General features: G+C 43.3%; 3 protein-coding genes and 2 long non-coding RNA genes across 10 annotated transcripts; 2 read left to right on the forward strand and 3 right to left on the reverse strand.

Moving 5' to 3' along the window:
* Nucleotides 1-4,641: 4,641 nt before the first annotated feature.
* Nucleotides 4,642-10,177, reverse strand: LOC132221263 (uncharacterized). Its single transcript, XR_009449929.1, has 2 exons — nt 9,145-10,177; nt 4,642-8,622 (listed from the first exon to the last, which is right to left on the reverse strand). It is a non-coding gene; the product is annotated as an uncharacterized LOC132221263 (long non-coding RNA).
* A 104-nt stretch (nt 10,178-10,281) lies between these two features.
* PPP2R5A (protein phosphatase 2 regulatory subunit B'alpha) lies at nt 10,282-78,930 on the forward strand. 4 transcript variants are annotated; one of them, XM_059675426.1, is made up of 13 exons: nt 10,288-11,131; nt 48,103-48,299; nt 51,515-51,616; nt 54,129-54,221; nt 59,615-59,745; nt 61,029-61,088; nt 62,001-62,109; nt 62,712-62,765; nt 67,852-67,902; nt 68,127-68,246; nt 68,331-68,458; nt 69,291-69,392; nt 77,735-78,930. In XM_059675426.1, exons 1-13 carry the CDS (start codon nt 10,948-10,950, stop codon nt 77,865-77,867), a joined length of 1,464 nt encoding a protein of 487 aa, XP_059531409.1. In that variant the 5' UTR covers nt 10,288-10,947; the 3' UTR covers nt 77,868-78,930. The 4 variants fall into 4 exon arrangements, with proteins under 4 accessions (XP_059531412.1, XP_059531410.1, XP_059531411.1 ...); XM_059675429.1 differs by lacking the exon at nt 54,129-54,221 and having other exon boundaries at nt 10,282-11,131; nt 48,103-48,238; nt 59,602-59,745; XM_059675427.1 differs by lacking the exon at nt 62,712-62,765 and having other exon boundaries at nt 10,285-11,131.
* LOC132221264 (uncharacterized) lies at nt 66,041-66,505 on the reverse strand. Of its 2 annotated transcripts, none has more exons than XR_009449930.1 (2): nt 66,229-66,505; nt 66,041-66,138 (listed from the first exon to the last, which is right to left on the reverse strand). It is a non-coding gene; the product is annotated as an uncharacterized LOC132221264 (long non-coding RNA). The 2 variants fall into 2 exon arrangements; XR_009449931.1 differs by having other exon boundaries at nt 66,225-66,505.
* PACC1 (proton activated chloride channel 1) lies at nt 77,945-114,089 on the reverse strand. 2 transcript variants are annotated; one of them, XM_059675430.1, is made up of 8 exons: nt 113,937-114,089; nt 109,662-109,758; nt 90,987-91,196; nt 89,902-90,053; nt 86,392-86,534; nt 85,903-86,047; nt 83,028-83,135; nt 77,945-81,506 (listed from the first exon to the last, which is right to left on the reverse strand). In XM_059675430.1, the coding sequence occupies exons 1-8, from the start codon at nt 113,970-113,972 to the stop codon at nt 81,345-81,347; spliced, it is 1,053 nt and encodes a 350-aa protein (XP_059531413.1). In that variant the 5' UTR covers nt 113,973-114,089; the 3' UTR covers nt 77,945-81,344. The 2 variants fall into 2 exon arrangements, with proteins under 2 accessions (XP_059531413.1, XP_059531414.1); XM_059675431.1 differs by lacking the exons at nt 77,945-81,506; nt 85,903-86,047 and having other exon boundaries at nt 83,024-83,135.
* Nucleotides 114,090-123,468: 9,379 nt separating this feature from the next.
* Nucleotides 123,469-129,031, forward strand: NENF (neudesin neurotrophic factor). The gene is made up of 4 exons (XM_059675432.1): nt 123,469-123,693; nt 126,548-126,608; nt 127,494-127,597; nt 128,530-129,031. Exons 1-4 carry the CDS (start codon nt 123,532-123,534, stop codon nt 128,704-128,706), a joined length of 504 nt encoding a protein of 167 aa, XP_059531415.1. The 5' UTR covers nt 123,469-123,531; the 3' UTR covers nt 128,707-129,031.
* The last annotated feature ends 15,148 nt before the right edge of the window (nt 129,032-144,179 follow it).

Below are 144,179 nucleotides of genomic sequence, written 5' to 3' on the forward strand. Positions count from 1 at the left end.
TTCTGCAAAACTTTGACCTGAGTGTAGGAGACAAGGCAACACACCAGTGTTTGCAAAAATAGACACAGAAACATCCACCCAAAAATATAGCCCTCTTGATGAGGGGGGCAGAGACATGAACAGAAAAGAACCAAGTGGGTTTAAACAGGGAACAGATTTCCAAAAGAGGGAGAACATGGAGCTTGGAGTTGAAGAGTCCAAGTCTAGACAGAGAGAATAATGTGAGTGTGTGTGGACGAAGGGACCTAGTCAGAGAGTAACAGAGGAGCTTAAGGCGTGTGCTCAGGAGAGAACTGGAGACAAAGCCAGCTGTATTCTATCACAGCATGCCAATTACAGATGGTTGGATAGTTCTGCCCCAATCCATACCTAACTAATCAGCTCATCAACATTTATTGAGCTTCCATAAATGATTGGCTTGTGCAAGACACCAGAAATACAGCCTTACCTCTAAAGAGCTTATGGTTTAATCTAGTCAGAAAGACAGTAAAGCAAAGAAGCAATTACAATATCCTGTAATAAAGACTAAGGTAGGGCCCTGGTTGGGTAGCTCAGTTGGTTGGAGCACTGTCCCATCGCACCAAGGTTGCGAGTTCGATCCCTAGTTGGGGTGCACACAGGAGGCAACTAATGAGTGCATGAATGGGTGGAGTAATGGATTGATCTCTCTCTCTCTCACACACACACACTCTCTCCTCCCTCCTTCCCTAAAAATCAATAAATAAATAAAATTAAAAAAGAAAAGACAAAGGTAGGAATCTGCCTGGGTGCCCAGAGATAACAAAAGAGGGAGACCAAGCTCAAGTGGGTAACAAGAATGGGGCACCTGATTTGTCTTAGGGAACAAATAGAAATGGAAGGTGAAGAAGGTAGGAAAAGGTATCCTGATAGAATTCAGCATAGACAAAGACACTGAAAGGAAAGTGCACATGGGGAATTACAAATATTGAGGTGTTACAGGGAGTGTTGAGAAATGAATTTGAAGATACTGGGCAGGACCAAATTTGAATGTCAAACCAACGGTTCAATGGCAAGCATTCTTGGGATGAAAGATTTTAGGTAAGGAAATAATAGTGTGGTTAGTAGTCATGGGTCTAGGTGAGAAGATAGGATAGCTTTATGGAAAATAACTGCAACACCTCACCTGAATGCCCACCATTCCTCCCAACACCCTGACTTCCCCAACATTTCTTTTTCCCTTTTCTACTTGTATGATTCAGTGCACACAACAGAATATTGGGAAGAGCAGCCTGATTCTTCTTTCACTAAGGGACACGAGCAGGCCTAGTTCAGAGCCTAAAGGCCTCCACATGAATTTCTAGAACTCATTCCAAGGTGGCCTCCAAAAGTTTCCAGGAGACTGAGAAGTGATTTGCTAGGAAGATGCCTTCCAAAGTATTATAGATATCTCTTACCTGCCATCTCAGGAACAAAGAGTCAGCATATTTGTGACCTTTTTGATATTTGACCTTTTTGATAGGTAGGTAGGTAGATAGATAGATAGATAGATAGATAGATAGATAGATAGATAGATAGATAATAAGTACTAGTTTTGGTATTGCAGTCATATCCTACTACCAGTATTGCTCTTTGCAACACCTACCCTCTCCACTGTGAGAACTTTAAGCTTTTTACATCTGATTATTTTTCCTCTAAAATAATTTAAATGCCCATTTGATTTCTAAGATGCAGTGGGTATTGGGAACACAGACTAGCCTTTTAAATGGGGTTGTCTCTTTCAAAACAGGAAGCAGCATTGGCCAACTTCATTAAAAATCAGGATCAGAGAACACTTACTAACTTACTGAGTGCTTAATTATGTAATCAGATTTTGGGTTGGGGACTGGGATTAAAGTTGGAAAGAAAGAGAGACTGGTTGTACCTGGATGAATTAAAAGAGAGCATGAACAAGGAACCAAAATTGCTCTGTCCCTTTCCATGTATGCTGGCCTCTGTTAGTCCTATGTCCTTGAGTCTGGTGGCAAGGTAACCAGATTTGAGATGTCTTACTTCCCCAAGTCCAGTGATTAGTGACCCTATTCCCTGGGGAGGTAGGGTCAGTCCCCTTCCAGTCATGATTATCATTGGCGCATCATGCCTAATGACAACGGTTTAACTTTAGAATAAAAATTTGAGGCAGGAAGGCATCCTGTATTTTGCAAATCCAAATGGGTTAGTACCAAAACTCACACTGATGTTAGTTCTATGGCCTGAATCATGCCTCTTCTGATTCCCACCATGCTGGCTCCCCTTCTCCTTGCCAACTCACCATCACTTTGGAGGCACAAAAATGCAAAACAAACTTGAACCTTGTGTTGAGAGTTAAGCTCATGAGTCATGGTTGAACAACAGCTTCTTTCTCTCCACATTAGCTGTGTTTTTCCTCCACTGTGGCCCAAACAAAAATCAACCAAGTGACATTAAACCATTCAGTAGTTACGGAGTGCCTGTGATGGAGCAAGCACTGTGTTTAGACTCTATAATGGCCCAGGCAGTAAGGTGTCTTCTCCTGACAGGGAGATTTCTAAGTGCAGAAGGCAGGAGAGGAGGGCGCCTGTCCTCATTCACTTTCAGATGGTCAGCCAAGACTAATGCAGAAGGAAGGATTTCCAAACACCTTAAATACCTGGGTGTGGGGAAGGCTCTGAGGGCAAGAGGAAGGAAGCTCTGGGAATAAGCTGTCTGAGATTGGCAAGAGAACTGCTTGGGATAAAACCTTGGGTGGCTTTCTAAAATTGGATGAGGCTAGAACTAGCTCTTAAAAGGACTATGGGAGAAGGATCTTTGCCTTGAGTTCTAGGACTGCACTGCAGGAGGGGTATCCACTTTGCTTTCTCCCTGACCTTTGCCCTTCTTACTTCCCACATTAACTGTTTGACCCTTTCATACTTATCTCAAACTTTTGCTTAAAGCTTTATCCTTTCAGTGACACTCTTCATTCTTTGTAGAGGATACTTGGATATTTCAAATTAAAATTCTTTCCCCCCCCTAATTTTTCCAAATGTTCCCACTTTTTGACCAAACATTTTTTTTTTGAGCAATTATATGCTATGGGGAATTCACAAATTATGAAATATTCATCCTAACCTGACCAGGGATTCATACAATAAGCAATACAAGGTAGTATAGAATTAAATGCCAAATACACAAAAGATGCTCAGGAATTTACAGGAGAGAGAGAGAGACCATACTGGGACTGGAGTCCACATTGAGGGCCTCATGGGAAAGTGGGCCTTCAGTCTAGAGCAGCCGTGGGCAAACTACGGCCCGCGGGCCGGATCCGGCCCCTTTGAAATGAATAAAACTAAAAAAAAAAAAAGACCGTACCCTTTTATGTAATGATGTTTACTTTGAATTTATATTAGTTCACACAAACACTCCATCCATGCTTTTGTTCCGGCCCTCCGGTCCAGTTTAAGAACCCATTGTGGCCCTCGAGTCAAAAAGTTTGCCCACCCCTGGTCTAGAAGCCAAGTAGAACTAGGGAGACTCTAAGTAAGGTGGGTTTAGGGAACAAATACTCGCAGAGGAGTTTCTCAAAGGAGAAGAAGAAAAATTACATTTAACAACTAAAGAGCCCCTTGTGGCCCAGCCAGCACGGCTCAATAGTTGAACACCAACCTATGAACCAGGAAGTCAGGGTTTGATTACCAGTCAGGGCACATGCCTGGGTTGTGGAGTCAATCCCCAGTGTGGGGCCTGCAGGAGGCAGCCGATCAGTGATTCTCTCTTATCATTGATGTTTCTATCTCTCTCCCACTCCTTTCCTTTCTGAAAGAAAAATATTAAAATAAATAGCCCCTTGTTTTTTGTTTTTTTTTAAATATAATTTTATTGATTTTAGAGAAGAGAGAGATAGAAACATCAATGATATGAGGGAATCATTGATAGGCCCTTATGGTTTGCAAATGCTTTCACATACACTATTGAGTTTAAGAATGGTGAGCTGAGCCAGATAACAGAGACTTCTGAATACCAGCTAAGATCTAGGAAATACATCAAGCATGTGATGGGCAATTTTTTATATCCTATCTCATTTAATTAAAGAAGAAACCTTGTAAGGTGGATGCTGTTATCACAATTTTACAAATGAGTAAATAATGGTTAAGGAATTTCTCAAGGTTATTATTATTTATTTTTTTTTGCAGGGCCCACATTTCACATTTTATTGCACTTTTTCCACAATCACTGAGTCCTGCCGGGCTGTAACCAGGGCTCCATCTCAAGGTTATTAATAATAATACCACCAATAGCTAGCTATGCTATTACACATGGTGATTATATATGTGCTAGGCACTATATAAGTAGTCTCATCACAACTCTATAAAGTAAGACTATTGTTATCCCCACTTTTAGATGGGAAAAACTGAAGCATGGAGATGGTAAACAACTTGCCCAATATACACAACAATGAAGTGTCAGAGACTAGATCTGAATTCAGCCTAGCTGGTTTCAGAGGTGGAGCTCTGAAGCCTCTACCCTAGAGCAGAGCTGCTTATTAAAACATAATGGTACAGTGTTGTTTATCAATTATAGCTCAATAAAACTGAAAGAGATATAGTGCACACCACAAATGTGAGCCACATAAGTACGTTTAAATGTTTAATAGCCACATTAAAAAGAAAAAAGAAACAGGTAAAATTAATTTTAATAGATTTATTTAACCAAATATCTCCCAAATATTATCAATTCAACATGTAATCAATATAAAAATTATGTATTTCACATGCATATGTGAAATCTTCTAAATCTATGTGTATTTTCAAACTTAGAGTACTTTTTGATTCAAATGCTAAATTTGCACCAGAAATATTCAGTCTGTATTTATGTATTCTACAATTGGTAGTTGAAAGTATAGATTCACATGCCCAAGTTATTCCAAACATACTTAAAAGTTTTTCAGTAACTGAGTCAAGTTTCAAAAACCATTTTTTAAATATTTGCATCCATATTGTCAAACATGTTTCCTTAATTTTAGGAGAAATGATCTGACTTTGAAGCAAAGTCTACCAGTTTCAAAACTGTCTAAGTAATTCATTAACTCTTGTGTTAATCTCAGTATTATTGAATTCAAAGGAGTGTTACATAAATATAAAAGCAATTATAAATTCATCAATATTAATAGTTATTCATATATTTCCTTAAGTTTTTGCAACTAATTTACGTAATGCTCTGGCTTACAATGAAAATCATTGGCATATTAACTCATGTTTAAAATGTGTTAAATTGTCATTGCTGGTTATTATGAAGATTTCCAATTTTGACAGAAATTCTTAGACTTCCTAGCTAGATCACAAATATATTTTTTCTTTCTTAGAACTTCAGATTTAACTCATTACTATGCAGTATGATATCAGTGAGAAAACATAAATCACACTACTGTCTTTTTGTCTTTGATTGTTGAATATTTGGCAGGTATTCCCTTCATTTCAAAAAATCTTGAATTAGAGTTAACAGTACAAGAAATCTTTGTAAAGGTCCTCCATTACTCAACCAATGCGCATTGGAAAAGAACAAGATCATCACACTGATTTTCTTGTTATTTCTTTCTACACTGCAACAAGCTGATGATTCATAGCATTTGCACATATATGGAATAATTTTTAACAACTATATCCATAACACTTCAAAAACTGAACACAAATATTTCCAATATGTATCATATAAGAGGAATGAAACAATAGAAAAAAGATCTGTTTCTTGCTTTAAAATCTCGATAAATTCAGACTTTCAACAACATAGTTGGAGAACCCTTCATTGGGATCAAAACGACGTTTTCATATCTAGCTGAATTTTTTCTTTGACAGATGTAAAATCTCTACAGTGTCTATACCAGTGATGGTGAACCTATGACACACGTGTCAGAGGTGACACACGAACTCATTTTTTTGGTTGATTTTTCTTTGTTAAATGGCATTTAAATATATAAAATAAATATCAAAAATATAAGTCTTTGTTTTACTATGGTTGCAAATATCAAAAAAATTCTATATGTGACACGGCACCAGAGTTAAGTTAGGGTTTTTCAAAATGCTGACACGCTGAGCTCAAAAGGTTCACCATCACTGGTCTATACCAATGACTTTTTCCATAAATTTGAAAGTATCTTGAGACAAACACATCCAAAGTGTTGATTGGGCATGACTTCTTCTAAAGCTGAAGGAAAGCCCTTGCAATTTTTCAAAAGTTAAATCCATTGAACTTTGATATAGTTAGAAAGATTTTGTATTCAATGGGCAATTATTTAGTGGCTTAATTGAAGAGCTTTTATTATTTGTAAAATATCCTTTTTCATTTTTTTCTTATACTTTTCAAACAAAAATTTTATAATGGAAATTATCATTTATTTTATTATCTCTCCAACTTAAGATGGTTTTCTTCTTTGCCCAAGAATCCAAGTCATCTTATAAATACCAAAGTTATAAGCTCAGATCCGGCTAAAAATTGTTCTAAAAATGTTTGTTGGTCATTTAATTCTAATTTCAGGACAAGCTTAGACCTACTGCTTAGCCACAATAACTCTGAATGCCACACCGGTTCACCAAGATCTCTCCATCCTACCTGGTGGAACTTGAATGTTTCTCAACCCAGCTCAGGAACCTATATAATTTATAGAAACCTAAGGAATTCTCTTTGCTGAGTCTCATGCAGCTGCATCCTGTGCAGCTTAATATTCAAAGAACTCAAGATTTCTGGGGCTTTGTCTATGTGTATGTACCTCTTCTTTGATACTCTGTCTCAAAAATTCCAGCCATCTCAGCCTCCCCAAACTCTGATTTTTTGGTCTTCATTTCAGCTAGATTGTCGCATCTACTTGGATCCACCTTCCTTGTGGTCTGAAAAGTGCCTCCAGGCAGAAAGCCAGGAATATTGGAGGGATCACTGCATTCTGCACTGTGTTGTACAATGAAAACAAATAGTTCATACATTTTACCCAATTTCTTGTTTACCGGTAAGAGGGCAAGTCCAGTTCCAGTTAATTTTCATATCTTGAAGTGGAATTTTCTTCATTGCAATTGCCTCTGGCACTGCTAAATTTTTTCTTGGTAAAGCCCATAAATATATTTTTCTGGACAAGTCAAATTGTCTTATCTTTCTAACTTTCTTCCCTGCTGTGACTGACAGGCTATTACTTCCTTCTCCCCAGGAATCTAAAGGATTGCATTTCTCTCATTTTTGTTTTAGCAACCCATCTGTTGTTCTAGCTTTTTCTCTGCTGGTGTTACTTCAGTGTCACTTTTCTTGTGCGTGGGCATCCTCGAGGGTGGTCCTTAAGGCTCTTTCTCTTCCATTATCCAGCTCCTTTTTGGGGATCCCTACTGTAATGCATGAGGGTTGGCAGTGTGTCTGCTGGCTGGATCAAATGCAAGTTGAGAAGGATTCTCTCCATATCTGGGTTTCCCCTTTTATAAGTGCCCAAGTATCAGCTCAGTCTCATCATTTATAAAATACAGAGATCCTACGTTCTCCACTCCAAAATTTAAAAATACATGTAGTATATACAAACTGTGTAGAAAATGGTATAATAAACACCCACCAATAAAATATCCAACTAAATTATACATACATAAAGCATTACAGATATAGTTAGAGCCCTCAGTGTATCCCTCTCAATTCTTCTCTCAACATTCCCCTTCTACCTTCCTTCTAGGAAGTAGTAAGACCACTGAATTTGATGTTTTTAATTTCCATGAAACACACACACACATACATAGCATTATACATATACATATACATATACATATACATATACATATACATATACATTTATGCCCAATCCTGCAACTCAAGCGTAAATCTCATCTCCTCCACCTTGGCACAAACACCACCTGTGGGCTCCTTGGAATTTATTGTCTTGGCACTCATCAAATATTGTCCTGAATGAGAAGTTATCTTTCCCTGAACATGCACCTCATCTTTCCCCTAGAGCTCATGCTCCCTTAAGGTTGACACCATAACATTTAGCCATCGGCTTTGCTCATAATAGACCAGCGGTTCTCAACCTGTAGGTCGCGACCCCTTTGGGGGTCGAACGACCCTTTCACAGGGGTCACCTAAAACCATTGGAAAACACATATATAATTACATATTGTTTTTGTGCTAAATCACTATGCTTTAATTATGTTCAATCTGTAACAATGAAAATACATCCTGCCTATCAGATATTTACATTACGATTCATAACAGTAGCAAAATTACAGTTATGAAGTAGCAACAGAAATAATTTTATGGTTGGGGGTCACCACAACATGAGGAGCTGTATTAAAGGGTCGTGGCATTAAGAAGGTTGAGAACCACTGTAATAGACCAAATAAACAGGTGTCGTTGCTTGTTTGGTTCATAGGGTGTCCAACTGTCCAGGTTTGCCCAGGATGTAGGGAGGTCCTGGGACAGGAGACTTTCGGTGTTAGAACTGGGAAAGTCCCTAGCAAACTAGGATAAGTTGGTCACCCTATGGTTACCTAAACCTCTGTGGACATCTGTGTGCACATCAGTGTTTTCCCTGGTATATATTCCCTGCTTTGTTTCCATAGTCAAATTTTACTTGTTGTGAGCTTTCTCCACTGATGGTGAGCTCCATGCAGGCAGACTTTGTCTCATTCATGGCTGTTTTCCAAGCACCTGGAATGGACAAATGAATATTTTTTGAATGAATGAATAAGCAGCATCATTATATCTTGTGAAAATCACATTTTCCTTCTGGGTAACAGGACTTCATAGTTCCACATATACAAAATTTGTTAAGTGCTAGGCAGGCTTATGGTAGTGGCAAGTCTGAGCCATTCAATTTCATATGGTAGTTTTATTCTTAATTTTTTGAGGAATTCCCATGTTCTTTTCCACAGTGGCTGTACTAATTCACATTCCTACCAATAATGAAGATATGGGTCCATCAGTGCAAAACTGCCAAGTAAAGGGAGGCAGACTATTCAGCTCACTTATTTATTTTCTAGGCTTAAATTTAGGCCTAATAATTTTTATATTCCTTCTACACCGCAAGTGTTTAACCATCTTTATGTAAGTGACAAATCAATTTCTGAATTTTGTTTAGTACTTCCTGTATTTTGGATAGGGAGGGTCTTATAATAGGGTAGAGAGAGAACAAGTTGGTTCTCTTTGTGTTACTTCTTATACAATACTCACTTTTATCAAGCATCATTATATGGAAAACACTGCTCTAAAAACGTCCTTGTCCTTTAGAAGTTTAAAATTCAGACGGAATTTCCAAGGAAGCGATCCCAGTAAAAGTTAAGTGGCAAGCCCCAAATCTACAAACCACGGATGAGCAAATTTGTACCGGTCCTGTTGTAGTAGTTGAAGGCCTTTGGCTGAAGAAGGCGTGAGGATTAGTGGGAGACTAAGTTGATATGAGAAACCTCCTCTTGGAGGGTGCAGATTTGTAGAAATCTTTGAAGTAGTAGATGCTAGATTGCCCAAGCCTGGCGCGAAAATAATTCTCCAGAACTGCGGTGCCAAAGCCACTCCACAGCTACACATTTCTGCTGCAACTACCAACTCTGCGGCTAAGGGCGAGAGAGGCTCCAAGGCCCGCCCAGGAGTCCAGTACCTCGCTCCGATTGGACGAGATTACTCCCTCGCCTTTCCCGGGATCCTTCGCCCGTCAATTACCCTACCCTCCCTTTGCCCCGCCCTCTTTTGGTGATTTAACACCGTACGCCGTTTCCCGCCCCAGCCCTCAAACTCCTCCCTAGTCGCTTCAGTTCCTCATTGGCCAGCAGAGAGGAGGGGGAAGGGAAGGGGCATTCTATTTTACTCTCTAAACTACCCTCCTGTAGTTTCCTGGTCTTCTCTTAAGCTGTCAGGAGAGCAACGATCGCCCGCAGCTGTCACGCAAGCGCGCAAAGGTGCTCACTGGTGGAGGGGCACTTCCCCACCCAAGGAAATTTATTGCTCCGTTGTGACGCAGGCGGCGTTCCGCTCGCCGTCTTCACTTACGATTGGCTGTGAGCAAAGTCCGTCACACAACCACGCCCCATTCCACTGCCTCTGCTTGAGACACCTTCCAGGACGCCACGCCTCACCGCGTTACTGCCGCTGAGCCCTGCAATTGGCTGAGGGAGCTGGCATGCTTTCCCACCCACAACTCCCTCCCAAGTATTTCAGGGCCGGCGGGACCCCGCGGAAGTTGTCAATCTCCGCTCTTCCCCACCCCTCGCGAGGCCCCTCCCCCGGGCCTCACGCCCCGGCGCGCGCACACGCACACACACTCCCCCCCACTTGCGCGTCCCCACCGCCTTCTCAAGTTGTAGCGGACGCTCGCTGGGGGTTCTGCGTGGGCGGCGGAAGGGCGCGTGGGGGAGGGAGCGCAGACTGCTCCGCACCCTGAGGAGCGCTCGTGTGCTCGCCCAGAGCCCGGGCGGCGGGTTACCGCCACGGGAGATGAGGGGACCGCGCTGACAGGGAAGAGCGGGCACCGCGGCAGAGGCTCGGAAGGGACCCGCGATGGCAGCGCCTCGGGAGGAGACTCCAAGGAAGGCGGGTTGCTCTGGCAGCAGCCGCTGAAGGGCTGGCCGGCTGGCCGGCGACCTGGACGAAGGGACGAGAGGCGCGCTCCGCGTCCGCGCCCCTGCTCCGTCGCCTCAGTTGTCTAAACTTCAGGCTCCCTTCCACCCGCCCTCCGCGCCCGGAGTCAACAACTTCTCGGCCCCCCTGCGCCCCCGCCCTTGCCTCCGTCGGCCCCGGGAGCCCGCCGCGCGGCGGGGACCAGGAACCTCCGGCCCCGAGATGCGCTCGTGAGGCGTTGGCGGGCGGCGAGGAGAAGCTCGGCGGCGCCCGGGAGCGGGAAGACGGTGTGGCTGGGGGCACGGGGCGGAGGGGCGCGACCGCTCCGCGCCTCACCCCCGCCTCCTCCTCCTCCTCCTACTCCTGCCGCTGTCCGTGCCGTGCAAGCAGCCGCCGGAGCTGGCAAGCGCCTGGGCCGCGGAGATGTCGGCGTCGTCGCCGCCGCCGGCGGGGGCTGCCAGTGCCGCCATCTCGGCCTCGGAGAAAGTGGACGGCTTCACCCGGAAATCGGTGCGCAAGGCGCTGAGGCAGAAGCGCTCCCAAGGCTCGTCGCAGTTCCGCAGCCAGGGCTGCCCCGTGGAGCTGCAGCCCCTGCCCCAACTCAAAGGTAAGTTTGCCGGCGGCGCCCGCAGAGCCATTTCCTTCTGGGGCGCTCGCTGCCCAGCTGGGGCGGGCAGTGCCAGGCGCGTTCCCCGCGGTGCCTCGGCGCCCCCTCCCCCTCCGGTTCCAACAGGTTTGCTGTGCGGAGTTGCTTGTTTTTCCGCCCCGATTCCCCTTCACTCTTCCCACCTGAGAGGAGCGGGCTGACCCCCACCTGCGCGCTTGCTCACCTGCCCTCGCTATGGGAGCTCGCCCAGTGCGTCCGGCGAGGGGCTCTTCCCTCTCCCCCAGGCTGGCCTTTCCCCGCCTGGCTTTAGACAACCTGTCTGTCCTCCCGACCTTCACTCTCCCGACACCCACCTCCTCTTTTCGGACACGAGCTCGTCCTTTACTTCTCCATTTATAAGCGTCTCTATGTACCCACCCTCGCCTAATTCCCTCCCATTGATTGTTCCGAAGAGTCTTACGGACCCGGAATCCTAAATGGAAACAAAAGTTACCTGGCCTTTAGATACATTGAGAACGAAAAAGCCTAAACTATCTGAGCGGTACAGTGTATTATTAACGGGGTCGCTAGGTTCCGGTGTTATCTTTTGGCCCCAAAACGGGAAAGACAACATAGTTGGAGACGTTGGCCGCGGTAAATGTGGAGACGGATAAAGGAGTGAGTTGAGTGTTGCTTTGCAAGGGAATGGGAACTTAGTTCGCTGAGCAACTACTGGGACGTGGTCGGTTTGCACAGTAACTCAAATTGGTGTCCGCGCCTGATGCCTTGCAGGAGAACTTGGCTCACTTTTTCCACTTAAGTTTAGAGGATTTTTAATAAATTGTTTCCCGGTGTTCTCGTTTAATCTGTGTGAATTCATGTCTTCGTTTTTAAGAGATCGCAATCATCAATAGAACAAGATGATAATGCTCCTAGTTAAAACAATTTTTCGACGACAGAAACCTGATAGAAATCTAGATCATCTGGTTTGCAAGGCCAGGAAATTAAAGGCTTATACCAAAATAGATAAATGTTCAGCAGATTTTTCAATCCGTTTATCCTCTTCAAGGCCATTCTGGTTCTGATTTTTCTTTGGGCCTATGAATCCAGCCTTCGTTTGGCGAGGAGTCTAAAGAAAACCCCAGATCAAATCACAGTTGACCTACATACAATAGCTCTGGAACCCCATTCAGACCGTACATGGCCTTGCTTCTAAGTCAAGAGCATCCCACAGCCAGAATCAAACTGGCTTTTAAAAGAAGGTTTTATTTAAGATATATGTAGCCTGTGCTGCTGCATTTATAACTTGCTTTTTAGCATACAAAATTTAAAATTTATATATTGTAGTCAATTGATAAGCCGCAAGGTAGGCATTACTAAGACCTCAATTCTTGAGTGATGTCATAGCTATAAAAGAATGTCATCTTACCTATTATGGATTGCTATTCATGGATTTTAAATCTTAAACTTAATTACAAAATCATAGTTTTATATTACTGATTTCTTCATTAAATTGTTGAATTGTTTTTACAGTTTGAAGGTTTAGTGCTAGTGTTTTCCTTTCATATATACTTAATTTGCTTTTTAGTAAGGTATTGCAGTTCTTTAGTATTCTTACTGGTATAATATTTACTTTTACTTAATACAAATAATTGAATATTAAACATGGTTCAAGCCATGAGATGCACCTTTAATACATTTTGTTTTTTAAGTGGCAAAAATATGCAGTCAGTCATCTAAGTTATATGGTATGTAGTTCAAGAAGTTGAAGGTGCCGTTGAATGTTTTATTTATAGTATTTTGGTCACAGCTAGAGGAAAAAAAGAGGAGTGGAACTTTAGATTATTTCTGTATATTTTGCAAGAAAATGTAATTTATGCAAATTTGATTGAGGGAAATTAAGATCCTTACTTGGATTACCTCTAATAGGAAAAACTACTTTTACTCCAGATGCCAAAATGCTTGAAAAGTGATTTAAAAAAAAATTCAGTTGCTTCACTTGGTACTTTGGCAGTGTACTTGATACCACAGCGTTCTGTGCTTTTTCTGTCAGTAGTTTCTCCATTTGTGGCCTTAACAAAAATCAGTGGAAAGCCCTTCAGTATGTGTATGAAAGAGAATTTTTCTTCAGCTCTGAAATATTAGCTTAGTGTGGAGTGATTCAGATATCTCTAGGCATCCACGATTTTTTTAGTGCTTTTACCTGCTTGTGTTAACACTTTGTCCACATGGATCTAAACTGGAAAAGTGCCTGCTATTTTCCTCAAAGTATACTAAGGGTAAGAATTAACAAAATAAGACAGCTTTTTCATCTTTAAGAAGTTTATTTTTGCAAAATCATTTAGTAAGTGGGTTGCAAGATTTTAATGTTGAAAATGTTCAGAGTAAATTTTCTGTTTTGCTATAGAAAGTATTTAATAGCCCAACTGGCATGGCTCAGTGGTTGAGCATCGACCTATGAAACAGGAGGTCATGGTTCGATTCCCTGTCAGGGCACGTGCCCAGGTAGCAGGCTTGATCCCCAGGTGGTTGCGAGCAGGAGACTGCCAATCAATGTTTCTTTCTCTCATTGATGTCTGTCTGTCTGTCTCTCTCTCTCTCTCTCTCCTTCCCTTCCTCCCTCTCACTTCCTCTCTGAAATCAATAAAATTTTTTTAAAAATATTTAATAAGCTTTGTTAAAATAATTTTTTAAAAATGAGAAACTGTTATTATGAGGGTCCTGAAAATTAAACGGTCTCAAATTGTATAACAAAAATTTTTTTCCAAAACACTTTTTAAGTTTCTTGTTATGTTAATTTTATAAGCAGCTCAGAACAAGGTACTAGAAAACAAAAGTAGGAGCATCTTATCAATTTTTTCTGTATTTAAATTTATGGTAGTATAGGACTTTTTTTCTACCTTAAACTTCTGGTAACCAACAGTTAGGAAACTTTTTAACTTCAAAAATATGTTATTCACAATGGGAAGTTTTTCAGTCTGTTTAACTTTATTATTTTTTTTTTTTAGAGAAAATGGCTTGTTTATTTTTTAATTTTTAATTTATTTCTTGTTAATCCTCACCTGAGGATATTTTCCCATTGATTTTTAGAGTGGAAGGCAGGGGAAGAGACTGAAACATCAATGTGAGAGACACACATCGATTGGTTGCCTCCTGCATGCACCCCCTAACCAGGGCCAGGGATCAAGCCTGCAACTTTGGTACATGCCCTTGATCAGAATTGAACCCAGGACCCTTTAGTCCACAGTCCAATGCTCTATCCACTGAGCCAAACTGGCTAGAGCTGTTTAACTATTTTTAAGTCTGAAGGTTTGGTTTGATAAAATAGTAGATGTCTTACATTTATAAAATATGTAGCACTTACAAATTATTTTACACTTTCTAAAAAATTATAATTCATAACAAGTGAAACAGTCCAAAAGTGTGTAACTCCTTCATATCTGTTATGCCTTGCTTTTTCACACCTACTGTTGTATGACAAGGCACAAGCTCAATGTCTTTTTATAAACATTATATTTCATTGGGTCATCTCAGTAACTCTGTGTAAGACCAATGTCATTCCCATTTTACCCATGAGAAAATTGAGTTTTAAATAGCTTAGTTTCAGGCCTGTGATTATTTGGATGGTGTCGCAACTAACACTGGTACCCAGGTCAAATGATTTCAATATTTTTGCTGTTAATCTATTTTGCTGTTAATCTATATGAAAATTTGAAGCTGTATGATAGAACGAGTTGGGTCAATGGGGTCAGTTCTCAGTCACAGGCAGATTTTTAATCTGAGTTGTTTTCCTTATCCGTAAAATGGGGATAATACCTTCAGTCTCTCCAGGATTATGGGGATTAACTGAAATAATGTAATTAAAGTGCCTAAAAATAGGCAGTCAAAGAATGTTAGCTTCCATTTGCTTTAATATTTGAAAATCCAGATTAAAAATATTTTTAAAAATGAAGGGTTCACATAAATTGTAAACTTTCCTAGTGTACTTAAAGTATGCTTTCATTTATAATCAGTTTTAGATATGATTTATGCAAAGTTGTAACATTTTCCAACATAAGTGTGGGAGTGGACGTAGGGTAGAGTTAGACTCTTTAAAATATTGAATGCTGTAGTTAGAAGTTTTTACCAAGCAAAGAAATTGAGTTAACCAGTAGAAGTATATAGATGTGCATTTCTCATAGGAGACAGTCAGTAAATAAAGAACTGAAATGAAGCTGGTTTTGAGATTGCAGTCTCCTTCAGATGAGGTGAAGAACTTCCAAATCACTCAGATTATTGTTGGTATATTCTTAGAAACTGGTCCCACTGGAATTATGGAGGCCAGTAACAGTGGTGTTGATTTGAAGCACCTTGCTTATCTTTACGGGAAAAACATTTTTTTCCCTTGAGTTATGTGATCTTTTAGGGTAACAGGAACAAGAACACTGACATGATCTGAAGTTTCGTAACTAAACTTTTTTGTCAGGAGAAAACAGTTACTAACTCAACATTTAAGGTTTGTAGATCTTCTCAAAGTTAATAATCATTTCATCAAAGCTCCAAATCCCTTTTTGTAATCAAATGGCACTAAACATGAGTTGAAATTCATCAGAATATGTTAAAAAGGTTTGTTTACAAAGGGATATACCATTTTAGAACTATTTCCTGGAAGTAATGGCATATTTCTTCTGGAAGATTTATTTTGTAATTTTTAAAAACTTTTTCGGGATATATAGCACTTCTTAGAGAAATTGATATAGGGTCAATTGCTGGTTTTCACATGAAGACTTTTTTATTTGTCTAATTTAGTGTTTTAAGAATTGCTATTTAGGGTCAAATTTCTTTTCTCCCAATTTTATTACATCCTCTTATTCTTAATTGAATTTTGGATTATTTTCAAAAATGTCAAATTTAATAAAGTGATAATCCACTAAAATGTATTTATTATAATAGTGTGATCATTAAGATAGAGCACCACCTGTCAATAAATAGTGGACTTGAGTTGTCTTCCTGCATCATTGATGACTCACAGTTGCTTTGTGATAGTTGTTTAACACCTTTGAACTTCAGTTTAATCGTTTTCCCTTGATAATACTTTCCCTTGATAAAATTACAAAGATGAATTAGTCCTTAATGAGTTATTGTCCCTCTTTGGATTACAGAGCTTTATCAACAAAAATAACACATTTGGGAAATAGATTTTTGTGATTTATATTTTAAATATAAATTTTTAAAATTTGTAAAAAGCTGGGGATAGAGACCAGCTTACTTTTACTTTTATATGTTTAGCTCTCTGGTTCTCAACCCTGGCTCTGCACTTGGAGAGCTTTAAAAAAATAGTTCTCTACCCTAGAGAGATTCTAAATTAATTGGTCTAAGGTAGGATTCAGACATTTGTATTTTTAAAAGCTCCTGGGGTGATTCTAATGTGCAGCCAGGATTGAGAATCACTGGTTTAACATTATCTGCCTATTGATTTAATTCATTAATTAAGGCATTGTCCTTTTCTCTCCGATATTCATGGCTCATTACCACCTTATTAACATTTCCTGCCCTCACTTCACCTCCTGCTATTTACTTTTCACTCTCTTAACTTTGCTGCCCCCTGTGGCTAATCAGCTGCTCTCCTGAAGGGGATAGTGCTGTCCAAGATTCTGGAGTTTTAGGTATGATGAAATGATTCTATTGGATTTTTCTTTATATATATATATATGTTTATAATGGTCTTTATTATCCATGAATGAGTGAGATCATGCGGTATTTGGATTTTTCTATAGTTATCATAAAACTGGACTATTATAATTTGATACTAAGTGGTCAGTTTTTCTTTACTTTGTGATTTTTGGAGCTGTGGCTGAGCTGTCAAGTAAAAGTGATAGAGATTTGTCTCATTTTAATCCCATCATTCAGGGTAATATTCCAATGACTTAGGAGTGTAAAAATATTTGCTGTATGCTCAAAGCATTGTTTTGCTTCTTGAAGATTTAGAATTAATATTACTACAACTGTATGTGTTGAATATCAGGTATTAAATGAACTATTCTTGAATTTAACTATTTTGGGCATGCTTTGTATTTATTTAGCATTAAGAAACATTTTTCTCACCCTGGCCACTGTGGCTCAGTTGGTTGGGCATTGTCCTCTGCACTGAGGCTGGTTTGATTCCCTGTCAGGGCACATGCCTGGGTTTCGGACTCATTGGGCTCCATCCCATCAGGGGCGTGCAGGAGGCAGCCAATCAATATTGCTCTCTAAAATAAATTAAAATGTATTTTTTTTAAAAAGAAATGTTTTCCTTCAGAGTGTTTTCACTATCTTAATCTTGACCACAGCTTTTTTATTGAAGGTAGGACAGCAAAAACCTGGAGCTGCTTATATTCCATCCATATTCCTGATCTTTCTGCTAACCAGTTTGAATAATGCCTGTATTTGTTGATTTGCTGTTTTGAGTCAGTATTCCATTGTTAATGTAGCGATATGTTCTCTCTTCAGAATAAGATGGTAAAATTTATGTGAAAGAAGTCACCTGTGTTTTCACAACCCATGTGTTACAAAGCACTGTGTTCTGTGCATAATAAATTGGTTTTCTAGACAGAATCATTGTTTTGATGAAGGAATTGCCTGTTGGTTGTCTTCTGGCCCTCCTCCTTTTACTACCTCCACCTTCCTTTCACCCCCACCCCATTATTGATTGTGCTTCTTTCAATGATGTTTGATGCTATCTTCCAGCAGATTGGTTCTCTTGTCTTTTGTTTGTTTAAATATATTTTGCCTAAATCTGGTTTAAGATGTTAAAGTAAATAAATTCTAGGTTTTTAATACTATGATAGAAAATAGTAAATGTAGGTTTAAAACAAAGAATTGTTTGCTCTTAATATTTTGTGCTTTGAAAATGACTGATGTAAGTGACAGGTAATATTATTGATAGGTTTCTTGCTAGGAAAGGTATTGTGTCAGGTTTATGTGGAAAAGTAATAGCTGGGTTGACTCCCAAATGTGGACATGTGTATATAAACATTGAATAAACTTACATAATTAGTTTGCAGTAATTTCTAAATTTGAGGTTCAATCTTTATTTGTAAGGATGTCCTTGAAGGAGATAGGAGATTTGAAATATATCATTTTAGTGTATTATTATGTAACAAGGAATCTAAATGCTTTGCTGAAAGAATTTTACATGACAGGCTAGGTTTATGCAAAATAAACTTTACTTGTCTGAGCAGGATATTGACTAATAAGCAGCTTCAAACCTACTTTGTATGCATATCTTTTTGAACTCTTCCTTACAGGAACTTGTTTATATAGGCTTTTAGAGTGAGTAATAATGAATTTTCTAAATCCTGCAGTTTGAATCACACTTCCAAAAGAAACCTAGTATGATTTTGGGGGGCCAGGGGTAGTTTGCTGAATATGATGGTCTCACATGATAAAATTCAAAGAACATATCTCTAACTCCAGTCCTAAAGGCAAGGGATTTATTGGGAACACACTCCTCCTACCGGAGTGGTGACACTAATTGCACCTCTATAACCTTACTGTGATGTTATATCTAGTTGAGTCTTGGAATCACAGAAGTTATTCTAGTTTAACCTGTATTGGGAATTAATTTCACTCTTGTTCTAAATTAATAGCTATGTTGTCATTTCATCAGTGAAGCTTTCTTTAAGGTAGGGTGGAAAGTATAGAGCTTTCTTTAGCTTAGATACTCTCAGATTTTGTTTAATGAACAAACTGTATAGACAACAGCTAAAAAGATGTTAAATGTCTGAAACAACGATTTCTTAATGACTGCGCTTAGAACTTGTCGCTCAAGAATACCAAATCTTAAATATAGGTTCGAAGTTAATACATTTTCTCTGTTTAATTGGTTCTGGCTTTGTTTCACACTCATTGGTAAAGGTTATTCTAGAATTACTGTTATCATCAGAAGTTGGTTATTTGAACTCATTGTTAATCGCATGTCTCTAAATTGATAAAGTGAAAAAGATGAGACAGTTTGTGTTGTAAACTCTGAATTTTGATTTAGCAAAACTGGGTGTGTTTTTTTAAACATAATTTTTCAAACAGACCTTTCTAGAGATAAACATTTGTTGAAGTCATAAGTAAAATATGATATAACTTCTGTAAGATTATGTATCTGCTTTTTAAGAAAACATGCACTGCCATTTTTTTTTTAATTGGCCACAGGAAAAAGATTTTGCTTGCTTGCTGAGAAACTAAATACATATTTATTTTGCTTTCAAAATCTAGTACAGAAATATTTTCTTCTCTTTGGTGTCCATAGTGCATAAAATTTAGGTGAACCATTGAAGAGATTAAAATTTAGTAAAGGGAGTAAAATAATGAATATATTTTCTTTTGGAGTTGTCTTTAGGAGATTCCAGTTGGGTAATATAGACATGCAAGCAGGCAGTTGAAATTAGTGTGATCAGTGTTGTGATACGAGTAAGCAATAAGAGGCCAGGGGAGCATGTGTGGGGCCCGGCCCAGTTTTGATACATGAGGAGCGAGATCAGGGAAAGCTTCCTGGAGAAAGTGAAAGGTAAACTAAAACCTAAAAGACTGATTTGTTTAACAGGTCCACCTAAATGACAGTATGTGCAGCCCCACAGGTAAGTGAGCATAGCATATTTGGGGAACTGCTAACAGTCTCTGTGGCTGTGATAGAGGCTATTGTAATAGGAAACTGGCTAGAGAAGAGATTGGAGCATCAATTAGGAGCTAGGTCATAGTCTGATGCCACATATTATATTTATTCCTGACAGTAGTATGAAGAGTGTACTGAGAAATGGGATTATGGAACACTAGAGAGGATGCTGGCACAGTAATTCAGACAAGAGATGAAGGTGGCCTTGCTTAAGTGGAGATGGAGTGGTATTATAGACAGGCCTTGGTGAGAGGGAAGAATCAATGATGACACATTTCCAGCTTGGACAGCTAGAGATAATGATAGCAGGTTTTTTGGAGGAAAGAATGGTTCCTGTTGGAAAGATCCAAATGCTTGTGGGAAACTGAAGTGAAGCTGTCTAATAGGAAGTTCGATATTTGGGTCTGGAGCTTAAGTAGAAAGACCTGTGCTCGAGATACTTTGGGAGTCTTTAGTCAGTGGTTCTCAACCTGTGGGTCGCGAACAATGAAAATACATCCTGCATATCAGATATTTATATTACGATTCATAACAGTAGCAAAATTACAGTTATGAAGTAGCAACGAAAATAATTTTATGGTTGGGGGTCACCACAACATGAACTGTATTAAAGGGTCGAGGCATTAGGAAGGTTGAGAACCACTGCTTTAGATTAAAGATGGCATTTGAAGCAATGTAAGTAGAAGCAACTGCCCACTGAAAATGTATAGGATGAGAAGAGGTCAAGGAATACCGTCATTTAGGTGGACAATCAAAGAAAAAGGCAAGAGAGACAGCTTGAGGTGGAGGCAAAGAAGGACAGGAGAGAGTAGAGACAAAGCAGTCCAGGAAAGAATCTTTTAAAAAATGGGGGCCTAGCCCTAACCGTTTTGGCTCAGTGGATAGAGCGTCAGCCTGTGGACTCAAGGGTCCCAGGTTCAATTCCGGTCAAGGGCATGTACCTTGGTTGCGGGCACATCCCCAGTAGAGAGTGTGCAGGAGGCAGCTGATCGATGTTTCTCTCTCATCGATGTTTCTCTCTCATCGATGTTTCTAACTATCCCTCTCCCTTCCTCTCTGTAAAGAATCAACAAAATATATTAAAAAATAAAAATAAAATAAAAAATGGGGGCCCAGGTTAGTAACAGTGAAAAAAGCTGTTGACAAGTCAGATAAATAACTGAAAAGTTTCCATGGGTTTGGTAATCTTTAGGCAACATTGGTGACTTGAGAGGCATTTTAGAGAATTGATAGACTTGAAATTCCCATAAGGTGAACAGTGAATGAAAATTGTGAAAGCCAAGTCAGTAAGTTTGGACATCTTTTTCAGGAAACTTGACAGTTTAAAACACATATATCACTCTAGCTGCCACATGGAGAATGGATTGTAACAAGATTTTTAGGAGGAGAATCCGTTAGTATCCTATCTAATAAAAGAGAAACATGGTAATTGGCGTACAACCGCTACCCTTCCCATTGGCTAATCAGCGAGATATGCAAATTAACTGCCAGCCAAGATGGCGGCTGGCAGCCAGGCAGCTTGAAACTAACATGAGGCTTGCTTGCTTCAGTGATGGAGGAAACCAGCGTTCCCCGCCTGCTTTGCGGGCCTCTGAGCCTGCAGTTTAAGAAACATTGTAACAAATTTAGAAGCTAAACAAAACCCCAGAAACCTGCTTTCAGCGAGGCCCGGATCTCAGAGCTGGATTTATACAATGTTTCGATTATAGAACCGAAACAAACCAGATGCCTTCTTTCAGCAGCAGAAGCCTCAGAGCTGGAGCCAGAGCTAAAGCTGGCCTGCTCTGTGCATGACAGGGAGCGGCGCTCCAACTCCCCAATCAGCCCTGCTCTGAGCCCGACCAGAGGCTGCACCTAGGGATTGGGCCTGCCCTCTGCCTAAGCCAGCAGGTAACTATCTCCCGAGCGGTTCCAGACTGCGAGAGGGCACAGGCCGGGTTGAGAGACCCCCCTCCCCCCCGAGTGCACAAATTTTTGTGCACCGGGCCTCTAGTGTTATTATAATAGGCTAGATGAGACACAATAGGCTTGGGCTAGGTAGGGTAGTAGCAGTAGAGATGGGGAAAATATGTATTTGAGGTACATCTTGGATAGGACTTGTTAATGAATTTTATTTTTGAGTTTGGGGAAGGAGACAGAGAAGGAAAGGTATGAATCAAGGATGATTCCCAGATGTTTTAGTTTAGATCACTGGGTAGATAAAGGGTGTCCCAAAATTCACGCAAGAAGTAATTTTGATAGAAAACACAGGTTTATAATTAAAAATTGTAAATTTTTTATTGATTCATAAAGTATACAGTATAGGGTTGTGAATGGAATAGAAAACTGGATTATCATGTCATGATAGTGAGCACCATTAACTGTTATTGCCTGAGCAGCCGCATCGAAGCAGTTCGTGAGAGTGTTGCTGAGTGTCCAGGGACATCAATTCGGCACCGTGGTCAAGAATTGGACATTTTGAGAAGCTCTCTACAGCGTATTCTCACTAAAGATTTGCATCTTCATGCTTATAAAGTTCAGTTGACTCAAGAACTGAAGTCTACTGACCACGCACAGCGAATAGAGTTCGTTGAATGGATTATGGAACAACAACAAGTGGATGCTGATTTTTCGAACAAAATCATCTTCAGCTATGAGGCTCATTTTCATTTTCATCTTGATGGCTTGGTTAATCGACAAAATTGTCGCATTTGGGGTTCAGAAAATCCACGAGTGATTGTTGAGAAACAAATGCATCCACAATGTGTCACTGTTTGGTGCGGATTTGTGCTGGAGGCATAATCGGACCATTCTTCTTCGAAAATGCGGCTGCTCAGGCAATAACAGTTAATGATGCTCGCTATCACGACATGATAATCCAGTTTGCTATTCCATACATAACCTTATACTGTATACTTTATTAATCAATAAAAAATTTACAATTTTTAATTATAAACCTGTGTTTTCTGTCAAAATTACTTCTTGCGTGAATTTTGGGACACCCTTTAGGTCGGGGGTCCTCAAAACTTTTTAAACGGGGCCAGTTCACTGTCCCTCAGACCGTTGGAGGGCCGGACTATAGTTTAAAAAAAAAACTATGAACAAATTCCTATGCACACTGCACATACCTTATTTCAAAGTAAAAAAAACAAAACGGGAACAAATACAATATTTGTATTTGCATGTGGCCCGCGGGCCGTAGTTTGAGGACCCCTGCTTTAGGTCTACCACCAGTTTAAAGAAAAACACCATGCAATAAATCACAGTTTTATAATGATTTATAACTAAGTAAGTTTACATAAAGACCCAAACTTCGAATTTTGTTGATGAAGAAACTAAAACAGGTTATATTTTTGTGCAAGTCATTTATAGCTCAATATCTTCTCAACGGGTTATTGATTCTTAACTATAATATGAAATTGCAGATGTGTATTTCCTGCACTAAAGCAAAATTAGCACCTGTCTTGTAACAATGCAAAGGATAAATATTTGTAATTGAATACCTTACCAACATACTGATTTCTTTTAGGTCCTGGGCAAGTAGGCCAGTATTGAACGTAGGTATTTTAAGAATCTTTAAAGCAGGAGTTGAGCACCTTTTTTCTGCCAACAACCATTTGGATATTTATAACATCATTTGAGGGTTATACAAAATTACCAACTTAAAAAGTAGCCTGCTATATTTGGTCAAACATTTAATTAATTCACCCTAATGCCTTGGTAGGGCCAGACCAAAAGATTTTGTGGGCCTTATATGGCCTGAGTGCTGGATGTTCCCCACCCCTGCTTTAAAGCATGGGATCTTTATTTTTTAAATTCTTTTGATATAAAAATGTTTTATTGATCTTCTTTGGGGTCTCTTAGCACTGTTCCTCTCTTTTTAAGTAAAGTAAAAATTTTATTGGTTAACATTTGTTTTATGAATGAGTACTAAGAAACAAGAAGTGAACTTTTAATCACTCAGAACATTTTTGTCAGAGCTAGATTTGTGATTTGGAGATGCTACTCAGTCTGAATTATAATCTGTTGTTAGTGGTTTTGAGGAATTATGAAATATGAAGAATTGATTAGACTAACTTATTTTTGTTTCTCTGTTGGAAATGATAGGTATATATATATATATTTTTAAAAACCAAATTTTTTGTTGTTTTTAAAAATATATATTTTATTAATTTTTTACAGAGAGGAAGGGAGAGGGACAGAGAGCCAGAAACATGGATGAGAGAGAAACATCGATCAGCTGCCTCCTGCACATTCCCTAGTGGGGATGTGCCTGCAACCAAGGCACATGCCCTTGACTGGAATCGAACCTGGGACCCCTGAGTCCGCAGGCCGACGCTCTATCCACCGAGCCAAACTGGTCAGGGCGATAGGTATATTTTAATCCCATTTTCACAAGCTATGTATACAGTTTTTGAAACTTTGTTTTTTTGTTTTTGTTTTTTAACTGTGGGCATGTTAACATAGCAATGTCTTTCTGATCATTATTTCCCAGTTTGAGGGAGGAAAATAAATGGGGGCAAGATGACTGAGACTTGGCTATAAAAGTCAATTGGGCTAATTTATCTATGACTATATTGTTGTCTCCTGCTAAAACCTCTAGAAAAACTGAAATTAGACAACATGTTATCTTCTTAAGTTATTTTTAGTTTTCTACATACATTTGTGTTTCCAGTGAATGAACCAACTTAAATTTGAATACAAAGTGGAAATAAAGTAGCAAATGTAACAATGAAGTGCTTTTAAGCTAAGGTGCATTGTATTTTCAGTCATTATCTTCATAGGAAAGTTCAGTCATTCATGTAGGAAAGGTAAAAATAACTCAACTTGCCCTAGGTGGTTTGGCTCAGTGGATAGAGCGTCAGCTTGCAGACTGAGGGGTCCTGGGTTCGATTCCAGTCGGGTACATGCCCGGGTTGCGGGCTTGATCGCCAGTGGAGGACGTGCAGGAGGCAGCCAATCGATTCACGTCATTGATATTTCTGTCTTTTCCTTTCCTTTCCTCTCTAAAATCAATAAAAATAAAAAACTCAACTTTTACCTAGCTACTAAATAGGCACTGGTTTTGATATTTCATATATTTTAATATTCTGTTTTTAATTTGGGACACCTGGGTTACACATAACATATTTTGCGAACTCTTTTTTTTTTTTTAAGATCTAGTAAAGTAACTTCTGTGGAATAGGGATTACTATTTTAGGATACAATACTTGCTCTGAGTCATGAGTGAGTCTCAGTTTTCATGGTTTTCTAAAATAAACTCATTTAAAGACTATGCATTGAGAAATGTCATATTCTTAACTATCTTACTTCCTTTATAATGACTTTATTATTCTTGTAAAAGTGTAAAGATTCACTGTTAAAAACAAGTCAAAAAAGAATCTTACAAAGATAGAAAATCAAAATCCCCAGTCAGAGGAAATTTCTCTTAAATTTTGAGCATCTTCCTGTATTTTTCCATCAGTGGAGTCATATATATACTGTTTTGTAAACTTATTGTTTTTACTTTAATAGAATATTATAAATAGCAAAATTCTGAAAGAAAAAATTAAAATCAGTTTAAAATTACTTCTGATTAAATTTTTTTATTTCTGGAAATGAATCAAATAATTTTAAACCTTGGTTATAAATATTCCTTATATTAAAAGGAAAGGAAACAATTTCTAGGAGTACTGGTATTTTATTTTGGGGAGGTTACACATGGTCTCTTTAAGAAGCCATTTAAAGGAATGCATCATCTCAGAAAATATCATATACATTATTTTGTATATAATTTCAGGGTTCTTGGATTCCCCACCACTACCACCACCACCTTGAATCCTATCTATGGTCTATTGCTAGAGGGAAATGGGGTGTTTATAGACCTCTGGCCCTGCTTTAGAGACTTGAAAAATCTTGTTAAAGTACGTACTCTTTTCTCTTAACATGGTAGCAGGTGTTTCTTAGGAGCTACAGGTGGGAGTAGCTGTAAGATGGAACCTTACCACAGTCATCAAAACTGAAAACAGCTTTAGCCCTTCATTCTGTCTATAAAGACCTCTCTAATACTTCTTGTTCACCAAAGTCCCAAATGAGAAACAAAGATGGTTCTAAAAACCTGTTTTATTTGATGAATAGCAGGTTTTATATTCAAATTGAATTAAGCAGATGACACAAATGTTCCATTTATTTTACCAGAAGACTTTGTTTTTCAGTATTGTGCTTTCTAATATAACATGTCCCATTTAACTAATCTTCATTTTTTGTTATACTTTTTTCTCTTATCAGAAGTGGTTTTTAAATACAAAAGATACCACAGTTAATTCTTTTGAAATAAAACTTGAACAATATGTTTTAATGCTATGATGCAATAGTTGTGGATATATTTACATGTGAATAGTAAAGTGTGGCAGTATTTATGCTCTTCTGAGTTTTAGATAGTATTCTGGGAGTTTTCTTAAAACAATATACATTCATATATTAGACATGTAGGGTGTATGTATTTGAATTTCCTAAAATTTTCAATTGTAATGAAATCATAGATCCTTAACTAAGTCATATTTAGTTACAATGCTGTGAATCATTTGTTAATAAATGTTTCCATTGTTACTTTATAATAGCTTGATCCTTTAAAGTTTCAAATAAAAACTGATTTTAGACTTAGTTATTAATGTTCTAGGGATATTGCCAGAAAAAGCTACATGTCCTATATTCTGTGCCAGTTTCTTAAATTAGAATCTTGGATTGCATCCTCAGCGTGTCACTGTAGTGGTATTGCTGGGTTGCTATGATACGGTGCTTGTTCTGTAATTTGTAGCATGAATCCTATATGAGATCTTCAGATTTCAAATATGTGAGCAGCAGTAGTTGGGAATATTGTATCTTTTTCCTTTAAGCAAAATTATACCTATAAAACTTATTTCTGATTAAGTTTTAATATTAGGATATCTGGTACTTGGTACTTCAAACTATTTTAGATGTAAAAAAGGATATTAACAATGGACAAATTGAAATAATTTGGTTATTCCTAAGTTTAGTTTATTACATTTTTTATGAAAATGGGCACGAAGAGAAAGGCTTTATGATAATGACTATATTAAAATTTCAGTGTTCTTTCTGTTTCGTATTTGAAGTCTTGAGATAAATGAATATAGACTAGATATTCTGGTAAGATGCATTTGAGACAGTACCAGCAAAACTACATTACAAGGTGAAAATTCCAAATTATCTTTACTGAATTTTTTAAAACCAGTGACCTCTTAAAACTAATCCTACATAGCAGTATTAATAGAATATTATTACCACTTTCTCATTTTATGTGGTGGTTTGGGGATTTTCATTTACATGTTCTATGAAAATTTCTATCAAATTTAGTATTATAAATTAGTATATTGCCTAGCCCATGTGGCTCAGAGGTTGAGCGTCTGTCTACCTATGAACCAGGAGGTCATAGTTCGATTCCCAGTCAGGGCACATGCCTGGGTTGTGGGCTTGATCCCCAGTAGGGGGGTTATAGGAGGCTGCCAATCAATGATTATTCTCTCATCATTGATGCTTTCCTCCCTCCCTCCCCTCCCTCCCTCCCTCTCTCTCTCTCTCTCTCCCTCTTTCTCCCTCTCCTTCTCTCTCTCTCTCTCTCTCTCTCTCTCTCTCTCTCTCTGAAATCAATTAAAACATTAAAAAAAATTAGTATAGGTAGCATAAAGACCAAATGAGGGTATTCTAGGCATGTGTTGTGTACACATTTTTGGTGGAATGAAGTTTATGTTATTATTGGTTAGTGGCATTTTATCTTTAAACTTCAATTGCTCTTTAAATGTTTACTGTCTTTCAGTAATGTCTTGGGTATTTGATAGGAAATTATTTTAGAGACCAGGACAGAAGTTTTTTTTAACAGCTTTATTGAGATAGACATACAATTCACCCATTTGAAGTATACAATTCAGTGACTTTTAATATATTCACAGGTAATGTGAAGCCATCACTACGTCCATTTTTAAAAAACTTCTAACCTGAGGATGTTTCATTGATTTTTAGAGAGAGAGTGTGTGTAACATCGATTGGTTGGTTTTCACAGGCGCCCTGACCAAAACCTACAACTATTTTTGGTGTTCGGGAGGATGCTTCAACCAACCAAGTCACCCGGCCTAAGCTCTCACTGTAGTCAGTTTTAGAGCATTTTCATCATCTTAAAAAGAAACCCCATACCCGTTAACTGTTAACTGTCTATGCTCTCATCCTAGCCATTGACTGCCATAAGCAATCACTAATATACTTTTTGTCTCCAAAAATTACCCTGTTCTGGACATTTTATATGGTCTTTGTAACTGGCTTCTTTTTATTTAGCATAATGTTTTCAAGGTTCATCCATGTTGTAGTATGTGTCAGTAACTTCTTTCCTTTTATGGCTGCATAATATTCCATTGTATGGCTTTAGGACCATATCAGTTGTGATAGACATTTTGGTTTCTACTTTTTGATTATTATAAACTAGGGGCCCAGTGCACGAAATTCGTGCACTGTGTGTGTGTGGGGGGGGGGGGGTGTCCCTCAGCCCAGCCTGCCCCCTCTCACATACTGGGAACCCTCAGGCGTTGACCCCCATCACCCTCCAATCGCAGGATCGGCCCCTTGCCCAGGCCTGACGCCTCTGGCTGAGGCGTCCGGCCCGGGCAGCGGGGACCCGCAGCTGCAGCAGCCCCACGATCGTGGGCTTCGCTTTAGGCCCAGGCAAGGGACCCCTAGCTCCTGGGACTGCCAGCTTCGACCGTGCCCAGCTCCCATCGCTGGCTCCACCCCTACTTCCTGCTATCACTGGCCAGGGCGGAAAAGGCGCCTGATTCTCCGATCATGGCTGGGGGGCAGGGCAAAGGCGGCCCCAGGGCCGCCTTTGCCCTGCCCCCCAGCTCTTAGCTCCCCCCTGGGTTTCCGATCACTGTCAGTGGCAGGGGGCTTCTTCCTGCCTTCCCTTTCGCCTCCCTGCATTGTGCCTACATATGCAAATTAACTGCCATCTTGTTGGCCGTTAACTGCCAATCTTAGTTGGCAGTTAATTTGCATATAGCCCTGATTAGCCAATGAAAAGGGTAGCTCGTACGCCAATTACCATTTTTCTCTTTTATTAGTGTTGATACTGTTGCTATAAACATTTGTGTACAAGTTTTTGTGTGCTGTATGTTTTCATTTCTCTTGAGTATATACCTAAGAGTGGAATTACTAGGTCATATGATAATTCTGTTTAATCGCTTGAGGAACTGCCATACTTCTCCACTGTGGCCACATCATTTTACTGTCCCACCACCAGTTTATGAGGGTATTGAACTCTTCATATGCTCACCAATACTTGTTATTACAACTTTATTATAGCCATAGTAATGGATATGAATGGTATCTTTCTGTGGTTATGATTTGCATTTTTCTAATAAATAGTGATGTCAAGCATCTTTTAATGTGCTTATTGGCCTTTTGATATATCTTCATTGAGAAATGGATCTTTAGAGAGAAACATACATACGAGAGAGAAACATTTATCAATTGGCTCTCATATGAAACCTGACCAGGAACTGAACCTGTAACTATAACTATTTGGTCTATAACAAGCATGTCAAACTCAAAGACTAACATGGGCCAAATAAACAAGGTTCAAGTTTATGTGGGCCGCTAAAAAAACCCCAAAGCTTCAATTTTCATAGAAACATAGGTTTATTTCAATAGAATACTGAATACAAAGGGCTGAAATAAATGAGTAATTGTTAACATAAAATAATAGAACATTTGAAGAAAAATTAATATTTTTTCTTGAACATTAACTTACCAGACACTGAATAACTATACAAATTAATAAGCGTACCACAAATAAACCTATTTTTCTTGTTCTCCAAAAGTGAAATATTTCCTGTTGCGCACACCAAACAAGTCAGTCCAAGACTAATTACGTGGCAATTGGCTGCTAAAACAGTCGTTGCTAGTATTAGTGGAGAGAAATGGTGTGCCTGCGCCTAAGGAGTGTAAGGGAAATGAATGCAAAACGATTATAGTAATCAGTCATTAGCTAACGTTGTAGTTCGTTATTAATAACTAGAGGCTCGTTGCACAAAAATCCGTGTACTTGGGGTCCCTCAGCCCAGCACGCACCTTCTTGCAGTCCGGGAGCCCTCGGGATATCCGACTGATGGCTGAGATCGGGGCTAAGCTGCAGTCTGGCCTCCCTCTACAGGAGGTGAACAGGCAGGCCAATCAGGGGATGGCCCCGGCTGCCTCCGCCCCATTGCCCCTCTGCTGCTGCTGGTCGCTCCCCACCCCCCAATCGCCATCCTCTCCCTCTGCCCGCTAGCGCACACCTTGGCTGGCCTGGCACTGCCTGCTTGCCAGCCCCACCCCCCACCTACCGGTTATTCCACCATTCAGTCGATTTTGCATATTATGCTTTTATTATATAGGATTATTTATAACAGGATATTGTAAAAATTAAAGTTACAAAATTTTTATTAAAACGTTTCTTACATACCATTCTATTGGCTGGGCCGCAAAAATATTCGTTTTGGGCCACGAGTTTGACATGCTTGGTGTATGGGATATGCTCCAACCGAGTTACCTGGCCTTGGCAGTAACCTGAGATCTTTTTGGCTTGCCTTTTGCAGCGTGGAATTCTACTCCTTACAGGCCAAGACTAAGGTAATCATGCCTCACTATTCTCATTGGTGCTGCACCAAAGGTAGAGCCTCTGTCCCACCAGTAGAGTGTAGGCAGAAAGAAGAAGGGACCCCTCTTCTTGACTGAACTTGCCTGGAACTTAGCCTTAGCAACAGGTAGCTGTGGCAGAATGAGAAATGACAGCATCTTCCTCCTCACCTGAAGAAATCTATCTGACTGGGAGCTGGAGGTAGAGGGGTCCTGTGTTCCTAGAAGCACCTCTCCTGAGTGGAGGTTCTGCCTAACTGAGCTGGAAGGAGGAAGGGAAGTAGTTATCTATTTTAAATACCATAGACTCTTGCTTTTCTTTCCAAATTTTCATAGATATTCTTAGATAGATGTTTTCCTCATTTGTTTGCCTTAGAACCATGTCCAAAGGCTTTTAAAAGGTTGTTTCAAAAATAAAATTGTATTCATTAGTTTTGTTGGAAAAGCAGGTCTGCGGGGCTCCTTACCTTGTCTTGCTAGAAGCCAATCTCCCCATGGATTAAAATTTTAGCTTGTTTTGTAGTAATAATTAGTACTTTAATCTTATCTAGGTATTCATAACTTTTAAGCATAAAATCATGCCAATAAATTTGAAAACTTACAGGAATTGAGAAAATCCTTGAAATAGCTTCTGAAATTAATACAAGAAGAAACAAAAATCTGAATAAATCTTACATCTATATAATTGAGTCCTAATTAAAACCCTGGCAAGGACATTACAAGAAAATTGGATACCAGTATTCCTTATGAACATAGATGCAAAAATCTTTTACAAAATATTAAATTGAATTTAGAAACTTAAAAATAAGATTATATATCCTGATCATGTGGGATTTATGCCAGGAATCTCGGCTGGTTTTACGTTAAATGATTTGCCACGTAAATAGAATAAAAAAGTCAAATCATCACTTCATTATGAATAGGAAAATAGAAAATTTCTTCTGTATGCAGTTCCCTTCTTTCTACTACTTTTCCATGCAAATTTCAGCCACCTCAGTAGTCCTGATCTCGTTTTTAGTAGTTTACATTGGGAGGGCTAGTTTGATAGAAACAGAGGTCTTATGCACACGTTTTGTCATCCTTATCCAGTTGGTATGAAATGATGTATGGCATTTCATACCTAAGTTCATATATATAGTTGTAGATACTTAGATTTTCTGCCTTTTTTTCATATGCTTATCGGTCATTTATGTTTTATGTATTCTTTTTTTCTATAGCTTTTTTTTTTTTACCTTTTTATTGATTTGTAATGTTCCTTTGTGTAGATGTTCTAGCTAACAATTCAGAATTGGTTATAAAACTCTAAATGTCTTACAGTTTTCCTATTCACATTTAGTTTTTTAGTAATTAGCTTTTGTAAATAGTGTGAAGGAGGGATCTAATTTTTTTATGTAAATAGCCAGTGGTCCTAACATCACTTATCAAATTTTTAAAGTTCCCTACTGACATTAAAAACAACACACTAACTCTATTATATATTAATCTTCTATATATGTACACTGGCATGTTTCTAGGGGCCTTATTATTTCTTCTAGTGGTCTTTTTGTCTGTGCCTGCGCAGTGTCATGTAGTTTTAATTACTCTGTGATAAGGTGACTCTTCCCTTCTTTATCTTCTTAAAAATCATCTTGACTATTCTTGACACTTTATTTTTCCAAGTACATTTTAAGAGCAACTCTTTAATTTCCAATAAAACACCCTGTTGATTGATTGAAACACCATGTTGCAATACAAGTTGCATTCACTATAGATTAATTGGGGAAGACATTGAGTATTCTCATCCATAAATATGGTATATCTGTTATTTATATCTTCCGTATACTTCATAAAAGTCATGCTTATCTTTTGTTAGACCTCTTAAACTACTTGTTACTAGAACGCAGACATCCATATCATAAGGAAGCTCAGGCCTGGGGAGATTATTTGTAGCTGTTCTGGTACGCCCAGCTAGTCCAGAAGCCAGAATCAACTGGCTGACATGAGTGACTTAGCCTTCACAGGATTCCAGCCCCTAGGGTTCTAGTTTTCTAGCTGAGGCCTTAGACATTATGGAGCAGAGATAGGTTGTCCCTGCTGTGTCCTATCTGAATCGCTGACCAAAGAATTGATGGGGTAATAATTATTATTGTTTTAAGCCACTAAATTTGGGATAATTTGTTACTAAGCAACAGAAAATTAATATATCAAATATTGTGATTATGATTTGGCTTTTCCTGTAGGTCTGCTTTCAGAACACATAATTAGAATATTCTAATATACATGGGAATAATTTCTCATCCTAAATTAATAAATTGGCATTTATAACTGTTATGAGCTTGGCTAATTTGTATTTGTATTGTGTATGATAAAAAGAAACCTTGTGTCTGAGTGTATAAGTCAGAGGAATAGATGCAGACTTTAGAAATTTATCATGAATGTCATACTTGTTGGCAAACTTAAAGATTTCTTGATTTAATGGTACAGTCTTCCTTAATAGGTTTCATAAACTAACACCAAAGAGCACAATGTTAAACATCCTTACAGTGTTTTCCTAAAGATTTTAATTTACTTCAGAAATTTCTTACAAAGTTTGCTAATATCAAATGAATCAGTGTAGTCATCCAGGCTGTACACTCAACTACATAGGTATGATGTTCCTCAAATAGTTTATTCTGTGTACCTGGAGAACTTTTGTGACTCTGGATCTTTTAAGGAGGAATCAGCCTTGTAAGTCATGTAGCCTCACTTTTATGACCAAGACCTGAAACTCATGTAGCATCACTTTTGAAATACTGACTTTTCTCTAGAAGCAAGTCACTATGTCCAGCTCACATGCACATAAATAGAAATAAACTTCACCTTTTGAAGAGAGGGGTATCAAATAATTTGTGGACACTTAAGCATGGATTGAGAACAAGGGAAATCTTATGAATATTTAATAGTATTAGGCTAAAATATCCTGCCTGACTCTCTGTCTTATAATAAGGCATAGAGTTGTGTTTAATGGTTCTGATAGACTTCAGTTCCATTAAGTTTTTCTTACTGGTTAGTGTTTGATGGGCGTAGCATTTATTTACTTCTGAAGAGAATGAAGAATAATGATGGGAGAGTACATTCCAACCAGTGCATGTGCGAACAGACCATTCAGGGGACTTTTAAGTATCAGCTGTTACAGTATATGAAAGGGGGGATTACTTAGAAGTGAATTGGAAAGTGCCACTCAATTTCACCTCCTCTCCTTTCACCCTTAACTTTAGTCATGTTTATGTTACATTTTTAAGTTTTGTAACGTTTTCTATAGCTGTAAAGTTTTCTGTGAATTACAAGTTAATTCTAAAAGTTGAAAGTCAGTTAACAAGATTTATGTTGTGTGACTGTATAGACTTCAGAGCCATGTATTGTTACATCTCCTTACATAGATTTTTAAGGATTTCCTAGAGTTTCTGATTGGGTCTCTTTCTTTTATTGTACCTTTAACATACTCTCAATATCCTCCAGATCTCCATATATGAGATATGCTGTTCATCTTCGTGTAGAGACCACTTTAATGTGGTCTTTTTCCTCCTGCTCTAAATGGCCCAGGTGCTCTCTAGGTCTTCATTGCTTTCCTGGGTGGCTTCCCTTATTCCAGTGGTTCTCAACCTTCTGGCCCTTTAAATGCAGTTCCTCATGTTGTGACCCAACCATAAAATTATTTTCGTTGCTACTTCATAACTGTAATGTTGCTACTGTTATGCATCATAATGTAAATATTTGATATGCAGGATGGTCTTAGGCGACCCCTGTGAAAGGTTCGTTCGTCGCGACCCACAGGTTGAGAACCGCTGCCTTATTCCTTTCTCTTTTCCCCTTATTGCTGCATCATATCCTCAGATAAATTCCTAAGCAAGGTTGTGAGGTTGCTAAATTTTCCAAGTACTGTTTTTGCAGGTCTGAAAATGCCCTTATTGAACACTTAGTGCTTTACTGATAGTTATTGGCTAGTTACAGAGTTCTCTATTGACATTAGAAATTTTTTTTTATTGATTAAGGTATTACATATGTGTCCTTATCCCCTCATTACTCCCCACACCCCTCCCCCCCCCCCCCCCCCGGTGTCTGTGTCCATTGGTTAGGCTTATATGCATGCATACAAGTCCTTTGGTTGATCTCTCCCCCTTACCTTCACCTTTCCCTACCTTCCCTCTGAGGTTTGACAGTCTGGTCGATGCTTCTCTGTCTCTGGATCTGTTTTTGTTCATCAGTTTATGTTATTCATTATATTCCACAAATGAATGAGATCATGTGATATTTATCTTTCTCTGACTGGCTTATTTTGCTTAGCATAATACTCTCCAGTTCCATCCATGCTGTTGCAAATGGTAAGAATTCCTTCTTTTTATAGCAGTGTAGTATTCCATTATGTAGATGTACCACAGTTTTTTAATCCACTCATCTGCTGATGGGCACTTAGGCTGTTCCCAAATCTTAGCTATGGTAAATTGTGCTGCTATGAACATAGGGGTGCATATATCCTTTCTGATAGGTGTTTCTAGTTTCTTGGGATATATTCCTAGAAGTGGGATCACTGGGTCAAATGGGAGTTCCATTTTTAGTTTTTTGAGGAAACTCCATACTACTCTCCACAGTGGCTGCACCAGTCTGCATTCCCACCAGCAGTGCACAAGGGTTCCTTTTTCTCCACATCTTCGCCAGCACTTGTCATTTGTTGATTTGTTGACAGCCATTCTGACAGGTGTAAGATGGAACCTCATTGTCGTTTTGATTTGCATCTCTCAGATGATTAGTGACTTTGAGCATGTTTTCATATCTCTTGGCCTTCCTTATGTCCTCTTACCAAAAGTAATCTATTTAGGTCTGTTACCCATTTTTGATTGGGTTATCTTCTTTTTGTTAATTTGTATGAGTTCCCTGTAAATGTTGGAGATGGCATTAGAATTTTAATGGCATAGCCACGTTGTCTTCTGGCGTCACTCTTGCTGATGTATCTGATGGATAATCTGTCTCTGGTTCTTTTGTGAGTAATTCTTTTAAATCTTAAATTTCACAGTGATATGCTAAATTATCCCTTCAATTTGGGTCTTTCCCCCCCCGTTTATATAGTTTTCTTTCTTATATAGGCTTTCTTTGAGTGTCTGGCAATCTTTATTTTCTATTAATATGTATTAGTGAACAAAAAGTTACTTTAGAAGTTGGATGGGGTATATTATCTGCTTTTCTTAGAATAATTGGGCAGCGAATTAGGTAAAAGCTAGAATGTATTTACTCTCTGGAACTACACATTTTCTTCAAAAACCTTCCTTTTTATTTTTCTTTTACTAGTATTTGCCTGGAGTATGAGTGCTTGACTGTCTTTTGGAGTGGGGTAGCAGAGTGTTTAGCTTATAGATTTATATAATTCCCCTATTTTCAGTTTATATTTTAATCCCAAACTCTATTTCATCAGGCTTTTCTAATCTGGACTTCTATAGGAACCTTGTCTTCAATTCCCTGTTTATTCTAAGATGTGACTTTCCCTGTTTTGGTTTTGTCACTTACCACTTCTTCATGTATTTTGAATTTTCCAGGAATTTGTTGAAGTCTGTTGCCTAGGGGCCTATTCTTCTATTCTCATGGTTATTGTGGGTTTATATATTTTTGTTTGTTTACTTTTATTTTGAATGAAGGAGGAGATAAATTTGACATTTTAAAGTAATACGCATTGTGAATTTCTAAGTGGGTAAAAATTTAGAGTATAGCTATTAAAGAAACAATTGGTATTTCAAAGACAGTAAGTATAGTCATACTTTTGCATTCTAGGTGATTTGAATCTCCGGTGCATTGCAGATTTGGTTTGTGATTTGGGGCATGCTATGTAGTGTGGTATCTTACTGGTATAGTACTTTACATATTGTACAGCACTTTCAAACATTTTTTACTACAAACTATAGTAAGAAACATTTAATTTTACAACTCAGTACTCATATACAGTTTGATGAAATAATACTCTTACATGCAACATGCTGATATTTTATATATTTTTTAAATTTCTGCTTGTGACCCAGTAAAACAATCTTACTACCAACCAATGGGCTGCAACTCGCACTTTGTAAAAACAGTTCTTTAGAGCAACATTTTTGAAGTGTAAGCAGATACATCTTCAAGTTTGGTATTGAAAAAAAAACAAACAACACAATAATTTAGAGATTAGGGATGACCTAGCAGGGTTTTTGTTAGTTTCAAAAGTTGTGTTAATAATTCTCCAAAGATGAAATCCCTTACTTCCATAGAGTTGTCTTGGTTCGCCCTCTGCCTAAGACGACCCAGGGATTTCTACAGTGGTAAGAATTTTTTAGTGGCATCAAATTTCAGTCATAGTAAAGTGGAAGACAATTAAGATGCATGTAAAAAACTCATCTTTTAGTCAGATTTAAACTAACTAGTGGCCTGGTGCACAAAATTCGTGCACGGGTGAAGGGGTGTTCCTCAGCCCGGCCTGCACCCTCTCCAATCTGAGACCCCTCGAAGGATGTCCTACTGCCGGTTTACAGGGATTGGGCCTAAACTGGCAGTCGGACATCCCTCTTGCAATCCGGGACTGCTGGCTCCTAACCGCTCATCTGCCTGCCTGATTGCCCCTAACCACTCTGCCTGCCGGCCTGCTCACCCCCAACTGCCCCCTGCCGCCAGCCTGCTTGCCCCCAAATGCCCCCCCAACTGCCCTCCTGCTGGCCTGCTCACTCCAAACTGCCCCCCTGCTGTCCTGATCACCTCCAACTGACCCCCACTGATGGCCTGCTTGCCCCCAGATGGCCCCCCAGCTGGTCTGCTTACCTCCAACAACCCTGCCCCTCACCAGCCTGATCACCCACAACTGCCTTCCCCACTTGGCCTCTAACCACCTCTACCTCAGCCCCGCCACCATGGCTTTGCCCAGAAGAACATCCAGAAGGTCTCCAGGAAGGTCTCCCAGTCTAATTAGCATATTACCCTTTCATTAGTATAGCTAGAGGCCTGGTGCACGGGTGGGGGCCAGCTGGTTTGCCCTGAAGGGTGTCGTGGATCAGGGTGGGGGTTCCCTTGGGGCGTGGGGCGGCCTGGGCGAGGGGCCTGTGGTGGTTTGCAGGCCAGCCATGCCCCATGGGGTGAGGGTCCCACTGAGGGGGCGTGGCCAGCCTGGGTGTGGGGCTGAGGGCTGTTTTCAAGCTGGCCACACCCCCTTCAGGGTGGGGTTCCCCACTGGGGTGCCTGGCCATCCTGGATGAAGGGATGATGGCTGTTTGCAGCTGGGCACACCCCCTTCAGGGTGGGGGACCCCCACTGGGGTGCCTGGCCAGTCTGGGTGAGGGGCTGAGGGCCGTTTTCAGGCTGGCAGGTGACTGAAGCGCCCAACCTCTCCTTTTTTTCTTTTTTTTTTTTATTCTGGGATTTATTTGCCTTCTATGGCTGTCACTGGAGCTGAGAGCTGGCTTTAGCTCTGAGGCTCGGCTCCAGCTCTGAGACCTTGGCTGCTGAAAGCAGGTATCTGGGTTTGTTTGGGTTCTATAATTGTAACACTGTTGCGGTCCTGCCTGCTCCAGCTCTGACGGCTGAAAGCAGGTTTCTGGGGATTGTTTAACTTCTATAATTGCAACATAGTTGCTTAGAGTGCAAGCTCAGAGCCCAGCAGCGGCAGGTGGGGAACCTTGGCTTCCTCCTTCACTGGAGCAAGCAAGCCTCCTGTTTGCTTCAGCTGCCTGGCTGCCGGCCGCCATATTGGTTGGCAGTTAATTTGCATATCTCGCTGATTAGTCAATGGGAAGGGTAGCGAAGTTACGGTTAATTACCATGTTTCTCTATTATTAGATAGGATTATGTATTTTGCAAAGCAAGGCACATTTTGTTTTTTAGATCATTCTTTGATTTTGCACTTTTCTTGTATCTTTCATAATTTTTATGCCGAGAATTTTATATTGGAGATTTGGTTATCTATAATAATAAAAGGGTAATATGCTAATTAGACCGAATGTCCTTCCAGGCATCATTCTAGATGTCCTTCTGAATGAAGCCAGGGCCAGAGTGAAGCCTGGGTCCTAGGTGCCTGGCGGCGGTGGCTGGAGGGAAGCAGCCCAGGTGCCTAGCAGCAGTGACCAGAGGGTAGGAGCCGGGTCCCGGGTGTCTGGTGGCTGCAGCTGGAGCGAAGCCCAGGTCCTGGGTGCTGGAGTGAAGCTGGTGCCAGCAGCTGGGTGAAGGAAGGCCTACTCTTGAATGAATTTTCATACATCAAGCCTCTAGTATTTTTATAATAGCACTTTTACTAAATCTTTAGCTGTGATGTTATTAAAAAATTAATGTAAATTGGTATTTCAGGTCATTATATAACACTAGAGGCCCAGTGCACAAATTCATGTACCAGTGGAGTCCCTCAGCCTGGCCTGCGGGATCGGGCCGAAACCGGCTCTCCGACATCCCCCGAGGAGTCTCAGATTGCAAGTGGGCACAGGCCAGGCCGAGGGACCCCACTGGTGCACAATTGGGGCCAGGGAGGAACATGGGAAGTTGGCCAGCCGGGGAGGGACTGCAGGAGGGTTCCAGGGCGTGTCCGGCCCATCTCGCTCAGTCCCGATTGGCTGGACCCCAGCAGCAAGCTCACCTACCGGTTGGAGCATCTTCCCCCTGGTGGTCAGTACATGTCATAGCAACTGGTCAACCAGTTCACTATCTGAACCCTGGTGGTCAGTGCACGTCATGACAACTGGTCAACCAGTCAACTGTCTGCCCCCTGGTGGTCAGTGTGTGTCATAGTGAGCGGTTGAGCAGCGGTAGCATATCATTAGCATATTATGCTTTGATTGGTTGAATGGACAACCGGACACATAGCATATTAGGCTTTTATTATCCTACTAGGGGCCTGGTGCACGAAATTCGTGCACTGGGTGTGTGTGGGGGAGTGTCCCTCAGCCCAGCCTGCCCCCTCTCACATACTGGGAGCCCTCAGGCGTTGACCCCCATCACCCTCCAATCGCAGGATTGGCCCCTTGCCCAGGCCTGACGCCTCTGGCCTAGGCGTCCGGCCCGGGCAGCGGGGACCTGCAGTGGCAGCGGCCCCGCGATCATGGGCTTCGCTTTAGGCCCAGGCAAGGGACCCCTAGCTCCTGGGACTGCCAGCTTCGACCGTGTCCAGCTCCCATCGCTGGCTCCACCCCTACTTCCTGCTATCACTGGCCAGGGCGGCAAAGGCGCCTGATTCTCCAATCATGGCTGGGGGGCAAGGCAAAGGCAGCCCCAGGGCCGCCTTTGCCCTGCCCCCCAGCTCTTAGCTCCCCCCTGGGTTTCTGATCACTGTCAGTGGCAGGGGGCTTCTTCCTGCTTTCCCTTTTGCCTCCCTGCATTGTGCCTACATATGCAAATTAACCGCCATCTTGTTGGCAGTTAACTGCCAATCTTAGTTGGCAGTTAATTTGCATATAGCCCTGATTAGCCAATGAAAAGGGTATCGTCGTACGCCAATTACCATTTTTCTCTTTTATTAGTGTAGATATGTTTGCTATGATGTGCACTGACCACCAGGGGGCAGACACTGTGACCGGTAGGTTAGCTTGCTGTTGGGGTCCAGCTGATCGGGACTGAGTGAGACGGACTGGACACACCGTGGAGCCCTCCCACGGTACCTCCTTGGCTGGCCAACCTCCCATAACCCTCCCTGGCCCTGATCGTGCACTGGTGGGGTTCTTTGGCCTGGCCTTTGCCCTCTTGCTATCCGGGACCCCTCGGGGGATGTCGGAGAGCCGGTTTTGGCCCTATCCCACTCAACACAGGAGCTTCCCCCTGGTGGTCAGTGCGCTCCCACAGGGGGAGTGCCGCTCAGCCAGAAGCCGGGCTCACAGCTGGCAAAAGCAGTGGAGGTGGCGGGCACTAAGGATGTCTAACTGCCTGAGCGGGCCTAAGCTGTCAGTTGGACATCCCCTGAGAGCTCCCAGACTGCAAGAGGGTGCAGGCTGGGCTAAGGGACCCTCCCCACCCCCACCCCCCGTGCATGAATTTCATGTACTGGGCCTCTAGTATAGAATAGGATTCTTAAGTTGTAATCAAGTTTCCTTTAAGCAACATACAGACTTAAGGTACTTAACACATTTCGTACCCCTCAGGAGTTTTCTCGTGTTGCGCGCGCCATCTATTAAGGACTGCTCACGAGTGTTCTCGTTTTTCACGCCCATGGAAAAAGGAGTGAATCTAGATACTTATGTAAATTTTGTTTGGTCCCTCTTCATAGAGGAAAATGTTTTACGCAGTACCATACGTTAAAAAAGTACTAGGAACTTTAATTGTTGAATTGTTTGTTTTTGTAAATAAAAATGTTATAATTATTGAAAAACAACACCTAAAGTGCATTATGATGATTTAAATAATGTGCAGTTTGCCCAAAAACGTGCGGTCCCTCGCGTATGTCTTAGAGATTTCTATGCGGTACGCAATGTGTTAAAATTGTTGAATATACCCACACCGCTGGTGTAGCTCAGTGTGGTTGAGCATTGACCTTTGGTTTGATTCCTGGTCAGGGCACATGCCCAGGTTGCAGGCTCAGTAATCAATAGAGGGAATGGAATGCAGGAGGCAGCCAATCAATGATTCCCTCTCATCATTGATGTTTTCATCTCTCCCTCTCCCTTCCTCTCTGAAATCAATAAAAATATATTTTAAAAAATACATAAAATTGTTGAATATGATACACTATGATAATAATCAGTGGTCTGAATTGTTCCCAGGTAAATACTTAGGCAGGTCAAAATATCCTAATAGGTTTATGTGCTTTTTTCTTCATTTAAATGGCAATCACTAAGATTTTAAATATGTCTTATTTATTTATATATTTTGGAAGAAATTAATATTTACTTGAAATAGATACATGTCATCCTCAGGAAGACCTGGTTTAAACTGCCCCAACAAAAATTTTGGGTATTTCGGTAATTAATTTCTAGGTGACTGAACAAGTACTGTGTTGTACTTGGGGCATGATGCAAAACAATTATTGTCAGCATCCATAGTTGCTATGTGATGTAACACTGTAAGTAAGGTGTTCTGAATTTTTCCTTTGAACTTGTGTTTCCAGAGGTGTTTTTATTTTGAAACCTGTAAGCGAAGTTCCTACCATAAGAATTTGAATGGACATTATCCACAGTGAAAATGGCAAATGGATAATCAGCATTAGCTCAGTAAAAATTTATCAAGTAAAAACAATATGTGGCATTACTCCCTAAATGTAAGCTATTGTCAGATTGAATCATCATGGAGTATGACAGACTATTTGCAAGCATTCTTGTAATGGTGAAGCTGAACTATAAAGTGGCCAGTGCTTATTACATTTAACAAACAGAATTATTCATTCTTTTTCTCAGATTGTTACTCATATTTATGAAAGATAGCCAGAACATAGTCTGATCTTTTTTCAGCCTATTGAAATAAATGTTTTCCTTTTCTTTTTGTCTAATGAGAAAATTCAGTGTAACTGATGTTTCAGAAAGGTGCCTAAGAGTTGGGACATAATAAACATTTACAACTGCAAAATATCTCATAATTTTTTTTAATGATGAAAACCATCATCACCACGTTTTCTTATTAGGATAACCATCATAAAAATCTTTATGACCTGTATAAAAATATTTCATGTCTTGAAGTAAACCATCCATTGGTAGATAACAGTAACCTTCCTCTCTTCTCTCATTTAACTTACCTTTTACAATCAGGTCTACTCTTCCACATCTGGTTCACCTTTGCTGCCAATAAACTCAGCAAAAAGTATTAAAGTATAACAGTGAAATACCTTGTAATACCTATAATTGTCCTACTTTTAATTAATTATGGTTGATTGGTTAATTTATTTGTTTGTATACATTTAATCTTGTAAGCACTCTGAAATTCTTTTTAATTCCAGACTATGTAGAGAATTGATTGTATCTATCTGGTAAATGGCAATATCTTTTACACTTGTTTATTGCCTGATAGCATTATCTATATATATATAAAAGCCTAATATGCAAATTGTCCCCTCGGGAGTTCAACTGGGAGTTTGATTGCTCGATATGACATGCGCTAACCACCAGGGGTGGCGTGGAACGAAGGAAGGCCCTGGCTGGCAGCCAAAGTGACCTCACCCGTACATGAATTCTATGCACCAGGCCTCTAGTTATTTTATGTTTTGTATTTCTTTCCCAACTTGCTTCTAAATCACCTGAGGGTGGGAATTCATCACTTTTAGAACCAATCTCAAAGATTGTTTTGAAAGTTAAATAAATTAACACATATGAAACATCTATGTTTGGCATGAAGGAAGCACTAATGTTAACAGTAGTATAACTTACTATGTAGCACAGTGGACTGCTCAATAGAAAATATTCATATAGGAAAGGTTAGGTAAAAAGATTATTTTATAATATCTAAAAATTAATTGAGGATTGGAAATTTCTATTTTAACTCAGTGCCAAAGGAGTTGAAATGGTAACTGCTTTCTAAATATTTCTAATGTTTGGGAAGATCCAGATCTGACCTGTCCCACCCAAGCATTAGGTAATGCTGGCAGATAGTTCTAGAAGAGAATAAACACATTCAAATAAATCTTTAGACTAAGAAATTGATTACTGAATAGAGAAGCTGTGCAAAACATTAATTTCATTCTAGAAAGATTCAAGAATTAGGTGCCCAGAAAAAGAAACCAACATTTTTATATGTAACATGTTCTTTTTTAAAAATATATTTTTATTGATTTTAGAGAAGAGGAGAGAGGGAGAGAGAAACATCAATGATGAGAGAGAATTATTGATCAGCTTCCCCCTGCATGTCTCCCACTGGGGATCAAGCCCACAATCCGGGCATGTGCCCTGACCAGAACTCGAACTAGCAACCTTTTAGTGCATGGAACATGCTCAGCCAACTGAGCCTCACCAGCCAGGGCATTATAAATTCTTAAGCATAAACATGATCCACTATTTCTGCCATTTTGATATCTAGCACCAATTTTGAACTTTTCATTGTTCTGTGGACTGTTTTTCAGTGCATAATTTTTATTCTTCATATCTAGAGTTTAAGCATCAAATGTGTTTTTTTCCAACTCCTTATACTAGGTGTACCAGTTAATAATGGCGGATTTTGTAATCAAAGAAAAGATAATTTCAAGAGAAACATCAAAAGTGCTTTATTCAAAGTAATGTCCATTGCTAGCTACACATTTCCCCCATCTTTCAGGTAATTTGTGGATACCATCCCAATAGAACTTTTCTTGTTTTGAGGCAACCCATTCAGAGACCCCATTTTCCACTTCTTCGTATGTTTTGAAGTGCTGCTCAGAAAGTGCATGTGCCATCGATCAGAACAAGTGGTAATCTGAAGGAGCAAGGTCTGGTGAATATAGCGGGTGGGTTAATACTTCCTAGGCAAGGTCTTTTAACGTGTCTCTAACTGGTTTTGAAGTGTGTGATGGTACGTTATCATGAAGCAAAATTACTTTGCTGTGTCTTCTGGCACATTCTGGTTGTTTCACGATCAATGCGTGGTTCAAATTGATTATTTGTTGTCAATAGCGAATCAGTATTAACAGTTTCACCTGGTTTTAGAAGCTCATAATACACCACACCTTCCTGATTCCACCAAATGCAGAGCATTGTCTTCTTTCCAAAGAGATTTGGCCTTGCAGTTGATGTTGATGGTGTATCTAGATTAAACCATGATTTTGTGCATTTGGGATTTCTCAAAATAAATCCGTTTTTCATCACCAGTCACAATTCGATGCAAAAAAGACTTTTTCGTGTCGTTGAAGCAATGTTTTACTGATGGCTTTTCGGTTTTCCATTTGTCTTTCATTCAGTTGATGTGGCACCCATTTTCCTTCCTTTAAAATCTTTCCCATTGCTTATAAATGGGAAATTGTTTGCTGAGCAACGTTTAATCTTTCTGCAAGTTGTTTTGCGTTTGACACACATCTTCATCCAACAATGCTTGTAATTGTTGGTCTTCAAACTTTTTCAGTTGACCTGGATGTTCTTTGTCTTTCACATAGAAATCGTCACTTTTAAAGCGTTTAAGCCAGCGTTCACAAATATCTTGAGATAGAGTATGTTCACCATAAGCTTCCTGAAATATACGATAACTTTTTCTTCAAAATAAAGTAGTGAATTAAAACTTCCTGCAAATGCTCTTTTTTTGGCATGAAATTCGACATTTTTAAGCGTAAAAATATCTATAATGTTAACACCATCAGCAAATTTGACATATGAAGTTTTGAAGCTTACTGTCAATACAACAAAATATCATACATATCAAATCGCGTATATATCAACATATGTGTAACTCCATCTATTGAAAAAAATCCGTATTAACCTGTACACCTAGTATATCCTGTAATGAAAAGGAAATCCTGCTTAGTGAATGATCCTTGTCTTTGAGGAACCTGCAATCTTTTGGGAGGGGGATGATAAAAGAAGTATTTGTCAAATACAAGTCTAAAGATACTAATCTGTACTCAACTGTATGATTGAGAATGTGAATGCTATAGAGAAGAGAAGAGAGGAGGGATCGCTGTACCCTTATCTAGCTAAGGGAAGTTTTATGGAGAATATGAGATTAAAGTTTATTATTAAAGGGTGAGTAGGAGTTGGAAACATAGCAGAGGATAGTTATTTCAGGTAGAGAAAAGAGTTTGAATAAAGGAGTATTGGCCTTTGGAGAACAGGAAGAGGAATGATTTTACATTGAGGAGGTGGTAGGGGGATGAAGGAGAATAGGACTGGCTATGTCAGGTGACCTCATTAAGGTGATCCTAAATAAAAAACTTTATTGAAATGATCATCAAGAAATGTACTCTGTTAATATTATGTGGATTCTGATGCCAGTCTGAGGATTGTAGACCTCAACCTTCATGTAGCAAAGGGCCATTATTGAATTTGGAACAGAGAGTGTTATACAAGTCCTTTGTAAGTGTGGAACTACCACAGGGACATTTCTGGCATAGCCACAAATGGACTGTAGCAAATTTAAAAAATTTTAAGAATCTTTATGTCTTCACTTCAGAAGTCATGTGCATTTTGCCATTCTTTATAATATTCACATCTGTTTTATTGTAAAAATTGTTTTAAGTTATTATTGAGTAAATTGACCAATCAAGATGGGTTTAGGATATCTAACCTGCTACATTTTAGCAGTACCTTATCTAAATCAGCTTTTAAAAAAATTCTCACCCAATGACAGGTACACTGATTTTTAGAGAGAGGAGAAGAGAGAGAGGGGAGGAGGGAGGAAAAGAAGGAGGAGAGAGAGAGAAACATTGATATGAGAAATAAACATTGATCAGTTGCCTCCCTTACACACCCACAACCCAGGTGTGTGCCCTGACTGGAATCAAACCCTTGACCTTTCGGTGTACAGGGCAGCACTCCAACCAACTGAGCTATACCAGCCAGGGTTTTAAGTCAACTTTTTAAGAACAGCAAATTGAATATAGTTGCACAGTAATTTCACTAGCTTTCTATCCCCCAAGAATTTAAAAAGCATAGTCACATGCCCTGGCCAGTGTGCCTCAGTTGGGTGGTTGGGTGTCCTCCCCTGCATCGAGAAGTCACCGGTTCCACTCCTGGTCAGGACACATGCTTGGGTTGCAGACTTGATCCCCAGGAGGCAGCCAATCAATATTTCTCCCTCTCCCTTCCTCTTTCTCCAAAATCAATAGAAACATAAAAAGCATAGGCACCCTTGGTTACATTATCATTGAGTCCTACCAGTATCTTATATAAAGTAGGTACTGGTCTTGAATGGAGGAATAGTTTTTTATATCATGAGCTAAATATTAGTATTGAAATATATGATTTTTAAAAATGTAATATCAGTTCAACAAATTTAAATTAATTGGAAGTCCTTGTTTACAGACTTAAAAGTTTGGAATTAAATTTTTATTATTATTTTTGAATGTTGGAAACAAAAGGATTTAATAGGTTACAATCAAATCAACATAATGTGCCCATAATTTTGTAATAAGTTGAAGATAAAACAATCAACATTTATTGAATGCCTATTTAGTGCCAGATAACTGTGGTAGATGCAAGATAGAGGGAGGTTGGGGAGGGAGAGTTAAAGATAACACTTGTTTCCTGTCTTTAAGGGCCTCATATTTTCTAGGAGTGTTTCACATGTAAACTATAATTGCCACAAAAAAAACTATCTATATATATAAAAAGCCAGTGACCAGAACATTGGAACGACTGGTCGCTATGTCGCCTCCCGTGGCCAGAGAACCAGCCGATTGGGGGTGGGGCTGGCCGTCCAACCTCCCGTGGCCCCTCTCCCCAGCTGGCCCTGGCCCTGATTGGCCGCTCCCACCCTGATCAAGGGCAGGGTGGCCAGCCTCCCCCTGCAGCCCTTCTCCTCCCTGACAGCCCTGCTCCCTATGGGCCCCCACCACCCTGATTGGCCCGCAGCCGCTCCCCCCTGCTGGCCCCGCCCCCAAACACCCCCCCCCATAGGAGGCAGGGCCAGCCAGCCAACCTCCTGCAGCCCCTCCCACCAGCCAGCTCCACCCCTGATCACCACCACCCCCAATCGGGCGGGCCCGCCAGCCATTTGCCCGTGGCTCCTCCCCCGAGGCGACCTGGCCCTGATTTGGGCCATGATTGGGACGAGCCTGCCGGCCAACTTCTTCCCGTCTTCTCCTCCTGACAGGCTAGGCCTCACTCGGCCGATTGGGGCTGGGCCAGCCAGACCCCACCCATGCATGAATTTATGCACTGGGCCTCTAGTAAATACTAAAATAGAGAGATGCACCTATGATACATTTGGGTAAAAGTGGAGTAAACAACCAATTTAGCTTTAGTGCCATAGAGAAAACTTTTGAGAGGGGAATATGCATATGAGGAAACTTAATAAATGGAAAGAGTTCCTATAGTGGGAATGTGGGAAAAGGTCATTCAAGATAGAGGAAAAAGTAAAATTGTCAGGAAATTTCCAGGAGTATGGTTTACCCAAAGTGAAGTTGCATGCTACAAAGTGTCAAGAGATGACTTGATAGTAGACAGCTGCATTTTGTATATGATCTTCAGAAGTTTGAGCTTCATTCTGTAATTTGTGGAAGATACTTGAAAAATACTGAGTATGATCAGATTGGTTCTTATTTTAGCAAGCTTTCAGCTTTTGAGGTAGTTGAGCAAATAAATCAGGAGTTGTCGTGGTTATGGCACCAGGCAAGAGGAGCAGTTAGGATATCATTCCTGTAATCTAGATGAGAGATGATGACAATCATTAAAATGGCAGTGCAAATGACAAGAAAAGGATAGATTCCAGATATATAATAGATACAGAATCAATAGCATTTAATGCTTGATTGTGGGTAGTGAGCATGAAGGAAGAGTCCAATATAAATCCCATTTTCTGGAATGAATGTTGGGATTAAATGGGAAAATTTCTCACTAGATTTTTGGAAAAAGTTTTATGTATGTGAATAGTTCCTACAAAATGAATAAGCATATAAAGGTAACTTCTGAATAGGTTATTTCTTTTTTTTTTCTTCTTTTATTGCCTAAAGTTTTACATATGTCTCCTTTTTCCCCAATTGACACCCCCCCCCCCCCAGCCATTCCCACCCCAGGCAAGCCCCCAGTGTCTGTGTCCATTGGTTATGTGACTATGCATGCATACAAGTCCTTTGGTTGCTCCCTAACCCCCTCCCTCCCCTACCATTTGTCTCTAGATCGATCTATTCTTGTTCATCAACTGAGTAGGTTATTTCTAAGTTTTTCTTTATTTTTGTTTATAGATGCCACTTCAAATGAACAACAAGAACTCTTCTGTCAGAAGTTGCAACAGTGTTGTGTACTGTTTGATTTCATGGACTCTGTTTCAGACTTGAAGAGCAAAGAAATTAAGAGAGCAACACTGAATGAACTGGTTGAGTATGTTTCAACTAATCGTGGTGTAATTGTTGAATCAGCGTATTCTGATATAGTAAAAATGGTAAGCCTCTAGACTTATGTTCCTCAGATTTATATAAATTCAAGTAAGATCTGAGGTATAAATGTGAATAAGTCTTATTTGAGTGTACAATAATTGCTTTGCTCAATAGATAGTCCATTTGAAAGATTATTCATTCATTCCAATAATGCTGACATTGCTTCTAGTAGTTGGGGAATTCAATAGCCACAATGGCTGGTGGCTACCATACTGGGTAATGTAGATGTAGAGGTTAGGAGAAAGATATAGGCTCAAGATTATACAGATAGTTAGATAATTAATTTTATGGGGCTTAATAGTCACTGAGAGAGAAAGTCTAAAGCAGCGGTTCTCAACCTGTGGGTCGCGACCATCAGAAAACACATATAGCATATCAGATATTTACATTACGATTCATAACAGTAGCAAAATTACAGTTATGAAGTAGCAACGAAAATAATTTTATGGTTGGGGGTCACCACAACAGGAGGAACTAACTGTATTAAAGGGTCGCGGCATTAGGAAGGTTGAGAACCACTGGAAGGGAGACGAGAAGCCCAATGGAAAACTATGGGGCTCTCCACATTTCAGTGGTGGATAAAGGAGTCAGGCCTAAAAATAATTCTTTATATATTTTTTTAATACATTAGGACATTTTTCAATACAATATTTTTAGTTTCTATAACACTTGAATTTTAATCAAAACTCAGGATAAGAAGTTAAATAATATAAATGTTTAAAATATCTGATGTGAAAAGTACTGCCAACTTTGGTAAAGCAAGATTGCTTAGGATACTATTTATTGATAATTCAACCTTATTCTCCATCAGACAATAGACATTTGTTTAGAATTTGTGATTTTTGTATGCATACTAACAAAATACAGAAAAATCAGTTAAAATAATTAGAGAGTCATTGAGTACATAATTTAAGCTTAAATGTCTCCAGTGTATAGAATTTTTTGTATAGCAAGTATAACTTATAGTTGCCTTCATTTCCTTCCCCTTTCCTACTATATGTTCTGGGGGAAGAGCAAAATGTGTAGGAAAGTTAAATCTCACCCTGATATACTAATTGGTTTTCTTTGTCAAATTGTACTAAGACCAGTTAAAAGGACTTAGGACATTTTGGTGGATTTGTGTGTGTTTTTTAAATGAATAAAAGCCTTACATTTCTTTTTAAAAATATATATTTTGTTGATTTTTTTACAGAGAGGAAGGGAGAGGGATAGAGAGTTAGAAACATCGATGAGAGAGAAACATTGAGGAGAGCTGCCTCCTGCACAACCTCTACTGGGGATGTGCCCGCAACCAAGGTACATGCCCTTGACCCGGATCGAACCTGGGACCCCAGTCCACAGGCCGACGCTCTATCCACTGAGCCAAACCGGTTAGGGCCCTTACATTTTTCTTTTAAAGATTAGCTATAGAGCCCTGGCCGGTTTGGCTTAGTGGATAGAGCATTGGCCTGGGGACTGAAAGGTCAAGGGCATGTACCTTGGTTGCGGGCACATCCCCCGGAGGAGGTGTGCAGAAGGCAGCTGATCGATGTTTCTCATTGATGTTTCTAACTCTCTATCCCTCTCCCTTCCTCTCTGTAAAAAATCAATAAAATGTTGTTTTTTTAAAAAGCTAAAAAAAAAAAAAAAAAAAAAAGATTAACTATGGAGAGAACATTAATTAAAATGAAGTTGGCTTTCTAAACTCCCAGAGACAGTAAAAGGTGATAGTTTGGGAATATAAATAGTAAATATTGATAGGCCTCTTACTTTGTCTTGTTTTTTATTTTGTGTTTATTGCTTAAAAACATTTTCAGGGAGAAAAGCAATATTCCCACCAATATTTCCTCTGATTTCAAATGGTTTGTATTCAGGAATTTTGAAAGTCCTGGTAAAGATACTTTTTTTTATCTATATGAAGTTGTTGACTTAGATATTATTGAAAGTACTCAAATATTTGAGTCAAATGATTCTGGAATTGTTATAGACTAATAAATTTTGAGATTTAATTTTTCTTGCCCATGTAAAAAAGTGTGTGTGAGGAGGGGGTGTGTGTATGTCTTTTTCTAAGTCTATGATTATAGTAATTGACTGTTAAGCAGTTTTTTTGGCTTACCATAGATCAGGGGTGGGCAAACTTTTTGACTCGAGGGCCACAATGGGTTCTTAAAATGGACCGGAGGGCCGGGACAAAAGCATGGATGGAGTGTTTGTGTGAACTAATATAAATTCAAAGTAAACATCATTACATAAAAGGGTACGGTCTTTTTTTTTTTTTTTAGTTTTATTCATTTCAAACGGGCCATAGTTTGCCCACGGCTGCCATAGATGCCAATTCATAAGATGGTTGGAAACTTGCTTGTACCACCAAATACTCCTTGTTTCATCCTCTATTCCCCAAATAGTTTAATCTCAAATGACCAACCCCTCAATACTATGGTCTTAAATGTTGACTAACCATTTGGTCTATTAGTTTGTTCATTCTTTAAATAATTGTGAGTTGGAACCACAATCTACCCTTTGCTAGAGAAAAAGGATATATAGTTTACCTTGGTACTGAGACAGACAATGTGAAAGATGAAATTATAAATACTATATTTCATTGATGTGAAATGAAAACTCTCAAATCACATTCTGATTTCAGAGATTAATTTTTTAAAAGGTCAGAGTAGATGAAATACAGTAAATTAAATCATGAGGTATTATAAACTATGTCTATAATAGTAGTGAAGACATTCTACCTCCTCCTTTCTCTTTTTTAGTGTGTGTGGTATATATATATATGAATGGAAATATTTTACCAAACTCTTTGGGTTATAGGATAAGTAAATGGCTGGGTTAGAATATGGGGGGAGTTGTGGAAAGGTGAAGAGGATCAAGTTAAGGATAGGTCGAGTTAAGAACTCTATGCATTCCCCTCAAACTTCCTTCTCCTGACCAACTTTTTTAAAAGCAAAACTTGGAAAGAACAATTTGTAATTTAAGGAAGAGGAATCCAGAGGTAATCTGTAATCTTCAATAGTTTGGCATCTGAAGAAGAATAGTTTGCATAGAGAAAAGAGAAAAACAAATACAGTACCTGACTTCATATTTTGAAGCGGTTTCTAGGTTTTTGAACTAAGCTTATAGCCACAACTTAACTTTTTTCTTAAATAAAGTTATCTTAAGAATATTTAATTTTGCATTGTTGAGTTCAATTACACAACAAAGAACATAAATCTAAATTTATTTTTCTTTACAGATCAGTGCAAATATCTTCCGTACTCTTCCTCCAAGTGATAATCCAGATTTTGATCCAGAGGAGGATGAACCCACACTTGAGGCTTCTTGGCCTCACATACAAGTATGGAACATAATTATGCATTGACAGTTTTTATATTTATTATATTCTGCTGAAATCATGGCGCGTGTGCCCGCCCGCCCTTCCCCCCCCCCCCCTCTCATTTGAGTGTCTAAGTTTTTTAACCTTATTTTCTTTTCCCAAAATACTGCTTTTCACTTTTTAAAATTGTGATAAGATCTAAAATTTGGTATACAGTTCTAAAATTTGGCCATTAGATGGTTAGGAACTCAGAAACTACTGAATAAGCTGATTTATAGATTTGTCAGTATATTGTTGCTACGTCATTACTTGTCTTTTTTTAGAATGGAATATTAAAACTGCTCTGATAAATGGGAATATGGAGAGTTGCAGCACTGAAGAAATTTGTTCAAGGAAAGTTTCTTTCCTTGTTGTTGTTAATGTACTTCGAATCAATTCACCAAAATTTTTTGTTTTATACTAAAAGTTTACATTTTACATTTAACTTATTAAATCCTTGATGCTAGAAATTAATTTGACAGGATGAAAAACAAACATTAAAGTATGAAAGAACAAGCACATGTAATTTCAAAACCTTTCAAATTTCTGTTCCTCTCGTCCTTTTCATGAATTTCCTAAAAATGTACTAATTTTCAGTATCTCTAGTATCTCAGTATCTAGTATTTCAATATCTCTAGTATTTCAGTATCTCTACTAGTATCTCTCTACTTTTTCACACTGTAATGGAAATGGTAATGAGCAATGGAAGAATGGAATAAATAAAAGAAGGGACAAAAGAAATGTCATTTTAGTAGTTGGAGATTAGTCATATCTTATAGTATTTCATGATTATTAATGAGCAACAGTTTTTCCCCCTAAGTATTATTGCTTTATATTTATTGAGGACCAACAAGAATAATTTTCAGCCCCGGCCTGTGTGGTTCAGTTGGTTGAGCATAGTCCCATGCACCAAGAGGTTGCTGCTTGGATTCCCAGTCATGGCACATGCCAGGCTGTGGGCTCAATCTCCAGTAGGTGGCATGCAGGAGGCAGCTTATCAATTGATGATTCTCTCTCAAATGAATAAAACACGTACTCTTTTAAAAAAAAAAAAAAAGTAATTTTCTATATACCTTTTAGATCAGGGGTGAACCTTTTCTCTGCCAAAGGCCATTTGGATCATTCGAGGGTTATACAAAATTATCAATTTAAAAATTAGCCTGCTATATTTGGCCAGACATTTAATTACGTCACCCCTAATGCCTCAGCAGGGCCATGATTCTGTGGGCCGGATGTTCCCCACTCCTGTTTTAGATAATTAGGGAGGCTTACCTGCTGTATTGGCCTGGAATACAGGCAGATTGTGCATTATTTTTCATTTTTTATCACTACTTTAGTGGCACAGATATGTGGCCTAAATGTTTATTGAATGACTATTTTTACTTTGGGATCGAATCCTTTTTTTTATTTTTAGGGTGCCAGATTGATACATAGTTTAATAGCTAATAAGTTGAGGTACATTTTGGGCTATACTTCTGCCTTTCATAGCTGTTAGATTACAACAACAAAAAACTTTAGTGTATTTGCCTTTCTCCTTGATAGAGTAGGTGTAATGGAGGCAAGTTGACTGGATAGTATTTTTCTGATTTGTGGCAGTAAGTAAACATTTGCTATTACTTTTTAAAATATATATATTTTTATTGATTTCAGAGAGGAAGAGAAGGGAGAGAGAGAGGTAGAAACATCAGTGATGAGAGAGAATCATTAATCGGCTGCCTCCTGCACACCCCCCCACTAGGGATCAAGCCTGCAACCCAGGCATGTGCCCTGACCGGGAATCGAACTGTGACCTCCTATGAAAATAGGTTAGTGCTCAACCTCTGAGCCACACTGGTCGGGCTTGCTGTTACTTTTAAGATCCTGGCACTTTTTAAGTAGAAGGCCTAATGTAACTTCTTGTTTACTCACTGTGGTGAACAGACATTCCTTCCTGAGCTCTGTATTTCTATAATTTGGTTCATTATTTCCCAAGTATGGATAAGGTATGCTGGTTTCAATTTAATTCTTTCCCCCCTACAATAGTTTTAAATAAAGACCTGAAAATTTTTTATTTTACTTTATTGTTATTCATACATTGCTCCTTATAATCCTGTTTATTCTTATCTGGATGGAGTTTTTTATTCTGTATTTAACAAACTCTGGAGATTAAATTGAGGTAGTTTAGTGGTCCACTGGAGAAAGAATATTTTCCCAGTGAATATGGGCTGCAAAGTAGTCTTCTTAATTAAATATTTAATAGGCACCATGTTTATTTTCTAGCTCCTGTAATTTAACATTTCAATGAGTGATGTAAAGCAATAAACAATTCTCAAAATTTACAGCTTATGAGACCAAATTCTGTATATTTAGTTTTAAAAAACTGTTACAACTTGTTTCTTTTCTAATGAGATCTGAAATTTCCCTACATGTTGGTAAGGGAAGTGTGTTTTTGGTATGACATTAACTTAGGGTAATATTTTTTGGCATCATCTTAACTTTTGATTTTCTCTCATAGTTGGTATATGAATTCTTCTTAAGATTTTTGGAAAGCCCTGATTTCCAGCCTAGCATTGCAAAGCGATACATTGATCAGAAATTTGTACAACAGGTAAGGCATTCTTATGTCTTAATGATTTATTAAGTTGTGATTAAAATAAAATAGTCTTTCAAAACTTTAATAGTTCATTTCAATTTTAACAGCACTTACTATTCTTGTCAATTCGGATAAAAATTAAGTAGCTTTGAGAATGCAAGAGTATTTTAAAGAGAAAGGATTAACTTCAAACGAAGTCAATCAAATTAACCTATCCAATCCTAGATTCCCAGTTATTTTGTAAAGATCAGAAAAGCAAGCCTTTCTGTGACACCTAACTGAGAAAATTTGGTATGACAATTATACACCTTTTAATTTTAAGCCTTTGAACTTGAACTTGACATGTTTTAAGCATTGTGATGTTGAAATGACAGGGGAAAATGGAAATGGGATCATTTATAGCAGTTGGACCGTTAGACTACTTTCCCGTCATAAAAGCATCAATTACCTTTCCCTGTTCCTTTCCCCTTCCCTCCTTGGGCATTCTCGTCATCCAATTCCTAAACCACAGATAAAATAGGGCCTTTAAGAAGAAAAGGAATAAAGTTAAACATATGTGATACCTTCTTTCTTTATATAAATTGGTTATTAGTTGTTCTTTTTGGAACCTACATCCTCAAAATTAATTTCTCAAAATGTGATCATTTTTATTTTCAAAATCTTTTTTAACAATATAAAGGCCTCTTTTTAACTATGTAGAATTGGCTGGCCCTAAACAAAATTGTGAGGTAGACCAAATTTTTCTCTCTTTTTTTTTTTTTTTAAATATATTTTATTGATTTTTTACAGAGAGGAAGGGAGAGAGATAGAGTTAGAAACATCGATGAGAGAGAAACATCGATCAGCTGCCTCTTGCACATCCCCCACCGGGGATGTGCCCGCAACCCGGGTACATGCCCTTGACCGGAATCGAACCCGGGACCTCTCAGTCCGCAGGCTGACGCTCTATCCACTGAGCCAAACCGGTTTCGGCGAAATTTTTCTCTTTTGAAATACTTGTAGGTATGTAAGTATCAGGAATTTGAGTTATTTGCATTTTAAAGAAAGATAAGATGGATAAAAGGGAATCAGTGAACTCACTGCTGAGGCTAGGATTAAAATTATTACAAGAACCCTTCCTACCCTCTCCCACCATGTGTATTCCCTATGATAAAGATACTATAAACAAGAGTTACACATATTTGGAGTTCATTTTTGGTTATTTATAACTATCCCTGACCCTCACATAAAGTATTCTAACTAACTGCTGTGAATATATTGATAAACAAAGAACTTTGTCAAGAATATGTCCTTCAGCCATTTAAGTAGCTCTTCATGAATAGTGAAGAAATATTAGGTGTGTGTTAACAAGTAAAATGTCTCTTTCATTCACAAGTAAAAATCAGATTAAATGAAACTGTTATTTTGGTGATTGCAATTGAATGCATATTTATCTTCTTTTGTAGCTCTTTTGTGCTACAGAAAGAATCTATCTAATCTAATAATAGATAACCACGGTAATTGACCATACCTTCGCTACACCTCCCATGGACTAATCGGCACGATATGCAAATTAACTGCCAACAGAGATGGCGGCTACTTTGCACACTGCAGGCAGATCCCACTGCACTGCCCCAGTGCGAGATCCTGGCCTGCCGTGTGCGGGCAGGGCGGGCGGCAGCATGATCCGAGCTGCTGCCCATCCCAGCGTGGGATCTGGGCCTGCCATCTGCAACCGGGGGAGATGGGGCAGACACTGTGGGATTGGATGTGCCATCTGCTACCAGGGGAGTGGGCCTAAGCCAGCAGGTGGTTATCTCCCAAGGGGTCCCAGACTGTGAGAGAGCACAGGTTGGGCTGAGGGACCCCCTCCCCTGCCAGTGCACAGATTTTGTGCACGGGGCTTCTAGTATGTATATAAAAGCCTAAGCGACCGAACCACCGGTCGCTGTGACGCACACTGACCACCAGGGGGCAGACTCTCGCCGCAGGAGCTGCCCCCTGGTGGTCAGTACACTCCCACAGCAGGAGTGCCGCTCAGCTGACCAACGAGCGCCAGATGCCAGGCTCATGGCTGGCAAGCATAGCTGCGGCAGTACGAACCTCTTCTGCCTCCGTGGCAGGTCTACCAAGCAGTGGCGGTGGCAGGCACAGTGGGGATGGGATGAGTGGGAGCGGTGCAGCACCCGGCCCGGGCTCAGACTCCTCCCTGGCTCGGCTGGCCTGCGAGGATCAGGCCAAAACTGGCAGTCCAACACCCCCCAAAGGGTCCTGGATTGCGAGAGGGTGTAGGCCAGGCTGAGGGACCCCACAGGTGCACAAATGCATGCACTGGGCCTCTAGCATCTGTCTATATAAGAGGAATATGCAAATTATCCAGGACACCATAATGTCACAACTGAACAGCAGAAGGGACCTGAGGCTGCATGATGCCTGGCTGGGGCGAGGGACCTCAGGCCACACCCCCTGCCCCTGCGCCAGGCCGGGAGACCTCAAGCTGTGCTTGACAGGGGCCCTCAGGCCATGCCCCCCACCCCAGCACTGGGGGACCTGAGGCTGTGCCCCCTGCCTGGAGGGGCTTGACAGGGGTGGGGCAGGCTGGGTCTGGGTCTCCTGCGTTTTTGAAGTGTGTGCCGGTGGTGGGCGGGGACTTGACTCTAGGGCCCATAGCTCTGACAGGCAGGAGATTTTCATATACATTTTACTAATTTTCTTTTATCTCTGACACTTCTATTATAGAGAAAGGGTAAATAGCAGTATTAAAATATTTCCTCTAATTAATTCCCCTTTAATGTGCACAAATTTCATACACTGGGCCACTAGTAGTATAATAAGGAACTCTATTAATGCCGTATTAAATTGTATTTAAAATAATAGCAGGTTGAGAGGAACAAATGCCTTAGTGTTTCCTCAGTCTGGAGCTTGAGGCATTTTAGTTGCTGAATTATTCAGTAGATTTTAAGGGGAACAAGAATAAAAACTAGTATAGTGGGACCCATTTTCCACCTTAACTCTAAATGCCTGAATTAGCTGAGAAGCCAAGGCCCAGTCATTTGTTTTCTAGCAGTTTGTATGACTGCTTTCACAGATCACTTCACTGAGGTATTCTTAGTGTGTTGTTTTATTACATAGTATGTGTGGGGATTCTCTGCTTTTGCATTTTGAAATTATTTGATTAGGTGATAAATATTAAGTCTTAGAGTCTAAGGTATAAATTTGGACAATTCATTTTTTTAAGAGAAGAAAATAATTGTGTAGTTTCAGGTTATGTTCAAATCATAGAGTTTCAGAAGAAAGAAGGAAGGTAAGAATTATTGAGTACATTTTATGTGCCAAGCACTGTCTATATATATAAAGAGCTTGACTATGTCCAGTTTCAGTCAGTAGATGGCACAATCAGGATTTGAAGTACACTCTCTGACCTTTTCTTAAAAAAACAACAAAAAAAATTGGTTTCAATCTTTCTCATTTTATCAATGAAGAAATAGGCTCATGGGTTATAAATTACTCTTATAAGCACAGTTAAATAAAAGTATCAAAAAGAAAAAAAAAAAAGTTATCAGTGCCAGAATAAGAAAGTTTCCTGAGTACTAGTTTTGTGTGTGTTTCATCGTGTTAATATTATCTCAATAAATTTATTTAGATTATAATATTTCAAAATAGGTTTCTTTAAATAGATTTGACACTTAGCTAACAACTGTTCTCTAGTTAAATATTTTCCCCAAGGATCAACTTGAATTAGGCATGACCTCCTTAATTAAGGGCCACTTTTATTAATTTGAAAGCATATTTTCCAAGTAACCCATCATCAAAAACTTGCATATAAGTGTGTTAAGTGAGCAGTTTAGTCATTTTTAAAAAAATACATATTTTATTGATTTTTACAGAGAGGAAGGGAGAGGAATAGGGAGTTAGAAACATCGATGAGAGAGAAACATCGATCAGCTGCCTCCTGCACACCCCCTACTGGGGATGTGCCCGCAACCAAGGTACATGCCCTTGACCGGAATCCAACCTGGGACCCTTCAGTCCGCAGGCCGATGACGCTCTATCCACTGAGCCAAACTGGTTAGGGCAGTTTAGTCATTTTTAATTAGAATAATTTGAGCTGAATTTATTAGGTATATTAACACAAATTCTCATGTTCCAAAGATGGTTTTACTGGAGCCTCATACAGTACTTCCATAAGCTCGTGAACAAAGAGTGCAAATTAAGTAGACATTTGTTTAGGGGAATATAAACACGACAAAAGGCATCACTATCCACAAAAAAATACTCTGTAGAAGAGTTACATATGTACACAATTACATGTAATTCAGGACAGAATGGAAAAAGAACTTCCAATGAGGTTCAGAGCTTGCTATCTTAAGTGCAGAACGTAAAATTCCTTGACAACTTCATTCTTCAAGAGAGATTATAGTTTTTCCTAAGAAACTCCAGCTACATTTAAAATACAGTAATATGTTTTTTGGCAGAAGAAATTCAGTTTACCACTTTAAAAATGTGAGCTTTTGACTTTTTTTTTGAAGATCTCCTTTATTCTACCTTTGCTAAAGAGTTGTGTAAAGGTATAGGAAAATGATGATTTAGCCCATTTGAACTGGCTTAAAACTTTTCCAGCCATTTTAGAGAGAAAGGGAGAGAGTGAAACATCGATGTAAGAAAGAAACATCAATTGGTTGCCTCCCGTATACACTCTGGGTATGTACCCTGACCCAGAATCAAACCATAACCTTTTTTGGTGTATGGGATGATGCTCCAACCAACTGAACCACCTGGCCAGGGTTGCTTAGCTGACTTTAAATCAAAATCTGTGGTCTTATCTTTACAGTGTTATTTCATGAATGATTTCCACACTGTTAGCATATATCTACAATAATCCTATTAACTAAATACAAATTTTTGAGCTGTTGGCATGGTGACTCTTAAAATTTTTTTGTGTCAAATCACACACAAGAAAAGCCTTGGTTTGTGTGAATCTTTTTAGTAAATTGAAAATACACATGTGCACATGTATTTTAACTTCATTTATTTAATGACTTGCAATCTACAAGCTTTAACATTTTTGTATGTAATTTTGACTATCAAAAAGCATTTAAAAACTCTTAAATTTCAACACTATAAAGTTATGGGCCATGTTTAGTAGTCAAGAGTGGGATAGAATTTTAAAATGAGTGGCAGGCCAAAAAAAGTGTACTTTTTGAAGTGTTTATATTAATTATTGTGTCATTTTTTGAAATGAGTGAAGAGAAATTCTCCCTAAGCTTTTCTTTAGCTTCTCTAGTTAGCAAGACTAAAACCAATATGATAAGGCAGAATCTTTAAATTTAAAAAAAAGGTTCCATGGGTTATCTAAAATCAGTATTAGAATAAAGTGAAGTTTTAGCTTGATTATTTTTAAAAAGTAATTTCTCAGCTTTTTTTTAAAGCTCCTGGAACTTTTTGATAGTGAAGATCCCAGAGAACGTGACTTCCTGAAGACTGTTCTGCATCGAATTTATGGGAAATTTCTTGGACTAAGAGCATTCATCAGAAAACAAATTAACAACATTTTCCTCAGGTAAATTGGTCATATATTCATATATAGTACTTTTTATCCCCTTTCATATTTTCTTTTTATTCCAGTTGCTTTAGGTTAACTTTTAACATCTGAATTGGAAATGTAACTGCTAGTATTTGAGTCATGTTTAGCCCATTTTGTGGACATCATTTGATTGCCTCTAACTTTGTAGAAATTTATAACCTACTTTTCATCTATGTGGATAATAGTAATGAAGTTTTTAATAGGTAATACTAATGTTATTTACATGTAAGATTTATTGAGAGGAGAATTTGTCTAATTATTTCCTTGAGTTTTTTTGTTTGAAAAATTTTTAAGAACTATTTAAATCAATAGCTCTTGGAAGTACTTTCATTTGATTTTCTGATAAAGGTAATTAAATTTATATGGGATCTATTTTTTGGCTACTTTATAAGTGATAGTCTATTTTAGTTGTTTCAAAGTAGGAGATTTCACTTTAATACCCACACTTCAGGTTTGGTATGTTCGGTTTTTTTTAAAATTGAAGATCTGGCAAAATTAGGCTAGCATTTCCACATGGTAACAACTACAGAAAGAGCATCTCTCTCCAGTTCTGTGCCATCTTCCCCCTGTCCTGTGTTTCTTTGAATTTGCCTCCCTGCTTTAAGGGTGATCTTAATCTTGGAAAGCTATGCAGCCTGTGTAGTTTAGGTTTAGAGAATTCTGAATAATGGTGGCTTTATATGTGGGTTCTTTTCTCTTGGATTTTCCTGTTTTAAAAAGTATTTCCTCGAGGAAACACATCTTTCTCAAAAAATTTTTAAGTAAAATAAAATATTCCAGGTGAAAGAATAATATCTTAACATATAGCAAGTTTTAACAAAAGTATATGCTTAAATATGAAATATTTAAAAGTATCTGGTTTAGCTCTGGCCAGGTGGCTCAGGGGTTGGAGTGTCATTCCACATACTAAAAGGTTGTGGGTTTCATTCCCTGTCAGGCACGTGAGGGAGGCGACCAATCAATGTTTCTCGCCCCCCCCCCCCCCCAAAATCTCCTCCCTTCTTCCTCTTTCTAAAATCAATAAACATATCCTTGGGTGAGGGGGGTTTTTTTGTTTGCTTTTTTTAAGCATCTAGTTTAGTAGGAAATAGACTTAAAAGATTGCTGAGAAGTAACTGATTGGGGCAAAAACGCTTACAAGGAATTCTTACAACAGTCTTGTACAGTTCTTACAGTTACCCTTGAGGCTTTATTTCTGCCTTTCTCTTAGTTTTCTGATATTTTGTTTTTCATTACATCTATCTTTATTTTAAATTCAGGTTTATATATGAAACAGAACATTTCAATGGTGTTGCTGAACTCCTGGAAATATTAGGAAGGTAGGTCAGTTTTGTGTTTTGTTTTTTCCTTGTTCTTTTTAAAAATTAAGTAACTTTGAATGTTTTATGTGTTAAAATCTTAGCTGGGGGTAGAGAAATTATCATATTTAAATAGACTGCAAGACATCGTTTCTCAACTGAATTCTTATTATAGTTTTTTTTGGAGGGTCAGCATTTTTAAAGTACTGCCATGCAAGACATCTGTTTCAGAATAGGCTTCTTGCATTTGAAGCTGTGGCATGTTTTATGCCTTGTCTTGCCAGACTGCCTCAGAAATTTATAGGTTCTGATTGGGAAGAGATGAAATAAGCTACAGTGAATCTTTTGATGAAGTTATAAGAATTCTTGTTCATATGTTGATAGACCATTCCTCATCCATCTGTTCTTTTTAGAAGAATCTACAGCCTTTTAGTTTACATGAACATTTTGCCTTCCTTATTAACTTGAGAAATGTTTAGACCCCTGTATTTGTACTAGAGGAAGCTAAAATCTTTAGTAGTTAACAGAATGACTATGAAGAGAATTACTTCTTAGTTTAAGATCCTTCAATAAAGTAAGAGAAACAACCCATTTACTTCAGAAATATTAAAAATTCTTATTATTGTGATAATGATTCTGGCTTTAGGGAGGGGAAAAAAAGGCAACAGTGCATAAAGTGCTGAGCTTATGTAGGACATGCAGATAGAAATTACTCACTGGAGCATTAATTGGTAGTCCTAGTTGACTTTTGGATCATTGAATGACTTAAAAACTTAATAGTAATAGTCTGCCTAGAGTAGTTTGAAGATGAGCAAGTAATTCAACACCAGGATTGAAGCAGAGCACAGTTCCTTATGTACGCATGGATATAATAACTTTTAGAAATAAAGTAGTAACTACTTAACCCTTCCCCCTGCCTTTTTTTCCCTCCAGTATTATCAATGGCTTTGCATTGCCACTGAAAGCAGAACATAAACAATTTCTAATGAAGGTTCTTATTCCTATGCATACTGCAAAAGGATTAGCTTTGTTTCATGCTCAGGTAAGCTTCAGAAAACTTTAAAGTGAAATGAATTATTGTTTCAGAGACTGATATAAAGGCAGAGAAATTGAGAAGTACTGAGATGGCAATTTTAAGTGTATTTAAGCAATTTGCTTTTTAAGTTGCCCAAAATAAAATTTTATAATTTAAAATATTATTTTTAGTGTTATTAAATAAGGTCAGTGCATATTGAGTATAGACATAGGAAAGAAAATGTCAAGCTCTTTTCTAGTCTAGGCCCTGACCTAATTAACTAAATGGCATTGAATAAATCCCACATAACTGCAGTGTTCTGTTTAGCTGCAATAACCTAGTCTCCTCGATTACTACTTAGAGAATAATATATCAGGCATGGCATACATGCTGAAAAAGTAAAATGTTAAGCTCTAGTCTTATTTCAATTAACTTCATATTCAGAAGTTCCTTTCAAGGTGAAACAGTTACACAATTGTGAGTATACTAATTTTTATATAGTATTGTGATTAAGCTAGAGTAAAATTCATCAAAATAAGGTAATCGTTTTTGTTAGTTAAATATAAAACCCTGCATCACTAAATGTTACTTCACTCAGTAATATTTATAAACTGTCCCTTCCATTTTAGTTAGCCTACTGTGTTGTACAGTTCCTGGAGAAAGATACAACACTAACAGAACCAGTAAGTGGTCTATTTATTTTTATGTTTTGGGTCTACATTGGAGCATTTCATTGTACCTTTCTTTATACTGTTATATACCTTTACAGAGTTATCAACAGTAGTAATAATGTACTTTAAACTAAAATCATTGACAAGGAATGAGAGGTTAATATACATTCAAAGAATAGGATTAGAAACAGGAGTTCTCATGAGTTATGTGTCTTGAATAACTTAAATATAAATTAATATTAACATAGTAGTTGAGATGACTACACTAAAATTTTATATAGATAATTATCTTCACTGATAATCTTTTTAATCTTCATTTACCTTTTAAAATTAAAACATACTGAGGAAGCCCCAAAATTATTCCCTTGAGTTTTGTTTTGTCTTTACAAATAGGGTTTTCCCTCTTATTAATAACAAACCACGTGATTGGGATTGTAAACATATCCTTGCCTTTGGAGCTTAAGATATAATCTTGGAATAAAGGTTGTTTACTTTATGAATCAGCATAATCACTATTTGAATTCTGCTTACTATTTGACTATCATATGAAGATTCAGGAGAAAATAAAAATGTTATGAATATTAACTGAAGATTCAAGAAAAACAAAAGATGGTAGGGAGAAATAGGCAAGTATAAAAGAATAAAAAACCTTGGTGAATTAAATTTTGATAGTACTTTCTAGGTATCCTAAATCTGAATATTTAAGAGTTTTTGAAGTACTGCAGAAGGTTTCAAGGATTTAAACTGCTATCCCTAGGTGTGGGTTGGAAAACTTATGTATTTAGTATTCTCCCTTTGATTTGACCTTTGCATGTGTAAAGGAACAAAACATGCTTTTCCCACTCCCTTATATTTTGAGTTTTTAGACTTGCAGTTATTTCTGAAAACAGCTAAAAATACTTTTTAAAGACAAATCAGAAGAATTAGAAAGCCCAGTCTGTACATGAAGCCACATAAGTTTGTAAAGTGGATTAAAACTTAATACAAATCCATAACTCTCATTAAAATTGAGACAAAGAAAGCCTGTAACATAACTGATGGTTTATGTTGGTGAATAAGTAAACAGATATAATTTAAATATATTAAATTATCGTGGGTGGCTAGGGGAGATGATTTCTTTTTAAAGATGGATGATGGCCAGAAATCTCGCTTAGATGAGTTGGGTTAATGGAAATAGAAGCAGGATGAGGAGATAGTAATGTAAATGTCCAAGTTGACAAAGAAAAATATGTTTCAAGTCATAAAGATCTGTAGATATGAGAGATCTTACAGTTTCTATCATAGGCTATTCCAGCACCAAAATTATGACCATGTTACTTGGATCTCAGCCTTAATATTCATTTCCTAGAAATCTGGCATTCATATCAAAGCTTCCTAAAAATTATAAATAAGCTGTGGCTAGTCTTTTTATATTTTATTTCTGTTTATGAAAGTAATGTGTGTTAATTTGGTTCACATAATACAAAATCAGAAAGCACAATGTGAGGGTAAACACAAGTGAATATATTTCTACAAAATTTTTGTACATTTATGTGTAGGTTAAATAAATGGTGGGACAGTGTTGTTTTTTTCATCTCAATATAATGTGAAGTGTAATATCTTTCTATATGAACCTGATTGTTTTGTTCACTGGTAGCGTCAGATTCCGTTATGGATTACCCTAACATATTTAATCTTCTATTAATGGGCACTTGAATTATGGCAGTTTTCATTGCTACAGTCGTGTTGTTGGGTGAAGGGGTACTTTAGGGGGTTGGATTTGTGCTGTGTCTTGTCTGTGGTTTTGGTTACAAAAAAAAAATCTGTGTGTGTCTAAAACCCTCAGAACTGTATACCAAAATAAGAAAAATTTTACTGCAAGTAAATTTGTTAAACCAGTTAGCCAAAGAATACATGAAAATTTAACATGTTCTAAGTTGCCTTCCACAGAGTTTGAACAATTTAGATACCTGTTTTCCCTCACCCTAGCAGGATATTGTTTTAAAATTTTTGCTGATATTAAAATTTGTTAGTTTAATAGATATGAAATATTTTCATTCGCTTCATTATTACAGGGATTGGGCCATCCTTTTATATGATTATTGGTCATTTGTATTTGTGTCCTTTTTATCCTTTTCCTATATTTTGCAAATATCTGTTGTCCATTTGAAGTGTTTCTTTAATTTTGAATATAGTTTTTAACTAACTTTGCCTTAAAGAACTAAAAAAAATTTTATGTAATGGAATGTATTCATCATTATGGATTCTGGTCTTACTGACATGCTAAGAAAAACCCTTATTATACCCTTTGAGATGATCAAAATATTCTGTAGTATTACATTCTGATTATTTTATGGATTTAGTTTTTATCTATAAAAACTTTATCCCATCTATAATTGTTTTCTAGCGCTGCCATGACGAATTACCACAAACCTGGTGCTTTAAAATAACAAATTACTCTCTCACAGTTCTGAAGGCCAGAAGTCCAAAATCAAGGAGTCAGCAGGGGCTTCATTCCCTCCAGATGCTCTAGGGGGAGAGTCCGTTCCTTGCCTCTTCCAGTTTCTGGTGTCTCCAGGTTTTCCATGGCTTATGGCTGCATAGCTCCAATCTCCCATTGCTGCCTCTTCTGTCACTGTGTCTCTTAAAATGACACTTGTTGTTGGATTTAGGGCCCACCCAAATAACCCAGGGAGACTTTAACTCTTAATTATATCTATAAAGATCCAATGTCCAAATAAATCACATTCGTAGATTCTAGAGGTTAGGGTACACATACACACACCATCTGATATCGAAATTTGTGTGACAAGGGTAAGGAACTGTATTAGTTTTCTATTGCTGAATAACATTTAAAAATTTAGTGGCTTAGAACATCTCATAGTTTCTATGAATCACGATTCAGGCATGACTTAGCTGGGTCCCGTGCTGTAGAGTTTCTTACAAGAAAGGCTGCAATTGAGGTGTCCAGCCTCATATATAAAGGCTCAAATGAGGATCTGCTTCCGAGTTCACGTGTTGGTCGAAAATTCAGTTCCTCAAGTGCTGTTGGACTGAGTGAGGGCCTCAGTTTCTACCTGGCTGTTGGCCACAAGCCACCCTCAAATCCTTGTCAACGTGGACATTTCCAAATATAGCAGCTTGCTTTACCAAAGTTGCGAGAAGGCTTTAGAATCTGCTAGTGGAATGGAAGTCACTAGGGCAGCCCACACAAAAGGATTACAGAAGACTGTGAATTCAAGAAGTAAAGATCTTGGGAGATTATTTTAAGAGTCAGCCTACCGAAGGAGCTACTTTTTTTTTCCCCCCCTAAATGGTGAGCCACCAGTCTTAGGTACTACCACTTAATTGACTAATTCATCTGTTTCCCATGGAACTGAAATGCCACCTTTGTCATATATTTAAACTATATATATATATATATATATATATATATATATATATATATATATATATATATATATATACACATACACACACATACATACACACATACACACACACACACACGAGTCTACCTAGTTATAACTATATTTTATGTTTCTTCTGTCAGTTTCGATGCTAATACCATCTTGTTTCAGTTGCTGGTATCAGTAGTTCAGGTTCCATTCCATTAATTGTCCCTCTTCTCCCTCCAACCCATTCATGGTTATTTGCTTACATTTATAGCTTTCAGACTAGATTAAGTGTTTCTAGTTTCGGAAAATAATCCATTTGGTGTTTGAAATTAAATTTATAGATTAAGTATAGAAGAAATATTTGTACAATCTTGAATCATCTTATCTACTTAGTCTTTCATGATATTCAGTGATGTTTATAGTTTTCATTGTATAAATCTTTTTTTAAATATATTTTATTGGTTTTTTACAGAGAGGAAGGGAGAGAGATAGTTAGAAACATCAATGGGAGAGAAACATCGATCAGCTGCCTCCTGCACATCCCCCACTGGGGATGTGCCTGCAACCCAGGTACATGCCCCTGACTGGAATCGAACCTGGGACCCTTCAGTCCGCAGGCCGACACTCTATCCACTGAGCCAAATCGGTTTCGGCCATTGTATAAATCTTAAACATTTCTTACCAATTTGTACATTAGTTTTTGTTATGAAAGGCATTTTCATTTGATTATCATTGATACTATTTTATAAAGGTATATTGATTTTTATCTGACCATATATTGAATTTTTCTACTCATTTTAGTAATTTTTTTCTAACCATTTAGGAATAGTTATTTTAAAATTATAAAAATGTATAATTAATATATACTTAGACAAATATAATTCTGATATTCTTTTCCAAAGTTATTCATCAAAACCTTTTCGTCTTACTGGATTAGCTCCAGCACAATGTTCTCTCCAATTTTAATTTGAATGAGTGTTCTTCATTACTGGACAAGATCAGTAACTATAACAAATCCTAAAAGGCCGTCAAAGATCTATATCCACAAAAGCACCAGGCCCAGATAGTTTCACAGCCCGGTTTCTAGGAAAGCATTGTATAATGCTTTCTGATAATGATGACTGATGGTTTCTGATAAATTCTTAGTTCTGTCTTACTAAAATTTTATCAGAATATTATTAAATAACTTCAATTTTTTTTTGAGATATAATCTACAACTATGAGTTGAATCATCCTGGAATAAATTATAATTGGCCAGATAGTATTCTGTTAATATGCTGTTGGATTCACTTAGTTGCAAAAATTTGTATTATAGTTTGGTTATCAAGATTATGCTATGAAATAAATTGGGGAGTTTTCTGGCTTTTTGGTGCTTCATAATAGTTTTAAATAAGAATTATTTGTCCCTTAGTTTCTCCCTAAAATAACCTATGCTCCTTAGCCCAGCAGTTATATTTTCCTTTATTGTCTTAGTAGTTAGTAGCACTTACTGCTATTGAAATTATTTTATTTATGTCTGATAACTTACGTTGGTCTCCCTGCTTCATGAAAATCATGAACAGTATCTGGTACAGAGGCATTCAGTAAACAAAATTAATAAAATCTGGAGATACACTTAGATAATACTTCAGAATGAATATTGGTATAATCACAATTACTTAAAATTTCCTGGAATTAACTAACTTCATTGCTTAATTCATGCTAAACTTTTCCTTTTGCAGGTGATCAGAGGATTGCTGAAATTTTGGCCAAAAACATGCAGCCAGAAAGAGGTAGGTTTGATTCAATAAAAACAACACATTAAAACACTGGCTCTCAGGGCTATAAACCATGTTTCTTTTGTCCCTGCTACTGAGCAGGTGTTCTAGGGGATTAGAGAGACTTGGTAGAATAACCTTCAAGTCCTTTTTTGTCCAGAGATTAATCTCCTTTTAATGTTTTCTATATTAACATCATATAATTTGTCATGTTTCTTAAAGTAATTTTTTTAACCTAGGTGATGTTTTTAGGAGAAATTGAAGAAATCTTAGATGTCATTGAACCAACACAGTTCAAAAAAATTGAAGAGCCCCTTTTTAAGCAAATATCTAAGTGTGTATCCAGTTCTCATTTTCAGGTATGATGTACTCAGCAAAGCCATTTTTATTTTATACTATTTCTTTTCTCTTTTGTTCTTGACATTGATAAATATTTCTTTCAGGTTGCAGAAAGGGCGTTGTACTTCTGGAATAATGAATATATTCTCAGTTTGATTGAGGAGAATATTGATAAAATTCTGCCAATTATGTTTGGTAGTTTGTACAAAATCTCCAAGGAACACTGGAATCCGTAAGTGTCTGGCTTTTTAACCTTTTTATCATTTGCTCTCCTAACTCATACATAAAGCTTATCCAGATTTGGAACTTATTCCAAGGTTAACATCACATAGTATATACCTTTATAAGGTGTAAATATGTTTGTATGTTCTTAATTTCAATTTAAAATTACAAATCTCCCTGAAGGTAGGACTTTCTAGTGTGACATTCTGCACCAAACCAGTATGTGGTCAGGCCCAGCTAATATTTGTGGAGATGCACAAATGACTGCAAATGCCAAGTTGGGTTGACCTGCTGCTAATAACACTCTCATCTCTGCAGGTAGCACTATGGCAAGGAGAAGCTGAAGTGCTTAAGGTCATATAAGTGATGCTTACATGGCATATATTCTAACTTCTATGACATCATGTTCATTTTGTTTTTATTGATTTTTAGAAGGGAGAGGGATAGAGAGAAACATCATTGACTGGCTGCCTCCTGCACACCCCCTCTGGCGACCTATTGTTTCCTGGGTCAGCACTCAACCGCTGAGCCACAGCAGCTGGGTTCATGTCCTTTTAAAGCTGCTGTTACTCGGGGTTTGAGACTCTAGAGCTGATATGAAGCTAATCACAGCATTTTTAGTGAGAGTTTAATCTGAGCATGATACATTGGTGAGGATAGGGTTTGGAATCAGACAGACCATCTCTACCACCACTGGCTATGTGACGTTGTAGCATTTCCTCTTTTCAACTCTAAAATGGATTGAGTGAACCAGCCAACATTTAACTCCTTTCACAGATGATAGTGTTCCATTTCCTGTTAGAGGCATCAATAACCCAGCACTGGCTTATTTTTTGTTTTAGGACCATCGTAGCACTGGTCTACAATGTGCTGAAAACCCTAATGGAAATGAATGGCAAGCTTTTCGATGATCTTACTAGTTCATACAAAGCTGAAAGACAAAGGTATTTGACATTTTAAATTACATTTTAGGTTAGCTGAATGTAATTCAGTATAATAAGGTATTTTCTCCAAGTTAGAATTATCATGTTTAAAAAATCAATTACATTAAGCATTATAATTTGAAAGTCTCAACACTTTTAAGTTATTTCCAGGTGTAAACTTCTCCTAATGGTTAGATTATGATTTTAATGTGAATCAGAAATCTTCTGTTGGTTTCTTTCTGAGCCTTAGACTTCATCAGTCTCATAGCACTTGTCTGCAATGTGCTGAAACCCTAATGAAAATGAACGGCAAGCCTTTTGTACTATTTTATACAATTTGATTTTTTTTAATATATTTTATTGATTTTTTACAGAGAGGAAGGGAGTGAGATAGAGAGTTAGAAACATCGATCAGCTGCCTCCTGCACATCTCCCACTGGGGATATGCCCGCAACCCAGGTACATGCCCTTGACCGGAATCGAACCTGGGACCCTTCAGTCCGCAGGCCGACGCTCCATCCACTGAGCCAAACCGGTCTCGGCAATTTGATTTTTTATATATTTATGAAAATCGTCCCCATGGGCTTCCATAGTGAGCTTTACTCCTCATCTACTCCTTGCACAATAGGGTTTTTCTTAAGCTCCCCATTTAAACAGGTGGTATTTTAAAAGTCAGCATAGTTCACTTATGGAAAGAGAGAACTCACATAATGATAGAACACAGCATTTAGGAACTTGGCTTAGTGATTACCTTTTTTTGAGAATTTCATAGATTAATCTAAAAATCACTTCCTTCTCACTCATATTATTTCAGGTGGGATTAACCACTGTACCTGAGCCCACCTGTCATTTGAGGATAATAGCTACCACTTACTTCTAATGAGTATAGAGTGGGGCCTTGACTTACGAGTTTAATTCATTCCGTAACTCAAATCAAGAAGTGAATGAGTGAGACACGTGATGCTGGGCTGATGTTGTGGCGTTCACTGTGGCGTTCGCTGCACCAACTAGCAGTGGGGTATTTGAAGCTGGCTCATAACCTGAATTTTAGCTCACAACTCAAAGCAAAAAATCGGCCAAGAGACGGCTGGTCTCCCGAAAAACTCGTTAGTCAGGACACTCGTAAGTCAAGGCCCCACTGTGTTACCTACTGTTTGGAAAAGCCCATCTATTTCAATTAGTCATGGTTTTCTTGTGCCAAGTAGAAAAAGCAGTTTTATTCAAGGCCATCCTACTCTACCAATAACTAAGTCAATGCATTATTTCTTCTAAATAGCCCTCTTTTAGACAGGGATATATATTAGGTATATAGTTTGAGCCCCAGGAACAGATGGAAAGAAAACATGACTAAGAATAATCATTATATCTTAATCTGCATAGGTCAGCACCTCTGTCCCCTTAAATCATATATAACTTAAGAACTATAAGCCCACATTCTTGGAAGCTAAGCAGCCACAGATCTCAGCTCACACTGTGCTGCCCAGCACTATTGGCAGCCAACCTTGGTTTGCTGCATAACCTCTTCCAAGTGCCTCCAAACCCAGCACAAGTGACAACCAACCATAAATCACTTTGTAGCTCCCACCAGATGGCCCCAAGCTGGGCACAAATGGCTAACTTGGGCCTGCCCTGGAGCACCCCCCACCCCAAACCAAGACACCTGTTGGCCAACTTCATTTCAAACCAGAGCATCACTACCCAACCAGCTCCACAAAAGCACACCTGAAGGGTAGACTCAGCTCACACCAGAGCAACTCCTTCTACATGGAGTCAGCACCCGCACAGCAGTTTATCCACTATAGTCATTGACATGCCAACAGCATGGGCACACAACACACAGAAGGGACACTTCTGCAGCACCCATCTCACGGGCCCCAACTACATAAGATAACTCTGCCAAGACTGTAAGACATAGATTGACCTAATAAAATAAAAAGAAACACGTACCAAATCAAAGAAGAGGACAAGACTCGAGTAAAGAACTAAATGAAATGGCGGCATGCAAGCTACTAGAAGCAGAGTTCCAAATACTGGTAAAAGGGATGTTCAGTGAGCTTGAGAAGTTCAGAAGAGAGATATGTATGGAACATAAAAATGGAGATAGGAAGAATGCATTACAAGGAATCAACAACAGATTAGAAAAAGCAGAGGAATACAAAAATAATTTTTAAAATGAGAATAAGGGACCTCGGGGCCAACATCAAACATGGCATTTGTTTCATAGGAGTGCCAAAGGACAAGAGCGAGCAAGGGATTAAAAACCTATTTGAGGAAATAATGCCTGAAAACTTCTCTAACTGGTGAAAGGAATAGTCATATTAGTTCCAGAGTCCCACATAAAGACACATCATAGCCTTGCCTGGGTGGCTCAGTTGGAGAGTCCTGTACTCCAAAAGATTGCCAGTTCAATTCCCAGTAGGGGCCCATATGGGAGGCAACTGATTGATGTTGCTCCCTGTTTCCCCCCATCCCTTTCATCTCTAAAAAGCTTAATAAAAACATATCCTCAGGTGAGGATTTAAGAAAAGGCCATTATAATTAAAGTGGTAAAGGTTAAAGACAAACAGAATCTTAAGAGCAGTGAGTTGCATACAAGGGAGCTCTCATAAGACTGTCAACTGATTTCTCAACAGAAACTGCAGGCCAGAGAGATTGGTATTATTTAAAGTGATAAAAAGCAAGGACCTGCCGAAACCGGTTTGGCTCAGTGGATAGAGCATCGGCCTGCGGACTGAAAGGTCCCAGGTTCGATTCCGGTCAAGGGCATGTACCTGGGTTGCGGGCACATCTCCAGTAGGAGATGTGCAGGAGGCGGCTGATGGATGTTTCTCTCTCATCGATGTTTCTAACTCTCTCTCTCCCTTCCTCTCTGTAAAAAATCAATAAAATATATTAAAAAAAAAAAAAAAAAAAAAGCAAGGACCTACCCAGCAAGGCTATTATTTAAAATAATAAGCCTAGCTGGTTTGGCTCAGTGGATAGAGCATTGGCCTACGGACTGAAGGGTCCTGGGTTTGATTCCGGTCAAGGGCACATGCCTATATTACAGGTTCGCATCCCCAGTGGGGATGTGCAGGAGGCAGCTGATCAATGATTCTCTCTCGTCATTGATGTTTCTATCTCCCTCTCCCTTCCTCTCTGAAATCAATAAAAATATATTTAAAAAACAAAATAAAATTGTAGGACAGATAAAGAGCTTCCCGGGGGGGGGGGGGAATAAAAAAAAAAACTGAAGGAGTTCATCACTGCCAAACTAGTAATACAAGAAATGTTAGGGGGACTTCTTCAAGAAATAGGGGTGGTAGGATAAAAAATATGAGTAATAAAATGGCAGTAGCAGTACCTATCAATAATTACTTTAAATGTAAATGGATTAAATGCTCCAATCAAAAGACATATGGTGGCTGAAAGATAAGAAAACAAGACCCATACATATGCTGCCCATGAGAAACCCACTTCTGATCAAATGGCACACGCAGACTGAAAGTAAAGAAATGGAAAAAGACATCTCATTCAAAGGTAATGTTAAAAAAAAAACAAAAAAACACAGGGTAGCAATACTTAGAAAAATAGACTTTAAAACCAAGGCTATATAACAAGAGACAAAGAAGGACATTTCATAATAACAGGACCAATATAAAAAGAGACTACAACACTTGTAAACATTTTCACATCCAGTGTAGGGGCACTTAAAATATATAAAGCAAATATTGGTGGACATAAAAGGAAAGATTGTTAACACAGACATAGTGAGGACTTTAACACCCTATTGACATCAATGGATAGATCATCCAGGCAAAATCAACAAGCGGTGCTTAAATGACAAATTAGACCAAATGGATTTAATTAATATGTTTAGATCATTTCACCCAAAGCAGCAGAATATACATTCTTTTCAAGTGCACATGCAATGTTTTCTAGGATAGGCCACATGTTAGGATGCAAAACATGTCTCAATTAATTTAAGAAGATTGAAATAATATCAAGTATCTTCTTGGATCACAATGGTATGAAGTTAGAAAACACACTCAAGTACATAGAGGCTAAATAAAATACTACTTAACAAGATCAAGGATGCCCTGAGACAAATGAAAACACAGTGACCCCAAATCTATGGGATATAGCAGTTCTAAGGAAATTCATAGCAATACAGGTCTACCTCATGAAAAGAAAAACCTCAAATAAGCTATCTAACCTTACACTTAAAGGAATCAGAAAAAGAACAAAATAAATCCAAAGTGAGTAGGAAGAAGGAAGTAATAAAGACCTGAGCAGAAATAAATGAACTAGTTTAAAAAAACAATAGATCAATGAAACCAAGAGCTGGTTCTTTGAAAATATAAATTGATAAACCTTTAACTGAACTCATGAAGGAAAAAAAGAAGACCCAATAAAATCAGAAATGAAGTGACAACTGATACCACAGAAATATAAAGGATTAAAAGAAAATTCTATGGCCCTGGCTGGTGTGACTCAGTTGGTTGGGCATCATCCCATGCACTGAAAGATGGTCAGTTCAATTCCCATTCAGGGCACATGCACAGGTGTGGGATCTATCCTTGGCAAGGGGCCTGCAGGAGACAGCCAATTAATGTTTCTCTCTAAAAATCAATTTTAAAAATCCTTTAAAAAAATACTATGAATAACTATATGCCAGCAAATTAGAGACAATCTGGAAGAAATGGATAAATTCCTAGAAACATAATCTTCCAAGACTGAATTCTGAAAAAACAAAATCTGAACAGACTGATTACAACCAATGAAATCAAAGCCATAAAAAACAAAAAACAATTCCCAACAAACAAGTTCTGGATCAGATGGCTTCACAGGTGAATTTTACCAAACATTCATAGAATTACCACCTATTCTTCTCAAACTATTACAAAAAGTGGAAGGTGAGAGAAGGCTCCGAAGCTTGTTTTGGAAAGCCGGCATTATTCTGATTTCCAAACCAGAAAGAGACACCACAACCAAAGTACAGGCCAATAGCCCTGATGAACCTAGATGTAAAAAATCCTTAACAAAAATATTAGAAAACTGAGCCCTAGCCGGTTTGGCTCAGTGAGTAGAGCGTCAGCCTGGGGACTAAAGGGTAAATTCTGGCCAAGGGCACATGCCCAGGTTGAGGGCTCAATTCCTCGCTCCCCCACCCCCGCCCCAGTAGGGGACATGCAGGAGGCAGCCAATCAATGATTCTCATCTGTGATGTTTCTCTCTCTGTCCCTTCCTCTCTGAAATAAAAAACAAAAAATTTTTAAGAAATATATTAGAAAACTGAATTCCCTGATACATTGCAAACATCAGACACCATGATCAAGTAGGATTCATCCTAGGATGCAGGGATGGTACTACACCTATAAATCAATCAAGTGATATACCACATAAAACGAAGGATAAAAATCATGATCATATCAATAGAAGCAGAAAAAGCATTTGATAAAAACTCTCAGCAAAGTGGGGATAGATGGAACATACCTCAACATAAGAAAGGCCATATATGGCAAACAGACAGCTAATATCATACTCAGTGGTGCAAAGCTAAATGCTTTTTCTTTAAGATTAGGAACAAGAGAAAGATGTCTACTTTCCCCACTTTTATTGAATATTGGAAGTCCTAGACACAGCAATAAGACAAGCAAATAAGAGGTACCCAAATTGCAAAGGAAGAAGTGAAACTGTCATTATTTGCAGATGACATACTATATAGAGAGCGCCCTAAAGAATCCACCAAAAAACTATTAGAACTAAAGTAGCAAGATACAAAATTAATGCTGAGAAATCAGTTGCATAAGAAAACAATCCCACTTACAAATGCATCAAAAAGGATAAAATACCTAGGAATAAATTTCACCAAAGAAGTATAAGACCTATACTCAGAAAACTAAGACACTGAAGAAGATACAAATAAATGGAAGGATATACTATGCTCATAGAGGAACAGTTTCTATCAAAATACCAATGGCATTTTCCATAAAAGTAGAATAATCCTAAAATTTATATACAACTACAAAGAGCCAAAGAAATCTTGAGAGAAGAATAAAGTTGGAGCTGTCATGCTACCTAATAAACTATACTACAAAACTATAGTAATTAAAACAGGATGGTACTGGCATGAAAACATAGATCAATGGAACAGGTTAAAGAGCCCAGAAATAAACCACACCTATATGGCCAATTAATCTATAATAAAAGAAGCAAGAATATGCAATGGAGTAATGCCACATTCTTTAAAAAATGATACTGGAAAAACTGGACAGACACATACAAAAGAATAAAACTGTGTCACTTTCTTACACCATATAGAAGAATAAACTCAAAATGGATTTTAAGACCCAAAACCATAAAACTCCTAGAACAGTGGTTCTCAACCTTCCTAATGCCGCAACCCTTTAATACAGTTCATGTTGTGGTGACCCCCAACCATAAAATTATTTCCGTTGCTACTCCATAACTGTAATTTTGCTACTGTTATGAATCGTAATGTAAATATCTAATATGCAGGATGTATTTTCATTGTTATAAATTGAACATAAAATTATAGTAAAAAAATTTAAAGCATAGTGATTAATCACAAAAACAAAATGTAATTATGTATGTGTTTTCTGATGGTCTTAGGCGACCCCTGTGAAAGGGTCGTTCGATCCCCAAAGGGGTCGCGACCCACAGGTTGAGAACCGCTGTCCTAGAAGAAAACATAGGAAATAAGCCCTTTGACATTGTCAATTTTTTTTTTTACATATGTCCTCTAACAAGAGAAACAAACGAAAGTACGTACATCAAAATAAAAAAAATAAAAAACACCTACTGAATAGAAGATACTTGCCAAGGAGTTATAAGGAATTCATACAATTTAATACACACACACAAAGGATGGAGGACTTGAATAGAAATTTCCCCAAGAACACATACAGATGGCCAACAGACAAAGGAAAAGATGCTCAACATCAGGGAAATGCAAATTAAAACCACAAGGAGATATCACCTCACACCTATCAGAAGGGTTATCATCAATAAATTGACAACCAAGCATTGGAGAGGATGTGATGTTGAGAAATCCCCTTGAAAACTGAAATTCTACACAAACATGGATGATTCGTGGTGGCTGGTGACATGGCTTCATGTGCCCGAGTCTAGAGTCCCCACTGGAGGGGAGGAAGAACCCAGTGCTCTGTAAACTGGTGCGGCCACTAAGGAAAAAGAGTATGGAGAGTTCTCAATTAAAAATAAATATATGACCCATCAATTCTACTTTCACATATCCAGAGAAATCCAAAATGCTATTTCGAAAAGATGTATGCTCCCCCATGTTCATTGCAACATTATTTACAATAGCAAAGTTATGGAAAAACCTAAGCATTCATTAATAAGACAAATGGAAAAAGATTGTTTTATACAATGGAATATTACTCAGCCACAAAAAAGAATGAAATCTTACCATTTGCAACCACCTGGACGGACCTAGAGGGTATTATGCTAAATGAATTGTGTCAGATAAAGACAAATACATCTGGTTTTCCTAAATATATGGAATCTAAAAAACAAAATAAATGAACAAATAGTTTCATAAAATGCAGAGAGCAAACTGATGGCTGCCAGATGTGAGGGTGGTTGGGGGAATGGGTAAAAAAGGTCAAGGGGCCAAAACCAGTTTGGCTCAGTGGATGGAGCGTCGGCCTGCAGACTGAGAGGTCCCAGGTTCGATTCCGGTCAGGGGCATGTGCCTGGGTTGTGGGCACATTCCCAGTGGGGGGTGTGCAGGAGGCGGCTGATCGATGTTTCTCTCCCATCGATGTTTCTAACTCTCTGTCTCTCTCCCTTCCTCTCTGTAAAAAATCAATAATATATTTTTTTTTAAAAAAAGGTAAAGGGATTCAGTACGAATTGTCAGTTACAAACAGTCCCAGGAATGTAAAGTACAGCATAGGGAACATAGTCAATGATATAATAACTGTGTATGTTGTCAGACGGGCACTAGACTTACCGGGGTGATCACTTCATAAGTTATGTAAATGTCCAATCACTATGTTGTACACCTAAAACTAATATACTTTTGTATGTCAACTGTAATTGATAGTTAAATTTTTTTTCAATTTAAAGTATTTTTTAAACTGTAAAGCACCAATGATATAGTGGGCACGGTGGTGGTAGAGATAATATGTAGAAGAGGCAAAGCAGGTAGTAACTTTTGTTTGGCACAGGAGCAGCAGATGTAAGAGTGGCCAGGAGTAATGAGGTGCTCCAGGCGATTGTCCTCAAACACCTTAGTAGAGGGATTGAAGTGCAATGTGGATGAACTATGTTTTCCAGCAAATTGCCAAACTGTGTTCTTCAGGTTCTGAAATAAAATTTTGCTTTATCTACAGAGAGAAAAAGAAGGAATTGGAACGTGAAGAATTATGGAAAAAATTAGAGGAGCTAAAACTAAAGAAAGCTCTAGAAAACCAGAACAGTGCTTACAACATGCACAGTATTCTCAGCAATACAAGTAATGAATAAAGAGAAACATGCCACCTCTGTGGGATAGGCACAGTTTTGTACACTTTTTTAAAAAATGTAAAAATCATGAAACCTCAACAGTATAATTAAAAGGTCAATTTTTTTCTGGCAACTGTAAATGAAAAAATATATGGACTAAACATAGCCCTGTGCTATATCATGGCCGCAGTATATTGTAACGTTTGTCTAATCATTGATTTATTGTGTCACATCTGAAGTTTCACAGAAATGAACTTTATCATCTATAATATGAGTGAGATAATTATGGGGGGTGGTAAGAATTATGACTTGAATTCTATTTTGATTGTGTTGCACATAGATATAGTAGTCTGCTCTGTATATTTTTCCCTTTTATAATGTGCTTTTCACATTGCTGCAGACCTTAGTTACATCCTAGGAAAAAAGTATTTCCTAAATAAAACTAAGGTATAATCCTTACCTTTCCCTTTGTCCCTCTCAGAAATATGATGGGAGGAATTACCTGCCAAAAGCCTCCCTTCATTAGAAATATTACTGTACTCTGGAATTTGAGCAAAAAACTTAAATCTCCAGGCTTTTTAAAGCACAACTTATAAATAAAAGCTAGGAAAGTAAACCAAATTCTTCAGATTGCTCCTCATGAGTATCTCCCTTATCTGCAACTCCCGAATGATGAGCACAGATTAGTGGGGGCAGCGCAGGTGAACACGCAGCCTGCCTCTCAGTTCATTCCTCTTCCTCCCCTTCCCCATGGCTGAAGGCAGGGCCCTTCCAGCCCTCAGCACCTGCCCTCCTCCAGTCCCTCCTGATGGGGGCGTCGTGTCCCACAGTGTGGTGACACCAAGTGCTCCTTGCCACTGCCTGGCTTTAAAGAACTGCAGTTGGCTTCTGTAGCGTTCTAAGAAGGTTGACTATAGGGGTCTTGTATGTTTTTACTTGGTCAAGTATTTCTCATAAATTTTGTTATCAGAGTACCATTCCAATCTCTTAACTTGCAGTTGTGTGGAAAACTGTTTTGTAATGAAAGATCTTCATTGGGGGATTGAGCAGCATTTAATAAAGTCTATGTTTGTATTTTGCCTTATCTCATCACTGCATTTTTTAACTCTAAGTTTAGGCATTCAGAAGAAGCTGCCCCCTTCATATATACATACATCATTCATACGTGTGTGTGTGTGTATACATATATATATACACACATACATATATGTACATATATATGAAAGTTTAAGGCAAGTTGCGGGATAGAGTCTAAAAAAATAGGAAGATTGTGCCAGATTGAGTGTTCCAGCCATTTATCAACGTATATCTGTTTTATAGAATATTTGCATAAAACCCTAAGTTCTAGGATATCCTTCATGTCCTTTTATGTTCAGAGGATGGATTTTACTTACCTTAAATGTTAGTTTTAAATAGACCCAGGAGGATAAATCTGAAAATCTGTAATAACAGTTTTTGTGAGGGGCAGGGAGATTGTAGCAGAATCAGAGGTCAGGCGTTCTCAAAGTTTTCAACGACTGGTGTCTGATTCCACCCTTTCATACCCACGGAAAGCTCTAGCACAGGTTCTGCACAGTCCTCAGGTCCTTGTAAAAGCAACCCCCGTCGCTCTGTGGCTCCCGAGAATGCTTCCTTTTCAGTCTGCGGCTCATATTTCATGGTGTTCTCAAGCAGCCACCTTACCTGAGACATCCAGACCACGGTGCTCTTGCCGGATCCTCCACACTAACCCACGGCCAGCCGGCACTGCGGACAGCTGGGGCGGTGCAGGCAGAAGAGTGACCCGACTGCAGAACAAGAATGAAAGGCAAGCCTTTCCAGACAGTGAACGTTGGGGCTGACTGTCCATTTGTGGACGGTTTAGGCGCACACCTCTTTTACTGAAGAGCAGCCAGAGTGGACTTCGGCAGGCTGCAGCTAATAGTTGTTAGCTGCTGTTCTTTGATGAGTTAGAACTGCTCACTTCCTAGTTATCTACTGACTCTAAAGCACAATTCAGAGGTCTCAACTTTCCACAATATAGAAAATTCAGTTTTAGGCTGTTCATTGGAACAAATTTTATTGGCCATTTTATAAATATTAACTAATATTAAAGTGGTGTGTCATTTTCAGAGATACTTTACGAATACACATCTGGTTTTCAATACTGTTAATGTATGCTTTTATGCCTGCTTTGCATTTGCCTTACAGCAAGATTTTTAGAGAGGAGACCTAGGCTAAAGTTTGAATTTGCATGCCCCATGGCAGCAGTCGCCAACCGGTGGTCCGTGAGGTCCGAAAGGTTGGCGACCGCTGCTCTATGGCATAGAAAAGCAGCAGGGAATATTTCTGTACACAAGTTCACTTTTAATAATCCAGCCAAAAACCAGCTTCATTCATGCTGCTAAGTTAGACATGAGAATTTAAAAAAATACCCAGTCACACATTTGAGTTATCTAAAGGCAGATTATGAAATTCAGGAAATGCTACCAAGTCCTCTTTGGTTGCAAAGGGCATGTAAATAATTTAAAACTCTGGAAACAATTTCATAACCTTAAATCAGCCAATGGCTACCATGTGAAAAATACTCGGTGGTTTTGTAGAGTTAACAGCTGATGCATGGGGCTTGAGCCATCATTCTTCCCATCAACTGTCCTGCCCACCCTGCTCTTCCCTGGGCACAGTCAGGCCATACCTCGGGGACCAGGTCCATCCATCTCAGGAGTCCAGGCTCACACCGCCTTCTATTTGGAGGACACAGAAGGAAAGTGTACTGGTGCCTACTGATTTAACATATTCATACTGGCACACTGATTCCTTTTGTAGTAACCTTACTTTTATTTACCTGTTCATGAAATCATCAAAATACATTGATAGGCACCTAACTCTGTACATTCACACTAGTGCTTTTGCGTGTTAATCACTCTAAACTCTTACACCTGCATCAACAAAAACTCTAACCAGAGAGATGGCTAGTGAGTCCACAGGAAATCTAATTATAGTATTCGCTTTAAAGGTCTCATTTAACATTTAACAAAGGAGAAAACTTGTCAGAGACCGGACGATGGGAACAGCAGAGATGCCAGAGACATACGGGTGTTTGTCTTTCCTTGTGTAAAGTGCTCAGGTTTCAAAGCGTGACCTACACATCTCAATAGCCACACCCTTGTCCATCCACTTAAAAACCTCGGGGGGGGGGGGGGGGGGGTAAACACAGAGCCTTAACAGCCTGTTGCAGCTGAGCTATATGCCAAACCAGAAAGAAAGGCAGTCGACAAACCTTCAGAACCAGCCCTAGTTCCATCTCCCACAAACCCTATCCATATGTCCTAGGCAAAACTTCCTTAATAATTTAAGTGCTTAAATAACTTGTAGGTTATCCACTGGATCTGTTCCCCAGCAGCTCCTCCCAGCAGGGCCATCTCTCCAGGTGAGTTCAGGAGGCTGGTAGCTCAGTTTATCAAAGTGGAAGTGGTGAGAACCTCCATTAATGTGGGCAGTTCCATGGACAAGGTGACTTCAGCTTATGTGGTTCGTGGCCTGACCTCTTTTTTTAAGGTATCTCTTCCTAATTTTGATCATCCACTTCACACTCAGTTTGGCAAACTCTGCTGCTTTAAATAATGCCAAGAAGGCCCCACAGAGAAGAGCAATTGTGTTCCAAGGATTGGCTGTGATTATCTGTAAGACAGAACCAACTCAAGTTTATTAGTTTGCTTCAGTTTTGAGTCTTAGGTGATACCAGTATCAATGGGGTGACGAGAAAACCACCTGAGTTCTAAAATTGTAACTCCACACACTCCGTCTTACTTTTATGTCCACAGTTCAGTGTGAGGGGAAAAACAGCCCTCCCTACAACAGTGATTCCGAAAGAAAAAAACGCTTTAAAATAGTCATGCACAAATAAGATACTCAGTACTGAGCATTAATGTTTTTGGCCCCCAACCAGTGACCTTGCTTTAAGACAAATTTCTCCAAAACTAAACCCTTAAGAAGAGCGGCTCCTCGTCTTCCTCCCCTCTTGTAGTGACTCTCACTTCTCCTCCCGCCCAGTCCGGTGGCCGTCCTTCCACACTCCCCTCGGGACCCCTGCCTCCAGGCTGTGCCCCCTTCCCCGCCTGTATGCTTTCCTCCTGCCTAGAGCTACCAATCCTCCAAGCTCCTCTGAGCCTTTCTCCGTTCACTCAGCCAAACCCTCCAACGTAGCAGGTATCTACCCCCCTGTCTCCTTTGAGAGGCACTGGTGTCTGGAATTGGTCCCTTCACAGCTACAGGTGGCTCCCTCCGGAAAGTTGGACTCTCCACGGCCGACATCCTATTTGGCTTTCTGAGATCCCCATCCTGGTACAGAGCACGTTCAGTCTCGCAGGGCGACCTCAGCCCACCTGAACCCTGGGTGGCTGCATCGCCTCCGCTGTTGGGGACCGTTGTGAAGCTGAGTGACAGCGCCAGGCAGGCCTTGGGCACCGGCCCATTACAAGCACCGCCCACTGAATATAGGTTAAAAACGTCTGCTCACATGATTTACGTGCAGAGCTGAAGGCGTTTACTCCTCTGCTCGGAGTCCTGATTCCCAAAGCCTCGCACAAGCCCGGCCAATGCACGGATAACGGTGGTGGTGGGTGGCCGTGGAGCACGCCCGTGTCACAGAGACCTTCCCTGTGTCAGTCCTGGCTCTGAAATGCCTTCCCCGAGCAAGGCCACGCCAGGACATTGTGTGATGAGCTGAACGCCAATCAGTGTTTCTGGGACTGGCTCTGGTGGATGGCGTCTTACGAATGCTCCTTTGGCAAAGCTGACTCATTAGTGCCCCTTCAGTCTGAGAATCTGGCATTAACTGATACTCTGTTAATTTTTTATTTGTACCTTTCTGTTCTCTCTTATCACAAATAAGTTCTCATCCTACAGACAACCATTTAAAAAGAATGGCTTCCAAACAGCAGTAATTAAAACAGTAGCTCAATGCTTTCTGCTCGGCTCATTCAATTAATATCACCACTGAGCAGCTCCTGTGCGCCAGGCACTGTGCTAGACACCAAATAAATGATGACCAAAGACAAAGGCCCCCCCTTCCTGCGGCCACAGTCTAGTGATGAAGGTAAGACCGATTAAACACACGACACAGGCCACGAATGCCACCAACACAGCTGATCGGGGCGAGGAAAGGAGATGAAGAGCCTCTCCACCTTAAACAATACTCACATCTTGCACTTTCTGGATGAAAGGATCTTTCCATTCAAAGACCACAAAAAACAGCTGGGCGCTTTTTTCGGCGGCCGGCCTTTGGTCAATGTAGTTGACCACACTCGTCTAGGAACAGAGGAGAGAAACTGTCACCTGGCCGGGGCCACGGGAAAGGGAGGCATGGCCAGGGGGTCTCAGACCGTGGCTCTCCTCACACCATCTTGGGAGGAGCGAGCCCCACATCTCATACATACCACTCCCTGACCCTGGCACCAGAGCCCGGGCCTTCCCGTGGTTTCCATAGTGCTTTGGGGAAACGAGGGGGATTTGGGATCGTCACTGATTAAATCATATTCAAAGTGTAAGACTGTGTAAGACTCACAACTAAAAGCCATAAAAATCCTAAACTTCAAAATACTCAATCCTAAGAGCTGCGCATTTTAACCTTTGAGTCGACAGGGACCAGCGCCGGCTGGATCCACGTGGCGAGTGCTCCCCGTGAACCGTGAGTGGCTGTGCTCGGGGAGATCTGGCTGCCCATGACGGACGGGTCTGCGTGGTGGGAGGGAGAGCAGGCAGGAGCCCAGCCCCAGCCGGAAGGGCTGTGCTCAGCATCTGACCTGAGCCCTGAGAAGATCACAGGAAGCAATACACATGAAAGAACCTTAAACTTTAAAACCTGATATAAAACATTTGAAACTGTGTTCAAGTTCCTGTGCCCTGCCAAAGGCTTCCAACGGAGACTGTAATAAAAAGCACATAAAACGTTCTGCAACGTCTAGGCTGGCGGGGTTGGGCCCCTGTGGGTTCGGGTCACGGCTGGGGCTACCAGGAGAGCCTGGTGGATGGGACGGCACCTCGCTGTGAGGTGAACACGCAGAAGCTCCTTTCTCAGCTGCTGGGCCCAGACAGGAAAGGCTTAGCGTTCTTGGAGGAAAGGGGAGGAGAAATTCAGGTTCTGAGTTATCTTACAAACTAGGAATATCGTAAGGGCCTACTGTCCTGGGAGCCATTACATCCTAAGGCAGGAAGAAAGCTGTGCCTTGAAGAAACCTGGCTCCATGCCCTTCCCAAAGCTCTACCTGGTGCAGTCCTAGGAGCCGGGCACAGGAAGGGCCAGACCCGGACAAGCGCGTGGCTTCTGGCCAAGGACAGCCCCGTCGACCAGAGTGGGTCCTACTCCAACCCAGCGCTTCCTAATGCTGTCCCTTGGAGCCCAGTCCAGATGGACCAGCTCCAAGGAGGAGCAGAGGGTGTGAGCACAGGCCCGTCTCCTCGCAGCCTCTGCAGGCTCCAGCCACGGACACAGGGGGTGTGGGTGTGGACTCAGGCAAGAGGCAGAAAGCCACTGCCATGGTGGAAGCCCGAAAGAGTTTGTTAAAGAGTTTGAGTCAAACTGACATCATGCCTGGGAGCAACATCTCAAATCCTCCCTCTTTGTGTATTTTTTAATCTAATTTTTCTATTTCTCAATGTTTTATAATGGATGTAGCAATAGGGGTGTGGCCATGCTTTTGGTGGTCACTGACAAACACCCCTGTCCCACCCCTCGATCCCCACTGCCATGCCCTTTTCTAAGTTCCTCTTGGCTCTCACGGGGGGGGAGGAGGGCTGGAGACCCCCATATCTCCTAGCTCCAGGCCAGTGGGGTGAAAGCCTTAGGCACACGGGTCCCATTAGGAAAAATTTCTGAACATGCACCCAACATATTTGTAACTTTAGAAGTGATGTAACATTAGCATTACTGTTCTATTGCTATATGCATTATAAAACACTGAAAAATAGAAAAATTACATTAAAAAATACAAAAAGAGAGAGGATTTGAGATATTGTTCCCCAAACATGATGTCAGTTTGACTCAAACTCTTTTATAAAAAAATTTTTTTAAAGGCCTGGCTGGGTTGCTCAGTTGGTTACCGATTCACCAAGGTTTCGGGTTCAAACCTGGCCAGGGCACATACAAGAAGCAACCAATGAACGCATAAACAAGGCGAACAACAAATCCATGTTTTTCTCTCTCAAATCAATAAATTAAAAAGTTAGCTCTGGCCTGTGTGGCTGTTGGTTGGACCATTATCCCGGGCACCGAAAGGCTGCGGATTTGATCCTCAGTCCGAGGGCGTACCTAGGTTGTAGGTCGATCGCAGGTTGGGGTGCCCAAAGAGGAACCCATCAACATCTCTCTCTCTCTCGCCCTTCTGCTCTCTAAAATCAACAGACATTTTTTAAAAAGAGTAACTTGCATAAAAGCAATGTATTTTATAAAAAAGTTGATTTCTTTTTTTTAGAAAGCTAGTATTTTACCCCTGCATCCCAATGGACCATCATGCCCAGTCAAGAGCCACTGCATCTAGTCTCTCTTCCCTGCAAATACCCAACCCTCTAGGCCAGTGGTTCTCAACCTTCCTAATGCCGCGACCCTTTAATACAGTTCATGTTGTGGTGACCCCCAACCATAAAATTATTTTCGTTGCTACTTCATAACTGTAATTTTGCTACTGTTAAGAATCGGAAATATCTGATATGCAGGATGCATTTAAGCGACCCCTGTGAAAGGGTCGTTCAACCCCCAAAGGGGTCATGACCCACAGGTTGAGAACCGCTGCTCTAGGCGGCCGCCAGCCTCTCAGCACTGGGCTTGCTCGGTGGCTGGGCTTGCTCGGTGGCGTCAGGTGCTGGTCTCTGCACCCCGCAGGGCTCTCTGCTCCCCGTGTTGTGCTGGGCCTGGCTGTTAACAGAGGGAGAGGCTTGGCATGGGTGCTGCCTACAGAACGCGTGAGCTCCTGCATGGTCCGCTCTCAGCCTCAGACCCTGCACAGAGGCCCCTCCCTGGGGAGCTCCCCGCCCCACTCAGGCTGCACGACCAGCAGCTTGACCCCCCAGCGCCACCAACCTCCTGCCGGAACTCCACTGCTTCTCGCCCGTCTTCTTCCTTGGTCTCCACCAGGGACATCTTGACCCAGGTCCGGAAGCCCCCGGAGAACTTCCAGCTGGAAGAGGCGCTCTCACAGGCCTGCATGAAGCCCACCCTGTCTGGGCTGAGGGCAGAGGAGAAAGGTCCAAGCTCATCAGGCCTGACGTGGGATTCAACGCGGCCCACGCGCTCCAGCCCGCTTCATCTGGTCTCCCTGCTGGCATCGCCAGGACGCTTCCCACCGCCTCCTCCACGCTCTGCTTCTGGGTTTCCAAATGGAGAGGGAGTGGTCACCCGCCTCCAGGCAGGCCGACCCCTGAAGGCCCCAGTGGGAGAATGCCCGCTTCCTCTCGGGCTCCTCAGAGGACTCTGGGCTTCAGCAGTCCCGAGGGCCCACTGGCCCGCTAGCCTCCGGCCTCCCCCCTGCACCTCCACCCCCACGGGGCTGTGCGAGGCTGGAGCGGCCACCTGTGCAGGAACTCCTGGAAGGAGGAGAAGAGGAGGTAATCGATGGCGCTGAAGTCCTCGCTGCTCTGGTTCAGGCGGAACTGGAGGAAGACCAGCTCCCGCTTCTTCACCTCCCTCGGCCCCCGCACGATCAGGGCGGATTTCTGCAGAGACAGAGGCCGGACTCAACCTGGGACACTCGGGGGTGGGCCTGGAAAGCCCAGTGGCCCCAGGGCACCGCCGCCCACTCCTCCTCGGGGAGCCCGGCTCTGCAGCTCTCGGTTGGGAAAGGATAGGAACTGCCCTGTTTTACAGACAAATGTTGTCTTCCATTCGCTCACTTTCCAGTTAACTCTGCTTATAATGTCATTTGCTTTATGAAGCTCTAAATTTGATGTGAAATCTGCAAATCTTTTTTTTTTAAGGCTTCTGTGTTTTGTTTGCTAAGGAAAATCAAAATTATATCACTATTCTATATTTCTGTATGGCATCTTTTTTTTAACCTTCTTCACATTTAGATCGTCTTGTATTGTGGTGTGAAACCCACACAATGGAGATGCAGGTTTGTGGCTGCGGGTTCTCCCCGCTGTGACCTCGGACTGAGCAGGACGCCTGCTCAGGCTGCTCACCCCCCAAACCTGGCTGTTTTGTACACGTGCTCTTCTCATGCACTTTAACACTAGCTTCAGTTCCATGAAAACTCAACTGGGACTTTTAACTGATGATATTGGGTTGATAGAGTAATTTGGGGGGAAATATCTTAACATCGACTTTTATACAGGCTCTAAGATACGTGAAGAGTACCTAAGACACACTCGCTCCACACGCACTGCGCTTTCCAATCGTTCTCTTACTTTCTGTCGGCCTGACCTGCGAGTTTCTGAGAAGTGTTACACGTGCTCTGGGGTCATGGGACTTCTTTTTTTTATTTCAGAGAGGAAGAAAGAGGGAGAGAGAGAGAGAAACATCAATGATGAGAGAGAATCATTGATTAGCTGCCTCCTGCATGCCCCTCACTGGGGATCGAGCCTGCAACCCAGGCATGTGCCCTTGACTGGAATCGAACCTGGGACCTTTCAGTCCACAGGCTGATGCTCTATCCACTGAGCCAAACCAGCTCGGGCAGTCATGGGACTTTTTATTCTAACAGGTTTTGCCTACAATATGCGACTGGGAGGCTGCTTTGCACGCAGTGATAGATGGGTGACCGTTAAATCTTCTCAGGAAGAGTGGTGGAGTTGAACCCTTATCCATATTACACGTCCCTCTTTTCGCCCTTTGCACCTGGAATTCTTTTTTAACTGAGGTTAGTGTTGTCGCTCCACTTCTGGTTATCGCTGCCTTATCCTAAGATGTCTCTCTCTGCCCACCTCGCCCCTCTCAGCCTTTCCGCATGGTAAGTGGCAGCAGAGGACGCTGACTGTCCTGTTTCCATGATCCACTTCCTCCTGCAGCCCTAGGACCGCTTCCCCATCCCGACTCCCGCAGAGCACAGCCGCCTGCTGGCCCCACTCCCGGCCTCAGACGTGGCCACGTGACCAAGTTCCTGGCATGTGCAGTGCCTCAGGCCCTCGGCGTCTTGCCCTCCAGGTCTCACCTCTGGGCCGGCTGTGCTCTCAGGCCGTGAGCCAGTGCTGACCACAGGACCAGCACACGCCCAGAGGCTGGCAGAGTGACCGCCCCTGCACACCCGGGCTCCCCAGAGAAAGACACCGACTTCTCTCTGTCTCAGCCACTGTGTGCGTTTGGGGCGCCTGCTCTCGTACAGTAGCTTAGCCTAGGCTCTGACCGTTACGTAAATTGTTGTCTGGAACTGGAGTGCATGGTGACAACCACCTACAAAGGAGGCATCAGCTTACCATACGGGCACTGGAAACCTGGCAGGCCGCGAGGAAACACACACAAGTCCTGCAGGCCGACAAGGCCGTGCCCCCAACTGTGCCAGGCAAAGCAGCTGGTCAACATTAACTAGATTAAACCGAGGGCACGAGAGACTAAAAAATAAATGAGAATCTGAAGACTGACAAAGGAGGACCAGATGAGACCCGGGTCACTTCCACGTGGACGTGAGGGCACGCAAACAGCCAGAAGACCACACATTTCCCAAGACATCTCACCGCAAACCAGGGTGCGGGGGCAGAAGAACGACAAGCCAACCACCTAGTCCAAGACCGGGCAGCCCACAGCCGCTCCTCCACCTCTGTAGCAGAAAGTGGGTGCCCAAAGCTGTGGGCCCCGGGGAGGGCATGCTTCTGATGCCCACTCCAGCGATAGCCACAGGGGACCACCGCCAAGCAGACCTCCCGGTGGACAAGGCCAGGGGCTGGCGAAGACAGGGGCTCTCGCAGGTCCCACTCCAGGGCCTCATCACTGGTCCGGGGTCCTCCTACCTGAGGCCTGGGCGGGGCTACGGGCTGGGTTTGGGGGGGGAGGGGTTGGTACTCAGGGAGGGGATGTCTCTCAGCAGAAGCCACAGAGGAGGGCCCAGCCCACAGGCTCCCCTCGCTGTCCTCCCGCACCGAGCAGCCTGCTCCTGGGCGGCCGCGGCCTGAGGAGCCCCCGCAGCAGGCCTCTCGCACCTGCTCCAGGCACGGGCTTCCTCCGATCTGTTCACTCCACCAACCTGACCGGACCTGCTGTTTCTATTTCCTGGTCCTCAAACTGTCTGGTCAGCCCTTGATGCCCGTTCCTGGCTCACCGGGCTCCTGTGGGTATTTTATTTCATTCTGTTTTTTGCAGGAGTGGGAATCATTTCAGCGGGATTTTAGGAGGAAGCCTAGAATAAATAGTAACAAAACTCCTCTAAGACCCACTCACGGCTCCCTGCCACGCAGAAGCTTGCTTCTCTCATCCGGCCTTCCTTCCGTCACAGCGGCACCCCCGAAACGCCCGCCTGTAACTTCCCAGGGGCACAACACCACACCCTGCTCCTCCCTGGGAGTCTGGGTCCGAGTTCTTCTGCCTAAAAACCTTTCCTTCCTCTTGGGTCTGGAGAACCTGGCTCGGCCTGGTTCAATCCTTTCTGAAACATGGACATGGGTCACAAAAGGGAAGATGTGAGAAATACAAACTCCTGCCCTCTGCCTTCACACCCCTGCAGGCGCCGCCCTCCCAGCCGCCCACGCCGCGTCCCCGGGCTGCGAGACAGCAGGGCCGGCTGCGGTCCTGGCTCCCGGACCAGCGCTCCTGCTTAAGTGGCTTATTTATTTCAGAATACGAATCCCCAGGCCCCGCGCCCGGAATGAACCAGTTGGCCTCGCCTGGAATCTGGGAATCGACATTTTCCAAAAGCACCCTGGCCGTTTCCCGGAGCAGCCAGGTAGGGGGCCCACTCCACCCCGACACACGGGCCCCTCCAGCAGGACAGAATCCCCCAGGGTCACTCTGACCAAGTGCAGGTGAGCCAGCCACGGCCACGACCCACGTGTCCCCGTGTTCACCGGCCGAGGGCCCGCACCAACCACCCAGCAGAAAGAAGACTGGGCCTCGGGTGCGGGGCCGAGAGGGCACGCTGCCCCGCCCGGGCCTTACCAGGGTCTGGTTGGAGAAAGGGTCGGTGTAGTTGATCCTCTGGGTGGTGCAGTTCACGTCTCCGGGCCGGCCCGGGCTCCTCAGAGGTGGGATGACCTCGTAATGGTGCTTACAGCTGAGCAGCTGGGCCTGCCCGGGGTACAGGGCGATCCCTGGGGGCGCAAATGGAAAAGAGAACGTCAGGAGGCGCAGGCCCTGACCGCACCCTAGAATCACGTCACATTCATCTGCTCACGCCCACCATCAGCCTGAGTTCCGGGCTCCCTGGTGACTGCAGGGGAGGGAGAAGGAAAAGGCCACAGAGGGGGGAAGCCACATCCTCTGCCCTCAGAAAGCCCTCCTCTAATGAAGGACACAGGCCTCCTCAGGGAGCCTCCCCCGCGCCTGCGCCTGCACCAGAACAGGGGGCCCCCCCTGCGCCTGAGCCAATCCCTGGGACCCACATACCTGCAGAGTCAGTGGGAGGCCCCATGTGGGGCTCCCAGATCTCAGGTTGTCTCTCATCTCCTGCTCTGCCTGGAGCTCCATGTGTGCCCTCATCCCCTACCCCCCCCCCCCCAAGGCTCCTCATTCTCGGCTCTACTGATGGTAGCTGTTCCAACCTCAGGGGCAGGAACACTGCGAGCAGCACATGCACCAGACCCAGCAAACCTCAGAGACCAGGAAACCAGACACAGAGTAGCCCACAGATAGAGAGCAAAGCCAGGACAGTCTCAGCCACACCAGAGAAACCCTCAGCCTCCCCACACTCACCTCTGCTCTGCTAATCCTCCTCCCAGAAAAACTCTCTTCCCATCTATTAGAGCCCAGCTCACATCCTGCCTCTGTGCAAACGGCTCCTTGCCCACCCCAGTTCTGCAGTGGCCACTCCAGGCTCTGTCTACCTCTCTCCCTGACACAGGACACACTCTACTGGGGGCCAGCGGCAGCTCTCTGGGTGTGTCCCTACACCCAGGCTGTGCTCAGACTCCTCCACCCTGCCCGTGGCGCTCAGCACGGGGCTAGGGGTGCAGTGGCAGCTCAGGCTGTATTTGCAAACGGATGCCCCAGACCTGCGCCCTGACACCTGTCCCAGCAGGCTCTACCTGGGGCGTCGTAGAGGTCCACTTCCTTATACGACACAGACATGACGGGGTGCTTGAGTTTCTCACGGAAGTCTGTGATGGTCTGGTACACCAGGAAGACGGCCACGGCCATGAGCAGCAGGTAGATGAAGATGAGCAGGACCGAGAAGACGTTCTTCAGGCAGGCCTTGCTGAAGCGGATGCTGCTGGAGGCAGACTCGCTGTCGAGGGCTGAAGGACAACAGCACACAGGTGACCCAGAGGCAGGGACAGGTGTGGCCGGGGAAGCTGGCAACCTCCAGGCCCCTTACCTGCTTTAGCAAGGGGGCAAGGTCACGGCACACCCGACCTCCCCACCCCAGCCTCCACCGACACACCTACCAACATTCACTCAGCTCCTGCTCTGTCAGGAAGGGGACCCTGAGCCGAAGGAGGCTCGGTATTGTCTCCAAGGGCTCTCTTCTCTAGAGACGGACGGTTACATTCCAACAAGGAAGCTGGCCCTCCTACCTCTGTGGCCTGAGCCCCCAGCACTCCCAGCGCCAGCTGTGCTGGATGACCTCCTGTCCCTCTAGCGTGCCCTCCACCCTGAAGCACGGCCTGAGCACTTGGCTCCCCTAGCCGGCTAACCCTTCAGGGTTCGGTTTAGAAAGGCATTTCCTCGAGGAAGCCTTCCCTGACCCCTAACTTTATTGGGCTCCCCTCCCTCAGTGCTCTCAGGGCACCCATTTGTCCCCTATCATCACTCTGCAGTGCATTATGCCACATAACAAGTCTTAAGTAAATGTAATAAGACTGAAATCATATCAAGCATCTTATCAGATCACAATAGCATGAAACGAGAAATCAATTATAAGAAAACTAAAAAACACACATAAATAACATGCCAGTACACAACAAATGGGTTAACAATGAGATTCAGGAAGACATCAAAAGATAACTTGAGACAAACGAAAATGAAAACATAATGGCCAAAAAATCTATAGGCCACAGCCAAAACGATTCATAGGAAGGAGGGAAATTCACAGCCATACAGGCCGACCTCAAGTAACAAGAAAAATTCAACTAACCAATCCAATCTTAAACCTAAAGGAACTAGAAAATGAAGAACAACGTCTAAAGTGAGTGGAAGGAAGAAAATAATAAAGATCACAGTGGAAATAAACGAAAGCCTTACAAAACAATAGAAAGGATAAATGAAAACAGAAACTTGGTTCTTTGAAAAAGTAAACAAAATTAATAAACCTTTAGTTAGACTCATCAGAAGGAAAAAAAGAGAGAGGGCCAAATAACTAAAATCAGAAAGAGGAGAGGACTGACAAATCTACACCAGAGAAATACGCAGGATGACAAGGAAATACCACCAACAATTACATGCCAACAAACTGGACAACCTAGAAGAAATGGATAAATTTCTAAAAACATACGGTCTTTTCAGGCTAAATCAGGGGGAAACAAAAAAGTGAACAGGCCATTAACTACTAACCATATCAAATCAGTAACCAAAAAACTCCCTCCAAGCAAAAGTCCAGGAGCACATGACTTCACAGGTAATTTTTACCAAACATTCAAAAAATAATTAATACCTATCCTTCTCAAACTATTTCAGAAAACTAGAGGGAAAGGCTCCCAAACTCATTTGAGAAAGCCAGCATTACCCTGATAACAACAACAGACAAAGACACTACCAAAAAAGAAAATTATAGGCCAATACCCCTGATGAACATAGATACAAATAGTCTTTAACAATATATTAGCGAACTGAATTCATCAATAAGTAAAAAAGGTCATATACCACAATGAAGTGGGATTTATTCACAAGATACGAGGTTGGTTCAATATCCACAAGTCAATTAATGTGATACACCACATAAACAAAATGAACTATATTCGTCATATGATTATATCAGTAGATTTAGAAAAAGCATTTGACAAAATTCAACATCCATTTATGATAAAAAAAATAAACAAATGAGACTAAATCAAAATAAAAATTTTCTGCATAGCAAAACCATCAACAAAACAAAAAGACAACCTACTAAATGGGAGAAAATATTCACTAATGATATATCCGATAGGGGGTTAATATCCAACCTACATAAGGAACTCATAAAACTTATCACCAAAAAGACAAACAATCTAATTTAAAAATGGGCAGAGGACCTAAATAGACATTTCTCCAAAAAGGGCATACGAATGGTCAACAAATACATGAAAAGATACTCAACATCACTAACCAGCAGAGACATACAAGTTAAAGCCACAATGAGATATCACCTCATACATGTCAGAATGGCTGTCATCAATAAATCAACAAATTCTAAGTGTTGGCGAAAATGAGGAGAAAAGGAAACCCTCGTGCACTGTTAGTGGGATGCAAGTTGGTGCAGCAGTATAGAAGTTCCTCAAAAAATTAAAAACAGAACTGCCACATGACCCAGCAATTCCACTTCTGGGCATTTACCCAAAGAAATCCAAAAGATATAGCATTCCCATGTTCACTGTAGAATTATTTACAATAGCCAAGATATGGAAGAAACCTAATAAACCAATGATAGACAACTGGATAAAGAAGTGGTACATATAGAAAAGAATGAAATCTTACATTCTCACAACACGCATGGACCTAGGGTATTATGCTAAGTGAAATAAGTCAGACAGACAAAGACAAATACCATATGATTTTACTTATATGTGGAATCTAAAAAACAAAGTAAATGAAGGAACAAGACTCATAGATATAAAGAACAAAATGGGAGTGGTGTGGGGGGACTGGGTGAAAAAGGTGAGGGGGTTAAGAAGTATGAATTGATAGTTATAAAATAGTCACAGGGATGTAAAGTATAGCAGCACGGGGAAGATAATCAATAACACTGCAATAACTATGCATGGTGTTAGGTGGGTACTACACTTACCAGGGGGTCACTTTGTAAGTTATATAAATGTCTAATCAGTATGCTGTACACCTGAAATTAGTATAATATTGAATGTCAACTGTAATTAAAAAATTTAAAAAATACCCACAATGTTTGGGACAATAAACACTCGTAAAGATGTATCTACCTCTATGTTCATTCAGCATTATTTACAATAGCCAAGGCATGGAAACAGCCTTAATGTCCTCCGACAAATAATATATGACACATATATACCATGGACTACTACTCAGTCATTAAAAAAAAAAAAAAAGTGTTTCCATTTGCAACATGAGTGGATCTTGGCCCTGGCTGAGTAGCTCAGTTAGCTAGTGTCATCCTGATACACCAACATTGAGGTTCGATCCCCATCAGAGCACATACAAGAATCAACCAATGAATGCATAAATAAGTTGAACAAAAAAATCAACATTTCTGTCTCTCTCTCTCCCCACACCTCTCCTCTTCCTCCCTCTCTCTCTCTCTCTCTCTCAAATCAATAAAATAAAATAAAATTTTTTAAACATACACACATGGATGGATACTGAGAGTTTTATGCTAACTGAAATAGGTCAGAAAGAAAAGGACACAAACTGCATGATTCCACTCATATGTGGAATATAAAAACAAAAATGAGACATGCAAAGAAAAAAGCAAACTCATAGACCCAGACAACAGAATAGTGGTTACCAGAGGGGCAGGGCATTGGAGTGAGGACAAGGGTAAAGGAGATGAAATACATGGTGACTTCCGGAGGCGAACACGCAATACTGTATACAGATGTCATACTATCAAGCTGTACACCTGAAATTTATATAATGTTATTAACCAATGTTACCCCAATAAATTTAACTTGAAATATAAGCTTTAAATAACAAGATATTAAAGTATTTGTCGTAATTATTTCATGTTACTTTATTTAAAAGCACAAAAGCAGGGTCAGCACAGAACTACTGACGTATCCTAGGCTGGTGGCGACAAGGAAATCGTCCATTCTATAATTCTACGAACACGGATTGAGCACCAACTCTACATGCAAGACACTGTGCTAGGCGCTTTGGGAAGATACAGAGACCAGGACTGATGGTCTGTGCTACAACTGCTACAGGATTCAGAGCATGTGAAATGTGAGGCTTCCTTTACTCAGAAGAAAGAAGGGAGAGCATGTGGAGAAAGGCAGAGGTCAGCAAAGGCTTTGTGGAGGTCACATGGCACTGTGCCTAAAGCACCAGGAGGACTTTGAGGAAGAAGTAATTTGGGTGTTTTATTCACTAATGTTCAGAACTGAAAGACCAGAAATCTAGCCCAGTGGTTAAAACCATGAGATGTAGCCCTAGCTGGCTTGGCTCAGTGGATAGAGTGTCAGCCTGCAGACTGAAGGGTCTCGGGTTCGATTCCGGTCAAGGGCACATGCCCAGATTGTGGGCTTGATGCCAGCAGGGGACGTGCAGGAGGCGGCCGATCAATGATTCTCTCTCATCATTGATGTTTCTCTCTCTCCCCCTCTCCCTTCCTCTCTGAAATCAATAAAAATATTTTTTTAAAAAACAACAACACACACACCATGAGATGTAGTCAGAGTGATTTGGGTTCCAGCTCTACTACTACCTATTCTGTGATCTCAGGATAAGTTACTTAATGCTCTTAAGCCTCACTTTCTTCATGTGAAAGGAAATAATCATCTCAATGTTACAGGATGCCTGAGAGAAGTATGTAAGAGAATGTTGCAAAATGCATTACAGTACAGAGTGCCTGCTCAATGGATTAGTTACTGAAGAAACAGAAAGTACCCTCATCTACACCATAAAAAAAAAAAAAAAAAAGCCCTCAATGATGAAGCTAGCACAAATGAAGACCATGGCACTACAACTTCTTAATAATAAAGAATTAGAAAGAAATAGCACATGATCTCACTCATTTGTGGATTATAGAGAACCACATAGACTGATGAAAAGGGACAGATCCAAAGACTGAGAAACAGCGATCAGGCTATCAATCCCCAGAAGGAAAGTAGGGGAGGGCGGGGGTAAGGGGAAGAGATCAACCGAAGGACTTGTATACATGTATATAAGCCAAACCAATGGACATGGACAACAGGGGGATGGGAGCATGAGTGTGCAGGCCAGGGGGTGGGGGGTTGTTGGGGGTGAGGACACATTTGTAATACCTTAACTAATAATAAAAAAAATAATAAAAAATAAATAAAATGGAGGTGGGGCAGAATACAGTGTCTTTCACATAGTAGGCATGTAATGTTTCTATATCTGTTAAATGAATGAATAACCCAAATAATAGATCAACTAAGTCTTGCAACGCTAACTAGCTACCTTTAACCTGTCAGAGAACACCAGTGCACTTCAGGCATGAAAAACTATAAACAAATTGGTGTGCCTTGCTATTTCTGGCAAAATACCTTAGAAAGTTTTTATTTTACACAGGAGTGCAAAGTCCCTGACATGTCTGTGAGGCTCCTCCAGGCCGTAAGGAACAGGCTGCTGTAGGCAGGAATGTTTCCTCTACAGCTGCAACGCAAGTGAGGAACCAGGAAGCTCCAAGAAAACCGATGGGCAGCTGAGAGCTAAGCCACCAAGGTACGGAGCGGCTCTAGTTCTACAAAAGGAATTCAGCAACTCTCTTTTTCAACTTTATAATTGATTTCAGAAAGGAACGGAGAGGGAGAGATAGAAACATCAACGATGAGAGAGAGTTATCCATTGAGTGCCTCCTGCAGGGCATGTGTCCTGACCAGGAATCAAACCGTGATCTCCTGGTTCATAGGTCGACACTCAAACACTGACCCACACAGGCCGGTCTCAATTTCACTTGTGTCTGATTCTACTTCTGCTGCTTATCAGGACTGTGTCGATTTCTGCTCCTTCATGGCTTTGCTATCTGCCTTCTCTCATGTTTCTCTCATGACCCTGCTCCACTTTACTAAGTCCCTCTCCGAGAGTCTTCCATTCAGATCTCCTCCCCAGTATCCTGTACAGGCTGCTCCGTTAGACGTGTCACAAGACACGACCCTCCTTCACGCCCAGTCCATAGCCGGCTTTGCTTAGCTAGGGGCTGACCGGTTACATGTAGCTGGGCTACAGGACCACAGGACCCAAAGTACAGCGCTCTGAGCACAGGGACCTACCAGCTGTTTTGTTTGGAAGGCCCCCCAGCTCCCATGGTTCATGTGGGACCAAGGGTTCGCTTCCAAACAGGGCACATTCACTGCCATGAGCTGCTCATAACTATAGTCAACAGGTACTGGGTTGCTACATTCTAATGGGGTTTGAAAGATCACAAACAGCCTCACCGGTTTGGCTCAGTGGATAGAGCGTTGGCCTGCGGACTGAGGGGTCCCAGGTTCGATTCCGGTCAAGGGCATGTACCTGGGTTGCGGGCACATCCCCGGTAGGAGATGTGCAGGAGGCGGCTGATCGATGTTTCTCTCCCATCGATGTTTCTAACTCTCTATCTCTCTCCCTTCCTCTCTGTAAAAAAATCAATAAAATATATTAAAAAAAAAAAAAAAAAGAAAGATCACAAACAAAACTGAAATAACTCCAAAGTGACTGATGTGGTGCATAACATCTGAGTAAAATTTTTAAGAGTTGGTAGGGAACTAAAAGGCCATCTGGTCCAAACTCACTCCTGTGCAGTGATCTAGGTCCCGCCGCCGTAACGGGCACAATCAGACTGAGAGTCCTAGAGTCCTGACTCCTAGTCAACCCTTTCCATACATGACAGAGTGCGCGTCAGTACTGACGATTCCAGTTACTAATTGTGATAAAAGACCTGCCTGAAAGTCTATCACTGCATCACAAGCAGAACTCAGACATTTGTAAGGCAGACTGCCTACTACCTCCAGCTGAACCACACAGTGAAGATGAACAACGATGGGCATTTGTGGGCAAGATCCACCCTGTCATAAGCCAGATAAACATGACGTGAAGCGCTCTAACGTTGGTGAGGGAAAGAAAAGGACCTCTCCCGCACATGTTCTTGAAATTGGGAAGGAATTTGCTTTAATTTTTTTAATGCCCTTGACCGGAATCAAACCCAGGACCCTTCAGTTGGCAGGCTGGTGCTCTATCCACTGAGCCAAACCAGTGAGGACAGGAGGTGATGCCTGCAGGAGGCACTCAATGGATAACTCTCTCTCATCGTTGATGTTTCTATCTCTCTCTCCCTCTCCGTTCCTCTCTGAAATCAATTATAAGAATCTAAGGCACAAAAAGGTCATATGACAATTGCATCACTTGGATTTGCTTCTTTTGGACAAATTACTCTCGTGGAAACACTGGCCAAGAGTCTCCTCTGTTTCACTGACAGAAGCCAAGTTTAGCTTCTTTGTAGGCTTTTCCTTGATCCACCGATTCGCATGTAATGTAAGTAAAACCTGTAACTCCTTATCATCCATATGTGCTACAGGTGTCACTCAATTCTGAAACTAGACACTACTGCATTTTTACCATTAAAAAAAAAGGTGCTGGACATTTGACAAAATGTTCTATGCACTCTGCAGTCTGAAAAGCAAACCCTGGCTTTTTTGTGGCAAGCTGGATGAATGTATTTTTTTAAAATATATTTTATTGATTTTACAGAGAGGAAGGGAGAGGGATAGAGAGTTAGAAACATCGATGAGAGAGAAACATCGATCAGCTGCCTCCTGCACACCCCATACTGGGGATGTGCCTGCAACCAAGGTACATGCCCTTGACCGGAATCGAACCTGGGACCTCTCAGTCCGCAGACTGACTCTCTATCCACTGAGACAAACCGGTTAGGGCTAGATGAATGTATTTTAAAAGTAAATATCCTGTCCTCGCTGGTTTGGCTCAGTGGATAGAGCGCCAGCCTGCCAAATGAAGGGTCCTGGGTTCGATTCCGGTCAAGGACATTAAAAAAATTAAAGCAAATTCCTTCCCAACTGCAAGATGATGGCGGAGTGGGTGGAAGTTACACTCCCCTCCTCCCAGGACCATGTCAGAGTCATGGCTCAAGTACCGAAAAATCCACCTCAATAACTATCTGAAGATGCTGAGCAGAAGCCTCATAGCTGAGGGTGCACAGAGGAACCCGCATCAGACCGCCAGGAAAGACAGGCACGCAAAGGGCTGGCCCGGCACCCACATGCTGCGATTGAGAATCCAAAGGAAGTCCCTATGGAAGAGCCAGGGCCTCAGCCCCATGCCAGGATCCTTAGCCAGAGCACTAAAGCCAGGAAAAAAGCCCTCAAAATACCTGGCTATGGAAATCAGCAGGGGTTCTGTCTGCCCTGGTGAGAGGGTACTGCTCTCCTAGGGGCCATGCAGGGGGATGGCAGCTGGAGTGGACCAGACTGAGCGGAATGGCTACGGGTAGAAGGTGTGAGTGACAACAAGCAAGTGTCCCTGTGCTAGGTGCCACCCAGGGACGCCATGTTGGCTGAGTGGAGCATCCCCCTCCATTCATCTGCCTGGGGAGTGGCAAAGAGCCCCTCCCAGCCAGGATTGCACCTGGTGGTGCGGTCTGTCTCTGCCTCCAGCCTGAACCGGGGGTGCAGACTTTATTGAGGAGCTCGGGCAAACTGGAGGAGTGCCAGAGGCACACAGGGAGGGAGAGAGTTGTGCAGCTATTGGGCAAAGCCATTTCCCCGTCACACAGCTGATCAGTGTCCCTGTCGCTGTGTGGAGCCTTCTCTCTGCATGGCCAAAGCCTGGTCTGTTTTAGCCTGGTGCAATCTGCAGGTCCCACCCGCCTCAAAGGTCCACAGGTCCCAGGTGGGTGGCAGCGAGCACTGGCGCACCCTGCACTTCTGCGGAGTGGCCTCAGACCCACACTGGCATTGAATTTGACTCTCTATCAACCTGGTGAACATCACTCCCCACCACCTAGTGACTCACTGAGAACCTATCTCGTGCAACTCAAACACCACAAGAGGCTCTTCTGGTCACTGAGCCGAGCAGGCAGCCAACAGGCAGAGACAGATTCCGGGAGGCTTGGGGCCTCTTACTGACCTGTCCCTGGCCTCAGTGCTGGCAGAAGCCAGTCTTGGTACACAGCTTGGACCCTTCATGCACTTCGGCAGAAGCAGCCACAAACTGCAGATCACTTGGTAGATCCAAACAGGTAGCCCAGGGTCAGTTACAGGCATCTGACACTGACCAGCACCAGAGTCCCTCCCAAGAGGCTCCAGAACTAACAACTGGTGGCAGGCTTGGACCCCATCAGAGCACGATCCAATCAGCTCACAGCAGCACACCCAGAGGAAGATCTCGGCAGACACCTCACCCTACTGGGGAGGATTCTGCTTAATGGGGTCAGCCCTTGCACAGCAGCTCGTACGCTGTGATTGTAGTCAATCCTCACAGTCAGTTGCCCTGAAGGTCAACTGTACACACAGATGACTCAACAGCAATCAAGACTCAACAGGAGGGGTCACATAACCCACATGGGGGACATTCCTGAAGCACCAAAAACAGGTGATTAGGGAGACCATGCCGTTGAGCCCAAAGGCCACCTTACCAAGGCTGAAAGGCACAGTGATCTCCATAACATACAGAAACAAATGCTGAGAGGCAGCCAAAATGGGAAATAACAATAAACGTGCCCCAAATAAAGAACAGGAGAAATCCCGAGGAAAAAAATGAAAAGGAGACAGACAATATGTCAAACACAGAGTTCAAAACTTAGTGGAAGAATAGATGCACTCAGTGAGAACTTAAACACAGAGATAGTAAGCATAAAAAGGGCACAGAAAACATAAAAAAGAACCAGTCAGAAATGAATACACTAGAAGAGCGGTTCTCAACCTGTGGGTCGCGACCCCTTTGGCAATCAAACAACCCTTTCACAGGGGTCGCCTAAGACCATCCTGCATATCAGATATTTACATGACAATTCATAACAGTAGCAACATTACAGTTATGACGTAGCAACGAAAATAATTTTATGGTTGGGTCACAACATGGGGAACTGTATCTAAAGGGCCAGAAGGTTGAGAACCACTGCACTAGAAGGACTATATAGCAGATTAGATGAAACAGGATCAAATCAGTGATTTGGAAGACAAGGTAGCAGAAAGCATCTAATCAGAGCAAGGAGCAATTTTTTTTTTTTAATAATGAAAAATGAGGATAGTTTAAAGGACCTATGGGACAACATAAGCATAATAACATCCATATCACAGAAGTACCAGAAGGAGAAGAAACTGTAAAGAAATGGGAAAAAATATTTTATTCCAAGGGAAACAACAAAAAGCTGGAGTAGCAATATTTACATCAGACAAAATAGACTTTAAAACCAAGGCTAAGAGACAAAGAATGGCATTACATAATGATAAAGGGAGCAATCCATCAAGAGAATATAAACCTTGTAAACATTTATGCACCCAACATAGGAGCACCTAATATATAAAGCAAATATGGATGGACTTAAAGGGAGAGAAAGACACAGTAGGAAACTTTAACACCCTATTAACATCAATGGATAGATCTTCCAGACAGAAAATCAACAAGGAAACAGTGGGCTTGAATGACACATAAGACCAGATGGCTTAATTGATACTTTCACAGCATTTCACCCCTGAGCAGCAGGATATACATTCTTTTCAAGGGCAGCCCTAGCTGGTTTGCACACGTACATTTCCAGGATAGACCACATGTTAGGACACAAAATAAGTCAAAATAAATATAAGAAGACTGAAATCATATCAAGCTTCTTCTCTGACCATAATGGTATGGATCTAGAAATCAATTACAAGAAGAAAACTGAAAAACACACAAACACACGGAGGCTAAATAACATGTTACTAATCAATGAGATCAAGGAAGAAATCAAGATACCCTGAGACAAATAAAAATGAAAATACAACAACCCAAAATCTATAGGACACAGTGACAGAGTCCTAAGAGGGAAATTCATAGCAATACAGGCCTACCTCAAGTAACAAGAAAAGTCTCTTATAAACAATACAACCTTACACCAAAAGGAACTAGAAAAAGAAGAAAACACAAAGCCCAAGTTGAGTAGAAGAAAATAATTAGGATCAAAGGGGAAATAAACAAAATAGAATCTTAAAAAAAAAAAAAAAGGAGTGGATTCTTTGAAAAGAAAAACAAGACTGATAAACCTTTACTCAGACTCATTAAGAAAAAGACAGGACCCAAATAAAACCAGAATGAAAGGGGAAAAGTAACAACTGACACCAGAGAAATACAAAGAATTTTAAGAAAATACTAATTGCCAACAAACTGGTTAATCTGGAGAAACTGGATAAATTTCTAGAAATATACAATCTTCCAAGACTGAATCAAGAAGAAACTGGAAATCTGAACAGACTGATTATAGCTCATGAAATTGAAGCAGTAATAAAAAAAAGAGAGAGAAAGGAAAAAAAAACCCACCTCCCAACAAACAAAAGTCCTGGACTGGATGTCTTAACAGGTAAATTTTAACAAACATTCAAAAAGGACTTAACACCTATCCTTCTCAAACTACTCCAAAAAATTCAAGAGGAGAGAAGACTCCCAAGCTCATTTTATGAGACCAGCATTATCCTGATTCCAAAACCAGATAAAAACAATACAAAGAAAGAAAATTATCGGCCAGTATCCCTGATGAACATAGATGCAACAACCCTCAACAAAATATTAGCAAACAGCTCTAGCTGGTTTGGCTCCGTGGACAGAGTATAGGCCTGTGGACTGAAGGGTCCCAGGTTTGATTCCGGTCAAGGGCACAGGAGGCAGCTGATCAATGATTCTCTCTCATCATTGATGTTTCTATCTACCTCTCCCTCTCCTTTCCTCTCTGAAATCAATAAAAATATATTTTTTTAAACATTAGCAAACAGAATTCAGCAATACATTATAAAGTTCATATGCCATGGACAAATGGGATTTATTTTGGGGATGCAAAAGATGATTAAATATTCATAAATCAATTAATGTGATACACCACACCAACAAAATGGAAGATAAAAATTATATGATCATATCAATAGATGCAGAAAAAGCATTTGACAATCCAGCACCCATTTAGGATAAAAACTCTCAACGAAGTGGGAACAGAGGGAACATACCTCAACATAATAAAGGCCATATATGACAAACCCACAGCTGATACCATCTTCAAAGGGGAAAAAATAAAATTGTTTTCCTTAAGATCAGGAACAAGACAGGGATGTCCACTTTCACCACTCCTATTCAACATAGCACTGGAAGTCCTAACCACAGCAATCAGACAAGAAGAAGAAATAATAGGTATACAAATTAGAAAGAGGCCGCCGAAACCGGTTTGGCTCAGTGGATAGAGCGTCGGCCTGTGGACTGAGAGGTCCCAGGTTCGATTCCGGTCAAGGGCATGTACCTGGGTTGCGGGCACATCCCCAGTGGGAGATGTGCAGGAGGCAGCTGATCGATGATTCTCTCTCATCGATGTTTCTAACTCTCTATCTCTCTCCCTTCCTCTCTGTAAAAAATCAATAAAATGTATTTAAAAAAAAAAAAGAAAGAAAGAAAGAGGTAAAACTGTCATTATTTGTAGACGACATGGTACTGTATATAGAAAACCCTAAATGTTCCAACAAAAACAACTAGAACTAATAAATGAATTCAGTAAAATAGCATGATACTAAATATTCAGAAATGGGGTGCATTTTATGCACCAATAATGAACTAACAGAAACTAAGAAAACAGTCATCACATTTACATTAAAAAAATACCTAGGAATAAATTTAATCAAGGAGGTAAAAGACTTATACTCAGAAAATTATAAGAAATCGAAGGAGATAATCATAAATGGAAGCTGACAACAAGCTTATGGTTACAAAGAATTAAAATAATTAAAATGTCCATACTACCCAAAGCAATTTATAGATTCAATGCAATTCCTATCAAAATACTGATGGCATTTTTTCACAGAAGTAGAACAAATAACCCAAAAATGTGTGTGGAAACACAAAAGACTCAGAATAGCAATTTAAAAAAACAACAATGAAGTAGGAGGTATCACACTACCTGATATCAAACTATACTACAAGGCTATAATAATTAAAAACAGCATGGTACTGGCATAAAAACAGACACATAGATCAATGGGACAGAATAGAGAACCCAGAGATAAACCCCTATATGGTTAATTACTCTTTGACAAAGGAAGAGATAACATACAATGGAGTAAAGACAGTCTATTCAATAAATGGCATTGGGAAAATTGAACAGATACATGCAAAAAAATGAAACTAGACCGCCTTTTTACATCCTATACAAGAATAAACTCAAAATGGCTTAAAGACTTAAATGTAAGGTCTGAAACCATAAAACTCCTAATGGAAAACTTAGGCAATAAAATCTCGGACATTACTCTTAGCAATATTTTTTCTGATATATCTCGGGCAAGGAAAGCAAAGGAAATAATAAACAAATGGGACTACATCAAACCAGAAAGTTTTTGCACAGCAAGGGAAACCAATAAAATGAAAAGACAACCTACTGATTGGGAGAACATATTTGCCAATATTATATCCAATAAGGGGTTAATAGCCAAAATTAATAAAGAACTCAGACAACTCAACACCAAAAAAACAAACAACCCAATTAAAAAGTGGGTAGGGGACCTGAAAATACACTTCTCTAAAGAGAACATACAGATCGCCAATAGACATCTGAAAAGATGCTCAACATCACCAATCATCTGAGAAATGGAAATTAAAACCACAATAAGATGCCACTAACACCTGTGAGAAAAGCTACCATTAATAAATCAACAAACACGTGTTGGGGAGGATTTTGAGAAAAGGGAACCCCAGTGCACTGCTGAGGGGAATGCAGATTGGTGCAACCACTATAGAAAACAGTGTGAAGGTTCCTCAAAAACATTCAAAATGGACCCGCCTTATGACCCAGTGTTTCCACCTCTGGGTATATATCTGAAGTCACCGAAAACACTAATTCAAAAGAACATATGCACCCCTATGTTCATTGCAGCATTGTTTCCATAGCCAAGAATCGGAAGCAACCCAAGTGCCCATCAGGAAACAAATGGATAAAAAGCAGTGGTACAAGGAAATACAGTAAACCCCCAATTTAATGGACTTTGGATTTAAAGGACAAAATGTCCAGTCTATATGTCATATGTGAAAATTAACACCCTGTTAATTTTAAAATGCTTTTAACCAAGATGTGTTTATAATTAAACTTACAAGGTTTTTTTTGTTGTCATTTTTAACAAATTTTAGCAAATGGCCATATGTTGGAAAAAACACTGTGGTAATTTCGCTAACATAAATAAGTATTACATATCTACAACTATACATACGTAAATCCACTTGTAAACAATGTTCGGGGAATGATTAGCACGTGATCACACCACATCTCGCACAGTAACTATCACTAGTTCTGTTGCTGCATGGCGTGACAATCTGCAGCAGTTTTAACACTGCCCGGTTATTCCCAGGTGCACTAAGCCACGCCCCAGTTGTCTGCATTTGTTTACTCTTGGTGACCAGTGAATGCATGCGTTTACCAGACCTATTCAGTATAAATTTAAAATTACAGTAATACATACAGAAAACTTTTCTGTGAAATTTAACTTTTCATACATACTTACTTTTAATTACACAAACATGTCTACATAAGTAAAAAGAGGTAAACCAATTCGTCAATTGTTTCACATATGCATTGGGAAACCTACTTTATTATATAACGGACTTCAGGCTTCAATGGACACTCCCTCACCCGAACTAGTCCTTTCTATCAAGGTTTTACTGTTTTACTTGGCCATAAAAAAGAATGAACTCTTACCATCTGCAACAGCATGAATGGACCTAGAGGGTATTATGCTAAGTGAAATAAGCCAGAGAAAGACAAATAGCATACGTGGAATCTAATGAACAAAATAAACTAACAAAACTGAAACACTTATAGATACAGAGAACAAACTGACGGAGGCCAGAGGGGATGGGTGTTGGAGGGCCAGGATGCAATAAGGCGATGGGATTAAGAAGTGCTAATTGCTAGTTACGAAATAGGCATGGGGGTGTACAGTACAGCATAGGGAATATAGTTATTAATACTGTAGTAACTAACTATGCTGTGAGCCAGGCACTTGAGTTATACGGAACACTTTGCAACCTATATGAATGTCTATCTGCTGTATGCCTAAAACTAACACAAAATAGTTTTTAATGCAAACTGTAATAGAAAAATAATTTTTTAAATTATATTTCCTTTATATGAATATAAACTTGAGGTAGTAGCAAGACAAAAATAATGCACAAATGTTCTTGAAAGAAAGGTAACTTTTGAGTTTTGTAAAATCTACAACACAACTGCTTCAAAAACCCACACTTCCCAGACAGTAAGTCTGGCCATTAAAGGGATCTGTGACAAGCAATTCACTTTCTGAAAACAAGCTGGGTTTTGTGCTCAGAGGAAGGAGAACTGGGTGGCTACCTTGCAGAAAGCACTGGGCAAAGGTGCATTCTGAGTGCAAAGGAGGAGTGAAAGTTTTTGTCTCTTCTTTAGTGACTGTTTTTGGTTTTGGTTTTTTGAGATATGTTTACATACCATAACATTACCCTTTTACAGTGAATATATTTCATAGTTCTTAGTATATTCACAAGGTGTGCAACCATCACCACTATCTAATTACAGAACATTTTCATAACCCAAAAAGAAACTCCATAATCTTCAATAGTCCTTCCTCCTCCTCCTTAGTCCCTGCTAACCAATAATCTACTTTCTGTCTATGGAATTGCCTATTCTGGACAATTCACATAAAGAGAATCATTCGATATGTGGCCTTTGGGTCTGACTTCTTTCATTTAATGTTTTCAAGACTCATCCATGTCATAGCATAATCAATTCTTCATTCCTTTTTATTGCCAAGTAACATCCCACTATATTAACATACTATTTATTCATTCATCGGATGGTGGACACCTGGGTTGTTTCCATCTTTTGGCTATTATGATTAATGCTGCTATGAACATTCTTATACAAGTTTTCGTGTGGATGCAAGTCTTCCTTTCTCTCGGATATATACCAGGATTGGAATTGCTGGGTCACAGGATAACTCTGTATTTAATCTCTTGAGGAACTGCCAGGCTGTTTTCCACAGCAACTGCACCATTTTACATTCCCACCAGCAATGTACAGGGGTTCTCGTTTCCTGATATCCTCACCAAAACTGGTTATGGTTCGTCTTATTGATTATAGCCATCTTAGTGGGTTGAAGTGGTATCTCCTTGTGGTTTAAATTTGCATTTCCCTGATGATTAATGGTTTTGAGCATCTTCTCATGTGCTTATTATTAATCATTTGTATATCTACAGAAAAAAACTTCATCTTTCAAAGTCTGCCCTCCCTCCTTCTTCCTGCATCTGTCCTTTCCTAATTGGAGGCAAGAGGACAGTGCAGGGTACAGAAGGCAGAAGAATGGCCCACCAAGGATTCCAAAGTCCTAACTCTTGGAACCTGTAAATGTGTCCAGTTATACGCCACAGAGAAATTAAGGCAGAAAGATGGGATTAAAGTTGCTCACCATGTACCTTAAAACAGGGATATCATCTTGGAATATCTGGGTACACCCAATGTAATCACAAGGGCTCTTTAAATGTGGAAGAGGGAGGCAGAAGTCAGTGGCAGAATGACAATATGTGAAAAATACTCCATCCGCCACTGCTGGCTTGAAGATGAAAGAAGGGCCACAAGCCCAGCAATTGGGGCAGCCTCTAACGCTGGAAAGTCCACTACAACAGATGTCCCCCTGGAGCCTCCAGGAAGGAACGCAGGTCTGCCAACACCTCCACTGTAGCCCAGGGAGACCCATTTGGGACTTCTGACCTCCAGAACTGCAAGGTACTTGTGTTGTTGTAAACCACTAAGTCTGTGGTAATTTGTTACAGAAACATAGACAGTAACATTCAAGGCTTTTAAACTGTTCTCCCCAGGCAGTGCCTAGAGCAGTGATGGCGAACCTTTTGAGCTTGGCTGTCAGCATTTTGAAAAACCCTAACTTAACTCTGGTGCCATGTCACATATAGAAATTTTTTTATATTTGCAACCATAGTAAAACAAAGATTTATATTTTCTATATTCATTTTATATATTTAAATGCCATTTAACAAAGAAAAATCAACCAAAAAAATGAGTTCGTGTGTCACCTCTGACACGTGTGTCATAGGTTCACCATCGCTGGCCTAGAGTCAGAGTGGGGGCAGTCATGCGACTACCTACCTTTTATATATTGGCCTTTAGTAAAAAGATGCTTTAAATATTTTTTTAAACCACTGGTGCAGCAGAAAGAGTTTGAGGTCAGAAAGAACTTGACCCAGTCTGCTTGTTTACCAGCCACGTGATCGTCCCACACTATTTAACCTTGGGGCAATGGCTATGACAGTGCCTGGCCCAGAGGTCGCAATCAGTAAACATCAGCTGCCCTTCCAGCCTCCTTCCTTCTCCAAAGTCTTCTCTAAGGATTAGACACAACTGCAGAATTTCCTGTCCCGTTCTCCTCCCCGACAAATACTGGAACGAAGAGGAGCAGTATCCCACCTCCCCCGACCCACCCAAGAAGCTAGAGTCTGACTGAGCCTTCATTCACTTATTCTTCTATTCAACAAATCTTTATTGCATGGCCAGGGCTAAAGAAGTGGGCAAAACAGACTGGTCTCCACCATCAGGGAGCTTACATTCCAGTAAAATAGACAGATATTAATCAGTCGGGCAAACAAATACACCACCCTATCAGCAACAGCTACAAGGGCAAGGTGCACAGGCTATGCAGTGACAGTGTGGGAGGGTGGGAAGTGACCTAGTTGGGAGGTCACAGAAGGCTTTGTAGAAAAAAAAATGAGTGAGCTGAAGAATGATTAGGCATCCACTAGGTGATAGAAGGAAGAGAACTCCAGGAAGAGGAATTCCCTCCGATGGCGGGAGGGAATGAGCACAAGATAAAAGAAGGCAGGCCCAGCTAAGAGGCAGAGCAAATGGTGAAGAAGGGAGGGAAGGAAGGAAAAAAGAATGACTCCCAGGTTTAACTGGGTGGGCAGTGGTGCCCTCCCTCCTCTCTAAAAAAAATCTCGGAAACAGGAAACACTGGAAGAGGGTCAAGTGGGGAGATCAGGAGGGCGAATCTGGATGTGTGGCGTTCAGGGTACCTCTGGAACAGCTAAGGAGAGCTATCACCTGGGCATTTGGATTTACAGGGTAAATATGTCCAGAGTTTATCAGTCACCGCTGGGCGAGAGATGTGAGCATGGCAGGTACATGTGAGCAAGCAGTGGGTGAAGCAGGGGAGGAAGAGGTGGTCAACGGTGTCAGAGGTTCCTGCACGGCTCCATGAGAGGCCCCCTGACTGACAGGACCCTGCTCGCCCAGCTGGGCGACTATCCTGGAGAGGTCTGGTATCGGAGAGGTGGTGCCTATTAGATATTCTTCCAGAGGCTCTGGGAAGTGGCCCAGATATTAGGGGCTCAGCTACTACCTGCTTCTTAGGGGAAAACTAACAGAAGAGCAGACACCCAAAGTCCTTGCTATTGTATCCAAGACCTGGCCGCAGGAACTGGCTCACACGCGGGTACAGAAAAGGGTAGATACGGGCCTAGGCACAGCCTCTGTCCCAGGCTGGTTAAATATGCATAGCTTTAAAACTAGGGCACCACCTGAGATCTGACACCAAGGCGCAAACGGGGGCTCCTCCTCTGCCACGGTACCCACAGGCGAGGTGCCTGGCCCGGGCTTCCCACTGCAGCAGCAGCACCCACCATTTTCCCACCCTTTACCCCAGACTGAACCCACTTACCTGGTAAGATTCCTGAACCCTGGACTCTGACTGCCTCCTTTTCCTGCTCGTCTGCCCGCTCTGAGTTCTCAACCACCTGATCCAACTCCTCACTCAGCTAAAGGAAGACAAAGGGGACAAACAGGTCAGCCACATCCGCCTTGCTTTTCCAGACTAGACTAGGAAAGCAGAAGCTGCTTCTCACTTAATCATCACACACACACACACACAAATCCCATCGTGTAGGGTGTCCTACCAATTCTGAAGCTCAGAAAACTCAAGTAACTTCCTGTATATTCATTTCCTAGAGGTGCCATGACAAGCACCACAAACGCGGTGGCTTAAAACAATAGACACGTATTCCAGCAGGGCTGTTCCTTCTGAGGGCTGTGAGGCGACTTTCCCTGCCTCTCTCTCTGCCTCTCATAGTGGCCAGCATCCTCAGTGTTCCTTGGTTGTAGCTGCACCCACCTCCAATCTGTGCCCCCATCGTCACATGGAGTCTCTGTATAAGGACACCCTTCATACTGGATGTGGGCTCACCCTACTCCAGTATGACCTCATCTTAACTAATTACATCTACAATGACCCTATTGCCTAATAAGGCCACATTCTAAGGTACTGGGGGTAAGGACTTCAACACATTTGGGGGGGAGGGGGACACAATTCAACACATCACTTCCCGCGGCCACAGATGTACGAGTCAAATCCAAGTTGGCCTAGTTCCAAAGCCCATGATCTTAACCACTTCCCAGAGGAGGAGGAAATGCAGCCTGGAGCCTGCTGAGCAAGAGGGAACCGGGAAGAGGGTGTCAGAGCTCTCCAGGCTCTGGCCAACGTTCACTGATGCAGGCAGCACAGGGCAGAACAAAGTGGGAAGGGCCAGTCCATTTCAGGGGCAGATACTCCTTAGCTGCCAGTAAGCAGGCAACCTCAACCTCACTCCATCAGTGTTCTCACCTGTCAAATGGGGGAAATGATGCCCTGAGGAGACTGGCAGAAAGGATACAACGATAACCAACAAGTCTCTGCAGTATTAAGGAGGAGGGGGGTAGGAGAGGTCAAGACCAGAGAGAGAGGAGGAGCTATCACTGCACTGGGATGAGAGGAGGGGAGAGCTATCCCTAATATTTGCTTACATTCACACTGTAAATGTCTAGGGCAGGGGTGGGCAAACTTTTTGACTCAAGGGCCACAATGGGTTCTTAAACTGGACCGGAGGGCCGGAACAAAAGCATGGATGGAGTGTTTGTGTGAACTAATATAAATTCAAAGTAAACATCATTACATAAAAGGGTACGGTCTTTTTTTTTTTTTAGTTTTATTCATTTCAAATGGGCCGGATCCGGCCCGCGGGCCGTAGTTTGCCCACGGCTGGTCTAGGGTCTCAAGATATTTTTCATTAAAAATTTATCTCCAGCCTGGCTGGTGGGGCTTAGTGGTTGAGCATCAACCAAGAGGTTTGACTGGGTTGTGGGCTCAATTCCCAGTAGGGGGTGTGCAGGTGTTTCCTCTCATCAATTCTTCTATCCCTCTCCCTCTCTCTAAAAAAATCAGTAAGAACATATTTAAAAAATTCATCTCCAATAGACATGAGTTAAATAAAGCCCTATGCATCTATTATTCTTGCAGGTCCCTCTCCATGCCTCCACTCCTGCCCCTTAGGTAAAACTCCCAGCTTTAAAGCCTTCCAGTCCCAAAAGAAAAGAAAAGGTGGGAGAGGGCTGGGAGGCCAAAGAAGTCACCATGAGACTCAGGATGCTAATGGCAGCACAGATCAGGAGGTCCCAGGAGCCTTCACTGGTTAAAGGGAAGAGGGGACGACAGTCCCAGGAAGGCCCAAATTCTCTACTCCAAGCATCAGTGCAGCCTAAGCCAGGTGGCAACACTCGCCTCACCCAATTCCCCTCTGATTACCTGCAGCTATGTTGAGCCCACCTCCTGGCCTGCCCCAGCCGAATTCTCAGCACGCCCCATCCCCTAAAGCCAAAATCTCCACTCAGCAAAGAAACCTAACTCAAAGCTTGGTCCACTCTCAGGATGATCCAGGAAAGAAAGCTGCAGGCCCCTCTCTGGGTAGCCGCTTTCTTTTGAAGGCGAGAGATAGGGATTGCAGAACAGGCCCCTCAAGAAAGGGGAGGCATCCTTGCAGTGCCTTGCACCGTGAAGGTACCCCCAGATACCAATTGATTCAGCCTCTGGCCTTGCCCTGCAAGCAGGAGAACTGCCTAAATTTTAATCAACATTTTAGGTCATTAGTGAGGAGACAGAGACTGCAGGCTGCCTGTGGTCGGTGAGGGACGTGATCCTGTAAACAGGGACACCTACGCTCCCTAGAAGCAGGAGCCGCACATGCGCTGTTAACAGGAGCTATTATTTCATTCACCTGCCAGGCTCTGAGCTAAGCACTTCCCACAAACGAACTCACCTAACCCGCAAAACCCCAGGAGACAGGGCCTACCGTTACCTTCATTTTGCAGATAAAGAAACTGAGGCTGAGACAAGTTAAATGACTTGATAAAAGTCAAACAGCAAGAGTTAGAGCCCGGATAGAAACAGGGATTTTTTCACTTCAAAGTCCTAGTATTTATCCACTATGGTCTCCTCCCTAGAACCCTGAAAACTTTCAGTCAGGGAGAGACACAACTCATTCCCCAGGATTCCCCCACTGTCCAGGACGTGAAATCTAGGGGCCCGAGAATCCGCATCGCTGGTTAAAAGCCCAGCGGGCTCCGTTTGGATAAAAGAACGAGGTGGGATAAAGATGATGGTAGGAGAAATATAAAAAGTTGTCCCAAAGTCACATTCCAGCCCAACTCCTACACTACAAAACAGCCGCCAGTCTCGGGCAACTCTCACCTGACTGCAATTCAGCTGCCTCTTCTACTATGGGCTAAGCCGCCTGTTTTGTATAGTCCACACTGTCACTGACAAATGGAGACATGGACATCATACTGGTCAGCACAGCAGCAAGTTTACCTGAAAAGGACAGGCAGCACGCTAGACTGGCATGGGAAGTCAGTCTCCAAAGAGCAAGTGGGATTTGAGACTCTCCCCTTGAATAATTGGGGGCTTTTAATCAATGGAGCTGGAGAAGGGGTTAAAGGAGAAATGGTGTGAGCACAGGCAGAGGCCAGAAAGCAGCAGCACATTTTTAAACAGTGAGCTTCCAAGTGCAGCCAGAACCTGGGTGGGTGAGGAGATGAAGGCAATGGGGGATACAGCCGCTGAGCTGTGCAGGGCTTTTAAAGCTTGGTGAGAAGTTTGGGCTGTTCTGAGTAGACCAACGGCAACATCAGGTGTATGGAAAAAAGGAATGCTCTGGGGTCAAGGCAGGGCCTCAAAGCGAATCTGCACACTCACACAGCGTGGGGAGACAAAGGGGGAGGTGAAACACAGGATCACACTCAGGTGGTTAGAGCGGATGCAGGGACACAAGCGGGAGGACTGGGAATGTGGCACTGCCTGAACTTGGCAGGTGTGGGGGGGGGGGGCACAGGGAAGAAAGATGACGGAGGTTTGGGGCCTGGGAGGAGGAGGAGGAGGAGGAGGAGGAGGAGGAGGAGGAGGAGGAGGAGGAGGAGGGGGAGGAGAGGGAGAGCAGTTCACTAGTCGCCGTAGGAGTCAGAAGGAAGAGCTGGTTTGAGGGGAAAGCTGGCTCAGGACAGGCAAGAAAGAGACAAAGAACTGGAAAGTGATCGTTAAAGTCGCGGGAGGAGGTGAGACCAGAGAGAGACAGAGTGGAGCGAGAAGCCCCTATGTCTTGGAAAGCATACTTTAAAGTCAGGCGGCCACCAAAACAAGATGTAATTACCCCTATCATTATCAGCTGCAGGGGCCACGAGGCCTGGGGCTGGAGGGGGGCTGGAGGAGGGCTGATGCCCACCGCGCATCCACCCTAGCGGGGAGCAGGGCGCAGGCGCTCCCACTTGTTGCAAACAACACTGGGGTCCCCGAGGCCAAGCCGGGTCCCGCCCGGCCCGCCGCGAGGCCGCCGGGGTCCGACGAGGCTTTAATCATTCACCTGCTGGTTACGAATCGCCGCTCCGAGGGGGGGTGGGGGGGCAGCTCTGGCCGAGCAACGGCAGCATCCGGCCGCTTCCCGCCTGCTCTGCCCCTCCTCTGCACTGGGGGACCCCTCTGCACGCGGGAGCCCCAATCTCGACGCACTCACCAGCTCCTCCGCAGCCCCCCAGCCCCGCACCCCTCCCGCTCAGACTCCCAGACTCCCGGGACCCGCTCCTCCGCTACATAGGAAACTTTGTTTCCGCCCCGCGTCCAACCCAAGCTTTGTACCTCCTGGTAGGACGTGGAGAGCTCTTGCCGGATCATGGCACTGACGGGAGCTAAGCACACCAGAGCCCGCTACGCCCCGGAGCGAGGACCGCAGCCGCAGCGCCGGGACCTGCCGGCTCCGCGAGGTGCTACGCGTTCTGAGGGGCGGTGCCGAGACCTGGCGGGGAGGCACTCGGCGCATGCGTCTTGCTCCCGCCGCAGCTGGGGCCGCGAAAGGGTTGCTGGGAAATGTAGTTCTGCGCGGAGGGCACTCCTCAGCACCCAAGCTTCAGCGAAGCCGGCGCTTACCCAGAACCCGGCACAACCCTGGCGTTAGGAGCACGTGCTCTCTTTCTCTCTCACTTCCTCTCTTTGTTGAAGAGAGAGGGACGGAGAATATTAGTGGAAAGTGGAACAGGGGGCCCCAGATCAGATGAGTAGGAGAGCCTAATCTATCATTGCAAGAGGAAGGTTATAACCGAAGTAAATATCTGGAGAACACTTTTTATGTCAAAAGCACTTTCACGCACTTAATGCCCTTGTTCCTAGCAGGACCCCCTGTAAGGGGGGGCATTTTTCTTCCTGTTTTCCAGATGCAAAAACTGAGATACCTTGTTTGAGAAAGGATGGCAGGGAGGCAGTGATCAAGTGAAGATTATTTAATCCAGGAATGGACTATAGAATCCAAGTTCTTTTCATTATTTCTAGGCAGACACTTGGATTTAGAACCTCTAGGTTCTTGTCCTGGCTCTGCTCCTCTCCCTCAGGTTTGTAATGCTCTGAGCGTTCCTCTCTTGCCTTAAAATGCAACTGCTAACCCTGTCCTGCTTCACCTGGCTTTCTGAGAGTCAAAATAGATCTGGCAGAAAAAAACCCAAGGCGCTGTTCACCACGCAGAAGCCTCGCGCCCCGAATTTGGTGGAGAATTGGGCGTTTGCCCTGTGGCAGAGTGACCTGGGACCCCCTCCTCCCCATTGCCTTAACAGCTGTTCCCTGTGGCCGCCCTGGGCCGCGTGGTGGTGAGGCAGATAAAGGTTGCTTATGCCTTGGTGAATGCTGCTCTGTGTCACCGGCAGCTGCAGCTCTGCCAGCCGTTGCACTCAGGCCACTCAGGGCCTCTTTCCTCCTCAGAGGCACCACAGTAGCGCCAACCACGTCAGAGCACCCTGGGCCTCCCAGTACACTAGCAGTGAAAGGCCTCCACCATCTCTCCTGACTACCCTCCCCCACCCCAGGCTCTCTGCTCCCACATCTATTCAATGTGAGGATGCATAGAGCACCTAACACCTTGTAGGCACTCAACAAACATTTGTTACATTTGTGACTGGAAGTCATTCCAGCCATTACATTTAACACTTTGCTTGCCAAAACAAATAGCAACAACCAACCGTTAATTTCCTGACTGTATTAATACAAGGGTGGTTGATAGAACAAGTCATGGAATCAGAATTTTAGAGCTGGAAGGAACCAGAGAATTCTAGTCCAGCCCTATTATTCCCCTCTATCTTTGCTGATATGACCAAACTGGAAAACGGCGAGCTCCCGTATTTGAAGGAGATACTGACGAGCACCGTATTCAGCATGGCTTACCAAATGCAATGTGCTGAGCATTGGGATAATGAATGAATGGGTTACTCCAAGGTCCTGGCCCTTGTGGCTCTTCCATGCTAGAGTAGAGAAGCAGACCATGAACACAAATAGAACTTTCTGTCCTTGCTGTCCCAGGTCCCTTCCTTCCACTCCCTCAGGCTTTCATGCTGTCCACTCACTGAGATGGTGCTTGTCATGGTCACAAATGACCTCTGAGTTGTCAGATCAGGGGGCCGTCTCCCCACCCTCCTTTTTCTTGACCTATCAGCTGTGTTGCACTCAGCTGATTGTCCCTTTTCCTTGTACACTTTCCTCCCTTGGCTTACAGAACCCTACCTCACTCGCTGCTCCTTCTCAGTCTCCTTTGTTGGGCTGTCTTCATTGTTCCGGCTCTACAGGTGGCAATGCTCAAACTAGATCTTTGATTCCCTTTCTATTCACTTCCTAGGGTCTTGTCTAGTGAAATGGTCTTTTCTAGTCTCATGGTTTGAATTGCCATCTATACCCTAAAGATTCCTGTTATGGACTGAATGGTGTCCCCCAAAAAGATATGTTGAAGTCCTAACCCCTGGTACCTCAGCATGTGACCTTATTTGGAAATAGGATTGTTGTGGATGTAATTAGCCAAGATGAGCCCTAACCGGCTTGGCTCAGTGGATAGAGCATCGGCCTGTGGACTGAAAGATCCCAGGTTCAATTCCGGTCAAGGGCATGTACGAATTGGTTGTGGGCACATCCCCAGTAGGAGGTGTACAGGAAGCAGCTGATTGATGTGTCTCTCTCATTGATGTTTCTAACTCTCTATCCCTCTCTCTTCCTCTCTGTAAAAAATCAATAAAATATATTTTTTAAAAAAAGATGAGGTCTCTGCATGTCTTACGACTCGTGTCCTTACAAAAAAGACGTAAGGTGATGTAAAGAGAGACACAGAGAAAACGTCTTGTGATGACAGAAGCAGGTAGCAGTGATGCAGCTGTAAACCAAGGTGGCTTTAATCATTCACCTGTGGTTATAGGTCATGGCCTGGGAGGCCAGGCTCCATCCTGGGCCAAGAAACCATCACCAGAGATTAGGAAGAGGCAAGGAAGCATTCTATCCAGAGTCTTAGAGGGAGCCTGACCCTGCTAATATTTTGATCTCGAACTTGTAGCCTCCAGAACTGCAAGAGAATAAATTTCTGTTATTTTAAGCAGTCTAGTTTGTGGTATTTTGATATGGCAGTCCAGGAAACGAATACAATTCTCAACTGTATACAAATGAATAACTCCTCCAGTTCTCCCCTGAGCCCAGGCTCACTCGTCCAGCTGCCTGGCACCTTCTCCACTGGACATCCACCTGGCAGCAGCAGCAGGTAGCTACTGGAAGCATGGACCCCGCAACCAGACTGCCTGGTTCTAAGTCTCAGCTGTGCCGCTCACCAGCTCCTGTGATCTTGGTCACTTCCTCTCTCTGTGCCTCAGTTACTTCACATGGAAAATGGGAATTCAGGGAGCCCTCACTTAGTATCGTCGATGGATTGTGCAACTCTAAGTGAAACAACATAAATGGAAACCAATTTTACCATAGGCTATTGATATAAACGAGAGTTAATTCCTATGGCATCTCAAGATCATAACAGAATAATGATGTTGAATGAAACATTATTGAAGGACCGGCTATATTACCACTACCTATTCATAGAGTTCAAGGAGGATTAACCAAGTCACCGAAGTCAAGTTTTAGAACAGCGTCTGCCACATGGTAAATAGTATGTTAGTGTTACTGGTTATGGCCAGGTTCAAAACATCTTCCTTTCCCAACTCTTTCTCATAAACGCCATCCTCCCATTTGCTCTGACCAAACTCTGCAGTCATGTTTGGTTTTCCCCTTTCTCTGACACCCACATCTACATCAGCAAGTCCTGCGGGCTCTCCTTCAAATACTTATTCAGAATCTGACCATATTTCACCACCATCACCACCCACATTTCTCGTGGACTACTTCCAGTCACCTGCTAGCTGCTCTCTCTCCTTCCACCTTTGTACGCTGAGGTCTATTCCCAACACAGCTGCCAGTGAGAACCTGCTAAACCAAGTCGTATGATGTCACTTCTCTGCTCCAACCCCACAAAGCCAAGGTCCTCACAGGGACCTGTATGGCCCAACAGGAGCTGTCCAGCAGCCCCCACCTTTCCTATTACTCCTCCCCTTACTCTCTCAGCCTCAACTTGCTGAGCCTACAGTCTTTGCGCTGGCTGTTCCTGTTCCTGGGATGCTCTTATCCTGGGTATCTATGACTCACTTCCTCACTTCCTTCAGTTCTTTCTTTAAATATTATCTTATCTTCTCAGTGGTGCCTCCTCTAAGCATCCTGTTGAAACAGCAAGCCCCATTGCCAAGAGTTACCCTGCTTTATTTTTCTCCTGAGAATGCACCACTTTCTGACTTTCATTTATTTCTAGTCTTCCTCAACTAGAATATAATTCCCATGAAGGTGGGGTTCTTATGTGTTTTATTCAGTGCTGTATCTCAGTGCCTGACACTTACTGGTACTTAAACAGTCTTTTGAATAAACAAAATAATTCCACATAGTGCCAAAAGCTCTGAAGAAAATTTTAAAAGGGTATATGCTAGAGATCCATAGGGCAGCAGTGCCGAGGTGCTGAACTATCTCTTGGGCCTCAGGATGGTAGTGACTTGTGAGCTGACACGTGGATGGCAAGAAGGGGCCAGCCATGATGACTTGCACCCCAGGCAGAAGGCACCTGTACAGTACAAAGGCCCAGGCTGGAACCCAAGCAGAAAGCAGGGTGCGCTCTCATAGCCAGTTAGCCTGGAGGTCAAATCACCCCCGGTATTGCCGACAACAATCAAGGCTTCACTACAACAAGACTGCGCACAAAGGCCACTAGGGGGTGCACCAAGAAAGCATAAAAAATGCGGAGACAAAGAAACAGGACAAAACTGTCAATGGAGGATATTGAGTTCAGAACCACACTTTTAAGGTCTCTTAAGAACTGTCTAGAAGCCGCCGATAAATGTAGTGAGATCCTCAAGAAATCTAATGAGACCCTCGATGTTATGATAAAGAACCAACTAGAAATTAAGCATACACGGACTGAAATAACGAATACTATACAGACTCCCAACAGCAGACCAGAGGAGCGCAAGAATCAAGGCAAAGATTTGAAATGCGAAGAAGCAAAAAACACCCAACCAGAAAAGCAAAATAAAAAAAGAATCCGAAAATACGAAGATAGTGTAAGGAGCCTCTGGGACAGCTTCAAGCGTACCAACATCAGAATTATAGGGGTGCCAGAAGATGAGAGAGAGCAAGATATTGAAAACCTATTTGAAGAAATAATGACAGAAAACTTCCCCCACCTGGTGAAAGAAATGGACTTACAGGTCCAGGAAGCGCAGAGAGCCCCAAACAAAAGGAATCCAAAGAGGACCACACCAAGACACATCATAATTAAAATGCCAAGAGCAAAAGACAAAGAGAGAATCTTAAAAGCAGCAAGAAAAAGAAACTCAGTTACCTACAAGGGAATACCCATACAACTGTCAGCTGATTTCTCAACAGAAACTTTGCAGGCCAGAAGGGAATGGCAAGAAATATTCAAAGTGATGAATACCAAGAACCTACAACCAAGATTACTTTATCCAGCAAAGCTATCATTCAGAATTGAAGGTCAGATAAAGAGCTTCACAGATAAGGAAAAGCAAAAGGAGTTCATCACCACCAAACCAGTATTATATGAAATGCTGAAAGGTATCCTTTAAGAGGAGGAAGAAGAAGAAAAAGGTAAAGATACAAATTATGAACAACAAACATGCATCTATCAACAAGTGAATCTAAGAATCAAGTGAACAAATAATCTGGTGATCATAATAGAATCAGGGACATAGAAAGGGAATGGACTGACTATTCTTGGGGGGGGGGGGAAAGGGGTGTGGGAGATGCGGGAAGAGACTGGACAAAAATCGTGCACCTATGGATGAGGACAGTGGGTGGGGAGTGAGGGTGGAGGGTGGGGTGGGAACTGGGAGGAGGGGAGTTATGGGGGGAAAAAAGAGGAACAAATGTAATAATCTGAACAATAAAGATTTTTTTTATATTTTTATTGCTTAAAGTATTACAAAGGGTATTACATATGTATCCATTTTATCCCCCCGCCCTAGACAGTCCCCTAGCCTCCCCTATCCCCCAGTGTCTTATGTCCATTGGTTATGCTTATATGCATGCATACAAGTCCTTTAGTTGATCTCTTACCCCCCTACCTCCTGCCCCCCAACCCTCCCCGGCCTTCCCGCTGCAGTTTGACAATCTGTTTGAGGCAGCTCTGCCTCTGTATCTATTATTGTTCAAAAGTTTATAATGGTCTCTATTGACCATGAATGAGTGAGATCATGTGGTATTTTTCCTTTATTGACTGGCTTATTTCACTTAGCATAATGCTCTCCAGTTCCATCCATGACGTTGCAAATGGTAAGAGTTCCTTCCTTTTTACAGCAGCATAGTATTCCATCATGTAGATGTACCACAGTTTTCTAATCCATTCATCTACTGATGGGCACTTAGGCTGTTTCCAGATCTTAGCTATGGTGAATTGTGCTGCTATGAACATAGGGGTGCATATATCCTTTCTGATTGGTGTTTCTGGTTTCTTGGGATATATTCCTAGAAGTGGGATCACAGGGTCAAATGGGAGTTCCATTTTCAGTTTTTTAAGGAAACTCCATACTGTCTTCCATAGTGGCTGCACCAGTCTGCATTCCCACCAGCAGTGCACAAGTGTTCCTTTTTCTCCACATCCTCTCCAGCACTTGTCGTTTGTTGATTTGTTGATGATAGCCAGTCTGACAGGTGTGAGATGGTACCTCATTGCTGTTTTGATTTGCATCTCTCGGATGATTAGTGACTTTGAGCATGTTTTCATATGTCTCTTGGCTTTCTGGATGTCCTCTTTTGAAAGGTGTCTATTTAGGTCCTTTGCCCATTTTTTGATTGGATTGTTTATCTTTCTTTTGTTAAGTTGTATGAGTTCCCTATAAATTTTGGAGATTAGGCCCTTATCAGATATGTCATTGGCAAATACGTTTTCCCACTGAACAATAAAGATTTAATTAAAATAAAAAAATAAAAAAAAGAAAGCAGGGTGCCTGGAGGGGACGGAAGGAGGCCACACAGGAGAGAGTCAGGGGGATGGGCAGCGGCCAGGTCCTGGAGGCTGGGTTGTGCTGATCCTGGGTTTGTTCGTTCTCAGATCTGGTCAGCTCTGGGTTGCAGGGACTGGCCCTGTGGGCTGGGTTTCCACAAGCTGGCCCTGGGTTTGGTCGCGGGGAAGCACTGCTGAGAGGTTGAGGGGGTCAGGGCCAGGGAGCAGCAAGGGTTCTCTTTCCCTTGCTGTCTGCCCTCGCAGTTTCTCTCCATGGCCCCAGCCGCTGCTACAAGGCTTTTTGTGGTTCTAGCTTCAGCCAGATGACCCAGGCCCCCAGACTCTAATATCACCACCTCTTCCCTTGACTGGCAGGATGTTGCTAAACTTCCACAGCTGCTAATCTCAAGGTTGCTTCTCATCCTCTCTGTCACCTATGTAACCAACTCCCTGCCTTACATCCACTCTGTTGCACTCAGAACAGTTTCTATGTTCCTTGCAGGGGACTGACTGAATTGTTTGGAAAAACAAACCTGGGTTCAGGTAGACAGGGGGCTGCCTGGGGGACTCCCAGGGCGGCATACGAGCAGGCTATGAAGTTATAGACTTGTACGCAGCATCTTAAGGAGGAGGAAACTAGATCTGACCAGTAGGAACTACAGGGAGTATCTTGGGATTCAAAGGGGTTCCTACCAGGTAGGACTGTAGAGAGAGAAAGGGTTTGAGCAGAGAAGTAGCACAGCGTGTGCCAGGGATGTTATCAGGGCACAGGATGCATCAGGTAAGGGAGGATATTCTATTCAAGGGTTTAGAAGGGCCTCTTCCAGCCTGGAGCTCCTGTGGCGCAGTGGGACATACATCCTGCACGCCGCTGCTCACACCCCCTTTCGCATCCATTTCCATTCTTAGCTTCAACACAATCCTACCAGGGAGGCTGCCGGCCTGTTAGTCATGTGGACTTGAGATTCCGGGGTTTGTGGGCAGACCTTTGAGGCCGCTCTGAAGGAGAGGCCCATTCTGTTGAATAAGAAAACCTGGTGCAGTCCCTGAGGGGGTTGTCGCCTGGTGGTTGGGGGTAGACTCTGGGACACAGGGCCTGTGCTCCATCAAGTCTTGGCTCTGTGACCTACTGTGTGACCTTGGGCAAGGTATTAGGGTCTCTGCGCTTCAGTTTCATCATCTGTAAAATGGGCGATAGTAGTTCTTACTGCACAGAGTCATAGTGAGGACGGCTTGAGTTAACACATGTAAAAGTGCTGACCTAGTGTTTGGCACACAGTACGCCCTGCACTGGTCTCCTTTGCCAGTTCTCCCAACCACAGAATGTTGGCAGGTCCCAAGAACTCAGTCCTCAGTCCCCTCCTTCTCCCTATGCACGTGTACTTCCCTGACAATCTGTCATTCTGTGGCTTTACATACAATCTACATGCCAATGATTCGAAAATTTGCATCTCTAGCCCCCAATTCCAGACTCAGACAGCCAACGGATACTTCCACTTAAGATATCTACGTGTCTCTAACTGAACAGTCTGATCTTGATCTCTCCCCAAACTAGCTCCTCCTACCATCACTCATCCTTTCCGTTGCCCAGGCCAAACCCTCAGGGTCATTCTTAACTCCTCTTTGCTACTCAGGCCTCATGTCTCATCTGTCAGCAAATCCTACTGGCCGCACCTTCGACCGCTTTTCCCCACCTCCCTTGCTACCACCCTGGTCCAAGCCACCATGATCCCTTGCCTGGGTCACTGTGGTAGCTCTCTGCTTCAGCCTGTTGTCAACACAACAACCAGAGTCATTCTGTGAACATTGTAACTAATTCCTTTGTTCCGTTCACTCAGTGTAAAAGCCTAAGTCTTTTAAAAATAAGTTGTGAGGCCCCCTGAGATCTGCCCCACCCCTCCGTCCCCTTGACTCCCTCGCCCCCTGACCTCCTAACCCTCTTCCCTCCTTGCTCTTCCTCCATCAGGCAGGGCACTCTGCTTCCTCAGCATTTATGGGCATGGCTGTGACTTGCCCTTCCCAGGGATCCCTCTCCCTTCCAGAACACCGCCCCCCCCCTTAGATTTTTTATACAAATACCATCCTCTCAGTGGGGCCTTCCCTGGTCAGCCAATTTCAAATTGCAACTCTCGATGCTCCCTATTTCTTTGCCCTGCTTAATCCACCCCTCCACCGTCCCCCCGCCTCCGTATCCGTTGCCATCTAACATACTAATGTATCCTACTTCTTGTCTATCTGCCCCCAGAATGTAAGCTCCATGTGGACATGGATCAGCCCTGTCAGGGGCTATGTCCCCAGGGACATCAGAAAGTGTGTGCTAAATAAATTCATGGAGGAAGCCTTGCGCAACTGTTGGTTATTAATTATCATCTCGGTGCATATCCATCCGTGCCCTATCCTTTGCAAAAACCTCCCTGGGGACCCGAAGTCTAAACACAGCTGGGGAGAAGAAAAAGAACCAGCCAAAGTACCAATGGCTTAATAAGGTGGAAGTTCTAGTTGGTAAATACAAGGGTGGGCAAAAGTAGGTTCACAGTTGTGAGCACGCAAAATAGTTTTTCCAGACGAACAACTGTAAACCTACTTTTGCTCGCCCCTGCATACCTTCCCGGGGGCTGGAAAGTTGGGCTGTGGCATCGATGCACCCCATCAGGAACCACTGCACCTCGTCGCTGTTTGGCTCCCTTTCCAGCCCGCAGTTTGGAGTCAGGAGCGCTGGGTTGCAATCCGAGTTTGTTTCCTGCGGCGCGGACAGGCTGACTCCAGCCCCGGGCTGCGGGCTGCGGGCGGCGGGCGGCGGGCGGGAGCGCGCGGGGCGGGGCGGGGCGGGCCGGAGCGCGCGGGCCCCGCCGCCCGAGTCCCCTGGCCCGGCTCGGCGCGCTCAGCATGGCGGGCGCCTGGCTGCGACCGCTGGCCCTGGCCCTGACCCTGGCGCTGGCCCCGGGGCTGCCCGCAGTCCGGGCCGGGCAGACGCCGCGCCCGGCCGAGCGGGGGCCCCCGGTGCGGCTCTTCACGGAGGAGGAGCTGGCCCACTACGGCGGGGAGGAGGTACGCGGGGAGCTCGGGCCGAGGCGCGGGGGCGCGCGACCCGGAGGCCGCCCGCTCCGTCGGGGAGGCCTGGGCCGCGGCGGGCGCCCCCTCCCGGAGCCCGGGTTTGGAGCTGGGCGCCTGGCCCGCCCGGCCTCCTCGCTCCAGGCCCCATGGCCGCCCAGGGATAAGGGGGAGTCCTCAGCAAGCGAGGCGCCCAGCTTTCCCCCTTCGCTAACCGAGAAGTCCCCACCCACGCTGTCCTCTTTTCCCCCTCGAGCTGCCGCCTGGAGACGCACTCTGGCTGGTGGTCTGTAAGGAGCCTCAGAATGTTGGGGGGCAGACACTTCTGCCTACTCTTTGGGGGGAGTGGCGGGGGAGGAGGGGAGCTGAGCCCGCTCCTGGGTGCGGCGGGAAGTGGGGCTCGCCCAGGGGGGATCCAGGCTTTCCCTGCACTTCGTTTTCCGGCCCCTGTGTCCCAGGCCGCCTCTGCAGCCGACTCCTCGCCTGCTCCTGGCGCCTGTGCCCTTGAGGCTGAAAATCGCCGCTCTAGACCCCATGTCCTTTCCTCTTGTGCCAGGCGGTGGGTCCTTACCACATCGCCAACCCTACTCTGAGCACAACCTTATGCTGAGTCCAGTCCTACTAGTGAATCTCCAGACTTGGGGGAGACCTGGAGGGGCCCCAGCGCAGAGCCCAAGGAGAGAGAGTTCCGTGTGGGCGGTACGAGCAGGAGCACTACCCGGGGCTGCAGGATGGGGACGGAGGGAAAAAAATCCTTGGTTTTTTAAGCTGATGTCATTGGTTCATACCTAACTGAGGGAAGGAGAGAGGGAAGCTTGAGCTGGAAACAGGGTAAGCAAGGACTATTTTGGGTAGGGGGCCCACTGGCTGTTTGTAGGCAGAGGAAGGGAGGAGGGGCGGTTGAAGTTGGTCTATGTGATCATGGGGGCTGGCGAGGCAGGTCTAACATCTGTAGGGCAGGCTGCAGGAAGGAGGCCGGAAGCCTGGGCTGGAGCTGATGCCGCAGCCCACTGGGGTCTCTCTTCTTCCTTAGGAAAATCTCAACTCAGTCCTTAAGGCCTTTCAACGGATGCAATCAGTGCCCCCAGATTATCCAGGACAATCTCCTTTACATAAAATCAACCGACTGTTGATGTTAATCACATCTACAAAATACCTTCACAGCAACACCTCCCTAAGTGTTTGGTTGAATGACCATCATAATGGCTAGAATAAGAGTTCCTACTCTAGCCTGGCTGGTGTGCCTCAGTGGTTGAACACCCACCTGTGAACCAGGAGGTCACAGTTGTTTTTCTGGTCAGGGCACATGCGGGGGTTGCTAGCTTGATCCCCAGAAGGGGGCGTGCAGGAGGCTGCCAATCAATGATTCTCTCTCATCCTTGATGTTTATCCCTCTCTCTCTTCCTCTCTAAAAATCAATAAAATATATTTATGTACTTTATATATGTAGAGTTCCCACTCTATATAGATTTTTCGGGAGGGAGAATTAAATGAGATGGTGATGTTCGAAGTGCTTTTCTCTGTCTGTTACCTGTGGTCAAGAAAACACTTGAACTCAAGCTCCATGAAGGCAAGAACCCCAGAGAACGCCAAGCAGCATGTTTTGGGACATTTTGAAATTCTTATACACCCAGCTGTGACTCCCACCCTCACCCTGGCCTGTGAGCCACCTGGCTGCTGTCCCTGTCACTGGACGGGGCTCAGACAAAGGAAAGATCAGGTCCTGGGTGTCCAGTCACCCCAACCTGACCCGACTTCACGAGGCTAGAAAATCGCACCATCTGCTCTTGTCTTATCCTCCTTTGGGAGGAAATTAAGGTAACATTGTATACCCAGGAATACAACAAAAAATAAAGTATAGAATTCCTCAGAACTGTGGGGAAACAGCATTACTTGTATTTTCCTAGCATGGTAAATTGTGTTTTGAAGGACAAACTGATAAAATATAAAAGGCGATTATGTTGTTCATATTCTTTGGCCCAAGAATTCCACATATTGAAACAGGCCTCAAGGAAATAATTCACCAAATTAGAAAGTAACTCATAGAAAGATATTCATAATTCTGCTGTTGATAGTTCTAAGAAATTGGAAACCACCCAAATACCCAAAGTAGAAGAATAGCTAAACTAACAGGTACTAAGTATCACTAATACGAAATATAGCAGTTTAAGGGGCAGCCATTTTGGTTATTTCAATACATGCAAATGTTTAGATGAAGTAACGTCACCTATAAGAAGCAAAACATGCCCAGCCGCTGTGGCTCAGCATTGACCTATGAACCAAAAGGTCACGGTTTGATTCTCAGTCAGGGCACATGCCCAGGTTGCGGGCTCGATCCTCAGTGTGGGGCGTGCAGGAGGCAGCCGATCCATGATTCTCTCTGATCATTGATCTTTCTATCTCTCTCCCTCTCCCTTCCTCTCTGAAATCAATAAAATATATTTTAAAAAAGAAGCAAAACATAAAATAGATAATTTATACTAATTATGTCCACGTACATTTTCCTTTTCTTTCACGAAGGTGAAAGAAAATTTGGAATGATTTAAATAATTCATCATTTAATATTCTTTTGAATTTTTGTTTACATAGAGTTGCTTCAGTTCCTGATTAAAAAAAGAATGGTATAGCCATGGGCTTGTCGTGATATTTCTAACTCTTCCAAGTTCTTGGGAGTGGGCACGACCATGGTGCAGGCAGGGGCGAGCTTGCTGAGGACGCCTTACGGAAGCTGCTTTGCGACTCTCCCAGCTTCTCTCCTCTGCTCAGCCCAGGCGGGAAGAGATATTACTAACTTGAGCTGGAAACGCTGGGCTCTTCGCCGCCTCCTCACAGCTTCTCTCCTGCTTTCTAGGAAGATCAGCCCATCTACATGGCGGTGAAGGGCGTGGTGTTTGATGTCACTTCTGGGAAGGGTAAGTGGCTTGGCTTTCTGAGTCCTTATTTCTGGAGAGCTTGGCAGGGTGGGCCCTGGAGGGGTGAGGAGAGGGAGGGAATTCAGGGCAAGTCCTTTGTCCCCAGATGGAGGGAACAATCTTTGTCAGTGTTGGGCAGATGTTTCCTAATAATGTCCATCTCCTGCTCAGAGCCTTCCCTGGCTCCCATTCCTATGGAATCAAATCCATATTTGATGATTTACCCTAGTTGAAGCAGTGAGAGGAAAAATGTTACAAAGAGTTGGGATCGTAGAACATTTTAATGCCATTTCATTGTTTCCCAACTGTTAACTACAAATGCTATGGAAGTAGTTTTGTCATGGTTCATTGTCTGATACAAAGGATGTTGAATGGAAATAAACTTAGATTCTACCAACTTTTTAAAAAATCCTCACCCAAGGATATTTTTCCATTAATTTTTTAGAGAGTGAATGGGAGGTAGGGGGCGGGGGAGGAGAGAAACATTGATTTGACCAAGAATCAAAACTGAGACCTTTTGGTTTGTGGGATGACGCTCTGACCACTGAGCAGCCAGCTGGGGTGGTTCTCCCAACATTTAAGAAAACTGAACATTTTCCTTGCTTGGATTTAAAATTTTTTTTTTTTTTTTTGGATTTTAAATATTTTTAAGAGATTATTTTTGTATCTCAGCCCTGCAATGTGCGACTCATTCCGTATTCTGAATTACTCGAATCCAAACTGATGGCTGGGGGTTACTGCCTTCCCTCCCCTCGGGCCTGGAGCCTTTCTGAGGATCGGGTTGGACCTCGGACCCCCTGCCCCCCGGCCACTGCCACGTGCAGCCTCCTGGCTGCCCTGCGTGCACATCCTCACTCACATCCCGCTCCTTCCTCCCCACTTCAGAGTTTTATGGACGAGGAGCCCCCTACAATGCCTTGGCCGGGAAGGACTCCACCAGAGGAGTAGCCAAGATGTCCCTGGATCCTGCAGACCTCACCCATGACACCGTGAGCCAGATTCTGAGCCTTTGTCTCATGTTCCACCCCCTTGGCCATGGCCTGCTTTTCTTTCTTTTCTTTTCTTTCATTTTTTTTTTTCTTTTTACAATAGCAAAGCTTCCTAACTAGGCTGCATTCCAGTCCACTTGGTGTGGCAGCCAACTGTTTTCTTGCAGTAGATATCCTACGGTGCCACTCCTGGTCAGAAACCTTCCGTGGCTCCCCAGGGTCAAGTCCAAACTCATGAACTCGTGATCATGTTCAGGAAGCGTCACAGTTTGGCTCCAGCTGGAGTTGGCAGCCCCAGCCCTGACAGTCTGCACTGCCACCCCCGCCTCTTACAGATCCGCTGTTAGTCTCTGCGACCCACTCCCCAGGCCACCCTCGGTAGCTCAGGGGATGAATCGGGGGGGGGGGGGGGTTGAGGTTGAGAAGCTGAGTCTCCCCCATGCTCACATTTCTGTGAAGGAGAAGGAAGCATGAACTAAAACCACCTCAGTGCCTGTGTAATCCCAACAGAAAGGCTGGCCTTCACCCAGCTGTGCTCTAATGAGCCAAACTCTTAAACTGCCACATTACAGAAACAAATTAAGAACTTAGGAGGGTGTATAAATCTATGATGGGAGGACGTAGGGAGCCGTGGAATGAACCAGTGCACCCCGTCCTGTCCCAGGCTGGGTGTCCTCTGGGGTCCTGAATTCCTACATCAGTTGAACAGCACAACACAATGAAGCCATTGTGCGCCCCCCCCCCCCCCATCACTCCCCACCCCACAGGGTTGTCTCTTACAAAGTCAGTGTCCATTATTTGGTTTGTTGAGGTGTTTTTTCTCTTGCACGAGGGGTGTGGGGAGAGGAGGGCGGGGTTGGCGAGAGGCCGTGCCAAGCATGATTCTCTCATTTCCACCCCCCACCCCTGTTTCTTGGTTTTTTCTCCTCAAGACGGGCCTCACGGCCGAGGAGCTGAAAGCCCTGGATGACGTCTTCACCAAAGTGTACAAAGCCAAATATCCCATCGTCGGCTACACGGCCCGAAGAATCCTCAACGAGGACGGCAGCCCCAACCTGGACTTCAAGCCCGAAGACCAGCCCCATTTTGACATAAAGGACGAGCTCTGATGTTCCGTCTGTAAGAGCAGGTTCTTGGGATGGTGGGGCAGAGACACGCTTGGCTCTCTGGTCACCTGGGTCTGAATAAAGCAGACGTCTGACCGGGACGCCGAACGCCTCTACTGTCCTGGGTCACGTGCTCTGTGCCCCTGGGTCTCCTGCCCACGCGCCAGCCCGGGTGGTAGTAACAGCCTCGTCAGGGTCCCTCTGGGTGGCTGAATTAACCAGTGACTTTCATTTCTTCTTTATTATTTTTCTGTACTTGCCACATTTCTTACTGTGACCATGTTTGCTTTAGAATAAGCACAGAAATAAACTTATTTTCATAAAAGAATTCTTCCACATATGCCCTCTCCTTGGAGCCTCATCAGCACCACTAGTAATGGGGAGCCTCCTGCTCTGTCTCCCCTGCCTGTGAGGGGGCCAGGCAGCAGAGGGTACCCACGAGCTGAGAGCTGAGGGTTAGGTGGACGGATAGAGAAAGGGAGAGGGAGGTAGTAAAGGGTCTGGTTTCCCTCCACGGCCAAGAGAGTGAACTGGCTTCAGCCCGCTCTGTAGTGGAGGGCTGGGGTCCAGTGTGGGCAGAGCCTGGCCTGGAGGTCATTCCAAGGACAGTGAAGGACACGCAACTCACGAGACTCCAGTCTGATTTCATAAGGAAATCCCTTTTGAAGGAGAATTTTCCCCTTTAGTGGACATTTGCTCGTGTCCAGAGATATTTTTAAATCTGTGGTTGTCACAACTGGTCTCTGGTGCGCAGGATGTTGTTGAACATCCTACAGTGCACAGGACAGTCCTCCGTGATAAGCAGTTATCTGGTCCAAAATGTCAGATGTGCTGAGGTTGAGAATCCCTGTTATAGACTCATCCTGGAGATTTTACCGTAGGGATGAATTTCTTTGACACAAAAACTTAGTCTTTTATTAAAATAAATAGCAGCTACCCCCAAAAGAGCATTTGTTCATTAAGCAGCAGAATCTCCTAGGGTGACTGGTCAGAATGCTGATGCCAGGCCCCAGGTAGTTCTAGAACGGGTGGGCAACCTTTTTGTGAGTGCGTGCCAAAACCAGCAAAATCTCTGACTCAAAATTCTTCTGTGTGCCAACCCTAATTTTTTGAGAACATGTTACACCTACTTGATATCTCTTAAGGTATGTGAAGAACCTTGAAGAAATAAAATTCACTTGAGCGACAAAAACACAGTATATGATGAAAAATACATTTTTTTTTAATGTATACATGTACACTGATAGTCCGTCAGAAAACTTTATGACTCCGTTTGATATTATCAGTGGGACTTTTGTTGCTGCATCACTGATGACAGAGATTTTACATCAGGTTTATATTTCATGACCTTCAGAGATATGCACGAGCTACTACTTTCATCCGTCAGGCTACTCCTATTACGAGACTTAACAAAATTCTCACTGAGAACAAAGATTCACAAGCGTATGTGGATGAAACCAAAACACTGGTCGGATCTAGGAAGGCAGGGAGAGTTAAGGCAGAGGCATAGAAATTGCTCTTCCCCTCTCTCGTCAATCCATGTCTATGGTCTTTAAGATAACTTGTTATGTAAAATTATTTATCTAAGATATACCTACACTGAATTTATCTGAAAAATAAAAAAGTCGATATTAAGAAAAAAATTGTAAATGGAAGATTATAAGAGGTTTCGCGTGCCAGCAAAAGTTACTGGCGTGCCATGATTGGCACGCGTGCCAGGGGTTGCCCACCCCTGTTCTAGAACATGGCCTGAAAACTTCATTAAAAAAAAAAAAAGGTTTTTATTGATTTTAGAAAAAGAGGAAAGGAGAGAGAGAGAGAAACATTGGCTGTCTCCTGCACATCCCCTCCTGGGGACTGAGCCTGCAACATGGGCATGGGCCCTGACCAGGAATCTAACCGGTGACCTTTTGGTGCATGGGACATGCTCAACCGAGCCTCAGCGGCCAGGGCTTGGGACTGCATTTTTAATGAGCTCCCGGGAGATTGTGATACAGATGGGCCCAGAAGTACTTGGAGAAAGGCCGCCTTTTGCCCCACCAGTCCCCTCTGCGGCATTTTCCGAGGACCAGGTTTGGCCTCCGCTTTACTCCTTAGTGTGCTCAGACTAGAGAGTCTAACGGTGAATTCCTGGGTCCCACTCAGGAAGCTGGGAGCTTGATGGCCATCCAAGACTAACTGGCCTGGAACTTATTAAGCAGAATTCTTTGGCTTGGAATTCAGGCCAAAGTTGTTCATGCAGCCGAGGCAGTCCTCACTGGGACTTTTTACCCCAAAACAAATGATGTAGAAAAGAATACAAATGGTTAGAAGTCCTCAGAACACTCAAGAGATGACTCACGTATGTGCCACCCATTTCCTGCATCATGAAGCAGCATGTGGGCTAGGACTCCATTCCTTAGGGCCCACTCTGCAGAGTGGGCAAGGTCTCCACCGTCAGGACCTGGGAGTGGCCCAGGACCACTGTTTCCCCAACCCCCACTCCTTCTCCCAGGACCTTCAGCTCTGCCCATCCCTGGCCCTGCACTTCAGCGGCCCCCTGCACCCCAGTAAGGGTCTTTCCTGAATGAGACTCATGTGGAGACCCCACATCAGCCTTGACCAGGACCAAGCACACAGAAAGCCAGGCAGCCCGAACAGGCTCCACACAGGGCGGTGCAGCTCAGGAGAGGGACACAGGCTGGCAGGGGGATTTATATCATTGTGCATCTGCAGGACCCAAAGAAAAACAGATCCTGGAGCCCACAGCCTGCTGCCCGCTGGCCCCTACTTCCGCATCTGCTTTAAAGGATTATATTTCCTCTTTACAAGACTCAGTCCAGACGCACCTCTGCCAGGAAGCCTTCCCCACCTCGGGGGTCCCCAGCAGCTTACACTCACCCACTTTGCTGTAATTGCCTACTTATGAGCCCGTCTCCCTGAAACAGGAGAGCCTCATCTAGGGTGGCCAACCTTTCTGGACTTTCCAGGTTCTGCACTGGAAGTCCTGCATCCCAGGAAACCCCTCGGTCCTGAGCCAACCTAGCACAATGCTCGTGTTTGATAAAATGAATGAATGAATGAATGAATGAATGAATGAATGAATGAATGAAAGCACTGGTACCTTCACACCCAGGTCACCCCTCTCCCTGGTGACCTTCTCCCACCCACTCTCAGGGATGTGGGTCTGAATCCCAGACCCCTTCCTGGGGATCCGAATAGCTGCCAACCTCCAGCCAAGGTCTCCAGCCCAGCCCGCTGGGCATCGCTTTCAGGATCACTCCTGGACCTACCACACCTGAGCCTTTCCACAGCCTTGTCATGTGGGGAACATATAAAAATAGTAAGTGGTTTCCCTAGCAACCACCACAGCAGATGGTAACCAGCATGGACAGTCTGGGAAAGCCTGAGGCTGGGAGGAAAGAAAACCCTCCCCCAAAGGTAACTATCCCATCCCATCCCATCCCATCCCATCCAGCCAGTCAGGGGCTGTCTGAGCTGCCTCTTCTCTCATGGCTTCCTGCAGACCACCTGCTCTGAATCCTGCTCAGACTTCATCCCTGCCAGTCCCTGTGTGGCTGCCTGTCCCCTCCCTGTGGGGTCACTGAGGTGCTCCTCTGACTGCCTGGCCCAGTCCAGGGCCTCACTTCAGGAGCCACCCGCCCGAGACTCGGCCTTGCTGCAGAGACTTGGCCTAGTATCAGGTGTGCCCATTGTGCAGGGCCTGTCCAGACCCTACCTGGGCTGTCTGGGCCTCTGCCCAGGTCTTCAGTGCCCTGGCTCTGGGCCCAGCTCCACCCTCCAGCCAGGCCCAGGGCCTTGTGCTTCCAACTCTCCCCCTTGGCTCAGTCTAGGCACCACCTGAGACCCTGCTCTGGTCACCACCATGACACCCCTCTGGGAGGAGGAGAGGGCTGGGACTCCCAGGCCGAGATTCTGGAGGCCCGGGAAATGGGAGTCGGGGGCACGAGCTGTGGAGGGTGCAGGGGGAGGAGAACTGAAAAGTGTTGCCAACGGGTGAAGCAGAGTGAGCTGCAGACTAAGGGAAGCGGGGCTCTCGGAACCAGAGAGGGAAAACCCAGTGGCTGAGAGGGAGCTTGGAGGCAGAGCCTGGAGTGGGACCCTGCAGTGTCCTGTGTCCCAGAGTGGAAGCCCAGGTCCCAAGCCCCAGCAGGTGTTGGGGGGGAGGGGCTGTCCTGTTTGGAGCTGGCCTGGTCACTCATGCTCTTGCTGTCTTGTTGGTGAGTGAGACTTTGGCTTCCCTCTCATCCCCGCTTCCTGGGATATTCAGTTTGCTGTATCTTCTTGGCTGTGAGCAAGCCCACCCTGTACTCATCCCGCCCAGCCACACCTGCTTCCTGCATCCTCTACCCACTCACCCCCTTAGTTGGTGTTGCTGTGGCCCAGTGGGCCCCTGGTCCACGCCCGCTGCTGTGTCGATGATGATTTCAATGGCGGCACTTCATTGTGCTAGGCCAGCGGTCGGCAAACTCATTAGTCAACAGAGCCAAATATCAACGGTACAACGATTAAAATTTCTTTTGAGAGCCAAATTTTTTAAAAAACTATATAGGTAGGTACATTGTTATTAACTTAATTAGGGTACTCCTAAGCTGGCCTTTGCTAAAAACATCCTCAGTCTGATTGAGGTACGTTCCCTGAGGTCGACCCCTTCCAAAACTCTCCCATCCACACTTGTCTTGTATACAGTACTTGTTTCGTCTATCTCCTTTCGTTCATCCTCTCTGTATGTCCAAACCATCTCAACGTACCTTTCTCAAGCCTCGACACTACATCTTCTTTCACTCCACAACGTCCCCTAAAATTAACTTAATAAACTACTTAGAGGGGGAGAACCAAGATGGCGGCATAGGTTAATGCCGGAGTTTGCTGCTTTGAACAACTACTTCAAAAGTGAAACCAAAAAACGGAAGGGACATCACCCAGAACCACAGGAACGCTGGCTGAGTGGAAGTCCTACAACTAGGAGGAAAGAGAAACGCATACGGACACTCAGAGGAGGCGCAGTGCTGAAGTCAAATTCTGAGGTGCGGAGTGCGCATGGAGCGGGCTGGCGGCGGAGGGCGCGGTTGGCGTTTTCAATCGGGAGGGAGTCGCAGACTCTGAGCTCCAGACCCAGGCGAGTCTTTAGGGACCCAGACTCAGGCGGGAGAGGCGGGACTGTCTGGCTTCGGTCAGAGCCAGTGCAGCTTTCTCTCCGGGCTTTGCAGCGGGTGCTGGGACTCAGAGAGGCAGAGCCCCTGGGGACAGGACTGAGAGCCGCCATAACTGCTCTCTCCGGCCCACCCTGTTGATCCTGTGCGACCCGCCCCGCCCAAGCCCTGCACAGAGGCATTTGCCGGATAGCCTCAGGCAAAGGCTAGATTAGCACCTCCCTAGAGGACAGAAGTTCTCTCACTGCTGACACAGCTGATTCTCATAGCCACTTGGCCTGGAGGTCAAACCCTCCCTGGAATTAGCTACAACAATCAAGATTTATCTATAAGACTGCGAACAAAGACCACTAGGGGGTGCACCAAGGAAGCATAACAAAATGCGGAGACAAAGAAACAGGACAAAATTGTCAATGGAAGAAATAGAGTTCAGAACCACACTTTTAAGGTCTCTCAAGAACTGTTTAGAAGCTGCCGATAAACTTAATGAGATCTACACGAAAACTAATAAGACCCTCGATCTTATATTGGGGAACCAACTAGAAATTAAGCACACACGGACTGAAATAACGAATATTATACAGACGCCCGACAGCAGACCAGAGGAGCGCAAGAATCAAGTCAATGATTTGAAATGCGAGGAAGCAAAAAACATCCAACCGGAAAAGCAAAATGAAAAAAGAATCCAAAAATGCGAGGATAGTGTAAGGAGCCTCTGGGACAGCTTCAAGCGTACCAACATCAGAATTATAGGGGTGCCAGAAGATGAGAGAGAGCAAGATATTGAAAACCTATTTGAAGAAATAATGACAGAAAACTTCCCCCACCTGGTGAAAGAAATGGACTTACAGGTCCAAGAAGCGCGGAGAACCCCAAACAAAAGGAATCCAAAGAGGACCACACCAAGACACATCATAATTAAAATGCCAAGAGCAAAAGATAAAGAGAGAATCTTAAAAACAGCAAGAGAAAGTAACTCAGTTACCTACAAGGGAATACCCATACGACTGTCAGCTGATTTCTCAACAGAAACTTTGCAGGCCAGAAGGGAGTGGCAAGAAATATTCAAAGTGATGAATACCAAGAACCTACAACCAAGATTACTTTATCCAGCAAAGCTATCATTCAGAATTGAAGGTCAGATAAAGAGCTTCACAGATAAGGAAAAGCTAAAGGAGTTCATCACCACCAAACCAGGATTATATGAAATGCTGAAAGGTATCCTTTAAGAAGAGGAAGAGGAAGAAAAAGGTAAAGATACAAATTATGAACAACAAATATGCATCTATCAACAAGTGAATCTAAGAATCAAGTGAATAAATAATCTGATGAACAGAATGAACTGTTGATTATAATAGAATCAGGGACATAGAAAGGGAATGGACTGACTATTCTTGGGGGGGAAAGGGGTGTGGGAGATGTGGGAAGAGACTGGACAAAAATCGTGCACCTATGGATGAGGACAGTGGGTGGGGAGTGAGGGCGGAGGGTGGGGCGGGAACTGGGAGGAGGGGAGTTATGGGAGGGGAAAAAAAAGGAACAAATGTAATAATCTGAACAATAAAGATTTAATTTAAAAAAAAAAAATAAACTACTTAAAGTGGTATTTTGTGGAAGAGCCACACTCAAGGGTCCAAAGAGCCACATGTGGCTCTCGAGCCGCGGTTTGCCGACCACTGCGCTAGGCCTAAGCGATGGGCCGACACTCGGTGTTTGCTCTTTTGTTTGATCCTGGGCAGGGAGTATGAACATTTTACAGATGACAAGCGGGGTCTCAGGAAGGAGCGGTAACTCACCAGGGAAACCATGCCTCTCACGACTAATGGGTCCTAGAGCTGGGATCCAACGCACGTCTCACTCCATCCTGTGTTCTTTCCACTCTGCTCATTATACCCGAAGATCCAGTCTGCTGGGGAAGGCCCACCCCAGGGCAGGAATTAGGGCGCAGGACGCTGGGCTGTGACAGACTCTCACATTCCTGGCCTCCTCTTGAAAAAAGTTCTCTCGGACGAAGGATGTGTGATGGAGTTCAGGATGCTGAGCCCCCGAGGAAGGCAGTGTGATCCAGGCCCACCTGTGGGAGCTCACAGCCTGATGGACAGGAGAGGGTAAGGATGGCCATGGGGCTAGTGACACATACCTGGGGGATAGCTGAGCAATGGCTGGGGGCTGCTTGGGCCCACCCGCCCCATATTCCTGGTGCTGCCACCCAGGGCCCCAGGGAAAGGGACCTCAGCATTGGGCAGCGTTTCACTACCCGGGGCCCTGAAATACAACCATTGCCTTTCTGTTTGAGCCTCTCACTTCCCCTTTCCCATTTAGTCACGACCCTTCCCCTAACCATAACCCTCTCTCTGACCTGTCACTCCATACTCTTTCACCATCCCCTCAAAGCTCAGGCAGTTTCCTTTCTACAATTTATCAGTTACACTGGATTTCACATATCCATCCACCAACCAACCAGGTGGGTATTGCAAGCCTACCATGTGTCCAGCACAGTGCTAGGTCCTGGAGGAGGGATGGGGTGGGGGAAGAAGCCAGGAAAATAAATGCAGAAAAATAAATGCAAGAACTGTCCCTGCTCTTAAGGGTCCCCAAGGAGGAGAGCAGGGGCTGAGTTACAAGAGGTTTCCCTAGGACCAGGAGCTGGTGATCTGTGGGGACCTGGCCACAGGGTCCCGAGCCGGACAAGGCTGGGCCATGAGGCTGCTGAGGGGGCTGGGATTTTCATGGAAACATCTGACCACTTTTGGTGCATCAGCAACCACTTTCACGGGACGATAGTGCCCCCTCGTGGTTGACGCCTGGAACTCTCCAGAGGCTGTTTTGGAAAGCCCAGGGGATTAAGCTCCCCTAAGAACTTCTATTTTTGGTTCCCAATAGTTTCCTAATGAAATGCTAACAGCAGCAGCCAGAGGGCTTCCTGAAGGACCCGAAGGTGGCACTGCTGAACTCCTCTTCCTCCAGCCACCTGTGCTTCAGGGCTCAGCGCTGCTTTCGGGTCTCAGGGGCAGAGCTCTCTACCGTACGGTTTGATGGAAGGTCCCAGGGCAGCGGCCATGTGTTCTCTCCGCCAAGGACTGAGTCTGGCCTCAGGGGGAAGGCTGTGTGCACATTCAGAGTGACGTGTTGGAAAGAACACTGGATCCAGGATCAGGAGGCTTGGATGCTCGCCCCATGTCAGCCGCTAACTAGCGGTGAGATAATAACGACAATAATAGCTACCTTTATTCAGTATTTACTCCGAGTCCGGCATTGCACCAAGAGCTTTAGGCACAGGGTTGACTTTGATCCTCACAACAAACCTCTGAGGTTGGGATGCTGTTATTTCCATCTTACAGGTGGAGAAATCGAGGTACTGAGAGGTTAAGTAACTTTCCCAGGCTCACACAGCATGTGGCAGAGTCAGGGCTTACGCTTGAGTTTCTGGAGACCCACTGGGCTACACTGAATTATAGACCAAAAGAATCAGAAACGAGTGGTGGGGTCTGCAGACTGGTGTCTCCAATGTCCCCAGGTGGTGGTGATGGAACCCATGGGTCCCACTAGCTCTAGCGTTCAGTGAGCCCAGTGTCTTCAGAGGGTGAGGGAGTGAAGCTGTGATGAGGAGAGGCCTGGGTTAGGACCATAGCGCGGCAGACATGCCCCGGAGGGTGCCCGCCATCCTCTTGATCTGGGTATGGTTTGTTGGAGAGGAGAGCAGCCGCCTTCCATAACATTCTTCTCAGTTTATGCCACACCCACCACACATTCAGAGATCCACCATCCTTCAATCTATCGCTCCTCGTCTAGAACCGTTTGATATTTTTAAGTCGATTATCTGAGAAACCCTTATGGAGATCTACCAGGTGCCAGGCTCTGGGCCAGGTCCTGAGTGTATCGTGGGGAAGGAACTGGCATGGCTCTGCCCCTGTGAGTCTATCTAGGGGAGAAGTCGGGCAAAAAAACAAACCCGAAGAAAATAGAATTGCACACCATGACATGTGCCCTGAGGGAAGTGACAACACAGTGATGGAGAGCAATAGGGCGAGAAAGGGGTCGAGTAGACAGAGTGGGTGGGAGGATCTCCCCGAGGCGGTGACTCCTGTTAGTCAAGGAGTTCCACTGTGTTTCCCGTGTGGTGTGCGGAGAGATGTGGTGCAGAGCTTGCTTCCCTGAGCTCCCAGGGCTCTCCTGCAGGACAGTGGGGCCAGCACTGTTGATGTGTCTTCCCTCACATGCCCACATGGCTGCCCAGAGATGGAGAATTCTGAGCTTCCTTTGGACAGAAGGGTCACAAACCAGGAGCTGTTTTAGGGGTTCATGGGGCCCAGGGGCTGGAGGTTCAGAATCACTGAAGTACCTGCCAGTCAGGGCCATGAGTTTTGCTGGCTTAGCTCTGACACCCAAGGGGCAGGACACAATCCAGTCGCTTTGTGGTTCTGGTGTGTGTGTATACCTGTGTGTGTATTTATCTCTCCATGTGTGTATCTGTGTGTGTCTGTGTGTGTGTGTGTGTATTTTTGTATCTATATCTGCATGTGTATCTGTGTGTATCTATGTATATCTGTGTGTATTGGTGCATATGTATCCATGTATGTGTATCTGTATGTGTATACATCTGTGTGTGATATATGTGTGAGATCTGTATCTGTGTGAGGATCTCTATGTATGTATCTATATGTGTGTGCGCGCGCACATGTGCATAAGAGCAGGTGCCAGCTCCAGCCCATGGGTACACAGGTCTTCCTTTTCATTCCTGTCGGTGGTGCTGGACTGGCCTTGGGCAACTGCTATTGGCTTTGCCAGCTGTTCTGTTAGGCTCTGCTGGTAGAAGGCGCTAGAAGAGGACTGGAAAGGGGAGAGGAGTGTCTGCTCCTGGGTGCCTCCCTCCTGCCTGCGTCCTGTAGCACTTCTCTGCCCCAGCAGCAGTTCCTCCCATAGCAGCAGCCAAACCCACTTGGCAGTTTCCCAACACTCGGAGAACCAACTCTGTGTGCCCCCTGCCCCCCACCCCCCCGCCCCAGAGATATCAGCACCAGCTGGCAGGTGCCCTCCCTCAGATACTGAGTCCCATCCTGTTCAGGACGCTCTGTTCCTAAGTTTTAATATGGAGTTATTAAGCTTCCCTTGGTTGCCTTGCTGGCCTGGCATGAGGGGCGGGGGGAGGGGGCGGTGCTCTCAGATCCCGGCTGCTCAGCGTTCCCTGACCTGAGTGCCAGGAGGCCCAAACCATTTCCGGGCCTCAGGAGGCCTTCTGGGCTCTGGCCCAGGGGAGACCAAAGCTGTCTTTCTAGCCTTGCAGGCAGGCGGTTAGAGCTCTCCCCTGAGAAGGAAGGGCCAGCTTGTCCTGGGTCAGTGGACATCCCTCCGCCACGGCCGGCCTCAGGGCAGAGGTGCCCTGCAGATGCCTGGGATCCGGCGCACGGAGGAGGCACCGCCAGGATGTTGCTGAAAGGACTCGTGTGACCCCCTGTGCCGTCAGGCCTTTCCATGCCTCTTCAAAACCTCACATAGCTACCCGCTCAGTTGACTCTCAAGCATCTGGGACCTCGATTTCCCCAGCTGCACAAGTCTCGGGTAAACAATGGTCATATAAACAGGAACTGTCCGTCCTTCTCGGGCTTGGTGCCTGCCTCCGCCTTGGGGTGTCCCCTCTGGGCTGTCCCAGGAGGCACCTACCTGAGCTGGGGAACTGAGTCTGGCCTCTGGGTTCAGCTCTTTGCCGTGACATCCGCAAGAGCTGCCCTGGGGCCTCCAAAGCTTGGCAGGTGCTACATGGGGCGGGGGAGGGGCCAGCTGGGTGGATGTTGCCCTTGCAGGTACCAATTCCACAGAGTGAGCCGGACAGCCCTGGTGCAGGGCGCCCGCCCGGGAGGGTAAGGTTCTGCCTCTCTGCCCAGGGCCACATGTCAGTTCCCACGCTGGTGGCCTTAGGCTCCCCGAGTCTCACCAAGGTTCTTGGGTACACAGCCTTCCTCAGGCACTAGCCTGTAGGGGCCAGGCTGGAGGCTGACTGAGTGGCCAACACCAGTAGTCCCCCGAGCTGTCCCTCCTCTGTTCCGTCCCCAAATATGTTCTCATCACTCTCGGCCAAAACCATCTATCTTTCCTCTTGAAATGAGTTCTTTCTCAAAAAACACCAGTGGACTCTCGGCATCCAAGACTACAAGACATGTCTAAATATTAGAGCAAAACCCCACCACGCACAGGTGCGATCTTCACATGATGGGTGGGGAAACTGAGGCCCTGAATGTTAGATGATTGCCTGAAGTCACAAAGAGCCTTCAAATCCCTCCTATCTCGTCAGGCCCACGTTCTTTTCACAATATCATGCTACTCATCACCTCCCCGTTGTTTCCAGATCGCCACCTGGGCTGTCCAGGCCCAGCAGGTCTCACCTGGGCGCTTCGAGGCATCTCTGCAGGGGCTCCCACCCTGGCCCCACATCAGAATCGCCTGGGGAGCTTTGATAAACCACAGATGCCAGAGCCCAAGCCCAGGAGATCCTGATTAGCTTTTTCCAGCTGGGCCCAGGCACGCACCTGTATGTCACTAACTGAGGGGCAAGGGGCTGCTCTGGAGGTTCAGGGGAGCAGCCTGGGCTGGTGCCCATGGAGGGCCTCTAACCAGCCCAGCAGCCACTGCTGGTTCTGGGCTGACTTCCGCCCTCCCCTCAGGACCAGTTCCCTGCCAATCCTGGCTTCCCATGCCTCTGCACGCCTGGGTCCAGGATTCAGAATTCAATTTCCCCACAGAAATCGTGTGTGGTGGCTGGTTCTGAGCCTGGGTCACAGAGGCCCACTCCACGTCAGACAAAACAGGGGCATTGTGGGGGCCCAGGCCCAGCCCTCACCACAGGTCCCCTCTCCCCCTAGCAAGTTTCCTCACGGGGCTCAGGGCTCCAGGTTGAGAACAGGGGTCCCCTCTGCTCCTCCTGGGACTCTCAAGGGTAGTCTCAGGTGGAGGGTGAGGACCGGTGCCCTGGGAGGCAGGCAGTCAGGGGGCGGCAGCCCCGCTCAGTGTTTGCAATGGGAAAGGGGTGCAGGCATCCGGGGGTGGGGACGGAAGCGGGGACTGAGTGGGAGGTCTGTGATGACATCCTCTAAGGCAGTGGTCGGCAAACTCATTAGTCAACAGAGCCAAATATCAACAGTACAACGATTGAAATTTCTTTTGAGAGCCAAATTTTTTAAACTTAAACTATATAGGTAGGTACATTGTTATTAACTTAATTAGGGTACTCCTAAGCTGGCCTTTGCTAAAAACGTCCTCAATCTGATTGAGATACGTTTGCTGAGGTCGACCCCTTCCAACTTTCCCATCCTCAACTCGCACCCCCGCCCTGCCCCCCACCTCCTCCACGTATCCAGCGGCCCGCCTGCTCCGTGTCTCCCGTCGCCGGACCGACCGACATCCCCCACTTCTTCTAATGCCACTTCTTCAAAATAGACTTGCCCAGGCCGAGAACCGACTTCTGCACATGGGCCACGAAGTTTCAGTCGCACTGTACGTGCGCACCCACACGTGGTATTTTGTGGAAGCGCCACACTCAAGGGGCCAAAGAGCCGCATGTGGCTCACGAGCCACAGTTTGCTGACCACTGCTCTAAGGCACAGGCATGGGCTGAAGGAGACCCCAGCAGCTCTGCAGAAGTTTCACAGTGTCTGAAGGGGTGCGGGGTGTATAGCCAGGCTATGTGCCAGGGGCTGGTACGTGTCGGTTCCTCTTACAGCTGGGGCAGGACTAGGTCTGTTGGGAACTCTCTGTTCCCCCTGGAGCTGACATATGACTAAGGCGCCCACCCCCCCTCCCCCCATTCCCGCCTCAGACACTCTTGCTTGCCCACCCCTTCAAGTCCAGCTGAAGAAGCAATAGACACAGCAACAGGGTGGGGCCCAGAAGCTACAGACTCCCAATAAATGCATAACCTTGGTTTACGTGAGAACGAAGCTTATCTAACACCCATTTTTTATGCATGGCACATCACAGCCTCCTTGCGCAGCCCGGGGAATGGCCTCCCGGTAGATGGGGCTTCCCTGCGCTGGGAGGAATGGATGTGAGGGTTAGAGGTGCAGCCTGGCTGGCTTTGCATTCCAAGACTGACAGTCACTGCCTGCAGGGACGCCGGGCCTGCCCTCACAGGAAGCTCAGGCCCTGCTGCCTCGATGGGTCACTAGGCTCCCAGCTCCGTGGGTGAGAGGGAGGTGGCCTTCTAGAAAGCCCTGCCACTGGGTTAGTGTAGCTCCAGGGAGGGAGCAAGGGTCAGGGGTGAGATGCTTACTCAGAACCTGTCAGGGACTGTAACACATACAGAAAGCTCCTCTCCAAATGCCATCTCATTGTCTCCTAAAGGGCTTAACATTCACAAGCTTGAAACGGTTTATTCAGTAACATCATTCAATTAAATACTCTTCATTGGTGATTGTTTCTTTTTTCTTTTCCGCCCTCAAGGACAAGAATTACCCAGCTAAACTGATCCATTCTCTTCCTGCCTCCCCTCCCTCCCTCCCTTCCACCCTCCCTCCTTCCCTTCCTTCCAGCTTCATTTATTTAACATTTGTTATGTGCCAGGGGCTGGTACATGTTGGTTCCTTCCACAAATTGATGCCTTTGTTTGTGGGTCCCCTGGCTGGCTGCCTGGCCCCCACTGCCCCCTCACCCACCCCCACTGAAACTACCACCTCAGGGGCCCCCTGGGTGAAGTGCCCCATCCCACCCTGGGCACCAAGCATGGCCTGCCCGGCATTCTCCTGGCCCGGCTGGCCTGGCCGAGGTGTGTGGCCCACCCTCCTTGGTGCTGTGTGGGCTTTGTCAAGAATGGGGTGGGTGTCCCTGGGCACCCTGAGGTGGCTGCAGGGACTCTGGGGGGCTTTTCTGTTGGACATAACATTGGCCTTTTAGAGTCAGTCCCAGGACCCAGATCTCTACTTCCACCCTTCAACCAGCTGAACCAACGTGCCTGCCCCAAGCCAGGGATGGCACGAGATCCAGCCTTCATCTCGAGGGACGCCTCTGTCCTGGGAAAGCAGGGCCAGGTGTGAGCTGAGTGGGAAGCCGGGAAGAGGGGAAGCCTGGACACCGGGGAGCTCACATTAGTGGGGCTGGGGGTGGCGGTTGCCCCTGAGAGAGGGGAGGATGGGAGCTGCACTGGCAGTCAGTGACCTGCCACAGGAATGTGGAGCAACAGGTTTGCAGGTCCCAGGAGGGGAGTTGTGGCCCTGCAGGCCCTTCTGGACTGATCTTCTTCCCACAGCCTCACACCCTCACCTGTCAGCCAGGAAGGCTGTCCGCCAGGAAGGCTGCCAATATTACAGAGCACCAGGGTCAGAGGGCAGGGAGGCCCAGGCTGCCCCGAACACTGGGCGTCTTAGAGATGGCTTTGTGTCCCAGAAGTCATTCCCCCTCGAACAAACAAGCTGAGCAAGAAATACATCCAGGATACAACTAGGAACGGGAGATTCTCCTGCCCCCTGCCTGCCCAGGGCCTCTGACCCTGTTTGAAGCCAGGCCTCAAAACACAGTTCCAAACTTAGCAAAGGGGCTTACTTACATACCCTTCCACCTGTGGGCTGGGCATCAACACTGCATTTCCGTGACAGAACCCAAGCAGGTAAAATAAAACTCAGGGCGTGGTTTCCCACGGCTGTGGGCACCTGACTGAGATGACCCAGAGCCACAGGGACACTCAGGCAGCCCTCCTCGCTGTGGGCTGCATGGTTTGATTTTATACTGTGGCTTCCTGTTTGCTGCAGTTCACCTTCTAGACATGCCTGGCTCCGGAAGAAATGGAGTCCAGTTTGGATCAGCGGAGCTCAAACCAAGCAGCGGAGCTGGGTGGGCAACCTGAACCGAGAGGCGCATTACTCTTTGGCTGGGGCATTGGTGGGACTCCGCAGCATGAAATGATCTGAAAGGCGAGAGGCCAGAAATCCCTTCCTTTGGGTTAATGAGAGCCCTGTGGCCCAGCCCTACGCTGGCTGCTTGGCCCGAGGAAGATGCTCCTGCTGCTTCCTTCTGCCCCCAGCTCCGCATCCTTCCTCCCCACCTCGCTCTGGGCCCAGGGAGGCTGGCCTGCAGCAGCGCCAGTGTGGGCGTCAGCTGAGACAGGACAGTGAGGTCCCAGTGTCTTCAGCCTGAGTCCCTCCCTGCTGGGCTGGGGAGCAGCAGTGGCTGCTTTCTTCCCCAAAGGCCCCCAGTTCTCACAGAAGCCCTGTCCCACGCTACAGCACACCCAGATCCTGAAAACTGCCCCTTTCTTCCTCCCCTCAGGCGAGGGTGGCAACAGCTTTTCGCAGGGACCCCGCCAGCCCTTGTTGGCCCCTGACTCTGCCCACACCTCTG

This window comes from Myotis daubentonii, chromosome 18 (assembly GCF_963259705.1).
Source record: "Myotis daubentonii chromosome 18, mMyoDau2.1, whole genome shotgun sequence".
Lineage (NCBI taxonomy): Eukaryota > Metazoa > Chordata > Mammalia > Chiroptera > Vespertilionidae > Myotis > Myotis daubentonii.

Bases quoted from the DNA above. Each gene is read 5' to 3' on its own strand.
- PPP2R5A (XM_059675426.1), top strand. From the start codon at position 10,948: ATGTCGGCGTCGTCGCCGCCGCCGGCGGGGGCTGCCAGTGCCGCCATC. The intron at 11,132-48,102 runs GTAAGTTTGCCG...TTTTGTTTATAG, and splicing joins GCCCCTGCCCCAACTCAAAG to ATGCCACTTCAAATGAACAA. The intron at 54,222-59,614 runs GTAAGGCATTCT...TTTTTTTTAAAG, and splicing joins ATCAGAAATTTGTACAACAG to CTCCTGGAACTTTTTGATAG.
- NENF (XM_059675432.1), top strand. From the start codon at position 123,532: ATGGCGGGCGCCTGGCTGCGACCGCTGGCCCTGGCCCTGACCCTGGCG. The intron at 123,694-126,547 runs GTACGCGGGGAG...CCTGCTTTCTAG, and splicing joins CCCACTACGGCGGGGAGGAG to GAAGATCAGCCCATCTACAT. The intron at 126,609-127,493 runs GTAAGTGGCTTG...TCCCCACTTCAG, and splicing joins TGATGTCACTTCTGGGAAGG to AGTTTTATGGACGAGGAGCC.
- PACC1 (XM_059675430.1), bottom strand. From the start codon at position 113,972: ATGATCCGGCAAGAGCTCTCCACGTCCTACCAGGAG. The intron at 109,759-113,936 runs GTACAAAGCTTG...GTCTTCCTTTAG, and splicing joins TCTCCACGTCCTACCAGGAG to CTGAGTGAGGAGTTGGATCA. The intron at 86,535-89,901 runs GTAAGGCCCGGG...CTGTCTCTGCAG, and splicing joins CTTTCTCCAACCAGACCCTG to AAATCCGCCCTGATCGTGCG.